This window comes from Oncorhynchus mykiss, chromosome 28 (genome assembly GCF_013265735.2).
Source record: "Oncorhynchus mykiss isolate Arlee chromosome 28, USDA_OmykA_1.1, whole genome shotgun sequence".
Lineage (NCBI taxonomy): Eukaryota > Metazoa > Chordata > Actinopteri > Salmoniformes > Salmonidae > Oncorhynchus > Oncorhynchus mykiss.
In genome coordinates, this window is record NC_048592.1 from 42,583,823 (window position 1) to 42,728,001 (window position 144,179).

A 144,179-nucleotide genomic window follows, 5' to 3' on the forward strand; every position below is an offset into this window, starting at 1 on the left:
AGCCGTACTGCCCTGTTCTGAGCCAATTGCAAAAGTCTTTGTGTCTTGTCGAAGGACACCTGGATAGTTAATCAGATTGACTTCATAGCCTTCATTGGAAAGGTTATCAACCTGACTGCATTTGTGGAAAGAACTGCCAAATTGAAGATCATTTGTGGAAGCAGCAACAGAGTTTTTATTAAATTGAAGTTTAGGGTTGGAAGAGATTTGGGGGAGGGTCTATTATAAGTTAGTAGGGCTCTTTTTTATTTTCTCAGAAGTACTGAGTTAGTTAGGAGGATTAAGAAATGTGGAGCTGATGTTGTAACCCGGGATTGACCACACACTCCAGCACGGTAGGTGGCGACATGTACCTTTAACGTTGGTTTGCGGACCGTCGGCGTCTGCCTTCTTCTTCCGACGACATCCCCACAACACACACCCTCCACTTCCTGTAAACAAAGCTCGTCTCTTTAACTCGCTGTTTGTGTTCACAAAATGGCTCAAGCTGGACTCTTCCTCGACCAAGACCAATTCAACTGTTCCATATGTCTGGATGTGCTGAGGGATCCTGTGACCATCCCGTGTGGTCATAGCTACTGTTCGGTCTGTATTAAAGGCTACTGGGACCAGGACGATTTTCTGGGTTTTTACTGCTGTCCGCAGTGCCGCCAGAGCTTCAACCCGAGGCCTCTCCTGGGCAGAAACACCATGCTATCCGAGGTGGTGGACAAGTTCAAGAAGACAGGACTTCAAGCTGCTCCCCCGGAACAGTGCTACGCCGGACCGGAGGACGTGGAATGTGACGTGTGCACCGGGAGGAAGAACCGAGCCGTTAAATCCTGTCTGGTGTGTCTGGCCTCTTACTGCGACACCCACCTCCTGCCTCACTACGAATCAGCTCCGTTTAAGAAACACAAGTTGGTCCAGGCCTCCAAGAAACTACAGGAGACGATCTGTCCGCATCACGACAAACTGCTGGAGGTGTACTGTCGGACCGACCAACACTGTATATGTTACCTGTGTATGACGGCGGAGCATAAGGGCCATGACACGGTCCTGGTGGAGACTGAGATCCAGCAAAAACAGGTAGGATATCGGCACGGCCGTTCTCTATTGATGATTAACTGCTCGTTGTCACCCAAGACAAACTTATAGGATTGATCTAACCATAGAAGTAGAAATTAGAATATTTCTAATGGACATTGACCTTTTTTTTGTCGTGATAAAAGGTCAGACATTTTGGTCAACCATTGCCCTTATGAATAATGACTCTGTTCCGTTACATTACACATGAAGCCTTAAATCACACCGAGAGACGGGGGTCGGGATTTGCGTGGAAGAGTAGAGTGTCAATTCACATACACTGCGTCGCACATGGCAATTTAGTTGTCATGGGAATCCATAATAAACTGTTGTGTTTGTTATGTTCGCTATGTAGCCCTTATGCATTATTGTTGTGTGTACCTTTTGGCTCACCTTCTGTCCTATGGGAGCCACCGTACCTGCCTGCTCTAAACAGTTATGATGTTAGTTCACAGGATGTGTGGGGACAGTTGTAACTAATACACACCAGAGCAGTTCATAAACAGTTCAGCTAGTCTGGTTCTTTCTTCATAATAGTATTCTCTCTTGAAATCAGAGTTTGTGGAGTTTCCCAGCCGTGTGTGTGTGTGTGTACACACTACCATTCAAAAGTGTGGGGTCACTTAGAAAATACCTTGTTTTTGGAAGAAAAGCTATCCATTAAAATAACATCAAATGTTAATGGTCACATACACATGGTTAGCAGATGTTAATGGTCACATACACATGGTTAGCAGATGTTAATGGTCACATACACATGGTTAGCAGATGTTAATGTGAGTGTAGCGAAATGCTTGTGCTTCTAGTTCCGACAATGCAGTAATAACCAACATAGAAATATATGGATGAGCGATGGCCGTGCGGCATAGTTTAGTAGGATGGAGGCTGTATGGGTCTGTAACCTCTATAGTGTAGTTTAGTAGGATGGAGGCTGTATGGGTCTGTAACCTCTATAGTGTAGTTTAGTAGGATGGAGGCTGTATGGGTCTGTAACCTCTATAGTGTAGTTTAGTAGGATGGAGGCTCCATAGCTGTATGGGTCTGTAACTACTACAGTGTAGTTTAGTAGGATGGAGGCTGTATGGATCTGTAACTACTACAGTGTAGTTTAGTAGGATGGAGGCTCCATAGCTGTATGGGTCTGTAACTACTACAGTGTAGTTTAGTAGGATGGAGGCTGTATGGATCTGTAACTACTACATTGTAGTTTAGTAGGATGGAGGCTGTATGGGTCTGTAACTACTACAGTGTAGTTTAGTAGAATGGAGGCTCCATAGCTGTATGGGTCTGTAACTACTACAGTGTAGTTTAGTAGGATGGAGGCTGTATGGATCTGTAACTACTACAGTGTAGTTTAGTAGGATGGAGGCTCCATAGCTGTATGGATCTGTAACTACTACAGTGCAGTTTAGTAGGATGGAGGCTCCATAGCTGTATGGATCTGTAACTACTACAGTGCAGTTTAGTAGGATGGAGGCTGTATGGATCTGTAACTACTACAGTGTAGTTTAGTAGGAGGGATGCTGTATGGATCTGTAACTGCTACAGTGTAGTTTAGTAGGATGGAGGCTCCATAGCTGTATGGATCTGTAACTACTACAGTGCAGTTTAGTAGGATGGAGGCTCCATAGCTGTATGGATCTGTAACTACTACAGTGCAGTTTAGTAGGATGGAGGCTCCATAGCTGTATGGATCTGTAACTACTACAGTGCAGTTTAGTAGGATGGAGGCTGTATGGATCTGTAACTACTACAGTGTAGTTTAGTAGGAGGGATGCTGTATGGATCTGTAACTACTACAGTGTAGTTTAGTAGGATGGAGGCTGTATGGGTCTGTAACTGCTACAGTGTAGTTTAGTAGGATGGAGGCTGTATGGATCTGTACCTACTACAGTGTAGTTTAGTAGGATGGAGGCTGTATGGGTCTGTAACTACTACAGTGTAGTTTAGTAGGATGGAGGCTCCATAGCTGTATGGATCTGTAGCTACTACAGTGTAGTTTAGTAGGATGGAGGCTGTATGGATCTGTACCTACTACAGTGTAGTTTAGTAGGATGGAGGCTGTATGGATCTGTAACTGCTACAGTGTAGTTTAGTAGGATGGAGGCTGTATGGATCTGTAACTGCTACAGTGTAGTTTAGTAGGATGGAGGCTGTATGGATCTGTACCTACTACAGTGTAGTTTAGTAGGATGGAGGCTGTATGGGTCTGTAACTACTACAGTGTAGTTTAGTAGGATGGAGGCTGTATGGATCTGTAACTACTACAGTGTAGTTTAGTAGGATGGAGGCTGTATGGGTCTGTAACTACTACAGTGTAGTTTAGTAGGATGGAGGCTCCATAGCTGTATGGGTCTGTAACTGCTACAGTGTAGTTTAGTAGGATGGAGGCTGTATGGATCTGTAACTACTACAGTGTAGTTTAGTAGGATGGAGGCTCCATAGCTGTATGGATCTGTAACTACTACAGTGCAGTTTAGTAGGATGGAGGCTCCATAGCTGTATGGATCTGTAACTACTACAGTGCAGTTTAGTAGGATGGAGGCTGTATGGGTCTGTAACTACTACAGTGTAGTTTAGTAGGATGGAGGCTGTATGGATCTGTAACTGCTACAGTGTAGTTTAGTAGGATGGAGGCTGTATGGATCTGTAACTGCTACAGTGTAGTTTAGTAGGATGGAGGCTGTATGGATCTGTAACTGCTATAGTGTAGTTTAGTAGGATGGAGGCTGTATGGATCTGTACCTACTACAGTGTAGTTTAGTAGGATTGAGGCTGTATGGATCTGTAACTACTACAGTGTAGTTTAGTAGGATGGAGGCTGTATGGATCTGTAACTGCTATAGTGTAGGTTAGTAGGGTGGAGGCTGTATGGATCTGTAACTACTACAGTGTAGTTTAGTAGGATGGAGGCTGTATGGATCTGTAACTACTACAGTGTAGTTTAGTAGGATGGAGGCTCCATAGCTGTATGGATCTGTAACTGCTACAGTGTAGTTTAGTAGGATGGAGGCTGTATGGATCTGTAACTACTACAGTGTAGTTTAGTAGGATGGAGGCTGTATGGATCTGTAACTGCTACAGTGTAGTTTAGTAGGATGATGGCTCCATAGCTGTATGGATCTGTAACTACTACAGTGTAGTTTAGTAGGATGGAGGCTGTATGGATCTGTAACTGCTACAGTGTAGTTTAGTAGGATGGAGGCTCCATAGCTGTATGGATCTGTAACTACTACAGTGTAGTTTAGTAGGATGGAGGCTGTATGGATCTGTAACCTCTATAGTGTAGTTTAGTAGGATGGAGGCTGTATGGGTCTGTAACCTCTATAGTGTAGTTTAGTAGGATGGAGGCTGTATGGGTCTGTAACCTCTATAGTGTAGGATGGAGGCTCCATAGCTGTATGGGTCTGTAACTACTACAGTGTAGTTTAGTAGGATGGAGGCTGTATGGATCTGTAACTACTACAGTGTAGTTTAGTAGGATGGAGGCTCCATAGCTGTATGGGTCTGTAACTACTACAGTGTAGTTTAGTAGGATGGAGGCTGTATGGATCTGTAACTACTACATTGTAGTTTAGTAGGATGGAGGCTGTATGGGTCTGTAACTACTACAGTGTAGTTTAGTAGAATGGAGGCTCCATAGCTGTATGGGTCTGTAACTACTACAGTGTAGTTTAGTAGGATGGAGGCTGTATGGATCTGTAACTACTACAGTGTAGTTTAGTAGGATGGAGGCTCCATAGCTGTATGGATCTGTAACTACTACAGTGCAGTTTAGTAGGATGGAGGCTCCATAGCTGTATGGATCTGTAACTACTACAGTGCAGTTTAGTAGGATGGAGGCTGTATGGATCTGTAACTACTACAGTGTAGTTTAGTAGGAGGGATGCTGTATGGATCTGTAACTGCTACAGTGTAGTTTAGTAGGATGGAGGCTCCATAGCTGTATGGATCTGTAACTACTACAGTGCAGTTTAGTAGGATGGAGGCTCCATAGCTGTATGGATCTGTAACTACTACAGTGCAGTTTAGTAGGATGGAGGCTCCATAGCTGTATGGATCTGTAACTACTACAGTGCAGTTTAGTAGGATGGAGGCTGTATGGATCTGTAACTACTACAGTGTAGTTTAGTAGGAGGGATGCTGTATGGATCTGTAACTACTACAGTGTAGTTTAGTAGGATGGAGGCTGTATGGGTCTGTAACTGCTACAGTGTAGTTTAGTAGGATGGAGGCTGTATGGATCTGTACCTACTACAGTGTAGTTTAGTAGGATGGAGGCTGTATGGGTCTGTAACTACTACAGTGTAGTTTAGTAGGATGGAGGCTCCATAGCTGTATGGATCTGTAGCTACTACAGTGTAGTTTAGTAGGATGGAGGCTGTATGGATCTGTACCTACTACAGTGTAGTTTAGTAGGATGGAGGCTGTATGGATCTGTAACTGCTACAGTGTAGTTTAGTAGGATGGAGGCTGTATGGATCTGTAACTGCTACAGTGTAGTTTAGTAGGATGGAGGCTGTATGGATCTGTACCTACTACAGTGTAGTTTAGTAGGATGGAGGCTGTATGGGTCTGTAACTACTACAGTGTAGTTTAGTAGGATGGAGGCTGTATGGATCTGTAACTACTACAGTGTAGTTTAGTAGGATGGAGGCTGTATGGGTCTGTAACTACTACAGTGTAGTTTAGTAGGATGGAGGCTCCATAGCTGTATGGGTCTGTAACTGCTACAGTGTAGTTTAGTAGGATGGAGGCTGTATGGATCTGTAACTACTACAGTGTAGTTTAGTAGGATGGAGGCTCCATAGCTGTATGGATCTGTAACTACTACAGTGCAGTTTAGTAGGATGGAGGCTCCATAGCTGTATGGATCTGTAACTACTACAGTGCAGTTTAGTAGGATGGAGGCTGTATGGGTCTGTAACTACTACAGTGTAGTTTAGTAGGATGGAGGCTGTATGGATCTGTAACTGCTACAGTGTAGTTTAGTAGGATGGAGGCTGTATGGATCTGTAACTGCTACAGTGTAGTTTAGTAGGATGGAGGCTGTATGGATCTGTAACTGCTATAGTGTAGTTTAGTAGGATGGAGGCTGTATGGATCTGTACCTACTACAGTGTAGTTTAGTAGGATTGAGGCTGTATGGATCTGTAACTACTACAGTGTAGTTTAGTAGGATGGAGGCTGTATGGATCTGTAACTGCTATAGTGTAGGTTAGTAGGGTGGAGGCTGTATGGATCTGTAACTACTACAGTGTAGTTTAGTAGGATGGAGGCTGTATGGATCTGTAACTACTACAGTGTAGTTTAGTAGGATGGAGGCTCCATAGCTGTATGGATCTGTAACTGCTACAGTGTAGTTTAGTAGGATGGAGGCTGTATGGATCTGTAACTACTACAGTGTAGTTTAGTAGGATGGAGGCTGTATGGATCTGTAACTGCTACAGTGTAGTTTAGTAGGATGATGGCTCCATAGCTGTATGGATCTGTAACTACTACAGTGTAGTTTAGTAGGATGGAGGCTGTATGGATCTGTAACTGCTACAGTGTAGTTTAGTAGGATGGAGGCTCCATAGCTGTATGGATCTGTAACTACTACAGTGTAGTTTAGTAGGATGGAGGCTGTATGGATCTGTAACTGCTACAGTGTAGTTTAGTAGGATGGAGGCTGTATGGGTCTGTAACTGCTACAGTGTAGTTTAGTAGGATGATGGCTCCATAGCTGTATGGATCTGTAACTACTACAGTGTAGTTTAGTAGGATGATGGCTCCATAGCTGTATGGATCTGTGACAGATGATTGTATCATATTTTAGTTAAAGGTTTTTTTTCTCGCTGATTAAAGATAAGGGCCATATGTTTCGAAAGCGGTATTACGTGTGATTATCGTTTGATGTTTCTAAACGTTAAAACACAGGTTTGTAGTTAACAAGAGTCAGTCGTGGGTGAAGCTAATGGCTGAGAACTGCAGCGAGAAGGCAGAGTGCTGCCTAGAGCATTAGATAGCTAGGTTTACCAGTACTGTGATGATATTGTGTCAAATAATGCATTTTGTGTCAGACCTACACACGGTATGTCAAAGAGCTGAGAGATGATGGCAACATTTTTGTGAAGACAGTGGCTTTAATAGCATGATAGCATGATTTAAAAGTCCTGGAAAATGATTATCAGCCCCAGACTACCCTTTAAAGTTATAGCTGAAGTCAATGTTTATGTCATGAAGCAATGTTAATGATCTGTCTGTCTGCCTGTCTCTTCTGTCCGTCTGTACATTTCTCTTCAGAGCCAGCTGGGGGAGCTGAAGAGGAGGTCTCAGCAGAGGATCCAGGAGAGGGAGAAGGACGTGCAGGAGCTGAGACAGGCCATCAGCTCTCTAACTGTGAGTATCTGTCTGTCTAACGATGGGAGAAGGTCTTGCAGTTGCAGATTCTCCAATTGTGAGTAGCAATATGAGGAATGGACTGGGCCACACTAGTCCTGATACTAAACCTCTGTCTGTTTCTGTTTGGTATTCATTGAACTTATTTGATCATTAAAATATGTAACACGGCTTCAGCCGTACACAATATTGCATTAGTACTTTAGATATATTCAGGACCTATATAGACATCTGCTGTGTGTCTGTGTCCCCCTCCAGCGTTCAGCTCGGTCGGCCGTGGAGGACACTGAGAGGGTGTTTACAGAGCTGATCCGCTCCATGGAGCTGAAGAGGTTTGAGGTGAGGGAGTTGATCAAAGCCCAGGAGAAGACTGCTGTCAGCCAAGCTGAAGGACTGCTGGCCAAACTGGAGCAGGAGATGTCTGAGTTGAGGAGGAGAGATGCAGAGTTGGAGCAGCTTTCACACACTGAGGACCACATCTTCTTCCTACAGGTGACTGATGTAGAGTAGGTCCTGTCAATACCATCCTCAGCCTGAGGTGACTGATGTAGAGTAGGTATCCATCTCTCCTGGCCAGGCTATTTCTCCCTCTCCTGGCCAGGCTATGTCTCTCTCTCCTGGCCAGGCTATGTCTCTCTGATGTCTCTCTAACCCATCTGTCTCTGTGTTGTTGTAGAGCTGTCAGTCTCTGAGCTCCTCTCCTGTGATTGGAGGCCTGCCAGCTGTGACCTTCGACCCCAACTTCACCTTTAACATGGTGATGTCATCGGTAGCTGACTTCAGAGGGCTCCTGGAGGAGGTGTGTCAGGGGAGCTTCATCAGCATCTACGAGAAAGGTACAGAACCATTTATCTCCTGAGGTACAGAACCATTTATCTCCTAAGAAAGGTGACAGAACCATTTATCTCCTGAGAACCTCTTCTTTACTCTTCTCTCAAGTTAAAAGTTAAAGTGGGACTTCTTAAAATATGTATATCATTTAATTTAAAAAAAATTCAGACACCAAAACCATTTGATACTGGAAGTTAAACAAAAATAGTCAGCGCCTGTCCTCAAAAGGCCTGATTTGATTTATTTATTCCTCTGAGAACTAGGCAGGATCCATACAGTACCTTGAGTAAATACAGCAGACTGTCTGTGTTCCTCCCCAGTGAGAGAGGTGTCTATAGTAGAGTCACCAGAACCCCCCAGCTGTTTCCAGACTGATCCAACAGCATGTGAGTTACTGTGCACCTCTAATCTATCTCTACTCTACCTCTACCTCTACTCTACCTCTACTCTACCTCTAATCTACCTCTAATCTACCTCTAATCTACCTCCTATCTACCTCCTATCTCTACTCTACCTCTAATCTACCTCTACTCTACCTCTACCTCCCATCTACCTCTAATCTACCTCCTACCTCTAATCTACCTCTAATCTACCTCCTACCTCTACTCTACCTCCTACCTCTACTCTACCTCTAATCCACCTCTACTCTACCTCTAATCCACCTCTAATCCACCTCTACTCTACCTCTACTCTACCTCTACTCTACCTCTAATCTACCTCTACTCTACCTCCTATCTACCTCATGTCTCTACTCTACCTCCTATCTACCTCTACCTCCTACCTCTACTCTACCTTCTATCTACCTCCTATCTACCTCTAATCTACCTCCTATCTACCTCATATCTCTAATGTAATGATTCAACCCTTTCTCATCCATTGCAGTGCTTTTTAAAATGTATTTAGCCTTTATTTAATTTAGGTCAGTTGGTTCTGTGTTTCTGGCACTGGGCCTAGGAGTTGTTTCTGGACTAGAGTTTGTTTGGGACCGGGCCTAGCAGTTGTTTGTGGGCATTGCCTATGTTCTGACCCGTTCTGTCTCCTCCTACCTAGTGGTGGCTCCTCCGCCAGCTCTGGCTGCAGTAGAGCAGAGCTCCAGTGGGGGGGGTCTCAACCCGTTCCTCAGCCCGGGAGCTGCAGTCCCCACATTCGGGGGCTTCGCGTTCTCACCCTTCGGTAAGTAGAAACCTAATAGTAGATAATGCTGAAACCAACTCTACAACTCTATTGGTCAAATCCAGTACTAGACGATGATAGTTGGGTTTTAGTCTGATGTGGAGACTTGCTCTACCTGTTGTTTTGAGGGAGACCTGTCGGATCAACCTGAAAGGTAGGTGTAGGAGCTAGTTGTACTTTAACATGGCTCAGCCATCCCCTACAGCAGTGTTGCTCAACTCCTGTCCCCCTAAACAGCCCAACTCCGCCCCCCTCAACTCCAGTCCCCCTCAACAGCTCAACTCTGGTCCCCCTCGACAGCCCAACTCCGGGCCCCCTCGACAGCCCAACTCCAGACACCCCCCCACAGCCCAACTCCGGTCCCCCCCCCGCCCCCACAGCCCCACTCCCCCCCCAGTGCCCAACTCCAGTCCCCCTTCCCCCCCCAACTCCAGTCCCCCTCAACAGCGTAACTCTGGTCCCCCTCAATAGCCCGACTCCGGTTCCCCTCAATAGCCCAACTCCGGACACTCCCCCCCACAGCCCAACTCCGGTCCCCCTTCCCACAGCCCAACTCCAGTCCCCCTAAACAGCCCAACTCCGCCCCCCTCAACTCCAGTCCCCCTCAACAGCTCAACTCTGGTCCCCCTCGACAGCCCAACTCCGGTCCCCCTCGACAGCCCAACTCCAGACACCCCCCCCCACAGCCCAACTCCGGTACCCCCCCCCCCCCCCCCACAGCCCCACTCCCCCCCCAGTGCCCAACTCCAGTCCCCCTTCCCCCCCAACTCCAGTCCCCCTCAACAGCGTAACTCTGGTCCCCCTCAATAGCCCGACTCCGGTTCCCCTCAATAGCCCAACTCCGGACACCCCCCCCCCACAGCCCAACTCCGGTCCCCCTTCCCACAGCCCAACTCCAGTCCCCCTAAACAGCCCAACTCCGCCCCCCTCAACTCCAGTCCCCCTCAACAGCTCAACTCTGGTCCCCCTCGACAGCCCAACTCCGGTCCCCCTCGACAGCCCAACTCCAGACACCCCCCCCCCCACAGCCCAACTCCGGTCCCCCCCCCCCCCCACAGCCCCACTCCCCCCCCAGTGCCCAACTCCAGTCCCCCTTCCCCCCCCAACTCCGGTTCCCCTCAATAGCCCAACTCCGGACACCCCCCCCCACAGCCCAACTCCGGTCCCCCTTCCCACAGCCCAACTTCAGTCCCCCTAAACAGCCCAACTCCGCCCCCCTCAACTCCAGTCCCCCTCAACAGCTCAACTCCGGTTCCCCTCAACAGCCCAACTCCGGACACCCCCCCCACAGCCCAACTCCGGTCCCCCTTCCCACAGCCCAACTTCAGTCCCCCTAAACAGCCCAACTCCGCCCCCCTCAACTCCAGTCCCCCTCAACAGCTCAACTCCGGTTCCCCTCAACAGCCCAACTCCGGTCCCCCTCAACAGCACGACTCCGGTTCCCCTCAACAGCGTAACTCCGGTCCCCCTCAATAGCACAACTCCGGTTCCCCTCAATAGCCCAACTCCGCCCCCCCCCCGCCACAGTCCAACTCCGGTCCCCCTCAACAGCCCAACTCCGGTTCCCCTAAACAGCCCAACTCCGGTTCCCCTAAACAGCCCAACTCCACCCCCCTAAACTCCAGTCCCCCTCAACAGCTCAACTCCGGTCCCCCTCAACAGCTCAACTCCGGTCCCCCTCAACAGCTCAACTCCGGTCCCCCTCAACAGCTCAACTCCGGTCCCCCTCAACAGTCCAACTCCGGTCCCCCTCAACAGCCCAACTCCAGTCCCCCTTCCCCCCCCAACTCCAGTCCCCCTCAACAGCATAACTCTGGTCCCCCTCAATAGCCCGACTCCGGTTCCCCTCAATAGCCCGACTCCGGTTCCCCTCAATAGCCCAACTCCGGACACCCCCCCCACAGCCCAACTCCGGTCCCCCTTCCCACAGCCCAACTTCAGTCCCCCTAAACAGCCCAACTCCGCCCCCCTCAACTCCAGTCCCCCTCAACAGCTCAACTCCGGTCCCCCTCAACAGCTCAACTCCGGTTCCCCTCAACAGCCCAACTCCGGTCCCCCTCAACAGCACGACTCCGGTTCCCCTCAACAGCGTAACTCCGGTCCCCCTCAATAGCACAACTCCGGTTCCCCTCAATAGCCCAACTCCGCCCCCCCCCCCTCCCCCCCCCCCGCCACAGTCAGACTCCGCCCCCCCCCCCCCCCCCCGCCACAGTCCAACTCCGTCCCCCCCGCCACAGTCCAACTCCGGTCCCCCTCAACAGCCCAACTCCGGTTCCCCTAAACAGCCCAACTCCGCCCCCCTAAACTCCAGTCCCCCTCAACAGCTCAACTCCGGTCCCCCTCAACAGCTCAACTCCGGTCCCCCTCAACATCCCAACTCCGGTCCCCCTCAACAGCCCAACTCCGGTCCCCCTCAACAGCACGACTCCGGTCCCCCTCAATAGCACAACGCCGGTTCCCCTCAATAGTCCAACTCCGCCCCCCCCCCCCGCCACAGTCAGACTCCGCCCCCCCCCCGCCACAGCCGAACTCCGGTTCCCCTCAACAGCCCAACTCCAGTCCCTCTAAACAGCTCAACTCCGCCCCCCTCAACAGCTCAACTCCGCCCCCCTCAACAGCTCAACTCCGGTCCCCCTCAATAGCTCAACTCCGGTCCCCCTTCACAGCTCAACTCCGGTCCCCCTTCACAGCTCAACTCCGGTCCCCCTCGACAGCCCAACTCCGGTCCCCCTCGACAGCCCAACTCCGGACACCCCCCCACAGCCCAACTCCGGTCCCCCTTCCCACAGCCCAACTCCAGTCCCCCCCACAGCCCAACTCCAGTCTCCCTCAACAGCGTAACTCCGGTCCCCCTCAATAGCACAACTCCGGTTCCCCTCAACAGCCCAACTCCGGTCCCCCTCAATAGCACAACTCCGGTCCCCCTCAATAGCCCAACTCCGGTTCCCCTCAACGGCCCAACTCTGCCCCCTCCACAGTCAGACTCTGCCCCCTCCACAGTCAGACTCCGCCCCCTCCACAGTCAGACTCCGCCCCCTCCACAGCCCAACTCCGCCCCCCCTCAACAGGCCAACTCCGCCCCCCCCCCAACTCCAGTCCCCCTCAACAGCGTAACTCCGGTCCCCCTCAATAGCACAACTCCGGTCCCCCTCAACAGCATAACTCCGGTCCCCCTCAACAGCGTAACTCCGGTCCCCCTCAACAGCGTAACTCCGGTCCCCCTCAACAGCGTAACTCCGGTCCCCCTCAACAGCGTAACTCTGGTCCCCCTCAATAGCACAACTCCGCCCCCCCCCCCCCCGCCACAGTCAGACTCCGCCCCCCCCCCGCCACAGCCCAACTCCGGTCCCCCTCAATAGCCCAACTCCGGTCCCCCTCAATAGCCCAACTCCATTCCCCCTCAACAGCCCAACTCCGGACACCCCCCGCAGCCCAACTCCGGACACCCCCCGCAGCCCAACTCCGGACACCCCCCACAGCCAAACTCCGGTACCCCTCGACAGCCAAACTCCGGTCCCCCTCGACAGCCTAACTCCGGACACCCCCCACAGCCCAACTCCGGTCCCCCTCGACAGCCCAACTCCGGACACCCCCCACAGCCCAACTCCGGTTCCCCTCAACAGCCCAACTTCAGTCCCCCTAAACAGCCCAACTCCGATTTCCCCCCCCCCCCCCCAACTCCATTCCCCCTCAACAGCGTAACTCCGGTCCCCCTCAACAGCCCAACTCCAGTCCCCCTAAACAGCCGAACTCCGCCCCCCCCAACTCCAGTCCCCCTCAACAGCGTAACTCCGGTCCCCCTCAATAGCACAACTCCGGTTCCCCTCAACAGCGTAACTCCGGTCCCCCTCAACAGCGTAACTCCGGTCCCCCTCAACAGCGTAACTCCGGTCCCCCTCAACAGCGTAACTCCGGTCCCCCTCAACAGCGTAACTCCGGTTCCCCTCAACAGCACAACTCCGGTTCCCCTCAACAGCGTAACTCCGGTCCCCCTCAACAGCGTAACTCCAGTCCCCCTCAACAGCGTAACTCCAGTCCCCCTCAACAGCGTAACTCCGGTCCCCCTCAATAGCACAACTCCGGTTCCCCTCAATAGCCCAACTCCGCCCCCCCGCCACAGTCAGACTCCGCCCCCCCCCCCCCCCCCCCCCCCCGCCACAGCCCAACTCCGGTCCCCCTCAACATCCCAACTCCGGTTCCCCTCAACAGCACAACTCCGGTCCCCCTCAATAGCACAACTCCGGTCCCCCTCAATAGCACAACTCCGGTCCCCCTCAATAGCACAACTCCGGTCCCCCTCAATTGCACAACTCCGGTTACCCTCAATAGCCCAACTCCGGACACCCCCCCAACAGCCCAACTCCGGTCCCCCTTCCCACAGCCCAACTTGAGTCCCCCTAAACAGCCCAACTCCGCTCCCCCCCAACTCCGGTCCCCCTCAACAGCTCAACTCCGGTCCCCCTCAACAGCTCAACTCCGGTTCCCCTCAACAGCCCAACTCCGCCCCCTCCACAGTCAGACTCCGCCCCCTCCACAGCCCAACTCCGCCCCCCCTCAACAGCGTAACTCCGGTCCCCCTCAACAGCGTAACTCCGGTCCCCCTAAACAGCCCAACTCCGTCCCCTTCAACAGCGTAACTCCGTTCCCCCTCAATAGCACAACTCCGGTTCCCCTCAACAGCGTAACTCCGGTCCCCCTCAACAGCGTAACTCCGGTCCCCCTCAATAGCACAACTCCGCCCCCCCTGCCACAGTCAGACTCCGCCCCCCCCCCCCCCCCCGCCCCCCGCCGCCACAGCCCAACTCCGGTCCCCCTCAACAGCCCAACTCCTGTACCCCTCAACAGCCCAACTCCAGTCCCCCTCAACAGCCCAACTCCAGTCCCCCTCAACAGCCCAACTCCGGTCCCACTTCCCACAGCCCAACTCCGCCCCCCCAACTCCAGTCTCCCTCAACAGCGTAACTCCGGTTCCCCTCAACAGCCCAACTCCGGTTCCCCTCAACAGCCCAACTCCGGTTCCCCTCAACAGCCCAACTCCGGTTCCCCTCAACAGCCCAACTCCGGTTCCCCTCAACAGCCCAACTCCGGTTCCCTCAACAGCACAACTCCGGTCCCCCTCAATAGCACAACTCCGGTCCCCCTCAATAGCCCTACTCCGGTCCCCTTCAATAGCCCAACTCCGGTCTCCCTCAATAGCCCAACTCCGGACACCCCCCGCAGCCCAACTCCGGTCCCACTTCCCACTGCCCAACTCCGCCCCCCCAACTCCAGTCTCCCTCAACAGCGTAACTCCGGTCCCCCTCAACAGCCCAACTCCAGTTCCCCTCAACAGCCCGACTCCGATCCTCCTCAATAGCACAACTCCGGTCCCCCTCAATAGCCCAACTCCAGTCCCCCTCAATAGCCCAACTCCGATTCCCCTCAACGGCCCAACTCCGCCCCCTCCACAGCCCAACTCCCCCCCCCCCCCCCCCCCCCCCCCCCCCCCCCACAGCCCAACTCCAGTCCCCCTCAACAGCCCAACTCCGGTCTCCCCTCCACAGCCCAACTCCAGTGATCCAGTCCCCCCCAACAGCCCAACTCCGGTCTCCCCTCCACAGCCCAACTCCAGTGATCCAGTCCCCCCCAACAGCCCGACCTCTGTCCCAGGTTGTATCTAGTTTTACAGTAAAGTGAAGACACGTCACTATACAGCTGTGTCCCAGGTCTTCCTAGAGGTGTGCTGACTAACTGTTCTGTCGTCTCAGGATCCAAGCTCTCCTCCTCCAACGGCTCCAGACAGAGGATGATGCAGCGGAAGTCACGCAGGAAGCTGTGACTCAGGCAGAGAGAACGGTTTTGCTGAAGAGAGGGAGAGGGGATGCCCAAGCAGAGGTTGTGACTGTGGGACGACCGGTTGGAGAGAACCAGACGGGACCTCTCTCTTGTCAGACATAATGTATTCATTCACCTGATGAATCAGCACCTGTTGCTTTCAACAGTGATACAGTATAACTTTTTAAAGACATGATTTACAATTATGTTGTTTTTTTTTCTCAGACATATTTAATTATAATAAATCAGTCTGTAATGAATGCTTTTAAGTGACACGATGAAATAAATACACAGATCTGCTTTTAAACTCGTCTGTCGTGCTTCTTCATTCTGGTGGTGTATTCATTAGTGGGACACTGTTGCTAAATGTTTACGTCTGTTTGCTTCCTAGTCCTATAGCTGGCATCACAACACAAACACAGGCCTATGGAGGAAGTTCCTGAACAATGCGGGCAGTGTCCTGTCCCACAGAGAATAAATCACTGAGCGTGTTAACTACACTTTAACAAAAGTTGGAGCGATGTGTTCGGGTTAGCATGTAGTTGGAGAACAGGTTCACGTGCCGTTTCACAACGTATGCGGGAATGTCTACCTGTCCTTGTCTCCATGGTAACCATGGTTAGTCTGGGGTCTAACACACGCCTGTTATAGTGGGGTCTAACACGCCTGTTATAGTGTAGACTGGTTAGTCTGGGGTCTAACACGCCTGTTATAGTGTAGACTGGTTACTCTGGGGTCTAACACACGCCTGTTATAGTGTGGACTGGTTAGTCTGGGGTCTAACACACACCTGTTATAGTGTGGACTGGTTAGTCTGGGGTCTAACACACGCCTGTTATAGTGTGGACTGGTTACTCTGGGGTCTGCCTATAATAGGCTGACCTCTCTGAAACCAGACTAACCAGTCCACACTATAACAGGCGTGTGTTAGACCCCAGAGTAACCAGTCTACACTATAACAGGCGTGTGTTAGACCCCAGACTAACCAGTCCACACTATAACAGGCGTGTGTTAGACCCCAGATTAACCAGTCCACACTATAACAGGCGTGTGTTAGACCCCTGACTAACCAGTCCACACTATAACAGGCGTGTTAAACCCCAGACTAACCAGTCCACACTATAACAGGCATGTGTTAGACCCAGTCCACACTATAACAGGCGTGTGTTAGACCCAGTCTACACTATAACAGGCGTGTTAAACCCCAGACTAACCAGTCTACACTATAACAGGCGTGTGTTAGGCTGATATAGTGACACAGACCTTAAGGACAAAACAAACCAATGTCAGTAAATGATCCTGTAGTGGCTAAGGTTCCTGGAATCTAAAAAGCACTTCTATCGACACAATACAGGTTGGTCACTTTCAGCCAGACACAACAATACAGGTTGGTCCCATACAGCCAGACACAACAATACAGGTTGGTCCCATACAGCCAGACACAACAATACAGGTTGGTCCCATACAGCCAGACACAACAATACAGGTTGGTCCCTTACAGCTAGACACAACAATACAGGTTGGTCCCATACAGCCAGACACAACAATACAGGTTGGTCCCATACAGCCAGACACAACAATCCAGGTTGGTTCCTTACAGCCAGACACAACAGTACAGGTTGGTTCCTTACAGCCAGACACAACAATACAGGTTGGTCCCATACAGCCAGACACAACAATACAGGTTGGTCCCTTACAGCTAGACACAACAATACAGGTTGGTCCCATAATGCCAGACACAACAATACAGGTTGGTCCCATACAGCCAGACACAACAATCCAGGTTGGTTCCTTACAGCCAGACACAACAGTACAGGTTGGTTCCTTACAGCCAGACACAACAATACAGGTTGGTCCCTTACAGCCAGACACAACAATACAGGTTGGTCCCATACAGCCAGACACAACAATCCAGGTTGGTTCCTTACAGCCAGACACAACAATACAGGTTGGTTCCTTACAGCCAGACACAACAATACAGGTTGGTCCCTTACAGCCAGACACAACAATACAGGTTGGTCCCTTACAGCTAGACACAATACAGGTTGGTCCCTTACAGCCAGACACAACAATACAGGTTGGTCCCTTACAGCTAGACACAATACAGGTTGGTCCCTTACAGCTAGACACAATACAGGTTGGTCCCTTACAGCCAGACACAACAATACAGGTTGGTTCCATACAGTCAGACACAACAATACAGGTTGGTCCCATACAGCCAGACACAACAATACAGGTTGGTCCCATACAGCCAGACACAACAATACAGGTTGGTCCCATACAGCCAGACACAACAATACAGGTTGGTCCCATACAGCCAGACATAACAATACAGGTTGGTCCCTTACAGCTAGACACAACAATACAGGTTGGTCCCTTACAGCCAGACACAACAATACAGGTTGGTCCCATACAGCCAGACACAACAATACAGGTTGGTCCCATACAGCCAGACACAACAATCCAGGTTGGTTCCTTACAGCCAGACACAACAGTACAGGTTGGTTCCTTACAGCCAGACACAACAATACAGGTGGGTCCCTTACAGCCAGACACAACAATACAGGTTGGTCCCTTACAGCCAGACACAACAATACAGGTTGGTCCCATACAGCCAGACACAACAATCCAGGTTGGTTCCTTACAGCCAGACACAACAATACAGGTTGGTCCCTTACAGCCAGACACAACAATACAGGTTGGTCCCTTACAGCTAGACACAATACAGGTTGGTCCCTTACAGCCAGACACAACAATACAGGTTGGTCCCTTACAGCTAGACACAATACAGGTTGGTCCCTTACAGCTAGACACAATACAGGTTGGTCCCTTACAGCCAGACACAACAATACAGGTTGGTTCCATACAGTCAGACACAACAATACAGGTTGGTCCCATACAGCCAGACACAACAATACAGGTTGGTCCCATACAGCCAGACACAACAATACAGGTTGGTCCCATACAGCCAGACACAACAATACAGGTTGGTCCCATACAGCCAGACATAACAATACAGGTTGGTCCCTTACAGCTAGACACAACAATACAGGTTGGTCCCTTACAGCTAGACACAACAATACAGGTTGGTCTCATACAGCCAGACACACCAATACAGGTTGGTCCCTTACAGCCAGACACAACAATACAGGTTGGTCCCATACAGCCAGACACAACAATGCAGGTTGGTTCCATACAGTCAGACACAACAATACAGGTTGGTCCCATACAGCCAGACACAACAATACAGGTTGGTTCCATACAGCCAGACACAACAATACAGGTTGGTCCCTTACAGCCAGACACAACAATACAGGTTGGTCCCTTACAGCTAGACACAATACAGGTTGGTCCCTTACAGCCAGACACAACAATACAGGTTGGTCCCTTACAGCTAGACACATTACAGGTTGGTCCCTTACAGCTAGACACAATACAGGTTGGTCCCTTACAGCCAGACACAACAATACAGGTTGGTCCCATACAGCCAGACACAACAATATAGGTTGGTTCCATACAGCCAGACACAACAAAACAGGTTGGTCCCATACAGCCAGACACAACAATACAGGTTGGTTCCATACAGCCAGACACAACAATACAGGTTGGTCCCTTTCAGCCAGACACAACAATACAGGTTGGTTCCATACAGCCAGACACAACAATACAGCTTGGTCCCTTACAGCTAGACACAACAATACAAGTTGGTCCCTTACAGCTAGACACAACAATACAGGTTGGTTCCATCGACTCTGTCAATCACAGTATTCTTATCGGCAGACTCAATAGCCTTGGTTTCTCAAATGATTGCCTCGCCTGGTTCACCAACTACTTCTCTGATAGAGTTCACTATGTCAAATCAGAGGGCCTGTTGTCCGGGCCTCTGGCAGTCTCTATGGGGGTGCCACAGGGTTCAATTCTCGGGCCGACTCTCTTCTCTGTAAGCATCAATGATGTCGCTCTTGCTGCTGGCGATTCTCTGATCCACCTCTACGCAGACGACACCATTCTGTATACTTCTGGCCCTCCCTTGGACACTGTGTTAACTAACCTCCAGACGAGCTTCAATGCCACACAACTCTCCTTCCGTGGCCTCAAACTGCTCTTAAATGCAAGTAAAACTAAATGCATGCTCTTCAACCGATCGCAACCAGCACCTGCCCGCCTGTCCAGCATCACTACTCTGGACGGCTCTGACTTCAAATATGTGGACAACTACAAATACCTAGGTGTCTGGTTAGACTGTAAACTCTCCTTACAGACTCACATTAAGCATCTCCAATCCAAAATTAAATCTGGAATCGGCTTCCTATTTCGCAACAAAGCCTCCTTCACTCATGCTGCCTAACATACCCGCATAAAACTGACTATCCTGCCGATCCTCGACTTCGGTGATGTCTTTTACAAAATAGCCTCCAACACTCTACTCAACAAATTGGATGCAGTCTATTACAGTGCCATCCGTTTTGTCACCAAAGCCCCATATACTACCCACCACTGCGACCTGTATGCTCTCGTAGGCTGTCCCTTGCTTCATAGTCGTCGCCAAACCCACTGGCTCCAAGTCATCTACAAGTCTTTGCTAGGTAAAGCCCCGCCTTAACTCAGCTCACTGGTCACCATAGCAACACCCAGCAGGTACATTTCACAGGTCACCCCCAAAGCCAATTCCTACTTTGGCCGCCTTTCCTTCCAGTTCTCGGCTGCCAATGACTGGAACGAATTGCAAAAATCACTGAAGTTGGAGACTCATTTCTCCCTCACTAACTTTAAGCATCAGCTGTCAGAGCAGCTCAGAGATCATTGCACCTGTACATAGTCAATCTGTAAATAGCCCATCCAACTACCTCATCCCCAACCTTAACGACCCAGCAGGTGTAAATTAAAACTTGTTCTCAACTGGCCTACCTGGTTAAATAAAGGTGAAATAAAATACATAAACAAGATAGATGAGGGAAGTTAATGCCTGTATTATTCTCATACATGTAGCCCATACATTCATTCTTTGTAATGATTAGATTTTCATTGCTTTAAACTAGTAGCTCATCTTGACCGTGTGTTGTTCCTTCTCTCTGCAAGACATCAGTTACAAGGCAAGCATATCTTCAAACTGAGGACAGAAACATATACACTAGACATATACACTAGACATATACACTAGACATATACATATACACCAGACATATACACCAGGCATATACACTAGACATATACACTAGACATATACACTAGACATATACACTAGACATATACACTAGACATATACACCAGACATATACACCAGGCATATACACTAGACATATACACTATACATTTACACTAGACATATACACTAGACATATACACTAGACATATACATATACACCAGACATATACACCAGACATATACCTAGACATATACACTAGACATATACACCAGACATATACACCAGACATATACACTAGACATATACACCAGACATATACACCAGACATAGACACTAGACATATACATATACACCAGACATATACACCAGACATATACACTAGACATATACACCAGACATATACACCAGACATATACACTAGACATATACACCAGACATATACACCAGACATATACACCAGACATATACACTAGACATATACACCAGACATATACATATACACTAGACATATACATATACACTAGACATATACACTACACATATACACCAGACATATACACCAGACATATACACTAGACATATACACTAGACATATACATATACACTAGACATATACACTACACATATACACCAGACATATACACTAGACATATACACTAGACATATACACTAGACATATACACTAGACATATACATATACACTAGACATATACACTAGACATATACACTAGACATATACACTAGACATATACACCAGACATATACACTAGACATATACACCAGACATATACACTAGACATATACACCAGACATATACACTAGACATATACACCAGACATATACACTAGACATATACATATACACTAGACATATACACTACACATATACACCAGACATATACACCAGACATATACACTAGACATAGACACTAGACATATACCTAGACATATACACTAGACATATACACTAGACATATACACTAGACATATACATATACACTAGACATATACACCAGACATATACACCAGACATATACACTAGACATATACATATACACTAGACATATACACTACACATATACACCAGACATATACACTACACATATACACCAGACATATACACTAGACATATACACTAGACATATACACCAGACATATACACCAGACATATACACTAGACATATACACCAGACATATACACCAGACATATACACTAGACATATACACCAGACATAGACACTAGACATATACACCAGACATATACACTAGACATATACATATACACTAGACATATACACTACACATATACACCAGACATATACACTAGACATATACACTACACATATACACCAGACATATACCTAGACATATACACTAGACATATACACCAGACATATACACCAGACATATACACTAGACATATACACCAGACATAGACACTAGACATATACACTAGACATATACACCAGACATATACACTAGACATATACACTAGACATATACACTAGACATATACACCAGACATATACACTAGACATATACACTAGACATATACACTAGACATATACACCAGACATATACACTAGACATATACACCAGACATAGACACTAGACATATACACTAGACATATACACCAGACATATACACTAGACATATACATATACACTAGACATATACACTACACATATACACCAGACATATACACTAGACATATACACTAGACATAGACACTAGACATATACACTAGACATATACATATACACCAGACATATACACTAGACATATACACTAGACATATACACTAGACATATACACCAGACATATACACTAGACATATACACCAGACATATACACCAGACATATACACTAGACATATACACCAGACATATACACTAGACATATACACTAGACATATACACCAGACATATACACTAGACATATACACCAGAAATATACACTAGACATATACACTAGACATATACACTAGACATATACACCAGACATATACACTAGACATATACACCAGACATATACACCAGACATATACACTAGACATATACACCAGAAATATACACTAGACATATACACCAGACATATACACTAGACAGGTCAAGGCTTTGTGCATGAATGGATTTGAGATGTTAGTTACGCTCAAAAATATGTTGGGTTGTTAAGGTTGGGTTGTTGGTGCTGGGTCGTTAAGGTTGGGTTGTTGGTGCTGGGTCATTAAGGTTGGGTTGTTAAGGTTAGGTTGTTGGTGCTGGGTCATTAAGGTTGGGTTGTTAAGGTTAGGTTGTTGGTGCTGGGTCATTAAGGTTGGGTTGTTGGTGCTGGGTCGTTAAGGTTGGGTTGTTGGTGCTGGGTCATTAAGGTTGGGTTGTTGGTGCTGGGTCGTTAAAGTTGGGTTGTTGGTGCTGGGTCATTAAGGTTGGGTTGTTAAGGTTAGGTTGTTGGTGCTGGGTCATTAAGGTTGGGTTGTTGGTGCTGGGTCATTAAGGTTGGGTTGTTGGTGCTGGGTCGTTAAAGTTGGGTTGTTGGTGCTGGGTCATTAAGGTTGGGTCATTAAGGTTGGGCTGTTGGTGCTGGGTCATTAAGGTTGGGTCATTAAGGTTGGGCTGTTGGTGCTGGGTCATTAAGGTTGGGTCATTAAGGTTGGGCTGTTGGTGCTGGGTCATTAAGGTTGGGTTGTTGGTGCTGGGTCATTAAGGTTGGGTTGTTGGTGCTGGGTCATTAAGGTTGGGTCATTAAGGTTGGGCTGTTGGTGCTGGGTCATTAAGGTTGGGTTGTTGGTGCTGGGTCATTAAGGTTGCGTTGTTGGTGCTGGGTCATTAAGGTTGGGTCATTAAGGTTGGGCTGTTGGTGCTGGGTCATTAAGGTTGGGCTGTTGGTGCTGGGTCATTAAGGTTGGGCTGTTGGTGCTGGGTCATTAAGGTTGGGTTGTTGGTGCTGGGTCATTAAGGTTGGGCTGTTGGTGCTGGGTCATTAAGGTTGGATATTCGAACCAGCCTGTGAGTTAATTCTCCCGCCACCAGTGCGTGAGTCTACCAGAACGTGAGAAAGTGTTGAGATGTGAAAACTTCTAGTTCTCTTGCGACTGACTGAGTGGAAAACGTCTACGGTTCTTTTGACAGACTAAGGGTGTTTTGGCCCTATGACAACCGTAAAAACGGTAGATAATTAACAAATGTTATGCATTATGAATTTGATGGTCATTCAGGTCAAATAGGTTGTCCTATCACAAGGCCAGCAGCATATCACCATGCATCCCATTGCTGGCTTGCTTCTGAAGCTCTGCAGGGTTGGTCCTGGTCGGTCCCTGGATGGGAGACCAGATGGTGTTGGAGGGCAGGAAGTAGGCACCCTTTCCTCTGGTCTACAAAAATATCCCAATACCCCAGAGAAGTGATTGGTGACAATGTACCCTTTTTTTAACTAGGCAAGACAGGTAAGAACAATTTCTTATTTACAATGACGGCCTACACCGGCCAAACTTGGACGACGCTGAGCCAATTGTGCGCCGCCCAATGGGACTCCCAATCACGGCCCGGTTGTGATACAGTCTGGATGTAGCGGGGTGAGTGACTGGTTTCCAGGAAGTCAGGCGCAGGAGAGCAGAGATGGGTGATAACAGGAGAACTTTAATATACACCCTGGCCCAAAGGTACAGGCGAGGCAGCACAAAGCACAGCCACGGTAACATGAACCGGATTAAACAACACAAACCTAGCGCAAGCCAGCCTGTAGTGTAACACCCTACACAAAGAACAATTCCATACACAGACATGGGGGAAACAGAGGGTAATATACATTTAGTCTGATGAGGGAATGTGAACCAGGTGTGCGGGAAAACAAGACAAAACAAATGGAAAATGGATGGTGGAGCGGCGATGGCTAGAAGACCAGTAACGTTGACCGCCGAAGGCCGCCCGAACAAGGAGAGGGACCGACTTCGGGGGACACTGGATTCAAAGTCGTGACACTGGATTCAAACCAGGTTGTAGTGACGCCTCTAGCACTGAGACCACTGGGCCACTTGGGAGCCACATTGCCCTGTGTAAGGGGGCTGTCTTTCGGATGGGACGTTAAACGGGTGGCCTGACTCTCTGTGGTCACTAAAGATCCCATGGCACTTATCATAAGAGTAGGGGTGTTAACCCCGGTGTCTTGGCTAAATTCCCAATCTGGTCCTCATACCATCATGGTCACCTAATCAGCCCAGCTTACAATTGGCTCATTCATCCCACCTCCTCTCCCCTGTAACTATTACCCAGGTTGTTGCTGTAAATAAGAATGTTTTCTCATTCTACTTACCTGGTAGTAAAATAAGGGTTAAATCAACGTTTTAAAATGTTGGTAGCCAGCTAATGTTATCTTGAGTGTTAGCTAACAATTGTTAGCTAGCAGCCATTTTCTGTGCAAATATCTCTGGCCAAGGATAAGGTAAGCTAGCTAGATAATGTTAGCCTCGCAACACTAGTAAGCTAGCGGAAAATAACTAAATGTACGATTTTTGTCAATGTTTGCTTAGCTAACTATGTCAATGTAGCTGGACTGTCTCGGACACTGTTTCACTCGTTAGTTAAGTTACCATAGTTAGATTTGACTCATTCTCCATCTGGGTTAATTTAACCAAGCTATATGGCAGGCTTATCTCATGCTTGCATGGTGATTTATTGTGTTAGCAAGTGTTACTGTACTGGTTTTCAATGGTTTTTGACAGTGGCAGCTTTAGTCGGACTTGTGAAGTTTAGGAGGATAGATGCAAATTCTGTTAGCTGACTAACATTAGTTTACCTTAAATTTGATGTAGCCAAGCTAGAATAGCTTTCTAACCTGGCCTCTTTGATTCCAAAGTTGGAGGGTAAGTAAAATTGATAAATTACTTTTTGAGAGTGGGGACAGAGCTTTTGGGAGGGGGGGTGGCACTGATTTTCATTGACCCTGTGTAAAACAGCATCTAGGTCTTCCAGATTGTCATCGATAACCAATAGAACAACCTTAATGTAACCTTGAAAGACTAAACTTCATCAGATCCTCTTAGAACCCTGCAGCCACTTTGGGACTAGATACATTACATACACAGCTACCAGAGATAGTCTGGCCTTCATTTCACCATACTTGCTTTATTTGCACAGATATTCTGTCACAGTGACCAACCTAACACACAACACACATCACAGGCTGGGGTCAGCTCATGGGCATTTAGGGGAACAGAGATGATGTAGCTGCCGTATCAACCCTCCCCTCAAAGTATTTCATTTAGAAATGTGGGTGAAATTATCTCTTAAGATCTCCCCCCTAGCTGTTAAGAGCATTGGGCCAGTGACTGAAAGGTCGCTGGTTCAAATCCCAGAGCCATCAAGGTGGAAAAACCTGCCATTCTACCCTTGAGCAATGCAGTTAACCCCCAACAACAACTGCTCCCCGAGCGCCGTGGATGTCGATTAAGCAGCCCCTCACACCTCTCTGATTCAGAGGGGTTGGGTTAAATGCGGAAAACACATTTTAGTTGACTGCATTCAGTCGTGCATCTGACAAGGTGTCCCCCTTTCTCTTTTGCATCAGAAGTGATAGACCAGGAAGTGATAGACCAGGAAGTGATAGACATGGAAGTGATAGACCAGGAAGTGATAGACCAGGAAGTGATAGACCAGGAAGTGATAGACCAGGAAGTGATAGACCAGGAAGTGATAGACCAGGAAACACTTTTACTTTTTTATTTTTTACCTTTATATAACTAGGCAAGTCAGTTCAGGGGCAGAACAATACATTTTTACCTTGTCGGCTCGGGGATTCGATTTTGCAACCTTTCGGTTACTAGTCCAACGCTCTAACCACTAGGCTACCTGCCGCCCCACACTATAGCCTGAAGTTAAAGAAGAACATGAAAGACTTACACGCAGTGAGTATTCTGTAAACATCACCTTTTTTATACACGAGGAAAGGTCCTCAAGACACACACATAGGACTGTGGACACACCAAGCGACACAACAAGCTTGAGCAGTAGCCAAGTCTTGCCAGGTACATGTTGAGAGATTTGTGTATTTTAAAAACTGATTGTTAAAAGGAATTTATAATGAATTGAATACTTTGTGCTCACAACAGTGTCAAATGTGAGAGAGCAGCCCAGATGACCAAGTGGCTGAACAACAGCTGGCCGACCAACCAGGATGCAGAGGACATGGAGACCGTGATCCAGAGGTCTCAGTGGACCAGACAGAATGGGACAGTCAAGAGAGCGTCTGTATCCGCGTCTGCTGGATACTCCAGGCATGGTGGGTAGTTTTTTAACAAAAACATTAGACTTGAATTTGATTCTGTTTGCCTGTCTTACGCGACCCACGTGACTCACAGCGTAGGGAGAGCTGTGACCACATTGGTCCAGAAAGGAGGTTGTTCATTAATGCATTATTTGCTGATAAATTGTGCAACGAGGTTTCATTGGTTCACTCAGAGGAGATCTCTTATTGTTTAGATTAGAAAATCCAAACGTTGTAATAGAAAGGGGGCGGGGCTCAGGGGCTGTGTGTGGCCAACCAGTAAAAGCCCAGCCCCCTTCATTATCAACGCATTGTGCCAACCACATCAAAGAGCCATTCCAGACTCTGAAGTCAGGAGGTGTTAACCAGACTAGTCATTAATGGAAAAGTAATTGTTTGTCTGGCTACAACATAACACAATTTGAATCCATACGGGGGCAAAATCTCAAAAGCATTACAAACAGCATTGGGTGTGTAAACGGTGGGAATGTCATTAAGGTCATTAAGGTGTAAATGTTAAGTTGTCTATTGTTTGTTTATTGTAAAAATGAATGAAAGTAAAGTATATAGTAGATCAGTACAGTTCTACATGTAACCTGGTCCCATCTGTTACTAGATCAGTACTGTTCTACATGTAACCTGGTCCCACCTGTTACTAGATCAGTACTGTTCTACATGTAACCTGGTCCCATCTGTTAGTAGATCAGTACTGTTCTACATGTAACCTGGTCCCATCTGTTAGTAGATCAGTACTGTTCTACATGTAACCTGGTCCCATCTGTTACTAGATCAGTACTGTTCTACATGTAACCTGGTCCCATCTGTTACTAGATCAGTACTGTTCTACATGTAACCTGGTCCCATCTGTTACTAGATCATCAGTACTGTTCTACATGTAACCTGGTCCCATCTGTTAGTAGATCAGTACTGTTCTACATGTAACCTGGTCCCATCTGTTACTAGATCAGTACTGTTCTACATGTAACCTGGTCCCATCTGTTACTAGATCATCAGTACTGTTCTACATGTAACCTGGTCCCATCTGTTACTAGATCATCAGTACTGTTCTACATGTAACCTGGTCCCATCTGTTACTAGATCATCAGTACTGTTCTACATGTAACCTGGTCCCATCTGTTACTAGATCAGTACTGTTCTACATGTAACCTGGTCCCACCTGTTACTAGATCAGTACTGTTCTACATGTAACCTGGTCCCATCTGTTAGTAGATCATCAGTACTGTTCTACATGTAACCTGGTCCCATCTGTTACTAGATCATCAGTACTGTTCTACATGTAACCTGGTCCCATCTGTTACTAGATCATCAGTACTGTTCTACATGTAACCTGGTCCCATCTGTTAGTAGATCAGTACTGTTCTACATGTAACCTGGTCCCACCTGTTACTAGATCAGTACTGTTCTACATGTAACCTGGTCCCATCTGTTAGTAGATCATCAGTACTGTTCTACATGTAACCTGGTCCCATCTGTTACTAGATCATCAGTACTGTTCTACATGTAACCTGGTCCCATCTGTTACTAGATCATCAGTACTGTTCTACATGTAACCTGGTCCCATCTGTTACTAGATCATCAGTACTGTTCTACATGTAACCTGGTCCCATCTGTTACTAGATCATCAGTACTGTTCTACATGTAACCTGGTCCCATCTGTTAGTAGATCAGTACTGTTCTACATGTAACCTGGTCCCACCTGTTACTAGATCAGTACTGTTCTACATGTAACCTGGTCCCATCTGTTAGTAGATCATCAGTACTGTTCTACATGTAACCTGGTCCCACCTGTTACTAGATCATCAGTACTGTTCTACATGTAACCTGGTCCCATCTGTTACTAGATCAGTACTGTTCTACATGTAACCTGGTCCCATCTGTTATTAGATCATCAGTACTGTTCTACATGTAACCTGGTCCCATCTGTTACTAGATCAGTACTGTTCTACATGTAACCTGGTCCCATCTGTTACTAGATCAGTACTGTTCTACATGTAACCTGGTCCCATCTGTTACTAGATCATCAGTACTGTTCTACATGTAACCTGGTCCCATCTGTTACTAGATCATCAGTACTGTTCTACATGTAACCTGGTCCCATCTGTTAGTAGATCAGTACTGTTCTACATGTAACCTGGTCCCATCTGTTACTAGATCATCAGTACTGTTCTACATGTAACCTGGTCCCATCTGTTATTAGATCAGTACTGTTCTACATGTAACCTGGTCCCATCTGTTACTAGATCATCAGTACTGTTCTACATGTAACCTGGTCCCATCTGTTACTAGATCATCAGTACTGTTCTACATGTAACCTGGTCCCATCTGTTACTAGATCAGTACTGTTCTACATGTAACCTGGTCCCATCTGTTACTAGATCATCAGTACTGTTCTACATGTAACCTGGTCCCACCTGTTACTAGATCAGTACTGTTCTACATGTAACCTGGTCCCATCTGTTACTAGATCATCAGTACTGTTCTACATGTAACCTGGTCCCATCTGTTACTAGATCAGTACTGTTCTACATGTAACCTGGTCCCATCTGTTACTAGATCATCAGTACTGTTCTACATGTAACCTGGTCCCATCTGTTACTAGATCATCAGTACTGTTCTACATGTAACCTGGTCCCATCTGTTACTAGATCATCAGTACTGTTCTACATGTAACCTGGTCCCATCTGTTAGTAGATCATCAGTACTGTTCTACATGTAACCTGGTCCCATCTGTTACTAGATCAGTACTGTTCTACATGTAACCTGGTCCCATCTGTTACTAGATCATCAGTACTGTTCTACATGTAACCTGGTCCCATCTGTTACTAGATCATCAGTACTGTTCTACATGTAACCTGGTCCCATCTGTTAGTAGATCAGTACTGTTCTACATGTAACCTGGTCCCATCTGTTACTAGATCAGTACTGTTCTACATGTAACCTGGTCCCATCTGTTATTAGATCATCAGTACTGTTCTACATGTAACCTGGTCCCATCTGTTACTAGATCAGTACTGTTCTACATGTAACCTGGTCCCATCTGTTACTAGATCATCAGTACTGTTCTACATGTAACCTGGTCCCATCTGTTACTAGATCATCAGTACTGTTCTACATGTAACCTGGTCCCATCTGTTACTAGATCAGTACTGTTCTACATGTAACCTGGTCCCATCTGTTACTAGATCATCAGTACTGTTCTACATGTAACCTGGTCCCATCTGTTACTAGATCATCAGTACTGTTCTACATGTAACCTGGTCCCATCTGTTACTAGATCAGTACTGTTCTACATGTAACCTGGTCCCATCTGTTACTAGATCATCAGTACTGTTCTACATGTAACCTGGTCCCATCTGTTAGTAGATCAGTACTGTTCTACATGTAACCTGGTCCCATCTGTTAGTAGATCAGTACTGTTCTACATGTAACCTGGTCCCATCTGTTACTAGATCAGTACTGTTCTACATGTAACCTGGTCCCATCTGTTACTAGATCAGTACTGTTCTACATGTAACCTGGTCCCATCTGTTACTAGATCATCAGTACTGTTCTACATGTAACCTGGTCCCATCTGTTAGTAGATCAGTACTGTTCTACATGTAACCTGGTCCCATCTGTTACTAGATCATCAGTACTGTTCTACATGTAACCTGGTCCCATCTGTTACTAGATCATCAGTACTGTTCTACATGTAACCTGGTCCCATCTGTTAGTAGATCAGTACTGTTCTACATGTAACCTGGTCCCATCTGTTACTAGATCAGTACTGTTCTACATGTAACCTGGTCCCATCTGTTACTAGATCATCAGTACTGTTCTACATGTAACCTGGTCCCATCTGTTACTAGATCATCAGTACTGTTCTACATGTAACCTGGTCCCATCTGTTACTAGATCATCAGTACTGTTCTACATGTAACCTGGTCCCATCTGTTACTAGATCAGTACTGTTCTACATGTAACCTGGTCCCACCTGTTACTAGATCAGTACTGTTCTACATGTAACCTGGTCCCATCTGTTAGTAGATCATCAGTACTGTTCTACATGTAACCTGGTCCCATCTGTTACTAGATCATCAGTACTGTTCTACATGTAACCTGGTCCCATCTGCTACTAGATCATCAGTACTGTTCTACATGTAACCTGGTCCCATCTGTTACTAGATCATCAGTACTGTTCTACATGTAACCTGGTCCCATCTGTTACTAGATCATCAGTACTGTTCTACATGTAACCTGGTCCCATCTGTTAGTAGATCAGTACTGTTCTACATGTAACCTGGTCCCACCTGTTACTAGATCAGTACTGTTCTACATGTAACCTGGTCCCATCTGTTAGTAGATCATCAGTACTGTTCTACATGTAACCTGGTCCCATCTGTTACTAGATCATCAGTACTGTTCTACATGTAACCTGGTCCCATCTGTTACTAGATCATCAGTACTGTTCTACATGTAACCTGGTCCCATCTGTTACTAGATCATCAGTACTGTTCTACATGTAACCTGGTCCCATCTGTTAGTAGATCAGTACTGTTCTACATGTAACCTGGTCCCACCTGTTACTAGATCAGTACTGTTCTACATGTAACCTGGTCCCATCTGTTAGTAGATCATCAGTACTGTTCTACATGTAACCTGGTCCCACCTGTTACTAGATCATCAGTACTGTTCTACATGTAACCTGGTCCCATCTGTTACTAGATCAGTACTGTTCTACATGTAACCTGGTCCCATCTGTTATTAGATCATCAGTACTGTTCTACATGTAACCTGGTCCCATCTGTTACTAGATCAGTACTGTTCTACATGTAACCTGGTCCCATCTGTTACTAGATCAGTACTGTTCTACATGTAACCTGGTCCCATCTGTTACTAGATCATCAGTACTGTTCTACATGTAACCTGGTCCCATCTGTTACTAGATCATCAGTACTGTTCTACATGTAACCTGGTCCCATCTGTTAGTAGATCAGTACTGTTCTACATGTAACCTGGTCCCATCTGTTACTAGATCATCAGTACTGTTCTACATGTAACCTGGTCCCATCTGTTATTAGATCAGTACTGTTCTACATGTAACCTGGTCCCATCTGTTACTAGATCATCAGTACTGTTCTACATGTAACCTGGTCCCATCTGTTACTAGATCATCAGTACTGTTCTACATGTAACCTGGTCCCATCTGTTTTCTAGATCAGTACTGTTCTACATGTAACCTGGTCCCATCTGTTACTAGATCATCAGTACTGTTCTACATGTAACCTGGTCCCACCTGTTACTAGATCAGTACTGTTCTACATGTAACCTGGTCCCATCTGTTACTAGATCATCAGTACTGTTCTACATGTAACCTGGTCCCATCTGTTACTAGATCATCAGTACTGTTCTACATGTAACCTGGTCCCATCTGTTACTAGATCATCAGTACTGTTCTACATGTAACCTGGTCCCATCTGTTAGTAGATCAGTACTGTTCTACATGTAACCTGGTCCCACCTGTTACTAGATCAGTACTGTTCTACATGTAACCTGGTCCCATCTGTTAGTAGATCATCAGTACTGTTCTACATGTAACCTGGTCCCACCTGTTACTAGATCATCAGTACTGTTCTACATGTAACCTGGTCCCATCTGTTACTAGATCAGTACTGTTCTACATGTAACCTGGTCCCATCTGTTATTAGATCATCAGTACTGTTCTACATGTAACCTGGTCCCATCTGTTACTAGATCAGTACTGTTCTACATGTAACCTGGTCCCATCTGTTACTAGATCAGTACTGTTCTACATGTAACCTGGTCCCATCTGTTACTAGATCATCAGTACTGTTCTACATGTAACCTGGTCCCATCTGTTACTAGATCATCAGTACTGTTCTACATGTAACCTGGTCCCATCTGTTAGTAGATCAGTACTGTTCTACATGTAACCTGGTCCCATCTGTTACTAGATCATCAGTACTGTTCTACATGTAACCTGGTCCCATCTGTTATTAGATCAGTACTGTTCTACATGTAACCTGGTCCCATCTGTTACTAGATCATCAGTACTGTTCTACATGTAACCTGGTCCCATCTGTTACTAGATCATCAGTACTGTTCTACATGTAACCTGGTCCCATCTGTTTTCTAGATCAGTACTGTTCTACATGTAACCTGGTCCCATCTGTTACTAGATCATCAGTACTGTTCTACATGTAACCTGGTCCCACCTGTTACTAGATCAGTACTGTTCTACATGTAACCTGGTCCCATCTGTTACTAGATCATCAGTACTGTTCTACATGTAACCTGGTCCCATCTGTTACTAGATCAGTACTGTTCTACATGTAACCTGGTCCCATCTGTTACTAGATCATCAGTACTGTTCTACATGTAACCTGGTCCCATCTGTTACTAGATCATCAGTACTGTTCTACATGTAACCTGGTCCCATCTGTTACTAGATCATCAGTACTGTTCTACATGTAACCTGGTCCCATCTGTTAGTAGATCATCAGTACTGTTCTACATGTAACCTGGTCCCATCTGTTACTAGATCAGTACTGTTCTACATGTAACCTGGTCCCATCTGTTACTAGATCATCAGTACTGTTCTACATGTAACCTGGTCCCATCTGTTATTAGATCATCAGTACTGTTCTACATGTAACCTGGTCCCATCTGTTACTAGATCAGTACTGTTCTACATGTAACCTGGTCCCATCTGTTACTAGATCAGTACTGTTCTACATGTAACCTGGTCCCATCTGTTACTAGATCATCAGTACTGTTCTACATGTAACCTGGTCCCATCTGTTACTAGATCATCAGTACTGTTCTACATGTAACCTGGTCCCATCTGTTACTAGATCAGTACTGTTCTACATGTAACCTGGTCCCATCTGTTACTAGATCATCAGTACTGTTCTACATGTAACCTGGTCCCATCTGTTACTAGATCATCAGTACTGTTCTACATGTAACCTGGTCCCATCTGTTACTAGATCAGTACTGTTCTACATGTAACCTGGTCCCATCTGTTACTAGATCATCAGTACTGTTCTACATGTAACCTGGTCCCATCTGTTAGTAGATCAGTACTGTTCTACATGTAACCTGGTCCCATCTGTTAGTAGATCAGTACTGTTCTACATGTAACCTGGTCCCATCTGTTACTAGATCAGTACTGTTCTACATGTAACCTGGTCCCATCTGTTACTAGATCAGTACTGTTCTACATGTAACCTGGTCCCATCTGTTACTAGATCATCAGTACTGTTCTACATGTAACCTGGTCCCATCTGTTAGTAGATCAGTACTGTTCTACATGTAACCTGGTCCCATCTGTTACTAGATCAGTACTGTTCTACATGTAACCTGGTCCCATCTGTTAGTAGATCATCAGTACTGTTCTACATGTAACCTGGTCCCATCTGTTACTAGATCAGTACTGTTCTACATGTAACCTGGTCCCATCTGTTACTAGATCATCAGTACTGTTCTACATGTAACCTGGTCCCATCTGTTAGTAGATCATCAGTACTGTTCTACATGTAACCTGGTCCCATCTGTTAGTAGATCAGTACTGTTCTACATGTAACCTGGTCCCATCTGTTAGTAGATCATCAGTACTGTTCTACATGTAACCTGGTCCCATCTGTTACTAGATCATCAGTACTGTTCTACATGTAACCTGGTCCCATCTGTTAGTAGATCAGTACTGTTCTACATGTAACCTGGTCCCATCTGTTACTAGATCAGTACTGTTCTACATGTAACCTGGTCCCATCTGTTAGTAGATCATTAGTACAGTTCTACATGTAACCTGGTCCCATCTGTTAGTAGATCAGTACTGTTCTACATGTAACCTGGTCCCATCTGTTAGTAGATCATCAGTACTGTTCTACATGTAACCTGGTCCCATCTGTTACTAGATCAGTACTGTTCTACATGTAACCTGGTCCCATCTGTTAGTAGATCATTAGTACAGTTCTACATGTAACCTGGTCCCATCTGTTAGTAGATCAGTACTGTTCTACATGTAACCTGGTCCCACCTGTTACTAGATCATCAGTACTGTTCTACATGTAACCTGGTCCCATCTGTTACTAGATCATCAGTACTGTTCTACATGTAACCTGGTCCCATCTGTTAGTAGATCAGTACTGTTCTACATGTAACCTGGTCCCATCTGTTAGTAGATCATCAGTACTGTTCTACATGTAACCTGGTCCCATCTGTTAGTAGATCATCAGTACTGTTCTACATGTAACCTGGTCCCATCTGTTACTAGATCATCAGTACTGTTCTACATGTAACCTGGTCCCATCTGTTAGTAGATCAGTACTGTTCTACATGTAACCTGGTCCCATCTGTTAGTAGATCATTAGTACAGTTCTACATGTAACCTGGTCCCATCTGTTAGTAGATCATCAGTACTGTTCTACATGTAACCTGGTCCCATCTGTTACTAGATCATCAGTACTGTTCTACATGTAACCTGGTCCCATCTGTTATTAGATCATCAGTACTGTTCTACATGTAACCTGGTCCCATCTGTTACTAGATCAGTACTGTTCTACATGTAACCTGGTCCCATCTGTTACTAGATCATCAGTACTGTTCTACATGTAACCTGGTCCCATCTGTTAGTAGATCATCAGTACTGTTCTACATGTAACCTGGTCCCATCTGTTACTAGATCATCAGTACTGTTCTACATGTAACCTGGTCCCACCTGTTACTAGATCATCAGTACTGTTCTACATGTAACCTGGTCCCATCTGTTAGTAGATCAGTACTGTTCTACATGTAACCTGGTCCCATCTGTTACTAGATCAGTACTGTTCTACATGTAACCTGGTCCCATCTGTTACTAGATCAGTACTGTTCTACATGTAACCTGGTCCCATCTGTTACTAGATCATCAGTACTGTTCTACATGTAACCTGGTCCCATCTGTTAGTAGATCAGTACTGTTCTACATGTAACCTGGTCCCATCTGTTACTAGATCAGTACTGTTCTACATGTAACCTGGTCCCATCTGTTAGTAGATCATCAGTACTGTTCTACATGTAACCTGGTCCCATCTGTTACTAGATCAGTACTGTTCTACATGTAACCTGGTCCCATCTGTTACTAGATCATCAGTACTGTTCTACATGTAACCTGGTCCCATCTGTTAGTAGATCATCAGTACTGTTCTACATGTAACCTGGTCCCATCTGTTAGTAGATCAGTACTGTTCTACATGTAACCTGGTCCCATCTGTTAGTAGATCATCAGTACTGTTCTACATGTAACCTGGTCCCATCTGTTACTAGATCATCAGTACTGTTCTACATGTAACCTGGTCCCATCTGTTAGTAGATCAGTACTGTTCTACATGTAACCTGGTCCCATCTGTTACTAGATCAGTACTGTTCTACATGTAACCTGGTCCCATCTGTTAGTAGATCATTAGTACAGTTCTACATGTAACCTGGTCCCATCTGTTAGTAGATCAGTACTGTTCTACATGTAACCTGGTCCCATCTGTTAGTAGATCATCAGTACTGTTCTACATGTAACCTGGTCCCATCTGTTACTAGATCAGTACTGTTCTACATGTAACCTGGTCCCATCTGTTAGTAGATCATTAGTACAGTTCTACATGTAACCTGGTCCCATCTGTTAGTAGATCAGTACTGTTCTACATGTAACCTGGTCCCACCTGTTACTAGATCATCAGTACTGTTCTACATGTAACCTGGTCCCATCTGTTACTAGATCATCAGTACTGTTCTACATGTAACCTGGTCCCATCTGTTAGTAGATCAGTACTGTTCTACATGTAACCTGGTCCCATCTGTTAGTAGATCATCAGTACTGTTCTACATGTAACCTGGTCCCATCTGTTAGTAGATCATCAGTACTGTTCTACATGTAACCTGGTCCCATCTGTTACTAGATCATCAGTACTGTTCTACATGTAACCTGGTCCCATCTGTTAGTAGATCAGTACTGTTCTACATGTAACCTGGTCCCATCTGTTAGTAGATCATTAGTACAGTTCTACATGTAACCTGGTCCCATCTGTTAGTAGATCATCAGTACTGTTCTACATGTAACCTGGTCCCATCTGTTACTAGATCATCAGTACTGTTCTACATGTAACCTGGTCCCATCTGTTATTAGATCATCAGTACTGTTCTACATGTAACCTGGTCCCATCTGTTACTAGATCAGTACTGTTCTACATGTAACCTGGTCCCATCTGTTACTAGATCATCAGTACTGTTCTACATGTAACCTGGTCCCATCTGTTAGTAGATCATCAGTACTGTTCTACATGTAACCTGGTCCCATCTGTTACTAGATCATCAGTACTGTTCTACATGTAACCTGGTCCCACCTGTTACTAGATCATCAGTACTGTTCTACATGTAACCTGGTCCCATCTGTTACTAGATCATCAGTACTGTTCTACATGTAACCTGGTCCCATCTGTTAGTAGATCAGTACTGTTCTACAAGATGATCATTACACAGGTGCACCTTATGCTGGGGACAATAAATGGTCACTCTAAAATGTGCAGTTTTTTCACACAATGCCACAAGTTTTGAGGGAATGTGCATTTGGCATGCTGACTGCAGGAATGTCCACCAGAGCTGTTGCTAGAGAATTTAATGTTCATTTCTCTAACATAAGCCGCATTTCTCTAACACATTCCACACGCCACAATCAACAGCCTGACCGACTCAATGTGAAGGAGCTGTCATGCTGCATGAGGCTAATGGTGGTCACACTAGATACTGACTGGTTTTCTGATCCACACCCTTACTTTTTTAAACGTATCTGTGACCAACAGCTGCATATCTGAAATCAATAGAATATACTTATATTGTTCAGTACAAAATATGTGACTTGTTTCATGAAACTAGGTGTATGTCGCCTCTTCACAGGAGAGACATTTGAATGTTTATTCAAATTATTTGTATCAAAATGCGTTTTTTGGTCAGCAATTCCTTTTGGAACATGTACATTTTCATGTGCAATAGCTCATAGATCTGACAGTGTGGTACCAGGACAACAACCTCTTCCTCAATGTGAGCAAGACAAAGGAGCTGATCGTGGACTACAGGAAAAGAAGGGCTGAACAGGCCCCCATTAACATCGACGGGGCTGTAGTGGAGCGGGTCGAGAGTTTCAAGTTCCTTGGTGTCCACATCACCAACAAACTATCATAGTCCAAACACACCAAGACAGTTGTGAAGAGGGCACGACAAAACCTTTCCCCTCTCAGGAGACTGAAAAGATTTGTCATGGGTCCCCAGATCCTCAAAAAGTTCTACAGCTACACCATCGAGAGCATCCTGGGGCCAAGCTTCATGCCATCCAGGACCTCTATACCAGGTGGTGTCAGAGAAAGGCCCCATAAAATTGTCAAAAACTCAAGTCACCCAAGTCATAGACTGTTCTCTCTGCTACCGCACGGCAAGCGGTACCGGAGCACCAAGTCTCGGTCCAAAAGGTTCTTTAACAGCTTCTACCCCCAAGTCATAAGACTGCTGAACAACTAATCAAATGGCCACTGGACTATTTACATTGACCCTCCCTCCTCCCTTTTGTTTTTACACTGCTGCTTCTCGCTGTTAATTATTTATGCCTTACCCCTTCCTATATGTACAAATTACCTCGGCTAACCTGTACCCCCGCACATTGACTCTGTACCGGTACCCCCTGTATATAGCCTCCACATTGACTCGGTACCGGTACCCCCTGTATATAGCCTCCACATTGACTCTGTACCGGTACCCCCTGTATATAGCCTCCACATTGACTCTGTACCGTAATACCCTGTATATAGCCTCCACATTGACTCTGTACCGTAATACCCTGTATATAGCCTCATTATTGCTCTTTTATTGTGTTACTTTTTATTATCTTCTTAACCAACAATTCAGTTCAAGAAATATAAATAAGGGCTTGTAAGTAAGCATTTCACGGTAAGGTCTACTACACCTGTTGTATTCAGCACGTGATAAAGTTTGATTCGATTTGAATCCTACAGGTTAGTATATATATATATATATATATATATATAAAACAATACTGCAGGTTAGTATATATATATATATATATATATATATAAAACAATACTGCAGGTTAGTATATATATATATATATATATATATATATATATATATATATATAAAACAATACTACAGGTTAGTATATATAATACTACAGGATAGTATATATATATAATAATACTACAGGTTAGTATATATATATATATATATAATACTACAGGTTAGTATATATAATACTACAGGTTAGTATATATATATATATATATATATATATATATATATATATAATAATAATACTACAGGTTAGTATATATAATACCACAACAGGTTAGTATATATAATATGACAGGTTAGTATATATATAATAATACTACAGGTTAGTATATATAATAATACTGCAGGTTAGTGTATATATAATACTACTACAGATTAGTATATATAATACTACATGTTAGTATACATAATAATACTGCAGGTTAGTATATATAATACTACTACAGATTAGTATATATAATACTACTACAGGTTAGTATATATATGTGTATATATATAATACTACTACAGGTTAGTATATATATATATATATAATAATACTGCAGGTTAGTGTGTATATATATATATATATATATATATATATATATATATATATATATATATATATATATATATACTACAGGTTAGTATATATAATAATACTGCAGGTTAGTATATATATATATATATATATATATAAAATACTACTACAGGTTAGTATATATAATAATACTGCAGGTTAGTGTATATATATATACATAATAATACTACAGGTTAGTATATATTATATTACTACAGGTTAGTATATATAATACTACTACAGGTTAGTATATAAAATACTACTACAAGTTCAGACATGTTTCATGACATCAGTTCAGACAAGCATATCTTTTCAGTTCATAAAGATATTTTTTACATTCATATACAGAGAAAATAAATAATTTTGGGACACAACGATTATATACAGGGCAGTGATCTATGATTTCCATTCTAGATTTTGTCCTTTTTATTGGCAGACATTTTGGAATCATTTCAGAAAAAAACATTATTTGAAAGGAACCTATTCCACTCCTCACGTTCTTTGCAGAAATAAAGCAAATAGATACATCTAGGAGCCTTCTGTCGTATGGTGACCAACAGGCACTTTGGAATGGGAATCTATAAATGTAGAATTAAAGAAAAGACATTTGGACAACCTGGTCTCCTCAATAATAGTTTTTTTTTAAAGAAAGAGCCTTTATAAGCTTGTTATTATAAAATACAATGTTAAAACCATATTTCTAGCCAATACATCTATTTGAGAGTAGAAGAGAAAGAGAGGATGTTTTATATTTATATCTTATTTATATCTCACGACTCCAGATCCTCAGATGAAATGTCATCCTGAAGGACAATACACAACATAACGGACGGCGGCTGTGCAGATCTGGGTGGCGATAAAAGCTGGTGATTCAACATGGAGAATCGTCTGAAAATTACCAGAAAATTAACACAGCCATCTGCTTTCAACCGTTTGTCGACGAGGTCTGTTTTGTCCTTATTAACACTGCTTATTAATATCATCATAATACCATATGATAACACCATATCATTACACCATATCATTACACCATATGATAACACCATATGATAACAGCATATGATAACACCATATGATGACAGCATATGATAACAGCGCATCATAACACCCTATGATAACACCATATGATAACACCATATCATTACACCATATGATAACAGCATATGATAACACCGCATCATAACACCCTATGATAACACCATATGATAACAGCATATGATAACAGCATATGATAACACCATATTATTACACCCTATGATAACACCATATGATAACAGCATATGATAACAGCATATGATAACACCATATTATTACACCCTATGATAACACCATATGATAACAGCATATGATAACACCATATTATTACACCCTATGATAACAGCATATGATAACAGCATATGATAACAGCATATTATTACACCATATGATAACACCGCATCATAACACCCTTTGATAACACTATATCATTACACCATATGATAACACCATATGAGAACACCATATTATTACACTATATAACACCATATGATAACACCATATGATAACAGCATATGATAACAGCATATGATAACAGCATATTATTACACCATATGATAACAGCATATGATAACACCATATGATAACACCATATTATTACACCATATGATAACAGCATATGATAACACCGCATCATAACACCATATGATAACACCATATGGTAACACCATATCATCACACCATATGATAACACCATATTATTACACCATATGATAACAGCATATGATAACACCGCATCATAACACCATATCATCACACCATATGATAACACCATATCATTACACCATATGATAACACCATATCATTACATATCAACACTGCTCAAATTGTAAAAATAAAAAACAAAGAAGCAAAACCAGTTATTACATACTACACTGAGTATATCAAACATTAAGAACACGCCCTAATATTGAGTTGCACCTCTTTTTCCCCTCAGAACAGCCTCAATATATCCGGGCGTGGACTCTACAAGGTGTTGAAATCGTTCCACAGGGATGCTGGCCCATGTTGACTCTACAAGGTGTTGAAATCATTCCACAGGGATGCTGGCCCATGTTGACTCCAATGCTTCCCACAGTTGTCAAGTTGGCTGGATGTCCTTTGGGGTGGTTGACCTTTCTTGACACACACAGGAAACTGTTGAGCGTGAAAAACCCAACAGCGCTGCAGTTCTTGACACACAAACTGGTGCGCCTGGTACCTACTACCATACCCCGTTCTAATGCATTTCAATATGTTGTCCTAATCATTCACCCTCTGGAAGGCACACACACACAATCCTTGTCTCAAGGCTTAGAAATCCTCCTTTAACCCATCTCCTCCCCTTCATCTACACTGATTTGAAGTGGATTTAACAAGTGACATCAATAAGGGATCACAGTTTTCACCTGGATTCACCTGGTCAGTCTGTCATGGAAAGAGCAGGTGTTCCTAATATTTTGTCCACATTGAACCATGAGCTGTTTTCATTGTGTTGACATACTGTGTACCGATGGCTGATATAGAAAATAAAGGACCACATTTCACCACCTTATTTTTCAAAGACATAAAACATCTACGTTAAAATAGTTACTGAAGCGTTTTACAGACATGTCTGAGATCTGGTTGGTCTCTCTCTCTGGATCCTGGTCATATCAGAGCTATAGAGATCTGGTTGGTCTCTCTCTCTGGATCCTGGTCATATCAGAGCTATAGAGATCTGGTTGGTCTCTCTCTGGATCCTGGTCATATCAGAGCTATAGAGATCTGGTTGGTCTCTCTCTGGATCCTGGTCATATCAGAGCTATAGAGATCTGGTTGGTCTCTCTCTGGATCCTGGTCATATCAGAGCTAGAGAGATCTGGTTTGTCTCTCTCTGGATCCTGGTCATATCAGAGCTATAGAGATCTGGTTGGTCTCTCTCTCTGGATCCTGGTCATATCAGAGCTATAGATATCTGGTTGGTCTCTCTCTGGATCCTGGTCATATCAGAGCTATAGAGATCTGGTTGGTCTCTCTCTCTGGATCCTGGTCATATCAGAGCTATAGATATCTGGTTGGTCTCTCTCTCTATATATGGCTCTGTGTCAGGTCACGACCTCAGAGGAGACAACCTGTATGGCACTACATGATGTAGAATAACAGCAAAAGTCAGCAATATGGCATCACATTTTACATTTTTTTCCCCCACAATATTGTAATTATTTGGTGAATATATTGTTCATGTCAAAGAATACATTTATATCACATTATATGAGACAGCCTGGCTAGTGGGAGGAGTTAGTTACTCTATAAGAGAGCCTGGCTAGTGGGAGGAGTTAGTTACTCTACGAGAGAGCCTGGCTAGTGGGAGGAGTTAGTTACTCTATGAGAGAGCCTGGCTAGTGGGAGGAGTTAGTTACTCTATGAGAGAGCCTGGCTAGTGGGAGGAGTTCGTTACTCTATGAGAGAGCCTGGCTAGTGGGAGGAGTTAGTTACTCTATGAGAGAGCCTGGCTAGTGGGAGGAGTTAGTTACTCTATGAGAGAGCCTGGCTAGTGGGAGGAGTTAGTTACTCTATGAGAGAGCCTGGCTAGTGGGAGGAGTTAGTTACTCTATGAGAGAGCCTGGCTAGTGGGAGGAGTTAGTTACTCTATGAGAGAGCCTGGCTAGTGGGAGGAGTTAGTTACTCTATGAGAGAGTCTGGCTAGTGGGAGGAGTTAGTTACTCTATGAGAGAGTCTGGCTAGTGGGAGGAGTTAGTTACTCTATTAGAGAGTCTGGCTAATGGGAGGAGTTAGTTACTCTATTAGAGAGCCTGGCTAGTGGGAGGAGTTAGTTACTCTATGAGAGAGCCTGGCTAGTGGGAGGAGTTAGTTACTCTATTAAAGAGCCTGGCTAGTGGGAGGAGTTAGTTACTCTATGAGAGAGTATGGCTAGTGGGAGGAGTTAGTTACTCTATGAGAGAGCCTGGCTAGTGGGAGGAGTTAGTTTCTCCATGAGAGAGCCTGGCTAGTGGGAGGAGTTAGTTACTCTATGAGAGAGCCTGGCTAGTGGGAGGAGTTAGTTACTCTATCAGAGAGCCTGGCTAGTGGGAGGAGTTAGTTATTCTATCAGAGAGCCTGGCTAGTGGGAGGAGTTAGTTACTATATGAGAGAGCCTGGCTAGTGGGAGGAGTTAGTTACTCTTTCAGAGAGCCTGGCTAGTGGGAGGAGTTAGTTACTCTATGAGAGAGCCTGGCTAGTGGGAGGAGTTAGTTACTTTATGAGAGAGCCTGGCTAGTGGGAGGAGTTAGTTACTCTATGAGAGAGCCTGGCTCGTGGGAGGAGTTAGTTACTCTATTAGAGAGCCTGGCTAGTGGGAGGAGTTAGTTACTCTATGAGAGAGCCTGGCTAGTGGAGGAGTTAGTTACTCTATAAGAGAGCCTGGCTAGTGGGAGGAGTTAGTTACTATATGAGAGAGCCTGGCTAGTGGGAGGAGTTAGTTACTATATGAGAGAGCCTGGCTAGTGGGAGGAGTTAGTTACTCTATTAGAGAGCCTGGCTAGTGGGAGGAGTTAGTTACTCTACGAGAGAGCCTGGCTAGTGGGAGGAGTTAGTTACTATATGAGAGAGCCTGGCTAGTGGGAGGAGTTAGTTACTCTATGAGAGAGCCTGGCTAGTGGGAGGAGTTAGTTACTCTATGAGAGAGCCTGGCTAGTGGGAGGAGTTAGTTACTCTATGAGAGAGCCTGGCTAGTGGGAGGAGTTAGTTACTCTATGAGAGAGCCTGGCTAGTGGGAGGAGTTAGTTACTCTATGAGAGAGTCTGGCTAGTGGGAGGAGTTAGTTACTCTATGAGAGAGTCTGGCTAGTGGGAGGAGTTAGTTACTCTATTAGAGAGTCTGGCTAATGGGAGGAGTTAGTTACTCTATTAGAGAGCCTGGCTAGTGGGAGGAGTTAGTTACTCTATGAGAGAGCCTGGCTAGTGGGAGGAGTTAGTTACTCTATTAAAGAGCCTGGCTAGTGGGAGGAGTTAGTTACTCTATGAGAGAGTATGGCTAGTGGGAGGAGTTAGTTACTCTATGAGAGAGCCTGGCTAGTGGGAGGAGTTAGTTTCTCCATGAGAGAGCCTGGCTAGTGGGAGGAGTTAGTTACTCTATGAGAGAGCCTGGCTAGTGGGAGGAGTTAGTTACTCTATCAGAGAGCCTGGCTAGTGGGAGGAGTTAGTTATTCTATCAGAGAGCCTGGCTAGTGGGAGGAGTTAGTTACTATATGAGAGAGCCTGGCTAGTGGGAGGAGTTAGTTACTCTTTCAGAGAGCCTGGCTAGTGGGAGGAGTTAGTTACTCTATGAGAGAGCCTGGCTAGTGGGAGGAGTTAGTTACTTTATGAGAGAGCCTGGCTAGTGGGAGGAGTTAGTTACTCTATGAGAGAGCCTGGCTCGTGGGAGGAGTTAGTTACTCTATTAGAGAGCCTGGCTAGTGGGAGGAGTTAGTTACTCTATGAGAGAGCCTGGCTAGTGGAGGAGTTAGTTACTCTATAAGAGAGCCTGGCTAGTGGGAGGAGTTAGTTACTATATGAGAGAGCCTGGCTAGTGGGAGGAGTTAGTTACTATATGAGAGAGCCTGGCTAGTGGGAGGAGTTAGTTACTCTATTAGAGAGCCTGGCTAGTGGGAGGAGTTAGTTACTCTACGAGAGAGCCTGGCTAGTGGGAGGAGTTAGTTACTATATGAGAGAGCCTGGCTAGTGGGAGGAGTTAGTTACTATATGAGAGAGCCTGGCTAGTGGGAGGAGTTAGTTACTCTATTAGAGAGCCTGGCTAGTTGGAGGAGTTAGTTACTCTATGAGAGAGCCTGGCTAGTGGGAGGAGAGTTACTCTATGAGAGAGCCTGGCTAGTGGGAGGAGTTAGTTACTCTATTAGAGAGCCTGGCTAGTGGGAGGAGTTAGTTACTATATGAGAGAGCCTGGCTAGTGGGAGGAGTTAGTTACTCTACGAGAGAGCCTGGCTAGTGGGAGGAGTTAGTTACTCTATGAGAGAGCCTGGCTAGTGGGAGGAGTTAGTTACTCTATTAGAGAGCCTGGCTAGTGGGAGGAGTTACTCTACGAGAGAGCCTGGCTAGTGGGAGGAGTTAGTTACTCTATGAGAGAGCCTGGCTAGTGGGAGGAGTTAGTTACTCTACGAGAGAGCCTGGCTAGTGGGAGGAGTTAGTTACTCTATTAGAGAGCCTGGCTAGTGGGAGGAGTTAGTTACTCTACGAGAGAGCCTGGCTAGTGGGAGGAGTTAGTTACTCTATGAGAGAGCCTGGCTAGTGGGAGGAGTTAGTTACTCTATTAGAGAGCCTGGCTAGCGGGAGGAGTTAGTTACTCTACGAGAGAGCCTGGCTAGTGGGAGGAGTTAGTTACTCTATGAGAGAGCCTGGCTAGTGGGAGGAGTTAGTTACTCTACGAGAGAGCCTGGCTAGTGGGAGGAGTTAGTTACTCTACGAGAGAGCCTGGCTAGTGGGAGGAGTTAGTTACTCTACGAGAGAGCCTGGCTAGTGGGAGGAGTTAGTTACTCTACGAGAGAGCCTGGCTAGTGGGAGGAGTTAGTTACTCTATTAGAGAGCCTGGCTAGTGGGAGGAGTTACTCTACGAGAGAGCCTGGCTAGTGGGAGGAGTTAGTTACTCTATTAGAGAGCCTGGCTAGTGGGAGGAGTTAGTTACTCTATGTTTGAACATATTATTTGTAAGAGAGCATCAACTCTTCTTATTTTCTAAAGATAACTAAATAACATGAATCTGAATTGTCTGGGAAGAAGAGGGCCTGAAGATAACTAAAGGACATGTATCTGCATTGTCTGGGAAGATAAGTGGTTGGTGAGGGGTCTGAGCCAATTACACAATCCGGGGGGCGAGCCAATTCAGGTATTCTGTTTAAGGGAGGGCGAGGTCTCAGCTAGGTGTCTCAGCCAATCAGGTGGGCAGGTTGAGTGTGGACAGTGTCTCGGCCAGGGGTTTGAGACAATCAGGTGGGCAGGTTGAGTGTGGACGGTGTCTCGGCCAGGGGTTTGAGACAATCAGGTGGGCAGGTTGAGTGTGGACGGTGTCTCGGCCAGGGGTTTGAGACAATCAGGTGGGCAGGTTGAGTGTGGACGGTGTCTCGGCCAGGGGTTTGAGACAATCAGGTGGGCAGGTTGAGTGTGGACGGTGTCTCAGCCAATCAGGTGGGCAGGTTGAGTGTGGACAGTGTCTCGGCCAGGGGTTTGAGACAATCAGGTGGGCAGGTTGAGTGTGGACGGTGTCTCGGCCAGGGGTTTGAGACAATCAGGTGGGCAGGTTGAGTGTGGATGGTGTCTCAGCCAATCAGGTGGGCAGGTTGAGTGTGGACGGTGTCTCGGCCAGGGGGCCCACCATGCGTATCTGTAAGGCGGAGGAGCTCTTGGAACTGAGCATGGAGAGCTGTGTTCCTCCGTTGACACCGCTGCTGACCAGGGATGGGTGGCGCTGCTGATGCTTCAGATCCACGGTAAAGTACCGGTTCACCCTCCAGCTACGCCACTTCCTCTTGATCTCAGACTGCACCTGGAATAACAGACAACAACAGAGTTACAATGTAACAGTCTAGTCCACTAGGTGGTTACTAAACAATAACAGAGTTATAATGTAACAGTCTAGTCCATTAGGTGGTTACTAAACAATAACAGAATTATAATGTAACAGTCTAGTCCACTAGGTGTTTACTAAACAATAACATAGTTATAATGTAACAGTCTAGTCCATTAGGTGTTTACTAAACAATAACAGAGTTATAATGTAACAGTCTAGTCCACTAGGTGTTTACTAAACAATAACATAGTTATAATGTAACAGTCTAGTCCATTAGGTGTTTACTAAACAATAACAGAGTTATAATGTAACAGTCTAGTCCACTAGGTGGTTACTAAACAATAACAGAGTTATAATGTAACAGTCTAGTCCATTAGGTGGTTACTAAACAATAACAGAGTTATAATGTAACAGTCTAGTCCACTAGGTGTTTACTAAACAATAACAGAGTTACAATGTAACAGTCTAGTCCATTAGGTGGTTACTAAACAATAACAGAGTTATAATGTAACAGTCTAGTCCACTAGGTGGTTACTAAACAATAACAGAGTTATAATGTAACAGTCTAGTCCACTAGGTGGTTACTAAACAATAACAGAGTTATAATGTAACAGTCTAGTCCACTAGGTGTTTACTAAACAATAACAGAGTTATAATGTAACAGTCTAGTCCATTAGGTGTTTACTAAACAATAACAGAGTTATAATGTAACAGTCTAGTCCACTAGGTGTTTACTAAACAATAACATAGTTATAATGTAACAGTCTAGTCCACTAGGTGGTAAGTAACACTACTACTTAGTATAATACTGCAGGCAGTTATTCATAATGACACTGGGCTATAATCAGCTGATGCTATCATCAGATGCCATTCACATCAGATACCATGTCTAGAGAGGGTAAAGAAGCCTCCTACCTCTCCATTGAGGAAACAGTAGAGGACAGCCACAACAAAACCCTGGAAAGGGAAAGAAGAAGAGAGATGAGTTCGATTGCACTTTTCAACAATGCTCTCAGAGTTACTGCTATTCCACTAACCCACCGTCTTAGAAGGAGTGTGTTACCTGGAAAGATCCCAGGCCCAGCTCAAACACCAGCCTCTCCTTCTTGCTGACGTCCTCTGGTGAGAAGGCAAACACAGTGTAGTGGATCCCGAAGAGGGGGATGAGTAAAAGGGTGGACCGAGCCAGACGCCTGACAACAACACATCATATTGTTACTACTTATACAAAACCAATACACAACACAACATTGTCACAACCTTAGAACAACAAATACACAACGTTATACTGTTTCAACCTTAGAAAAACCAATACACAATATTGCACTGTTTCAATCTTAGCACAACTAATACAACTATAATAAAATGAACACACATCACTGTTACAAGCTTAGAACAACAAATACACAACATACACATTACAGCAGAAACCTTAGAACAACTAATACACAACATTACACTGTAACAATCTTAGAACAACAACCATACAACACTCTTACAACCGTCGAACAACCAATACATTCCTGTCACAACCTAAGAGAAACAAACACACAACAAAAACAACTAACAGGCAACATTATATATCCTCCTAATAACAACACTACTACAACCTGACTAAGACTAATACTCAGACATGAACACCACTACAACCTGACTAAGACTCAGACATCCTCCTGACAACAACACTACTACAACCTGACTAAGACTCAGACATCCTCCTGACAACAACACTACTACAACCTGACTAAGACTCAGACATCCTCCTGACAACAACACTACTACAACCTGACTAATACTCAGACATTCTCCTGACAACAACACTACTACAACCTGACTAACACTCAGACATCCTCCTGACAACAACACCACTACAACCTGACTAATACTCAGACATTCTCCTGACAACAACACTACTACAACCTGACTAACACTCAGACATCCTCCTGACAACAACACCACTACAACCTGACTAAGACTCAGACATCCTCCTGACAACGACACTACTACAACCTGACTAAGACAAACACTCAGACATCCTCCTGACAACAACACTACTACAACCTGACTAAGACAAACACTCAGACATCCTCCTGACAACAACACTACTACAACCTGACTAACACTCAGACATCCTCCTGACAACAACACTACTACAACCTGACTAAGACAAACACTCAGACATCCTCCTGACAACAACACCACTACAACCTGACTAACACTCAGACATCCTCCTGACAACAACACTACTACAACCTGACTAAGACTCAGACATCCTCCTGACAACAACACTACTACAACCTGACAAAGACTAATACTCAGACATCCTCCTGACAACAACACTACTACAACCTGACTAACACTCAGACATCCTCCTGACAACAACACTCCTACAACCTGACTAACACTCAGACATCCTCCTGACAACAACACTACTACAACCTGACTAAGACAAACACTCAGACATCCTCCTGACAACAACACTACTACAACCTGACTAAGACAAACACTCAGACATCCTCCCGACAACAACACCACTACAACCTGACTAAGACTCAGACATCCTCCTGACAACAACACTACTACAACCTGACTAAGACAAACACTCAGACATCCTCCTGACAACAACACTACTACAACCTGACTAAGACAAACACTCCGACATCCTCCTGACAACAACACCACTACAACCTGACTAAGACTAACACTCAGATTTCGGGTTGCTTCTGAGAATAACATTGACGTATACACTGACACAGTGACTGAGTTCATCAGGAAGTGCATAGGAGATGTTGTTCCCTCTGTGACTATTAATATCCACCTGAACCATATGCTGTGGATAGATGGCAGCATTCGCGCAAAACTGAAAGCGCTAACAAATGCATTTAACCACGGTGACTGAGAACATGGTTGAATACAAACAGTCCGTAAGGCAATAAAATAGGCAAAATGTCAGTATAGAGATAAAGTGGAGTGGCAATTCAACGGCTCAGACACGAGACCTAAGTGGCAGAGACTCCAGACAATCACGGATTACAAAGGGAAAACCAGCCACTTTGCGGACACCGGCGTCATGCTCCCAGGCAAGCTAAACTCCTTCTTCGCCTGCTTTGAGAATAACACAGTGCCAACGACGGGGGCCACACCCGAAGACTGCTCTCGCTCTGCGTGGCCAAAATGAGTAAGACGTTTAAACGTGTTAACCCACACATGGCTGCCGGCCCTGACGGCATCCCTAGCCGCATCCTCAGAGAATGCACAGACCAGCTGGTTGGAGTGTTTGCGGACATATTCAATCTCTTCTCTCCCAATCCCAGTCTGCTGTCCCCACTTGCCTCAATATGTCCACCATTGTTCCTGTACCCAAGAAAGCAAAGGTAACTGAACTAAATGACTATCGCCCCGTAGCACTCACTTCTGTTATCATGAAGTGCTTTGAGAGGCACCCTAGACCCACTTCAATTTGCATACCGCCCCAATAGATCCACAGATGATGCAATCGCCATCGCACTGCACACTGCCCTATCCCATCTGGACAAGAGGAATACCAATGTAAGATGCTGTTCATTGACTTCAGCTCAGCCTTCAACACCATAGTCCCCTCCAAGCTCATCATTAAGTTTGGGGCCCTGGGTCTGAACCCTGCCCTCTGCAACTGGGTCCTGGACTTCCTGATGGGCCGTCCCCAGGTGGTGAAGGCAGGACTCAACATGTCCACTTTGGTATTCCTCAACACGGGTCCCCTCAGGGGTGCGTGCTCAGTCCACTCCTGTAATCCATGTTCACTCATGACTGCATGGCCAGGCACGCCTCCAACTCAATCATTAAGTTTTCAGACAACACAACAGTAGTAGGTCTGATCACCAACAACAACAACGAGATAGCCTATAGGGAGGAGGTCAGAGACCTGGCCGTGTGGTACCAGGACAACAACCTCAATGTGATCAAGACAAAGGAGATGATCGTGGACTACAGGAAAAGGAGGGCCAAGAACGCTCCAATTCTCATCGACAGGGCTGTAGTGGAGCAGGTTGAGAGCTTCAAGTTCCTTTGTGTCCACATCAACAACAAACAATCATGGTACAAACACACCAAGACAGTCGTGAAGAGGAAAATACAAAATCTATTCCCCCTCAAGAGACTGAACATATTTGGCATGGGTCCTCAGATCCTCAAAAGGTTCTACAGCTGCACCATCGAGAGCATCCAGACTGGTTGCATCATATGGCAACTGCTCGGCCTCCGACCGGAAGGCACTACAGAGGGTAGTGCGTACTGCCCAGTACATCACTGGGGCCAAGCTTCCTGTCATCCAGGACCTCTATACCAGGCGGTGTCAGAGGAAGACTCTAAAAATTGTCAAAGACTTCAGCCACCCTGGTCATAAACTGTTCTCTCTGCTACTGCACGGCAAGCGGTATTGGAGCGCCAAATACTATTTTTCAACATTGTAGAATAATAGTGAAGATGTCAAAACTATGAAATAACACATATGGAATCATGTGGTAACCAAAAAAGTGTTAAACAAATCACAATATATTTTATATTTGAGATCCTTTGCCTTGATGACTGCTTTGCAAACTCTTGGCATTTCCCAACCAGCTTCATGAGGGAGTCACCTTCTTAAAATGTTTGAGCCAATCAGTTGTGTTGTGACAAGGTAGGGGTGGTATACAGTAGATAGACCTATTTGGTAAAAGACCAAGTCCATATTATGGCAAGAACAGCTTAAATAAGCAAAGAGAAACAACAGTCCATCATTATTTTAAGACATGAAGTTCAGTCAATACGGAAAATGTCATGAACTTTGAAAGTTTCTTCAAGTGCAGTCGCAAAAACCATCAAGCGCTATGATGAAACTGGCTCTCATGAGGACCGCCAGAGGAAAGGAAGACCCAGAGTTACCTCTGCTGCAGAGGATAAGTTTATTAGAGATACCAGCCTCAGAAATTACAGCCCAAATAAATGGTTCACAGAGTTCAAGTAACAGACACATCTCAACATCAACTGTTCAGAGGAGACTGTGTGAATCAGGCCTTCATGGTTGAATTTCTGCAAAGAAACCACTACTAAAGGACACACATAGAAGAAGAGACTTGCTTGAAACACGAGCAAATGGACATTAGACCGGAGGACATCTGTCCTTTGATCTGATGATTTTTGGTTCCCACCGCTGTGTCTTTGTGAGAAGCAGAGTAGGTGAACGGATGATCTCCGCATGTGTGGTTCCCACTATGAAGCATGGAGGAGGAAGTGTGATGGTGCTTTGTTGGTTACACTGTCTGTGATTTATTTAGAAATCAAGGCACACTTAACCAGCATGGCTACCACATCATTCTGCAGCGATATGCCATCCCATCTGGTTTGCGCTTAGTGGGACTATCATTTGTTTTTCAACAGGACAATGACCCAACACACCTCCAGACTGTGTAAGGGCTATTTGACCAAAAAGGAGAGTGATGGAGTGCTCCATCAGATGACGTGGCCTTCACAATCATCCAACCTCAACCCAATTGAGATGGTATTTTGACCGCAGAGTGAAGGAAAAGCAGCCAACAAGTGCTCAGTATATGTGGGAACTTCAAGATGGTTGAAAAATAATTCCAGGTGAAGCTGGTTGAGAGAATGCCAAGAGTGGCTACTTTGAAGAATCTATTTTATATCTAAATATATTTAATATATTTTGATTTGTTTAACACTTTTTTTGGTTACTACATGATTCCATATGTGTTATTTCATAGTGTTGATGTCTTCATTATTATTCTACAATGTAGAAAATAGTAAAAATAAAGAAACAAATTTGAATGAGTAGGTTCCGACATTGCTCGTCCTAATATTTATATATTTCTTAATTCCATTATTTTTCTTTATGATTTGTGTGTTTTGTTGTGAATTGTTAGATATTACTGCACTGTTGGAGCTAGGAACACAGACATTTAGCTATAACATCTGCTAAACATGTGTATGCGACAAATACAATTTTATTTGACCTGACTAAGAATAACACTCAGACTTTAACATATGAGGAAACTCACAGACACACAGACACAGACACACACACAGACACACACACACACACACACACACACACACACAGACTTACAGTGTGATGACTGATAGCTCTGACATCCTGCAGGAATGTTGTACAGCCTGAGTGGGCTCACTGAAGCATTTCTGAGCACAGCTGCTACAATAGAGACAGACAGACAGACAGACAGACAGACAGACAGACAGACAGACACAGACAGACAGACCCAAAGACAGACAGACAGACAGACCCAAAGACGGACAGACACAGACAGACAGACAGACAGACCCAAAGACGGACAGACACAGACAGACAGACAGACAGACCCAAAGACGGACAGACACAGACAGACAGACAGACCCAAAGACGGACAGACACAGACAGACAGACAGACCCAAAGACGGACAGACACAGACAGACACCACCAGTAAAACACACACAGTCACACACAGAAGTCTTAACTATACAGCACATCAGACAGTCTCATTAAACACCTCTTCTTATAAAAGACTAGACCGCGGCTAATATAAACAGACCACATTATGTCGATGAGCTAAAGATTCCAGCAGCCTTCATAGACATGTGGCTATAGAGGTGGAGCTAAGACCAGGTATTTACAGGTAGATACTGGACATAGAGGTAGGGCTAAGACCAGGTACTTACAGGTAGATACTGGACACAGAGGATGGGCTAAGACCAGGTACTTACAGGTAGATACTGGACTCATTCCCTCTGATGTCAGGAGACTGCAGCTTCTGGACCAGAATGACTATGATCCCAACAAACAGGACAAAGTTGATCTAGAGAAGCACATAGCAAGGATGATTATCGTTATTACATTACTGTTATCATCATTACTTTTCAAGTTTTAACACAAGAATACACACCAAAACTCAATCTACCAAAATGCAGTAGATCTAAGACCGGTCAGACGAAGTTGTATTAATGTGGGGAGGAGATATAATAGATTCTCAATCTGATTTGATCTTTATTTAACAAGGCAAGTCAGTTACAATGACGGCCCACCAGAAGGCAAAAGGCCTCCTGTGGAGACGGGGGCCTGGGATTAAAAATACAAATATAGGACAAAACACACTTCACGACAAGAGAGACAACACAACACTACATGAAGAGAGACCTAAGACAACACAACACTACATAAAGAGAGACCTAAGACAACAACACAGCATGGCAGCAATACATGACAACACAGCATGGCAGCAACACATGACGACACAGCATGGCAGCAACACATGACAACACAGCATGGCAGCAACACATGGCAACACAGCATGGCAGCAACACATGACAACACAGCATGGCAGCAACACATGGCAACACAACATGGCAGCAACACATGACGACACAACATGACAGCAACACATGACAACACAGCATGGCAGCAACACATGGCAACACAGCATGGCAGCAACACATGACAACACAGCATGGCAGCAACACATGGCAACACAACATGGCAGCAACACATGACGACACAGCATGGCAGCAACACATGACGACACAGCATGGCAGCAACACATGACAACACAACATGACAGCAATACATGACAACACAGCATGACAGTAACACAACATGACAACACCATGGTAGCAGCACAACATGGCAGCAACACAACATGACAACAACACAACATGACAACAACATGGCAGCAGCACAACATGGCAGCAACACAACATGACAACAACACAACATGACAACAACATGGCAGCAGCACAACATGGCAGCAACACAACATGACAACAACACAACATGACAACAACATGGCAGCAGCAAAACATGGCAGCAACACAACATGACAACAACACAACATGACAACAACATGGCAGCAGCACAACATGGCAGCAACACAACATGACAACAACACAACATGGCAATATTATAGTTATTGAGAAATGGCACCCTACTCCCTACATAGTGCACTACTTTTCCAATCAAATGTTATCATGTTGTCACATGCGCCGAATACAACAAGTGTAGACCTCAACGTGCAATGCTTACTTACATGCCCAACAATGCAGTTTTACAAAAAACTAAATAAATGTAGTAAATAAACTAAAGTTAAAAAAATAACAACAACAATGAAATAACAATAACAAGGCCATATACAGGGGGTACCGGAACCGAGTCAATGTGGAGGCTATATACAGGGGGTACCGGAACCGAGTCAATGTGGAGGCTATATACAGGGGGTACCGGAACCGAGTCAATGTGGAGGCTATATACAGGGGGTACCGGTACAGAGTCAATGTGGAGGCTATATACAGGGGGTACCGGTACAGAGTCAATGTGGAGGCTATATACAGGGGGTACCGGTACAGAGTCAAAGTGGAGGCTATATACAGGGTATTACGGTACAGAGTCAATGTGGAGGCTATATACAGGGTATTACGGTACAGAGTCAATGTGGAGGCTATATACAGGGTATTACGGTACAGAGTCAATGTGGAGGCTATATACAGGGGGTACCGGTACAGAGTCAATGTGGAGGCTATATACAGGGGGTACCGGTACAGAGTCAATGTGGAGGCTATATACAGGGGGTACCAGTACAGAGTCAATGTGGAGGCTATATACAGGGGGTACCGGTACAGAGTCAATGTGGAGGCTATATACAGGGGGTACCGGTACAGAGTCAATGTGGAGACTATATACAGGGGGTACCGGTACAGAGTCAATGTGGAGGCTATATACAGGGTATTACGGTACAGAGTCAATGTGGAGGCTATATACAGGGGGTACCGGAACCGAGTCAATGTGGAGGCTATATACAGGGGGTACCGGAACCGAGTCAATGTGGAGGCTATATACAGGGGGTACCGGTACAGAGTCAATGTGGAGGCTATATACAGGGTATTACGGTACAGAGTCAATGTGGAGGCTATATACAGGGGGTACCGGTACAGAGTCAATGTGGAGGCTATATACAGGGTATTACGGTACAGAGTCAATGTGGAGGCTATATACAGGGGGTACCGGTACAGAGTCAATGTGGAGGCTATATACAGGGTATTACGGTACAGAGTCAATGTGGAGGCTATATACAGGGGGTACCGGTACAGAGTCAATGTGGAGGCTATATACAGGGTATTACGGTACAGAGTCAATGTGGAGGCTATATACAGGGGGTACCGGTACAGAGTCAATGTGGAGGCTATATACAGGGTATTACGGTACAGAGTCAATGTGGAGGCTATATACAGGGGGTACCGGTACAGAGTCAATGTGGAGGCTATATACAGGGGGTACCGGTACAGAGTCAATGTGGAGGCTATATACAGGGGGTACCGGTACAGAGTCAATGTGGAGGCTACATACAGGGGGTACCGGTACAGAGTCAATGTGGAGGCTATATACAGGGGGTACCGGTACAGAGTCAATGTGGAGGCTATATACAGGGGGTACCGGTACCGAGTCAATATGGAGGCTATATACAGGGGGTACCGGTACAGAGTCAATGTGGAGGCTATATACAGGGGATACTGGTACAGAGTCAATGTGGAGGCTATATACAGGGTATTACGGTACAGAGTCAATGTGGAGGCTATATACAGGGGGTACCGGTACAGAGTCAATGTGGAGGCTATATACAGGGTATTACGGTACAGAGTCAATGTGGAGGCTATATACAGGGGGTACCGGTACAGAGTCAATGTGGAGGCTATATACAGGGTATTACGGTACAGAGTCAATGTGGAGGCTATATACAGGGGGTACCGGTACAGAGTCAATGTGGAGGCTATATACAGGGTATTACGGTACAGAGTCAATGTGGAGGCTATATACAGGGGGTACCGGTACAGAGTCAATGTGGAGGCTATATACAGGGGGTACCAGTACAGAGTCAATGTGGAGGCTATATACAGGGGGTACCGGTACAGAGTCAATGTGGAGGCTATATACAGGGGGTACCGGTACAGAGTCAATGTGGAGGCTACATACAGGGGGTACCGGTACAGAGTCAATGTGGAGGCTATATACAGGGGGTACCGGTACAGAGTCAATGTGGAGGCTATATACAGGGGGTACCGGTACCGAGTCAATATGGAGGCTATATACAGGGGGTACCGGTACAGAGTCAATGTGGAGGCTATATACAGGGGGCACCGGTACAGAGTCAATGTGGAGGCTATATTCAGGGGGTACCGGTACAGAGTCAATGTGCGAGGGTACAGATTAGTCGAGGTAACTGAGGTAATATGTACATGTAGGTAGGAGTAAATTGATTGTAAATAGTCCATTTGATTAGCTGTTCAGCAGTCTTATGGGGCTAGAAACTGTTAAGCCGTTTGGATCTATACTGAGGTAGTATACTCCTCGATGCCATGGGATGAATCCCAGAACATATTCCAGCCTGTGCTAGCAAAACAGTCGTGTAGCTTAGCATCTGCGTCATCTGACCACTTCAGTATCCAGCGAGTCACTGGTACTTCCTGCTTTAGTTTTCACTTGTAAGCAGAAATCAGGAGGATAGAACTATTGTCAGATTTACCAAATGGAGGGTGAGTGAAAGTGGTCTACAATTTGTTTTCCTCTGGTTGCACAGAAATGAGGTAAAACTAATTTAAGGTTCCCGGCCACTAGGAGCACCGCCTCTGGATGAGCATTTTCTTATTTGCCTATGGCCTTATACTGCTCGCTATCCGAGTGGCTACTCCTGTCTATCGTCTCTGTCCCGAAGCAAGCACCAGTTAGCCTGGAACTAGCCTTGAGCTAGGCCCATCCCCCGGGTAGCCAAACAATATATTCCATATGTGAGTCTCTCACTGTTGCCGCCTGTTATAGACCCCCCTCAGCTCCCAGCTGTGCCCTGGACACCATATGTGAATTGATTGCCCCCATCTATCTTCAGAGTTCGTTCTGTTAGGTGACCTGAACTGGAATATACTTAACACCCCAGCAGTCCTACAATCTAAGCTAGATGCCCTCAACCTCACACAAATTATCAAGGAAACCACCAGGTACAACCCTAAATCCGTAAACATGGGCACCCTCATAGATATTATCCTGACCAACTTACCCTCCAAATACACCTCCGCTGTCTTCAACCAGGATCTCAGCGATTACTGCCTCATTGCCTGTGTGCGTAATGGGTCCGCGGTCAAACGCTCCCTAAAACACTTCTGTAAGCAGGCCTTTCTAATCGACCTGGCCCGGGTATCCTGGAAGGATTTTGACCTCATCCCGTCAGTAGAGGATGCCTGGTTGCTCTTTAAAAGTGCTTTCCTCACCATCTTAAATAAGCAAGCCCCTTTCAAAAAATGTAGAACCAGGAACAGATATAGCCCTTGGTTCACTCCAGACCTGACTGTCCTTGAACAGCACAAAACACATCCTGTGGCGTTCTGCATTAGCATCGAACAGCCCCCGCGATTCGCAGCTTTTCAGGGAAGTCAGGAACTAATACACTCAGTCAGATAGGAAAGCTAAGGCTAGCTTTTTCAAACAGAAATTTGCTTCCTGTAGCACAAATTCCAAAACGTTTTGGGACACTGTAAAGTCCATGGAGAATAAGAGCACCTCCTCTCAGCTGCCCACTGCACTGAGGCTAGGAAACACTGTCACCACCGTTAAATCTACGATAATCGATCATTTCAATAAGCAATTCTTCCACCGCTGGCCATGCTTTCCACCTGGTTACCCCTACCCCGGCCAACATCTCAACACCCCCGGCAGCAACTTGCCCCCCCGCTTCTCCTTCACCCGATGTTCTGAAAGAGCTGCAAAATATGGATCCCTACAAATCAGCTGGGCTAGACAATCAGAACCCTCTCTTCCTAAAATTATCTGCAGAAATGGTTGCAACCCCTATTACTAGCTTATTCAACCTCTCTTTCATCCCCAAAGATTGGAAAGCTGCAGCGGTCATACCCCTCTTCAAAGGGGGAGAAACTCTAGACCCAAACTGTTACAGACCTATATCCATCCTGCCCTGCCTCTAGACCCAAACTATTACAGACCTATATCCATCCTGCCCTGCCTCTAGACCCAAACTATTACAGACCTATATCCATCCTGCCCTGCCTCTAGACCCAAACTGTTACAGACCTATATCCATCCTGCCCTGCCTCTAGACCCAAACTATTACAGACCTATATCCATCCTGCCCTGCCTCTAGACCCAAACTATTACAGACCTATATCCATCCTGCCCTGCCTCTAGACCCAAACTGTTACAGACCTATATCCATCCTGCCCTGCCTCTAGACCCAAACTATTACAGACCTATATCCATCCTGCCCTGCCTCTAGACCCAAACTATTACAGACCTATATCCATCCTGCCCTGCCGTTCTAAAGTCTTTGAAAGCCAAGTTAACAAACAGATCACTGACCATTTCGAATCCCACCGTACCTTCTCCATTATGCAATCTGGTTTCCGAGCTGGTCATGGGTTCACCTCAGCCACGCTCAGGTCCTAAACAATATTATAACCACCATCGATAAAAGACTGTGTACTGTGCAGCCGTCTTCATCGACCTGGCCAAGGCTTTCGACTCAGTCAATCACCGCATTCTTATCGGCAGACTCAATAACCTTGATTTCTCAAATGACTGTCTGGCCTGGTTCACTAACTACTTCTCAGATAGAGCTCAGTGTGTCAAATCGGAGGGCCTGTTGTCCGGACCTCTGGCAGTCTCTGTGGGGGTGCCACAGGGTTCAATTCTCGGGCCGACTCTTTTCTCTGTATATATCAATGATGTCACTCTTGCTGCTGGTGATTCTCTGATCCACCTCTACGCAGACGACACCATTCTGTATACATCTGGTCCTTCTTTGGACACTGTGTTAACTAACCTCCAGACGAGCTTCAATGCCATACAACTCTCCTTCCGTGGCCTCCAACTGCTCTTAAACGCTAGTAAAACTAAACGCATGCTGTTCAACCGATCGCTGCCCGCACCCTCCAGCCCGACAAGCATCACTATTCCGGACGGTTCTGACCTAGAATATGTGGACAACTACAAATACCTAGGTGTCTGGTTAGACTGTAAACTCTCCTTCCAGACTCACATTAAGCATCTCCAATCCAAAATTAAATCTAGAATCGGCTTCCTATTTCGCAACAAAGCCTCCTTCACTCATGCTGTCAAACATACCCTCATAAAACAGACTATCCTACCAATCCTTGACATCGGTGATGTCATCTATAAAATAGCCTCCAACACTCTGCTCAGCAAACTGGATGTAGTCTGTCACAGTGCCATCTGTTTTTATCACCAAAGCCCCATATACTACCCACCACTGCGACCTGTATGCTCTCGTTGGCTGGCCCTCACTACATATCCGTCGCCAAACCCACTGGCACCAGGTCATCTATAAGTCTCTGCTAGGTAAAGCCCCACCTTATCTCAGCTCACTGGTGACCATAGCAACACCCCGCCAACACTTCCTTTGGCATTTCCTTCCAGTTCTCTGTTGCCAATGACTGGAACGAATTGCAAAAATCTCTAAAGCTGTACACAGCCCATCTGTAAATAGACCACCCAACTACCTCATCCCATATTATTACTTACCCTCTTGCTCTTTTGCACCCCAGTATCTCTATTTGCACATCGTCATCTGCACATCTATCACTCCAGTGTTAATGCTAAATTTTAATTATTTTCACCTCTATGGCCTATTTATTGCCTTACCTCCCTAATCTTCTACATTTGCACACACTGTACATATATACTTTTATTTTTATTTTCTATTGTGTTATTGACTGTACATTTGATTATGTGTAACTCTGTGTTGTTGTTTTTGTCTAACTACTTTGCTTTATCTTGGCCAGGTCACAGTTGTAAATGAGGAATTGTTCTCAACTGGCCTACCTGGTTAAATAAAGGGTTAGGGTTATATATATATATAAATACCTGGTTAAATAAAGGGTTATATATATAAACACCTGGTTAAATAAAGGGTTATATATATAAATACCTGGTTAAATAAAGGGTTATATATATAAATACCTGGTTAAATAAAGGGTTATATATATAAACACCTGGTTAAATAAAGGGTTATATATATATAAACACCTGGTTAAATAAAGGGTTATATATATAAATACCTGGTTAAATAAAGGGTTAGGGTTATATATATAAATACCTGGTTAAATAAAGGGTTATATATATAAACACCTGGTTAAATAAAGGGTTATATATATAAACACCTGGTTAAATAAAGGGTTATATATATAAATACCTGGTTAAATAAAGGGTTAGGGTTATATATATAAATACATGGTTAAATAAAGGGTTATATATATAAATACCTGGTTAAATAAAGGGTTGGGGTTATATATATAAATACCTGGTTAAATAAAGGGTTATATATATAAATACCTGGTTAAATAAAGGGTTATATATATAAACACCTGGTTAAATAAAGGGTTATATATATAAATACCTGGTTAAATAAAGGGTTATATATATAAATACCTGGTTAAATAAAGGGTTATATATATAAATACCTGGTTAAATAAAGGGTTATATATATAAACACCTGGTTAAATAAAGGGTTATATATATAAACACCTGGTTAAATAAAGGGTTATATATATAAATACCTGGTTAAATAAAGGGTTATATATATAAATACCTGGTTAAATAAAGGGTTATATATATATAAATACCTGGTTAAATAAAGGGTTATATATATAAATACCTGGTTAAATAAAGGGTTATATATATAAATACCTGGTTAAATAAAGGGTTATATATATATATATAATACCTGGTTAAATAAAGGGTTATGGTTATATATATAAATACCTGGTTAAATAAAGGGTTAGGGTTATATATATAAATACCTGGTTAAATAAAGGGTTATATATATAAATACCTGGTTAAATAAAGGGTTATATATATAAATACCTGGTTAAATAAAGGGTTAGGGTTATATATATAAATACCTGGTTAAATAAAGGGTTATATATATATATACCTGGTTAAATAAAGGGTTAGAGTTATATATATATAAATACCTGGTTAAATAAAGGGTTATATATATATATAAATACCTGGTTAAATAAAGGGTTATATATATATAAATACCTGGTTAAATAAAGGGTTATATATATAAATACCTGGTTAAATAAAGGGTTATATATATAAATACCTGGTTAAATAAAGGGTTATATATATAAATACCTGGTTAAATAAAGGGTTAGGGTTATATATATAAATACCTGGTTAAATAAAGGGTTATATATATAAATACCTGGTTAAATAAAGGGTTATATATATAAATACCTGGTTAAATAAAGGGTTATATATATAAATACCTGGTTAAATAAAGGGTTAGGGTTATATATATAAATACCTGGTTAAATAAAGGGTTATATATATAAATACCTGGTTAAATAAAGGGTTATATATATATAAATACCTGGTTAAATAAAGGGTTATATATATAAATACCTGGTTAAATAAAGGGTTATATATATAAATACCTGGTTAAATAAAGGGTTAGGGTTATATATATAAATACCTGGTTAAATAAAGGGTTATATATATAAACACCTGGTTAAATAAAGGGTTATATATATAAACACCTGGTTAAATAAAGGGTTAGGGTAATATATATAAATACCTGGTTAAATAAAGGGTTATATATATATATATATATATAAATACCTGGTTAAATAAAGGGTTATATATATATATATAAATACCTGGTTAAATAAAGAGTTATATATATAAATATCTGGTTAAATAAAGGGTTATATATATAAATACCTGGTTAAATAAAGGTGAAATACAAAATAAGATAAAAACTGGCAAGTGTCTTCACTGACATCTTCAACATCTCCCTGTCCGAGTCTGTAATGCCTACATGTTTCAAGTAGACCACCATAGTCCCTGTGACCAAACAAGCGAAGGTAACCTGTCTAAATGACTACTGACCTGTTGCACTCACATCGGTAGCCATGAAGTGCTTTGAAAGGCTGGTAATGGCTCACATCAACACCATCATCCCAGAAACCCTAGACCCACTCCAATTCACATACCACCATAACAGATCCACAGGTGATGCAGTCTCTATTGCACCCCACACTGCCTTTTCCCACCTGGATAAAAGGAACACCTATGTGAGAATGCTGTTCATCGACTACAGCTCAGCGTTCAACACCATAGTGACCTCAAAACTCATCACTATGCTAAGGACCCTGGGACTAAACACCTCCCTCTGCAACTGGATCCTGGACTTCCTGACGAGCCGCCCCCCAGGTAACAACACATCTGCCACGCTGATCCTCAACACGGGGGCCCCTCAGGGGTTCGTGCTCAATTCCCTCCTGTACTCCCTGTTCACCCACGACTGCTTGGCCAAACACGACTCTAATATCATCATTAAGTTTGATGACGACAAAACAGTGGTAGGTCTGATCACTGACAACGATGAGACAGCCCTTAGGGAGCAGGTCAGAGACCTGGCAGTGTGGTGCCAGGACAACAACCTCTCCCTCAATGTGATCAAGACAAAGGAGCTGATCGTGGACTACAGGAAAAGGTGGGCCGAACAGGCCCCCATTAACAACAACGGGGCTGCAGTGCAGCAGGTCGAGAGATTCAAGTTCCTTGGTGTCCACATCACCAACGAGCTATCATGGTCCAAACACACCAAGACAGACGTGAAGAGGGCACGACAAAACCTTTTCCCCCTCAGGAGATTGGCATGAGATCCTCAAAAAAGTTCTACAGCTGCACCATCGAGAGCACCCTGACCTCTTGCATCACCACCTGGTATGGTAACTGCTCAGCATCTGACCATAAGGCGCTACAGAGGGACATTGAGGGAGAGGTTGTTGTCCTGGCACCACACTGCCAGGTCTCTGACCTGCTCCCTATAGGCTCTCATCGTTGTTGGTTATCAGGTCTACCACAGTTATATAATAGCTCAGGCTCTCATCGTCATTGGTTATCAGGTCTACCACCGTTATATAATAGCTCAGGTTCTCATCGTTGTTGGTTATCAGGTCTCTGACCTCCTCCCTATAGGCTCTCATCGTCATTGGTTATCAGGTCTACCACCGTTATATAATAGCTCAGGCTCTCATCATCATTGGTTATCAGGTCTACCACAGCTATATAATAGCTCAAGCTCTCATCGTCGTTGGTTATCAGGTCTACCACCGTTATATAATAGCTCTCTAAGGTCTAAGAGGAAGAACTAAACCTTGTGTATTCTACTATTACTACTTTCAAGAGGAAGTTGAAAGCCTGAGACTGAGTTCCTGAAACTCAGCGTCCCCACCCCCCCGCACGACCCTTTGACCCACAGTTTGAGAACCACTGATCTAGGGAATAGGGTTCCATTTGGGTCAGCCGTGATAAAATAAAGCCTGTTCCACCCACCATGATGGAGACGACCGTAGGTCCCTTGATCACCCACCAGAGGGCAGTGGTGTTGTTGGTATCCCAGCAACTACAGGGTACAGGACAAGAGACACAGCAGGGGGTGAGAGTGATATTGTCCCAAAAGGCAACCTATGCCCTTTATAGTGCGTATGACCAGGGCCCATAGAGAATAGGGCACTATATAGGGAATAGTGCACTATATAGGGAATAGGGCTCCGTTTGGGACACATTTATTATTATACATATTATAAGGTTCTAAACGATGACATCACATCAGCGATAATAAATAAATATATTAGGCTGTGATATAGCCTTCACCTGGTACAGGTTATTAAAGGAATTACATTAAATACCTTCACCTGGTACAGGCTATTAAAGGAATTACATTAAATACCTTCACCTGGTACAGGCTATTAAAGGAAGTACATTAAATACCTTCACCTGGTACAGGCTATTAAAGGAATTACATTAAAATACCTTCACCTGGTACAGGCTAAAGGAATTACATTAAAAACCTTCACCTGGTACAGGCTAAAGGAAGTACATTAAAAACCTTCACCTGGTACAGGCTAAAGGAAGTACATTAAAATACCTTCACCTGGTACAGGCTAAAGGAAGTACATTAAAATACCTTCACCTGGTACAGGCTAAAAGAATGACATTAAAATACCTTCACCTGGTACAGGCTAAAGGAATTACATTAAAATACCTTCACCTGGTACAGGCTAAAGGAAGTACATTAAAAACCTTCACCTGGTACAGGTTACAGGAAGTACATTAAAAACCTTCACCTGGTACAGGCTAAAGGAATGACATTAAAATACCTGGTACAGGCTAAAGGAAGTACATTAAAAACCTTCACCTGGTACAGGCTAAAGGAAGTATATTAAAATACCTTCACCTGGTACAGGCTAAAGGAAGTACATTAAAATACCTTCACCTGGTACAGGCTAAAAGAATGACATTAAAATACCTTCACCTGGTACAGGCTAAAGGAATTACATTAAAATACCTTCACCTGGTACAGGCTAAAGGAAGTACATTAAAAACCTTCACCTGGTACAGGTTAAAGGAATGACATTAAAAACCTTCACCTGGTACAGGCTAAAGGAAGTACATTAAAAACCTTCACCTCGTACAGGCTAAAGGAATGACATTAAAATACCTGGTACAGGCTAAAGGAAGTACATTAAAAACCTTCACCTGGTACAGGCTAAAGGAATGACATTAAAATACCTGGTACAGGCTAAAGGAAGTACATTAAAAACCTTCACCTGGTACAGGCTAAAGGAAGTACATTAAAATACCTTCACCTGGTACAGGCTAAAGGAAGTACATTAAAAACCTTCACCTCGTACAGGCTAAAGGAATGACATTAAAATACCTTCACCTGGTACAGGCTAAAGGAATTACATTAAAATACCTGGTACAGGCTAAAGGAAGTACATTAAAATACCTGGTACAGGCTAAAGGAAGTACATTAAAAACCTTCACCTGGTTCAGGCTAAAGGAAGTACATTAAAATACCTGGTACAGGCTAAAGGAATTACATTAAATACCTTCAACTGGTTCAGGCTAAAGGAAGTACATTAAAAACCTTCACCTGGTACAGGCTAAAGGAATGACATTAAAATACCTGGTACAGGCTAAAGGAAGTACATTAAAAACCTTCACCTGGTACAGGCTAAAGGAAGTACATTAAAATACCTTCACCTGGTACAGGCTAAAGGAAGTACATTAAAAACCTTCACCTGGTACAGGCTAAAGGAATGACATTAAAATACCTTCACCTGGTACAGGCTAAAGGAATTACATTAAAATACCTGGTACAGGCTAAAGGAAGTACATTAAAATACCTGGTACAGGCTAAAGGAAGTACATTAAAAACCTTCACCTGGTTCAGGCTAAAGGAAGTACATTAAAATACCTGGTACAGGCTAAAGGAATGACATTAAAAACCTTCACCTGGTACAGGCTAAAGGAAGTACATTAAATACCTTCACCTGGTTCAGGCTAAAGGAAGTACATTAAATACCTTCACCTGGTTCAGGCTAAAGGAAGTACATTAAAATACCTGGTACAGGCTAAAGGAATGACATTAAAAACCTTCACCTGGTACAGGCTAAAGGAAGTACATTAAATACCTTCACCTGGTACAGGCTAAAGGAAGTACATTAAATACCTTCACCTGGTTCAGGCTAAAGGAAGTACATTAAAATACCTGGTACAGGCTAAAGGAAGTACATTAAATACCTTCACCTGGTACAGGCTAAAGGAAGTACATTAAATACCTTCACCTGGTTCAGGCTAAAGGAAGTACATTAAAATACCTGGTACAGGCTAAAGGAAGTACATTAAATACCTTCACCTGGTTCAGGCTAAAGGAATTACATTAAATACCTTCACCTGGTACAGGCTAAAGGAATTACATTAAAATACCTGGTACAGGCTAAAGGAAGTACATTAAATACCTTCACCTGGTTCAGGCTAAAGGAATTACATTAAATACCTTCACCTGGTACAGGCTAAAGGAATTACATTAAAACACCTGGTACAGGCTAAAGGAAGTACATTAAATACCTGGTACAGGCTAAAGGAAGTACATTAAAATACCTTCACCTGGTACAGGCTAAAGGAATTACATTAAAACACCTGGTACAGGCTAAAGGAATGACATTAAAAACCTTCACCTGGTACAGGCTAAAGGAATTACATTAAAATACCTGGTACAGGCTAAATGAATTACATTAAAACACCTGGTACAGGCTAAAGGAATGACATTAAAAACCTTCACCTGGTACAGGCTAAAGGAATTACATTAAAATACCTTCACCTGGTACAGGCTAAAGGAATTACATTAAAATACCTGGTACAGGCTAAAGGAATTACATTAAAACACCTGGTACAGGCTAAAGGAATTACATTAAAACACCTGGTACAGGCTAAAGGAAGTACATTAAATACCTGGTACAGGCTAAAGGAAGTACATTAAAATACCTTCACCTGGAACAGGCTAAAGGAAGTACATTAAAATACCTTCACCTGGTACAGGCTAAAGGAATTACATTAAAATACCTGGTACAGGCTAAAGGAAGTACATTAAAATACCTTCACCTGGAACAGGCTAAAGGAAGTACATTAAAATACCTGGTACAGGCTAAAGGAATTACATTAAAACACCTGGTACAGGCTAAAGGAAGTACATTAAAATACCTGGTACAGGCTAAAGGAAGTACATTAAATACCTGGTACAGGCTAAAGGAATTACATTAAAATACCTGGTACAGGCTAAAGGAATTACATTAAAATACCTGGTACAGGCTAAAGGAATTACATTAAAATACCTGGTACAGGCTAAAGGAAGTACATTAAAATACCTGGTACAGGCTAAAGGAAGTACATTAAAATACCTGGTACAGGCTAAAGGAAGTACATTAAAATACCTGGTACAGGCTAAAGGAAGTACATTAAAATACCTTCACCTGGTACAGGCTAAAGGAAGTACATTAAAATACCTGGTACAGGCTAAAGGAATTACATTAAAATACCTGGTACAGGCTAAAGGATGTACATTAAAATGTCATGTGCAGACTTTCTTTATTCAAAAGTTCACACGTTTGTTATTGAGGTATAAACAGACAGTGAATGTGCAGTTCCTAGGTCTGTTGTAAACATCTTTACATGAGTCATGTAAAGATGTAACCCTGGTTTGGACGTACCTTGTGTCGTCAAAGTGAAGCCTCAGAGCAGCCCAGACAGTTACACAAATGGTGGGAGTACCTAAACACACAGACAGAGAGAACAGATCAGGAATCTGATCTGAAACCTGAAGACAGAGAGAACAGATGAGGAATCTGATCTGAATCCTGAAGACAGAGAGAACAGATGAGGAAGCTGACCTGAAACCTGAACACATTGATGTTCAGACCTAGAAGAGCAAAGCGTTCAACCAGTAGATAAGAGCTGTGACATTGGGTTCAACCAGTAGATAAGAGCTGTGACATTGGGTTCAACCAGTAGATAAGAGCTGTGACATTGGGTTCAACCAGCAGATAAGGTCCGTGACATTGGGTTCAACCAGCAGATAAGGGCCGTGACATTGGGCTCAACCAACAGATAAGAGCTGTGACATTGGGTTCAACCAGCAGATAAGGGCCGTGACATTGGGTTCAACCAGAAGATGAGGACAATGACATTGGGTTCAACCAGCAGATAAGGGCCGTGACATTGGGTTCAACCAGCAGATAAGGGCCGTGACATTGGGTTCAACCAGAAGATAAGGACAACGACATTGGGTTCAACCAACAGATAAGGGCTGTGACATTGGGTTCAACCAGTAGATAAGAGCTGTGACATTGGGTTCAACCAGCAGATAAGGGCCGTGACATTGGGCTCAACCAACAGATAAGAGCTGTGACATTGGGTTCAACCAGCAGATAAGGGCCGTGACATTGGGTTCAACCAGAAGATGAGGACAACGACATTGGGTTCAACCAGCAGATAAGGGCCGTGACATTGGGTTCAACCAGCAGATAAGGGCCGTGACATTGGGTTCAACCAGAAGATAAGGACAACGACATTGGGTTCAACCAACAGATAAGGGCTGTGACATTGGGTTCAACCAATAGATAAGAGCTGTGACATTGGGTTCAATCAGCAGATAAGGGCCGTGACATTGGGTTCAACCAGAAGATAAGGGCCGTGACATTGGGTTCAACCAGAAGATGAGGACAACGACATTGGGTTCAACCAATAGATAAGTGCTGTGACATTGGGTTCAACCAGCAGATAAGGGCCGTGACATTGGGCTCAACCAGTGTTGGGCACGGCTCTGGTGCGACCTGCAGTGTGGCGTGGCGTTTAGTGTGGCGTTCTTTTATGTTTTTAATTTGTACACTTAGTTTACAAACAATCTGCCAACCATGGATTCACAGTGGTGGGATGTTGGACTGATCTTGTTGTTGGTGTACAAACGGACTAAATGATGAAAACGCTGCTGGCAACGGAATCCAATACAGCAGTTCAATGCAACTCAAACACAAACGCGATGGGTATCCCAATGGCACATCTAATCCCTGATTGTCTGTGAGTGGATTACAATCCCAAATGCAAATGTGGAAAACGCGGGGGAATCAGACAAAGACTTCTCTTACCCACCACCTTCTGATTAATGCCAGGTCACTGAGGGGGAAAGTGGATGAGCTGTCAGCCAATCTGCGCTTCCAACACGAATATCGGGAGGCCTGTTTGCTGGCGTTGACTGAGACTTGGCTGGATGACAGAGCCCCAGACAGGGAAGTGGAGCCGGCCGGCTTCACTCTGGTCAGAGCGGACCGTGATCTGACAGTCACAGGGAAACTTCACGGCGGGGGCGTCTGCCTGCTCGTCAGGGACCAGTGGTATAAATGGATCCTGGTAAGAGAGAGACTCTGTACCCCCGATATTGAACTGCTTTCTGTGTCACTGCGACCCTACTATCTGCCCCTCTTCCCTACTATCTGCCCTACTATCTGCCCTACTAGCTGCCCTACTATCTGCCCTACTATCTGCCCTACTATCTGCCCTACTTTCTGCCCCGTTCCCCCAATTGTCTGTTACCGTTGTGTACATTCAATCTAAAGCTAATATAACAAAGGCATCAGAGATGATTCATAATCTGTCACAGAAACTGGAATCCATCTCCCCCAACGCACCCAACTGTATTTTAGGGTATTTTACTGTACCTTGCACAAAGTCCTGCGCACATACCACCAGTATGTGAAATGTCACACTAGGAAAAATAACACTCTTGATTTGTGCTATGGGACAATACCAAATGCGTTTTCTGCCACCACCAAACCTCCCCTGGGGACATCAGACCACATTGTGGTCTACCTCAGGCCAACCTACTGTCGGCTCCTGGAGAGGGAGAAACCCACAGTTAAAACTACCTCAGGCCAACCTACTGTCGGCTCCTGGAGAGGGAGAAACCCACAGTTGAAACTGTCCAGATCTGGAACGACAACAGTATCACTTGTCTCCAGGGGTGTTTTGACTGTACCATGTGGGAGGTATTTGGTCTCCTGGGGTGGTCTGACTGTACTATGTGGGAGGTATTTGGTCTCCAGGGGTGTTTTGACTGTACCATGTGGGAGGTATTTGGTCTCCAGGGGTGGTTTGACTGTACTATGTGGGAGGTATCTGGTCTCCAGGGTGTTTTGACTACTATGTGGGAGGTATCTGGTCTCCAGGGTGTTTTGACTACTATGTGGGAGGTATCTGGTCTCCAGGGTGTTTTGACTACTATGTGGGAGGTATCTGGTCTCCAGGGTGTTCTGACTGTACTATGTGGGAGGTCTCTGGTCTCCAGGGTGTTTTGACTACTATGTGGGAGGTGTTTGGTCTCCAGGGTGTTTTGACTGTACTATGTGGGAGGTATTTGGTCTCCAGGGTGTTTTGAGTGTTCTATGTGGGAGGTATCTGGTCTCCAGGGGTGTTTTGACTGTACTATGTGGGAGGTATTTGGTCTCCAGGGTGTTCTGACTGTACTATGTGGGAGGTATTTGGTCTCCAGGGTGTTTTGACTGTACCATGTGGGAGGTATTTGGTCTCCAGGGGAGTTTTGACTGTACTATGTAGTAGGTATTTGAGGACAGCAGCTCTGATCTTGATGAACTCACAGATGTTGTTTCAGACTGTTAACTTCTGTGTTGAGTCAGTTGTTCCTACTAAAACCTATAAAATCTTCCTTAACAATAAGCCTTGGGTATCAAAACATCTAAAATCACAACTTGATAGGAAGAAGGCAGTTTATGCTGAGGGTGATAAACAGGCTTTAAGAGATGTACAACGTGAGATCAAAAGACATACTGGTGGACAAGGAGGTATACAAGGGTGGAGAGGAGCCTCTCCTCAGGAAACACAAGGGTGGAGAGGAGCCTCTCCTCAGGAAACACAAGGGTGGAGAGGAGCCTCTCCTCAGGAAGCACAAGGGTGGAGAGGAGCCTCTCCTCAGGAAGCACAAGGGTGGAGAGGAGCCTCTCCTCAGGAAGCACAAGGGTGACCTGGCAAGGGATTAAATCCATGGCTAGTGCCCCCCACATAGGCAGGGGAAAACTAGTGCTGACCTTGGGAGATATGAGGGCCAGAACATATGGCTAATGAACTGAATGTTTTCTTCTCAAGATTTGAAACAGACAACAGGTAAAACAAATGGAAGCATCATCATAAATGTTTGAGAAAGTTGTTGTTAAACAGCCTGATGTCTTACTGGGTCTATAGGAACATTAGCCTGCTGGTCTCACTGAGTCTATAGGAACATTAGCCTGCTGGTCTTACTGAGTCTATAGGAACATTAGCCTGCTGGTCTTACTGGGTCTATAGGAACATTAGCCTGCTGGTCTTACTGGGTCTATAGGAACATTAGCCTGCTGGTCTTACTGGGTCTATAGGAACATTAGCCTGCTGGTCTTACTGACAACATTTCCCCATGGGGACAATAAAGTCAGTAAGTAAGAAAGGGCCGTGACATTGGGTTCAACCAGTAGATAAGGGCTGTGACATTGGGTTCAACCAACAGATAAGGGCCGTGACATTGGGCTCAACCAGCAGATAAGGGCCGTGACATTGGGTTCAACCAGAAGATAAGGACAACGACATTGGGTTCAACCAACAGATAAGGGCTGTGACATTGGGTTCAACCAGTAGATAAGAGCTGTGACATTGGGTTCAACCAGCAGATAAGGGCCGTGACATTGGGCTCAACCAACAGATAAGAGCTGTGACATTGGGTTCAACCAGCAGATAAGGGCCGTGACATTGGGTTCAACCAGAAGATGAGGACAACGACATTGGGTTCAACCAGCAGATAAGGGCCGTGACATTGGGTTCAACCAGCAGATAAGGGCCGTGACATTGGGTTCAACCAGAAGATAAGGACAACGACATTGGGTTCAACCAACAGATAAGGGCTGTGACATTGGGTTCAACCAATAGATAAGAGCTGTGACATTGGGTTCAATCAGCAGATAAGGGCCGTGACATTGGGTTCAACCAGAAGATAAGGGCCGTGACATTGGGTTCAACCAGAAGATGAGGACAACGACATTGGGTTCAACCAATAGATAAGTGCTGTGACATTGGGTTCAACCAGCAGATAAGGGCCGTGACATTGGGCTCAACCAGTGTTGGGCACGGCTCTGGTGCGACCTGCAGTGTGGCGTGGCGTTTAGTGTGGCGTTCTTTTATGTTTTTAATTTGTACACTTAGTTTACAAACAATCTGCCAACCATGGATTCACAGTGGTGGGATGTTGGACTGATCTTGTTGTTGGTGTACAAACGGACTAAATGATGAAAACGCTGCTGGCAACGGAATCCAATACAGCAGTTCAATGCAACTCAAACACAAACGCGATGGGTATCCCAATGGCACATCTAATCCCTGATTGTCTGTGAGTGGATTACAATCCCAAATGCAAATGTGGAAAACGCGGGGGAATCAGACAAAGACTTCTCTTACCCACCACCTTCTGATTAATGCCAGGTCACTGAGGGGGAAAGTGGATGAGCTGTCAGCCAATCTGCGCTTCCAACACGAATATCGGGAGGCCTGTTTGCTGGCGTTGACTGAGACTTGGCTGGATGACAGAGCCCCAGACAGGGAAGTGGAGCCGGCCGGCTTCACTCTGGTCAGAGCGGACCGTGATCTGACAGTCACAGGGAAACTTCACGGCGGGGGCGTCTGCCTGCTCGTCAGGGACCAGTGGTATAAATGGATCCTGGTAAGAGAGAGACTCTGTACCCCCGATATTGAACTGCTTTCTGTGTCACTGCGACCCTACTATCTGCCCCTCTTCCCTACTATCTGCCCTACTATCTGCCCTACTAGCTGCCCTACTATCTGCCCTACTATCTGCCCTACTATCTGCCCTACTTTCTGCCCCGTTCCCCCAATTGTCTGTTACCGTTGTGTACATTCAATCTAAAGCTAATATAACAAAGGCATCAGAGATGATTCATAATCTGTCACAGAAACTGGAATCCATCTCCCCCAACGCACCCAACTGTATTTTAGGGTATTTTACTGTACCTTGCACAAAGTCCTGCGCACATACCACCAGTATGTGAAATGTCACACTAGGAAAAATAACACTCTTGATTTGTGCTATGGGACAATACCAAATGCGTTTTCTGCCACCACCAAACCTCCCCTGGGGACATCAGACCACATTGTGGTCTACCTCAGGCCAACCTACTGTCGGCTCCTGGAGAGGGAGAAACCCACAGTTAAAACTACCTCAGGCCAACCTACTGTCGGCTCCTGGAGAGGGAGAAACCCACAGTTGAAACTGTCCAGATCTGGAACGACAACAGTATCACTTGTCTCCAGGGGTGTTTTGACTGTACCATGTGGGAGGTATTTGGTCTCCTGGGGTGGTCTGACTGTACTATGTGGGAGGTATTTGGTCTCCAGGGGTGTTTTGACTGTACCATGTGGGAGGTATTTGGTCTCCAGGGGTGGTTTGACTGTACTATGTGGGAGGTATCTGGTCTCCAGGGTGTTTTGACTACTATGTGGGAGGTATCTGGTCTCCAGGGTGTTTTGACTACTATGTGGGAGGTATCTGGTCTCCAGGGTGTTTTGACTACTATGTGGGAGGTATCTGGTCTCCAGGGTGTTCTGACTGTACTATGTGGGAGGTCTCTGGTCTCCAGGGTGTTTTGACTACTATGTGGGAGGTGTTTGGTCTCCAGGGTGTTTTGACTGTACTATGTGGGAGGTATTTGGTCTCCAGGGTGTTTTGAGTGTTCTATGTGGGAGGTATCTGGTCTCCAGGGGTGTTTTGACTGTACTATGTGGGAGGTATTTGGTCTCCAGGGTGTTCTGACTGTACTATGTGGGAGGTATTTGGTCTCCAGGGTGTTTTGACTGTACCATGTGGGAGGTATTTGGTCTCCAGGGGAGTTTTGACTGTACTATGTAGTAGGTATTTGAGGACAGCAGCTCTGATCTTGATGAACTCACAGATGTTGTTTCAGACTGTTAACTTCTGTGTTGAGTCAGTTGTTCCTACTAAAACCTATAAAATCTTCCTTAACAATAAGCCTTGGGTATCAAAACATCTAAAATCACAACTTGATAGGAAGAAGGCAGTTTATGCTGAGGGTGATAAACAGGCTTTAAGAGATGTACAACGTGAGATCAAAAGACATACTGGTGGACAAGGAGGTATACAAGGGTGGAGAGGAGCCTCTCCTCAGGAAACACAAGGGTGGAGAGGAGCCTCTCCTCAGGAAACACAAGGGTGGAGAGGAGCCTCTCCTCAGGAAGCACAAGGGTGGAGAGGAGCCTCTCCTCAGGAAGCACAAGGGTGGAGAGGAGCCTCTCCTCAGGAAGCACAAGGGTGACCTGGCAAGGGATTAAATCCATGGCTAGTGCCCCCCACATAGGCAGGGGAAAACTAGTGCTGACCTTGGGAGATATGAGGGCCAGAACATATGGCTAATGAACTGAATGTTTTCTTCTCAAGATTTGAAACAGACAACAGGTAAAACAAATGGAAGCATCATCATAAATGTTTGAGAAAGTTGTTGTTAAACAGCCTGATGTCTTACTGGGTCTATAGGAACATTAGCCTGCTGGTCTCACTGAGTCTATAGGAACATTAGCCTGCTGGTCTTACTGAGTCTATAGGAACATTAGCCTGCTGGTCTTACTGGGTCTATAGGAACATTAGCCTGCTGGTCTTACTGGGTCTATAGGAACATTAGCCTGCTGGTCTTACTGGGTCTATAGGAACATTAGCCTGCTGGTCTTACTGACAACATTTCCCCATGGGGACAATAAAGTCAGTAAGTAAGAAAGGGCCGTGACATTGGGTTCAACCAGTAGATAAGGGCTGTGACATTGGGTTCAACCAACAGATAAGGGCCGTGACATTGGGCTCAACCAGCAGATGAGGACAACGAGAATTGGGCTCAACCAGAAGATGAGGACAACGACATTGGGTTCAACCAGCAGATAAGGGCAGTGACATTGGGTTCAACCAGCAGATGAGGGCCGTGACATTGGGCTCAACCAGCAGATGAGGACAACGACATTGGGCTCAACCAGCAGATGAGGACAATGACATTGGGCTCAACCAGAAGATGAGGACAACGACATTGGGTTCAACCAGACGATGAGGACAACGACATTGGGTTCAACCAGCAGATAAGGGCTGTGACATTGGGCTCAACCAGCAGATGAGGACAACAACATTGGGTTCAACCAGCAGATAAGGGCTGTGACATTGGGTTCAACCAGCAGATAAGTGCCGTGACATTGGGTTCAACCAGCAGATAAGGGCCGTGACATTGGGCTCAACCAGAAGATGAGGACAACGACATTGGGTTCAACCAGCAGATAAGTGCCGTGACATTGGGTTCAACCAGCAGATAAGGGCCGTGACATTGGGCTCAACCAGAAGATGAGGGCCGTGACATTGGGTTCAACCAGCAGATACCACACTCCGAGGGTGAGGGCCCTTGGAGTGTGGTGTCGGGAAAATAACCTCACACTCAACGTCAACAAAACAAAGGAGATGATTGTGGACTTCAGGAAACAGCAGAGGGAGCACCCTCCTATCCGCATCGATGGGACAATAGTGGAGAGGGTAGTAAGTTTTAAGTCCCACGGCGTACACATCACAGACAAACTGAATTGGTCCACCCACACAGACAGCGTGGTGAAGAAGGCGCAGCAGCGCCTCTTCAACCTCAGGAGGGTAAGGAAATTCGGCTTCTCTCCATAAGCACTCACAAACTTTTACAGTTGCACAATCGAGAGCATCCTTTCGGGCTGTATCACCACCTGGTACAGCAACTGCATCGCCCACAACCGTAAGGCTCTCCAGAGGGTAGTGAGGTCTGCACAACGCATCACCGGGGGCAAACTACCTGCCCTCCAGGACACCTACACCACCCGAAGTATCAGGAAGGCCATAAAGATCATCAAGGACAACAACCACCTGAGCCATTGCCTGTTCACCCCGCTATCATCCAGAAGGCGAGGTCAGTACAGGTGCATCAAAGCAGGGACCGAGCAACTGAAAAACAGCTTCTATCTCAAGGCCATCAGACTGTTAACCAGCCACCACTAACATTGAGTGGCTGCTGCCACTTTAAACAATGCCACTTCATATGTTTACATACCCTACATTACTCATCTCATATGTATATACTGTACTCCATACCATCTACTGCATCTTGCCTATGCCGTTCTGTACCATCACTCATTCATATATCTTTATGTACATATTCTTCATCCCTTTACACTTGTGTGTATAAGGTAGTTGTTGTGGAATTGTTAGTTAGATTACTTGTTGGTTATTACTGCATTGTCGGAACTAGAAGCACAAGCATTTCGCTACACTCGCATTAACATCTGCAAACCATGTGTATGTGACAAATAACATTTCATTTGATTTGATAAGGGCCGTGACATTGGAAATATGACATTTGAGTAATTTAGCAGACGCTGTTATCGAGAGCGACTTACAGGAGCAATTAGGGTTAAGTGCCTTGCTCAAGAGCACATCGACAGATTGATTAAACAGTCAGGTCGGGAATTCAAACCAGCGACCTTTTCGGTTGTAGGCCCAACACTCTTAACCGCTAGGCTGCCTGCCACCCTGTAATAATGGACCAGGAACAAAGCCAACCAGGAACCAAAAGCTGTAACAGCCAATATTCAGAAAAAAGTAGCTGTGGGCTAGCAGAGATCAAACCCAGTTGGTAGCAGTTTATTCTACTCACCCCACCCTACCACGGTGTACCAGTAGAAGTACCGCCTCTCTGGGAAGAAGGTTTGGACCAGCAGGGTGAAGAGGTACAGGCCTTCGATGAACAGCCAGAAGTAGTTGGACATCACACAGTAGTGGAATAATACCATGACTGCTTTACACTCCACCTAGTGGACACATACAGTATAACAGCATGACTGCTTTACACCCCGCCTAGTGGACACATACAGTATAACACCATGACTGCTTTACATTCCACCTAGTGGACACATACAGTATAACACCATGACTGCTTTACACTCCACCTAGTACAGAGTGTGAGTGTGTGTGTGTGTGTAACTCACGGTGTGTGTGTGTGTGTGTAACTCATGGTGTGTGTGTGTGTGTGTGTGTGTGTGTGTGTGTGTGTGTAACTCACGGTGTGTCTGAAGCAGTGGTTCTCTTCCTCCTGGGTGTACAGAACCCCGTCCTTGATGAACACAGAGATAGCTCTCAGCATGAAGGAGACGAACAGGTTCATATGGATATAGTTCCTGGTACAGTGGAGCTTCCTGAGGGAGAGGAGGGAGGAGAGAGATGGAAGAGGTGGTTAAAAACCTGGCAACTATGATTCAAATGAGAGCCAGGCGGAGCTGAGATCCAGTACCTTTTCGGTACTTGAATTATCTAATAAAAAATGGTTGTCCACATCTCATTTTCCACAGCAAGCAACAGCAAAATCAGACAACCCCATAATAGAAAATTTCACCTATTAAATTGTTCAGCTGTTACAATCAAATGGCTAGAGGCACACAGGGAGAGATAGATATATGCAGATATATCCTGCCATGTAGACTATTCCTACAACATTCATATGTCCTGTCATGTGGACTATTCCTACAATCATAGGTCATTACATACAGAACCAGTTGGGTCCATACTAACATTACATACAGAACCAGTTGGGTCCAAACTAACATTACATACAGAACCAGTTGGGTCCATACAGAACCAGTTGGGTCCATACTAACATTACATACAGAACCAGTTGGGCCCATACAGAACCAGTTGGGTCCATACTAACATTACATACAGAACCAGTTGGGTCCATACAGAACCAGTTGGGTCCATACTAACATTACATACAGAAACAGTTGGGTCCAAACTAACATTACATACAGAACCAGTTGGGTCCATACTAACATTACATACAGAACCAGTTGGGTCCATACTAACATTACATACAGAACCAGTTGGGTCCATACTAACATTACATACAGAACCAGTTGGGTCCATACAGAACCAGTTGGGTCCATACTAACATTACATACAGAACCAGTTGGGTCCATTCTACATTACATACAGAACCAGTTGGGTCCATACAGAACCAGTTGGGTCCATACTAACATTACATACAGAACCAGTTGGGTCCAAACTAACATTACATACAGAACCAGTTGGTCCCATACAGAACCAGTTGGGTCCATACTAACATTACATACAGAACCAGTTGGGTCCATACTAACATTACATACAGAACCAGTTGGGTCCATACTAACATTACATACAGAACCAGTTGGGTCCATACTAACATTACATACAGAACCAGTTGGGTCCATACAGAACCAGTTGGGTCCATACTAACATTACATACAGAACCAGTTGGGTCCATTCTACATTACATACAGAACCAGTTGGGTCCATACTAACATTACATACAGAACCAGTTGGGTCCATAAAGAACCAGTTGGGTCCATACTAACATTACATACAGAACCAGTTGGGACCAAACTAACATTACATACAGAACCAGTTGGTCCCATACAGAACCAGTTGGGTCCATACTAACATTACATACAGAACCAGTTGGGTCCATACAGAACCAGTTGGGTCCATACTAACATTACATACAGAACCAGTTGGGTCCATTCTACATTACATACAGAACCAGTTGGGTCCATACTAACATTACATACAGAACCAGTTGGGTCCATACAGAACCAGTTGGGTCCATACTAACATTACATACAGAACCAGTTGGGTCCATACTAACATTACATACAGAACCAGTTGGGTCCATACTAACATTACATACAGAACCAGTTGGGTCCATACTAACATTACATACAGAACCAGTTGGGTCCATACTAACATTACATATAGAACCAGTTGGGTCCATACTAACATTACATACAGAACCAGTTGGGTCCAAACTAACATTACATACAGAACCAGTTGGGTCCATACTAACATTACATACAGAACCAGTTGGGTCCATACTAACATTACATACAGAACCAGTTGGTCCATACTAACATTACATACAGAACCAGTTGGGTCCATACTAACATTACATACAGAACCAGTTGGGACCATACAGAACCAGTTGGGTCCATACTAACATTACATACAGAACCAGTTGGGTCCATACTAACATTACATACAGAACCAGTTGGGTCCATACTAACATTACATACAGAACCAGTTGGGTCCATACTAACATTACATACAGAACCAGTTGGGTCCATACTAACATTACATACAGAACCAGTTGGGTCCAAACTAACATTACATACAGAACCAGTTGGGTCCATACTAACATTACATACAGAACCAGTTGGGTCCATACTAACATTACATACAGAACCAGTTGGGACCATACTAACATTACATACAGAACCAGTTGGGTCCATACTAACATTACATACAGAACCAGTTGGGTCCATACTAACATTACATACAGAACCAGTTGGGTCCATACTAACATTACATACAGAACCAGTTGGGTCCATACTAACATTACATACAGAACCAGTTGGGTCCATACAGAACCAGTTGGGTCCATACTAACATTACATACAGAACCAGTTGGGTCCATACTAACATTACATACAGAACCAGTTGGGTCCATACTAACATTACATACAGAACCAGTTGGGCATTTTCAGAATGTGGTTTTTATGTTTTCATGTTCTCAGAACGTGGTTTTCATGTTCTCAGAACGTGGTTTTCATGTTCTCAGAATGTGGTTTTTATGTTCTCAGAACGTGGTTTTTATGTTTTCATGTTCTCAGAACGTGGTTTTCATGTTCTCAGAACGTGGTTTTTATGTTCTCAGAACGTGGTTTTCATGTTCTCAGAATGTGGTTTTCATGTTCTCAGAACGTGGTTTTCATGTTCTCAGAACGTGGTTTTCATGTTTTCATGTTCTCAGAACGTGGTTTTCATGTTTTCATGTTCTCAGAACGTGGTTTTCATGTTTTCAGAACGTGGTTTTCATGTTCTCAGAACGTGGTTTTCATGTTTTCATGTTCTCAGAACGTGGTTTTCATGTTTTCATGTTCTCAGAACGTGATTTTCATGTTCTCAGAACGTGGTTTTCATGTTTTCAGAACATGAGATATTCATGAAAAATATTACACATCACTTTATTATTCCTCAGCCAATCAAGGCCCTGATTGGTGAACTACTGCTCCTGTCATAGCTCTTTGTCTGTTGTCAAGGATACTCACACACACAGTGCATTTAGCATAGTGTTTTCAACTTACATATTTGACATACATTGTGCATGTTCATTTATACAGTAATTATTATACAACATGTCCTCTCCTGGGATTTGAACTCACAACCTCTTGGTTCATGGCATTCACATCTTCCTGCTACGCCACCATGTTTGCCAGGTATTAATTCATCTGACTATTCTCTCATCATTGATTTTATTAAGTTATTTCAGCAATTTAAGGGTTTTCTGTATAGTTGTCTAATGTTGGCGGGGCATATTAACCTGTTTTAATGATACTCCTGAATCACTATGATCAATAAAAGTTGCAATGAGCTGATGTGCCAAGAGTATGCAGAGCTTTCATCAAGACGAAGGGTGGATCCTTTGAAGAATCTCAAATATAAAATATCTTTTGATTTGTTCAACACTTCTTTTGGTTACAACATGATTCCACATGTGTTATTTCATAGTTGTGATGTCTTCATTATTATTCTACAATGTAGAAAATAGTAAAAATAAAGAAAAACCCTGGAATAAGTAGGTGTGTCCAAACTTTTGACTGGTACTGTAGAGAGAGATATATAGTATATGTTTATATATATATACATATAACAGTGCATTCGGAAAGTATTCAGACCCCTTGATTTCCCCCACATTTTATTACGTTACAGCCTTATTCTGTAATGATGTCAGTGATCACTGTGCAATTGTTTGTTTTAGAAATACAAAAATGACCAAAGCCAAACCCCGTTATATTTTTAAAAGACATTTTAGACAGTTTGATTAACAGGCGTTCTTACATGGTCTGTACCATAATATTGACAGAGTATATATATGCCTGGGACTATTTTATGCCTGGGACTATTTTTATATGACATTTGTGTTGATGTGTGATAAGCATGCCCCTGTGAAGAAATGTAGAATCAGTGGAAGGGAATCCCTGGTTTTCAGAAAACTTGGCAGAATTAATTAGAAAGAGAAATATCTCTTGGGCTCAAGCTAGACATACAAATGCTCCTGTTGACTGGGCCTCCTTCAGAGCGCTAAGAAACAAATGCACAGGATTGACCAGGAAGTCCATATCAGATGACTATTTAAACGCAGTCCACAGAGAACCTAAAACAACCCTACCAAGTTCTGGAAGCAATTAAATCAGGGTCCGGTTCTAATGTCTCCTCTGGCCTTCCTGACCTTTTAATGATGGATTCTAATGAAGTGAAGGATAAAGCCGATACTGTAGTGGTTTTAACAAGCACTTCATATCTGCTGGTTCAGTTGTTGATAATGGCCCAGGCCTCTAATGTCAGCTCTGTTACAGTCAGTTATGATTTGGCCCTTATGTCAACCATTTGAACTTTGAGCCTGTTTCTTATACTGAGGTCTATAAAGCACTAAAAGGCAATAGACACTAAAACGTCTGCAGGTCCAGACAACCCGGACCCCCTACCTCTTAAAGATAGCAGCTGGTATTATTACTGAACCTGTGGCTCACATTTTCAACCTGATTCTCTTGACCAATTCCATACCCAGCATTTGGAAATCAGCTTATGTCCTCCCACTGCTAAAGGGTGGAGATCCCTCAGATGCTAATAACTATCATCCTATCTCCAAACTTCCTATCCTGGACTAAGTCTATGAATCCCTCGTGAACTCCCTATCCTGGACAAAGTCTATGAACCCCTAGTGAACTCTCTATCCTGGACAAAGTCTATGAATCCCTAGTGAACTCCCTATCCTGGCCAAAGTCTATTAATCCCTAGTGAACTCTGTATCCTGGACAAAGTCTATGAATCCCTAGTGAACTCTGTATCCTGGACAAAGTCTATGAATCCACAGTGAACTCTGTATCCTGGACAAAGTCTATGAATCCATAGTGAACTCAGTTTAACATCTTAATTGAAATGAACCTACTGAGCGGGGTTCAGTCTGGCTTTAGATTGGGACACAGCACCACAACTGCAGCTATGGCAGTGGCAGATGACATCATTAATGCACTTGATAAAAAGCAACACTGTGCTGCTCTGTTTGTGGATTTAGCAAAAGGCCTTTGATTCAGTTGACCATGAATTGTTGCTAGCTAGACTCAGAAACATTGGTCTCAGTGAAGGGGCAGTAAATTGGCTTAGGAACTATCTTTCTGACAGAACACAATGTGTATATACTGACAATCACAAGTCTAGCTGTCTAGAGATTAATAGAGGTGTGCCCCAGGGTTCCATTTTAGCTCCTGTGTTCTTCTCAATTTGTATTAATGATTTGGGAAATGGGATGCAACCAGTTAAGTTCCATCTATATGCAAATGATACAGTCATCTATTCATGTGCTCCTCCTCTGGTTCAGGCTGTTGAAGAGCTCCAGACTGCGTTTCAATCACTGTAGGCCTCCCTTTATGGTCTCAAACTGGTCTTGAATGTACAAACAACTAATGCATGACCTTTACCAGAGCTAGAACTCTGCCAGAGAACGTTAGCATTGTCACATGTGATGGCTTATCCATTGAAGAAATGTCATCCTACAAATACTTAGGTATTCGATTGGATGACAAGTTGTCCTTTAAAGTTCATGTGGATAATCTTGTGACAAAGCTTTAATTTAAATTGTTATTTTCGTAATAAGGCTTGCTTCCCGCTTATGGCTAGAAAGAAGCTTGTTCAGGCCACTTCTCTCTGTAATTGATTATGGTGACTTGTTGTATGTGCATGCAGCCTCCTCTGTTTATCATGTAGCCTCCTCTGTCTAACAGAGACTGGACTCTGTTTATCATGCAGCCTCCTCTGTCTAACAGAGACTGGACTCTGTTTATCATGCAGCCTCCTCTGTCTGACAGAGACTGGACTCTGTTTATCACGCAGCCTCCTCTGTCTAACAGAGACTGGACTCTGTTTATCATGCAGCCTCCTCCGTCTTACAGAGACTGCATCCTTGGGCTTTATTACAAATGCCAAGTCACTCACCCACCATTGCACGTTGCACCAAATAGAAGGTTGGACTTTACATTATATTCTCAGAAAGCTACATTTGTATGTGTTCATCTACAAAGCCCTTTTGGGTAAACTCCCTCTTAACATCTGTAGTCTGGTCTCCTTCACCACCAGCAGTTACCATACCCGGTCTGCTAGGTGGTTGCTATGTTACCATACCCGGTCTGCTAGGTGGTTGCTATGTTACCATACCCGGTCTGCCAGGTGGTTGCTATGTTACCATACCCGGTCTGCCAGGTGGTTACTATGTTACCATACCCGGTCTGCCAGGTGGTTGCTATGTTACCATACCCGGTCTGCTAGGTGGTTGCTATGTTACCATACCCGGTCTGCCAGGTGGTTGCTATGTTACCATACCCGGTCTGCTAGGTGGTTGCTATGTTACCATACCCGGTCTGCTACGTGGTTGCTATGTTACCATACCCTGTCTGCTAGGTGGTTGCTATGGTACCATACCCGGTCTGCTTGGTGGTTGCTATGTTACCATACCCGGTCTGCCAGGTGGTTGCTATGTTACCATACCCGGTCTGCTAGGTGGTTGCTATGTTACCATACCCGGTCTGCTAGGTGGTTGCTATGTTACCATACCCGGTCTGCCAGGTGGTTGCTATGTTACCATACCCGGTCTGCCAGGTGGTTGCTATGTTACCATACCCGGTCTGCCAGGTGGTTACTATGTTACCATACCCGGTCTGCTAGGTGGTTGCTATGTTACCATACCCGGTCTGCCAGGTGGTTGCTATGTTACCATACCCGGTCTGCTAGGTGGTTGCTATGTTACCATACCCGGTCTGCTACGTGGTTGCTATGTTACCATACCCTGTCCGCTAGGTGGTTGCTATGGTACCATACCCGGTCTGCTTGGTGGTTGCTATGTTACCATACCCGGTCTGCTAGGTGATTGCTACTTAATGTCCCCAGGACATTCACAGTATTATGCAAGACTGCCTTCTCTTCTTGTGCACCAGACTCATGGAATAGTCTGCAATCCATGCTTCATCTAGATATGTTAGTGCCACTGAAATAATTTAAAATATTGATGGGAGACTCTGTTATGGAGTGTAAAAGCTTTTTTTTAGGCTGGATCATGTTTTAATGTTTTAATGTATTGATTATTGCGGCTACCTTGGCCAGGTCTCCCTTAAAAAAGAGACTCTGGGTCTCAATGGGCTTTTCCTGTTAAATAAAACAAATAAAACATTCTAAAATGGATTGAATAAAATATATACACAGTAATTGAAATGCCTTACTTACATAAGTATTCAGACCCTTTGCTATGAGACTCGAAATTGAGCTCAGGTGCATCCATCCATTGATTATCTTTGAGATGTATCTACAACTTCATTGGAGTCCACCTGTGGTAAATTCAATTCATTGAAGAGATTTGGAAATGCACACACCTGTCTATATAAGGTCCCACAGTTCACAGTGCATGTCAGAGCAAAAACCAAGCCATGACGTCAAAGGAATTGTCCGTAGAGAGAAAGGATTGTCTCGAGGCACAGATCTGGGGAAATGTTTAATGGATCAGTTGTTATTGTAATCTGGTATTTATCGTTTTCCCACCTGACTTTACATGGCTAGGCCTGGTATCATGAGGGACAGCTGGTTACTTTACATGGCTAGGTCTGGAATCATGAGGGACAGCTGGTTACTTTACATGGCTAGACCTGGTATCATGAGGGACAGCTGGTTACTTTACATGGCTAGGTCTGATATCATGAGGGACAGCTGGTTACTTTACATGGCTAGACCTGGTATCACGAGGGACAGCTGGTTACTTTACATGGCTAGGCCTGGTATCATGAGGGACAGCTGGTTGACTTTACATGGCTAGGCCTGGTATCACGAGGGACAGCTGGATACTTTACATGGCTAGGCCTGATATCATGAGGGACAGCTGGTTACTTTACATGGCTAGGCCTGGTATCATGAGGGACAGCTGGTTACTTTACATGGCTAGGCCTGGTATCATGAGGGACAGCTGGTTACTTTACATGGCAAGGCCTGATAACATGAGGGACAGCTGGTTACTTTACATGGCTAGGTCTGGTATCATGAGGGACAGCTGGTTACTTTACATGGCTAGGCCTGGTATCATGAGGGACAGCTGGTTACTTTACATGGCAAGGCCTGATAACATTAGGGACAGCTGGTTACTTTACATGGCTAGGCCTGGTATCATGAGGGACAGCTGGTTACTTTACATGGCTAGACCTGGTATCATGAGGGACAGCTGGTTACTTTACATGGCTAGGCCTGGTATCATGAGGGACAGCTGGTTGACTTTACATGGCTAGGCCTGGTATCATGAGGGAGAGCTGGTTACTTTACATGGCTAGGCCTGATAACATGGGGGACAGCTGGTTACTTTACATGGCTAGGTCTGATATCATGAGGGACAGCTGGTTGACTTTACATGGCTAAGCCTGATATCATGAGGGACAGCTGGTTACTTTACATGGCTAGGCCTGATAACATGAGGGACAGCTGGTTACTTTACATGGCTAGGCCTGATAACATGAGGGACAGCTGGTTACTTTACATGGCTAGGCCTGATAACATGAGGGACAGCTGGTTACTTTAAATGGCTAGGACTGGTATCATGAGGGACAGCTGGTTACTTTACATGGCTAGACCTGGTATCATGAGGGACAGCTGGTTACTTTACATGGCTAGGCCTGGTATCATGAGGGACAGCTGGTTGACTTTACATGGCTAGGCCTGGTATCATGAGGGACAGCTGGTTGACTCTACATGGCTAGGCCTGGTATCATGAGGGACAGCTGGTTACTTTACATGGCTAGGCCTGGTATCATGAGGGACAGCTGGTTGACTCTACATGGCTAGGCCTGGTATCATGAGGGACAGCTGGTTACTTTACATGGCTAGGCCTGGTATCATGAGGGACAGCTGGTTACTTTACATGGCTAGGCCTGGTATCATGTGGGACAGCTGGTTACTTTACATGGCTAGGCCTGGTATCATGAGGGACAGCTGGTTACTTTACATGGCTAGGCCTGATAACATGAGGGACAGCTGGTTACTTTACATGGCTAGGCCTGATAACATGAGGGACAGCTGGTTACTTTACATGGCTAGGCCTGGTATCATGAGGGACAGCTGGTTACTTTACATGGCTAGACCTGATAACATGAGGGACAGCTGGTTACTTTACATGGCTAGGCCTGATATCATGAGGGACAGCTGGTTACTTTACATGGCTAAGCCTGATATCATGAGGGACAGCTGGTTACTTTACATGGCTAGGCCTGATATCATGAGGGACAGCTGGTTGACTTTACATGGCTAAGCCTGATATCATGAGGGACAGCTGGTTACTTTACATGGCTAGGCCTGATATCATGAGGGACAGCTGGTTGACTTTACATGGCTAGGCCTGATATCATGAGGGACAGCTGGTTGAGTTTACATGGCTAGGTCTGATATCATGAGAGGGACAGCTGGTTGACTTTACATGGCTAGGCCTGATAACATGAGGGACAGCTGGTTACTTTACATGGCTAGGTCTGATATCATGAGGGACAGCTGGTTGACTTTACATGGCTAGGCCTGATATCATGAGGGACAGCTGGTTGACTTTACATGGCTAGGCCTGATATCATGAGGGACAGCTGGTTGAGTTTACATGGCTAGGTCTGATATCATGAGAGGGACAGCTGGTTGACTTTACATGGCTAGGCCTGATAACATGAGGGACAGCTGGTTACTTTACATGGCTAGGTCTGATATCATGAGGGACAGCTGGTTACTTTACATGGCTAGGTCTGATATCATGAGGGACAGCTGGTTGACTTTACATGGCTAGGCCTGATAACATGAGGGACAGCTGGTTACTTTACATGGCTAGGTCTGATATCATGAGGGACAGCTGGTTGACTTTACATGGCTAGGCCTGGTATCATGAGGGACAGCTGGTTGACTTTACATGGCAAGGCCTGATAACATGAGGGACAGCTGGTTACTTTACATGGCTAGGCCTGATATCATGAGGGACAGCTGGTTGCTCGGTCACTTTAGCTAGCTGCAATTTTACATCTTTAAACCACCCAGTAAAAGGTAACGGGTTCTTTCTCATTTAAATCAACTTAAAGTAGATATCGTCTTTCTTCAGGAGACACATCTCCGCACTTTTGACCACTATCGTTTAAAAGGAAAGTGGATCGGTCAATCATATTCCAATTTTCCTTCTAAAAACACGAGGAGCAGCCATTTTAATTAGTAAAAACATACCGTTCGCATAAGACCTTCTCACGTAGACTTCTTTTTCCAGGACAATAGATTTCTGCCACTTATCGCGGAGTGTGATTACCAAGCTATAGTCATTTCGAATCATTATCCTCTTACTATGAAACTACTTATACCAAATACACAGCCCAGTTATCACCCTTGTAGCCTTAAAGGGAAGCAGGAAGCCTAGTGGATAGAGCACTGGGCGAGTAACCGCAAGGTTGCTGGATCGAATCCCAGTTGAATGCATGCAGTCGTACAACTGACTAGGTATCCCCCTTAACTCACTACTGCTACCAGAAGAAACCTTTGTTGCTTTTATATAATCTCAAATTGAGCTGTTTATTGAGCTTAATCAACCCCCTGGAATGTCTCCTACCACAGTATAGGAATCAATGAAGGCTTATCTAAGGGGCCAAATTATTTAGTACAGCGCGAGATTAAGGAAGTGCAATATTCAACTACTCGGGGAACTTACAAATAACATCTGGGAGTTGGATATGGCATATTCACACTCTTCATCCGCAGATTTACTAAAACAACAGTTTGACACTTCAGACAAAGTTTAATCTTCTTTCAACTCGATAAACAGAAAATCTAATTAGTAAATCTCGATACAAAAATTATGAACATGGAGAGAAACCAGGGAAAATGCTGCGTCAGAGAACAAATCAAACCATACCTGAGATAACTGATGAGCTGGGTAACACATGTATTGATCATTTAGAGGTCAATTCATGCTTTCATAACTTTTACTCATAATTATACACTTCAGAATCAGCTGGTAATGCCACCTTACTCCACACCTTTGAGAACTTAGATGTTCCTACAGTTGAACCTGAGACAGCTGCTAAACTAGAAGAGCAGCTCTCTGTAGAAGAGATCGTGTTGCCAATTAAATCCCCGATGGATTTCAGAGCTAATTCTTAAAATACATTCTCAGATCGGGCCTCCCGAGTGGCGAGCTAGCTGTGCCACTAGAGATTCTGGGTGTGAGCCCAGCCTTTGTTGCAGCCGGCCACGACGGGGAGACCCATGGGACGGCACATAATTGGCCCCAGCGTCATCTGGGTTAGGGGAGGGTTTGGCCGACAGGGATGTCCTTGTACCATCAAGCACTAGCGATCGGGCGGAGTGCACTCTGACACGGTCGCCAGGTGTTTCCTCCGACACACGGCTGGCTTCCGGGTGGGATGCGCGCTGTGTTAAGAAGCAGTGCGGCTTGGTTGGTTTGTGTTTTGGAGGACGCATGGCTCTAGACCTTCACCTCTCTCGAGTCCGTACGGGAGTTGGAGCGATGAGACAAGACCGTAACTACCAATTGGATACCATGAAATTGGGGAGAAAAAGGGTAAAAAAAAAAATATAAAAAATAAACAAAGGAAAATATATATTTTTATTCTCAGATCAACTCTCTCCTCTCTTTCCGTATTTGGGGAATCATTCTCCTTAAAATCTTTACCCTCAACAATAAGACAAGCATGTATTTCACTTATTCTGAAAATGGTAAAAAAAACCTTGTGTGGTTCATGTAGGCAAATTCCTTTACTTAATTGAAATGTAAAGATACTTTCTATGATTCCCTGCCGTTTTGAGTCAGTTCTTCCCTCAGTTATCCTTAAAAATCGTCATTATTTTTAAACATCAGACATCTTTATAATATACTTTATAACCCCTCTTCATCTGACACTCCAGAGATGTTGTTATCACTTGATGCTGAGATGGAGTTTGATCAGGTTGAGTGGGATTATCTGTTTTATATCCTCAAACAATTTGGATTCGGTCCCAATTTTATGTCCTGGATCAAAGTCCTTTACTCCTCCCCTATGCCTGCAGTGCGCACACATATTAACCTTTCATCCTATATCCAACTTCAACATGGGACAAGACAGGGTTGTCCTCTATCCCCTCAGCTGTTTGCTTTTACAATTGAGCCTTTAGCTTTAACAATATGTGAATAACACTACTATGCGGATGACATTATATTATAAATGTCTGACCCTTTAACTGGTCTTCCAGAGATCCAGGTTCTACTAAAGACAGTTGGTAAATATGAGGTTCATCTATAAAAACGTGAATTGATGTGTATTAATCCTTCTGACAGGCAAACATATTTTAGTCATGTGCCCTTCAGAGTCACTACACAGAAACTGTATTTTGGAATTTGAGTCACACTCAACTTAAACTTTTTCTTCGCGAGGAATGAATGTATTACCTACGTTTTTATACTCATTTCAAATGTATTACTATCTTTCTGACAAAATATATATTTTTATCTCCATAGATAAAAGCAGATATTAGTTTATCTGGAACAAGAAAAACCCTCGGACACGTAGGAGCGTATTGCAGAGACTCGTCCCCAGGGTGGTCTAGAGCTACCCAACTTTCAATATTATTACTGGGCAGCTGACATAAGAAAATGGTTGACCTTGGAGATCTCATCCTGTGGCCCCACCTCCTTAGAAGCCTTACTTTGCTCTAAACTAGCTGAGCCTGTTTCCAAATACATTAAAAACCCTATTCAAATCAAATCAGATTTATTTATAAAGCCCTTCGTACATCAGCTGATATCTCAAAGTGCTGTACAGAAACCCAGCCTAAAACCCCAAACAGCAAGCAATGCAGGTGTAGAAGCACGGTGGCTAGGAAAAACTCCCTAGAAAGGCCAAAACCTAGGAAGAAACCTAGAGAGGAACCAGGCTATGTGGGGTGGCCAGTCCTCTTCTGGCTGTGCCTGGTGGAGATTATAACAGAACATGGCCAAGATGTTCAAGATGTTGTATGGTTTTTTAATTATGGGGCAGAAGTTGAAAATTCACTGAGACCAAAAGATCTCCTTAACTGTTTCCAGATCAGCTAATGCAAGTAGGGTATTTCATATCTGGTCTGGAAAAGGGATCTCCTCACTGAACGACCTGTACATACAGTTTGGGGAGGCAGGTGGCTAGCCTAGTGGTTAGACTGTAGGGCCGGCAGGTAGCCTAGTGGTTAGAGTGTAGGGGTGGCAGGTAGCCTAGTGGTTAGAGTGTGGGCCGGCAGGTAGCCTAGTGGTTAGTGTAGGGCCGGCAGGTAGCCTAGTGGTTAGTGTAGGGCCAGCAGGTAGCCTAGTGGTTAGTGTAGGGCCGGCAGGTAGCCTAGTGGTTAGAGTGTAGGGGAGGCAGGTGGCCTAGTGGTTAGTGTAGGGCCGGCAGGTAGCCTAGTGGTTAGAGTGTAGGGGAGGCAGGTGGCCTAGTGGTTAGTGTAGGGCCGGCAGGTAGCCTAGTGGTTAGAGTGTAGGGGAGGCAGGTGGCCTAGTGGTTAGTGTAGGGCCGGCAGGTAGCCTAGTGGTTAGAGTGTAGGGGAGGCAGGTGGCCTAGTGGTTAGTGTAGGGCTGGCAGGTAGCCTAGTGGTTAGAGTGTAGGGGAGGAAGGTGGCCTAGTGGTTAGTGTAGGGCCGGCAGGTAGCCTAGTGGTTAGAGTGTAGGGGAGGCAGGTGGCCTAGTGGTTAGTGTAGGGCCGGCAGGTAGCCTAGTGGTTAGTGTAGGGCCGGCAGGTAGCCTAGTGGTTAGTGTAGGGCCGGCAGGTAGCCTAGTGGTTTGAGTGTAGGGCCGGCAGGTAGCCTAGTGGTTTGAGTGTAGGGCCGGCAGGTAGCCTAGTGGTTTGAGTGTAGGGCCGGCAGGTAGCCTAGTGGTTTGAGTGTAGGGCCGGCAGGTAGCCTAGTGGTTTGAGTGTAGGGCCGGCAGGTAGCCTAGTGGTTTGAGTGTAGGGCCGGCAGGTAGCCTAGTGGTTTGAGTGTAGGGCCGGCAGGTAGCCTAGTGGTTTGAGTGTAGGGCCGGCAGGTAGCCTAGTGGTTTGAGTGTAGGGCCGGCAGGTAGCCTAGTGGTTAGAGTGTAGGGGCGACAGGTAGCCTAGTGGTTTGAGTGTAGGGCCGGCAGGTAGCCTAGTGGTTAGAGTGTAGGGCCGGCAGGTAGCCTAGTGGTTTGAGTGTAGGGCTAGTAACTGAAAGGTTGCTGGATCAAATCTCCGAGCTGACAGGGTAAAACACACTGTCATTCTGTTGTTCTGCCCTTGAACAGGCAGTTAACCCACTGTTCCCCGGTAGGCTGTCATTGTAAATAAGAATTTGTTCTTAACTGACTTGCCTAGTTAAATAAAAAATATCAGAGGGGGCATGAGTGTGATCTGCATGTTATTAAACTTCCACAATCTGGATTCCCTGAACTCTCAAGAACCAATGGGAAGAGGACTTAGGTGAACAACTTTCAGATGCTAGTATGCTTCATACTCTGACATTCTTCATCTATATATGTCTATCTTAGAAAACGTCTCAAGAATTCATATCCAGAAATCTGTCAATTCTGTGCATATGCTGTGTCTGGTAACATGACCGAATACAAACAGTGCAGCTATTCCCTCCGCAAGGCTATCAAACAAGCTAAGCGCCAGTACTAGAGACAAAGTAGAATCTCAATTCAACGGCTCAGACACAAGAGGCATGTGGCAGGGTCTACAGTCAATCACGGACTACAGGAAGAAATCCAGCCCAGTCACGGACCAGGATGTCTTGCTCCCAGGCAGACTAAATAACTTTTTTGCCGACTTTGAGGACAATACAGTGCCACTGACACGGCCTGCAACGAAAACATGCGGTCTCTCCTTCACTGCAGCCGAGGTGAGTAAGACATTTAAACGTGCTAACCCTCGCAAGGCTGCAGGCCCAGACGGCATCCCCAGCCGCGCCCTCAGAGCATGCGCAGACCAGCTGGCCGGTGTGTTTACGGACATATTCAATCAATCCCTATACCAGTCTGCTGTTCCCACATGCTTCAAGAGGGCCACCATTGTTCCTGTTCCCAAGAAAGCTAAGGTAACTGAGCTAAACGACTACCGCCCCGTAGCACTCACATCCGTCATCATGAAGTGCTTTGAGAGACTAGTCAAGGACCATATCACCTCCACCCTACCTGACACCCTAGACCCACTCCAATTTGCTTACCGCCCAAATAGGTCCACAGACGATGCAATCTCAACCACACTGCACACTGCCCTAACCCATCTGGACAAGAGGAATACCTATGTGAGAATGCTGTTCATCGACTACAGCTCGGCATTCAACACCATAGTACCCTCCAAGCTCGTCATCAAGCTCGAGACCCTGGGTCTCGACCCCGCCCTGTGCAACTGGGTACTGGACTTCCTGACGGGCCGCCCCCAGGTGGTGAGGGTAGGCAACAACATCTCCTCCCCGCTGATTCTCAACACTGGGGCCCCACAAGGGTGCGTTCTGAGCCCTCTCCTGTACTCCCTGTTCACCCACGACTGCGTGGCCACGCACGCCTCCAACTCAATCATCAAATTTGCGGACGACACAACAGTGGTAGGCTTGATTACCAACAACGACGAGACGGCCTACAGGGAGGAGGTGAGGGCCCTCGGAGTGTGGTGTTAGGAAAATAACCTCACACTCAACGTCAACAAAACTAAGGAGATGATTGTGGACTTCAGGAAACAGCAGAGGGAACACCCCCCTATCCACATCGATGGAACAGTAGTGGAGAGGGTAGCAAGTTTTAAGTTCCTCGGCATACACATCACAGACAAACTGAATTGGTCCACTCACACAGACAGCATCGTGAAGAAGGCGCAGCAGCGCCTCTTCAACCTCAGGAGGCTGAAGAAATTCGCCTTGTCACCAAAAGCACTCACAAACTTCTACAGATGCACAATCGAGAGCATCCTGGCGGGCTGTACCACCGCCTGGTATGGCAACTGCACCGCCCTCAACCGTAAGGCTCTCCAGAGGGTAGTGAGGTCTGCACAACGCATCACCGGGGGCAAACTACCTGCCCTCCAGGACACCTACACCACCCGATGTCACAGGAAGGCCATAAAGATCATCAAGGACATCAACCACCCGAGCCACTGCCTGTTCACCCCGCTATCATCCAGAAGGCGAGGTCAGTACAGGTGCATCAAAGCTGGGACCGAGAGACTGAAAAACAGCTTCTATCTCAAGGCCATCAGACTGTTAAACAGCCACCACTAACACTGAGTGGCTGCTGCCAACACACTGACACTGACTCAACTCCAGCCACTTTAATAATGGGAATTGATGGGAAATGATGTAAATATATCACTAGCCACTTTAAACAATGCTACCTTATATAATGTTACTTACCCTACATTATTCATCTCATATGCATACGTATATACTGTACTCTATATCATCGACTGTATCCTTATGTAATACATGTATCACTAGCCACTTTAAACTATGCCACTTTGTTTACATACTCATCTCATTTGTACATACTGTACTCGATACCATCTACTGTATCTTGCCTATGCTGATCTGTACCATCACTCATTCATATATCCTTATGTACATATTCTTTATCCCCTTACACTGTGTACAAGACAGTAGTTTTGGAATTGTTAGTTAGATTACTTGTTATTACTGCATTGTCGGAACTAGAAGCACAAGCATTTCGCTACACTCGCATTAACATCTGATAGCCATGTGTATGTGACAAATAAAATTTGATTTGATTCGATTTGATTTGCTACTTTATTACACATGTTTTGGAAATGTTTTGGACATTCCTGAATTCTTCTCAACGGCTTGCCATGCCTTCCTCCTGGCTACTCCAACCTCGGCCAACAGCTCCGCCCCCCCCGCCCACCTCGCAGCTACAAATTTACCCAATTCCAGATAGCAGATGTTCTGAAAGAGCTGCAAAACCTGGACCCGTACAAATCAGCTGGGCTTGACAATCTGGACCCTCTACTTCTGAAACTGTCCGCCGCCATTGTCGCAACCCCTATTACCAGCCTGTTCAACCTCTCCTTCGTATCATCTGAGATCCCCAAGGATTGGAAAGCTGCCGCGGTCATCCCATTCTTCAAAGGGTGAGGCACACTGGACCCAAACTGTTACAGACCTATATCCATCCTGCCCTGCCTATCTAAGGTCTTTGAAAGCCAAGTCAACAAACAGATCACTAACCATCTCGAATCCCACCGTACCTTCTCCGCTGTGCAATCCGGTTCCGAGCCGGTCACGGGTGCACCTCAGCCACGCTCAAGGTACTAAACGATATCATAACCGCCATCGAGAAGAGACATTACTGTGCAGCCGTCTTCATCGACCTGGCCAAGGCTTTCGACTCTGTCAATCACCATATTCTTATCGGCAGACTCAGTAGCCTCGGTTTTTCTAATGACTGCCTTGCCTGGTTCACCAACTACTTTGCAGACACAGTTCAGTGTGTCAAATCGGAGGGCATGTTGTCCGGTCCTCTGGCAGTCTCTATGGGGGTACCACAGGGTTCAATTCTCAGGCCGACTCTTTTCTCTGTATATATCAATAATGTTGCTCTTGCTGCGGGCGATTCCCTGATCCACCTCTATGCAGACGACACCATTCTGTATATTCTGTATACTTCTGGCCCTTCCTTGGACACTGTGCTATCTAACCTCCAAACGAGCTTCAATGCCATACAACACTCCTTCCGTGGCCTCCACCTGCTCTTAAACGCTAGTAAAACCAAATGCATGCTTTTCAACCGTTCGCTGCCTGCACCCACACGCCCGACTAGCATCACCACCCTGGATGGTTCCGACCTAGAATATGTGGACATCTATAAGTAGCTAGGTGTGTGGCTAGACTGCAAACTCTCCTTCCAGACTCATATCAAACATCTCCAATCCAAAATCAAATCGAGAGTCGGCTTTCTATTTCGCAACAAAGCCTCCTTCACTCACGCCCCCAAACTTACCCTAGTAAAACTGACTATCCTAACGATCCTCGACTTCGGCGATGTCATCTACAAAATAGCTTCCAATACTCTACTCAGCAAACTGGATGCAGTTTATCACAGTGCCATCCGTTTTGTTACTAAAGCACCTTATACCACCCACCACTGCGACCTGTATGCTCTAGTCGGCTGGCCCTCGCTACATGTTCGTCGCCAGACCTACTGGCTCCAGGTCATCTACAAGTCTATGCTAGGTAAAGCTCCGCCTTATCTCAGTTCACTGGTCACGATGGCAACACCCACCCGTAGCACGCGCTCCAGCAGGTGTATCTCACTGATCATCCCTAAAGCCAAAACCTCATTTGGCCGCCTTTCCTTCCAGTTCTCTGCTGCCTGCGACTGGAACGAATTGCAAAAATCTCTGAAGTTGGAGACTTTTATCTCCCTCACCAACTTTAAACATCTGCTATCTGTGCAGCTAACCGATCGCTGCAGCTGTACATAGCCCATCTGTAAATAGCCCACCCGATCTACCTACCTCATCCCCATACTGTTTTTATTTTATTTACTTTTCTGCTCTTTTGCACACCAGTATCTCTACCTGTGCACGTTCATCTGATCATTTATCACTCCAGTGTTAATCTGCTAAATTGTAATTATTCACTCCTATGGCCTATTTATTGCCTACCTCCTCATGCCTTTTGCACACAATGTATATAGATTCTCTTTTTTTTCTACTATGTTATTGACTTGTTTATTGTTTATTGTTTACTCCATGTGTAACTCTGTGTTGTTGACTGTTCACACTGCTATGCTTTATTTTGGCCAGGTCGCAGTTGCAAATGAGAACTTGTTCTCAACTAGCCTACCTGGTTAAATAAAGGTGAAATAAATAAAATATATATATTACTCATTGCATATCATGCCGCTTTAAGTCTGGTTTTGGGGTGGGGCTCTGTTAGAGCATGGGGGGTTGGGCTCTGTTAGAGCATGGGGGGTTGGGGTGGGGCTCTTTTAGAGCATGGGGGGTTGGGGTGGGGCTCTTTTAGAGCATGGGGGGGGTTGATTTGGTAGGGGATCTGTGTGCTCTGTTAGAGCATGGGGGGGGGGGGTTGATTTGGTAGGGGATCTGTGTGCTCTGTTAGAGCATGGGGGGGGGGGTGATTTGGTAGGGGATCTGTGTGTTCTGTCCTGCTGTTCTGTCTTATTTGTATAATCATAAAAAATGCCAAATTTAAAAAAGAAAATTGAAGAAAAAATGAAAAACAGAAACAACTTGACGGGTAAGTTTAGGAATTCATTCCGAGTGTTTAAGTTAAATAGTTTGGGATAGGCAAAAAAAATGTAAATACACCATCCCTGTCCAAAACACCCTAGCTAGCCACAAGACTACTTGATGGTAATAATGCAAACCGTTGCCCCCTAGTGGCCGGTTATCTGAACCTGCAGAGTATAGTCATGGAGGTGGTGAGAGACCAGATCTAATCTGAACCTGCAGAGTATAGTCATGGAGGTGGTGAGAGAGACCAGATCTAACCTGAACCTGCAGAGTATAGTCATGGCGGTGGTGAGAGAGACCAAAGAGGTGCTGTATCCTGCTGTGTACAGAGCTTTCACAGACTCATAGTGCATGTCCTGGAAGAGACAGAGAGACATTGTTATAGTATATGTCCTGGGAGAGACAGAGATACACTGTTATAGTATATGTCCTGGAAGAGACAGAGAGACACTGTTATAGAACATAGTATATGTCCTGGGAGAGACAGAGAGACATTGTTATAGAACATAGTATATGTCCTGGGAGAGACAGAGAGACATTGTTATAGTATATGTCCTGGGAGAGACAGAGAGACATTGTTATAGAACATAGTATATGTCCTGGGAGAGACAGAGAGACATTGTTATAGAACATAGTATATGTCCTGGGAGAGACAGAGAGACATTGTTATAGTACATAGTATATGTCCTGGAAGAGACAGAGAGAAACTGTTAAAGAACATAGTATATGTCCTGGGTGAGACAGAATAGCACATGGTTCTACTGTTTGCACTGTTCAACGGAAGTATACATTGTGAAAGAAGGTCCTGTTCTAGGTTCTATATACTAGGTTTTAGAGGTTCTATGTTGTTACCTGTCTGATTCTAGGAGTTAGATTCTAGGTTCTTACCTGTCTAGTTCTAGAAGTTAGGTTCTAGGTTCTTACCTGTCTAGTTCTAGGTTCTAGAGGTTAGGTTCTAGGTTCTTACCTGTCTAGTTCTAGGTTCTAGAGGTTGGGTTTTAGGTTCTTACCTGTCTAGTTATAGGTTCGAGAGGTTGGGTTCTGGGTTCTTACCTGTCTAGTTCTAGGTTCTAGCGGTTGGATTCTAGGTTCTTACCTGTCTAGTTCTAGGTTCTAGCGGTTGGATTCTAGGTTCTTACCTGTCTAGTTCTAGGTTCTAGAGGTTGGGTTCTAGGTTCTTACCTGTCTAGTTCTAGGTTCTAGAAGTTATGTTCTAGGTTCTAACCTGTCTGGTTCTAGGTTCTAGAGGTTAGGTTCTAGGTTCTTACCTGTCTAGTTCTATGTCCTAGAGGTTAGGTTCTAGGTTCTTACCTGTCTAGTTCTATATGTTGGTTTCTAGGTTCTTACCTGTCTAGTTCTAGGTTCTAGAGGTTAGGTTCTTACCTGTCTAGTTCTAGGTTCTAGAGGTTAGGTTCTAGGTTCTTACCGGTCTGGTGGTGTTATCGTCTGACAGACAGGCGTCAACGTAGTGAGGAAATGTTTCTGACCAGCCCTCTGCTGTACAGTTCCTACTGATCCAACCAATCTCTGAAACACACACACACACACACACACACACACACACACACACACACACACACACACACACACACACGTCAATCTACAAAATGCTATAGCACTTCAACCCATATAAATATGCCAAGCCATACTGTTTGAATCACTAGTACAGTAGAAGCCATGCTACAAACCATCGTCAGGACTCAGGAGGTCATGAAAGACTTCAGGACATCTGACTGATACCACTTCACCTACGGCTGCATCCTGCCAACAAGCCAGGTCGTCCCACATCCACGGACAGCCTGAAACACACAGGGTATATCCAGTATCTCATACAGTAGCAGGATCTCTGTCTGGTGGTCTGGATGAAGCCAATGACCTTTTAAAGACCCGAGACGAGCGAGGCGCACTGAGCCAGACAGACAGACCCAGAGCTAACCAATTAAACCGGTCTATACTATCACTGTGAATAACACACACGCACAGGCACACACACTAACACACACACTAACACACCCACTAACACACACCCACTAACACACACCCACTAACACCCACTAACACACACCCACTAACACACACACTAACACACACCCACTAACACACACCCACTAACACACCCACTAACACACACCCACTAACACACACACACTAACACACACACTAACACACACCCACTAACACACCCACTAACACACGCACTAACACACACCCACTAACACACCCACTAACACACCCACTAACACACCCACTAACACACCCACTAACACACACCCACTAACCCACTCCTACTAACACACACCCACTAACACACACACTATCACAAGTAATAATGCAATCCCTCTTGAGGGGAATGACTAGTGTTGATCTGAATAATATTTCAGGATTCTGTGTCCAGTATAAAGGAAGGTAGAGGTAGTTTCGGGAGCCAATGCAAACAAGCGTCAGCGCTATGCATATCTACTAGATACCCATAGACCTCCAGCAATTAGTTAGTTCCTGCAACTTCCTTCATACTGGACACAGAGACATAAAAGTGGTTTCCACGAGTTCATCTGACTCTGGGTCAGTAGATAAAGGGCCTCATCTGACTCTGGGTCAGTAGATTAAGGGCCTCATCTCACTCTGGGTCAGTAGATAAAGGGCCTCATCAGACTCTGGGTCAGTAGATAAAGGGCTTCATCTGACTCTGGGTCAGTAGATAAAGGGCTTCATCTGACTCTGGGTCAGTAGATAAAGGGCTTCATCTGACTCTGGGTCAGTAGATAAAGGGCTTCATCTGACTCTGGGTCAGTAGATAAAGGGCTTCATCTGACTCTGGGTCAGTAGATAAAGGGCCTCATCTGACTCTGGGTCAGTAGATAAAGGGCCTCATCTGACTCTGGGTCAGTAGATAAAGGGCCTCATCTGACTCTGTGTCAGTAGATAAAGGGCCTCATCTGACTCTGTGTCAGTAGATAAAGGGCCTCATCTGACTCTGGGTCAGTAGATAAAGGGCCTCATCTGACTCTGGGTCAGTAGATAAAGGGCCTCATCTGACTCTGGGTCAGTAGATAAAGGACCTCATCTGACTCTGGGTCAGTAGATAAAGGGCCTCATCTGACTCTGGGTCAGTAGATAAAGGGCCTCATCTGACTCTGGGTCAGTAGATAAAGGACCTCATCTGACTCTGGGTCAGTAGATAAAGGACCTCATCTGACTCTGGGTCAGTAGATAAAGGGCCTCATCTGACTCTGGGTCAGTAGATAAAGGGCCTCATCTGACTCTGGGTCAGTAGATAAAGGACCTCATCTGACTCTGGGTCAGTAGATAAAGGGCTTCATCTGCCTCTGGGTCAGTAGATAAAGGGCCTCATCTGACTCTGGGTCAGTAGATAAAGGGCCTCATCTGACTCTGGGTCAGTAGATAAAGGGCCTCATCTGACTCTGGGTCAGTAGATAAAGGGCTTCATCTGACTCTGGGTCAGTAGATAAAGGGCCTCATCTGACTCTGGGTCAGTAGATAAAGGGCCTCATCTGACTCTGGGTCAGTAGATAAAGGGCCTCATTGCTAATTTCACAGTATCCCTTTAATTGACCATAGAAACAGCATAAAAACAACAGACCTGAGTGACATCTACTGAGCCTTTAACATCACACCATGATGTCCTAGAGAAGTGTGAGACAGCTGGACTACAGTCAACCTGAGACAGTAGCTGCTTTAAGCTGTAGCTCAACCAGACAAGCTAATAAGACAGTCTATCCCCAGCTCTGCTATACTCCTCTCTCTCCTGCAGTCAGTCTGAGGCTGACTGATGTTTCTCCTCCCCACTGATGTTGTCAACAGAAACAGAGGCAAAGGGAGTGTTGCTTTACAGAGCTATTATAGGGACACTACAGGAAGTCAGATGCACTGCCATAGGCAGGAGAGTGGCCCTAGACAGGAAGTCAGTAGCACTGCCATAGACAGGAGAGTGGCCCTAGACAGGAAGTCAGTAGCACTGCCATAGACAGGAGAGTGGCCCTAGACAGGAAGTCAGTAGCACTGCCATAGACAGGAGAGTGGCCCTAGACAGGAAGTCAGTAGCACTGCCATAGACAGGAGAGTGGCCCTAGACAGGAAGTCAGTAGCACTGCCATAGACAGGAGAGTGGCCCTAGACAGGAAGTCAGTAGCACTGCCATAGACAGGAGAGTGGCCCTAGAGAGGAAGTCAGTAGCACTGCCATAGGCAGGAGAGTGACCCTAGACAGGAAGTCAGTAGCAATGCCATAGACAGGAGAGTGACCCTAGTGTCTCCTGACCCCTCCTGTCTCAGCCTCCAGTATTTATGCTGCAGTAGTTTATGTGTCGGGGGGCTAGGGTCAGTTTGTTATATCTGGGGTACTTCTCCTGTCCTATTCGGTGTCCTGTGTGAATTTAAGTGTGCGTTCTCTAATTCTCTCTTTCTCTCTCTCGGAGGACCTGAGCCCTAGGACCATGCCCCAGGAATACCTGACATGATGACTGCTTGCTGTCCCCAGTCCACCTGGCCGTGCTGCTGCTCCAGTTTCAACTGTTCTGCCTTATTATTATTCGACCATGCTGGTCATTTATGAACATTTGAACATCTTGGCCATGTTCTGTTATAATCTCCACCCGGCACAGCCAGAAGAGGACTGGCCACCCCACATAGCCTGGTTCCTCTCTAGGTTTCTTCCTAGGTTTTGGCCTTTCTAGGGAGTTTTTCCTAGCCACCGTGCTTCTACACCTGCATTGCTTGCTGTTTGGGGTTTTAGGCTGGGTTTCTGTACAGCACTTTGAGATATCAGCTGATGTACGAAGGGCTATATAAATAAATTTGATTTGATTTGATTTGATTTAGACAGGAAGTCAATAGTACTGACATAGACAGGAGAGTGACCCTAGACAGGAAGTCAGTAGCACTGCCATAGCCAGGAGAGATGATTACAGTGTACAGGAAGTCAGATGCACTGCCATAGACAGGAGAGTGGCCCTAGACAGGAAGTCAGTAGTACTGCCATAGACAGGAGAGTGGCCCTAGAAAGGAGAGTGGCCTTAGACAGGAAGTCAGTAGCACTGCGATAGACAGGAGAGTGACCCTAGACAGGAGAGTGACCCTAGACAGGAGAGTGACCCTAGGCAGGAGAGTGACCCTAGACAGGAGAGTGACCCTAGACAGGAGAGTGACCCTAGACAGGAGAGTGACCCTAGGCAGGAGAGTGACCCTAGGCAGGAGAGTGACCCTAGGCAGGAGAGTGACCCTAGGCAGGAGAGTGACCCTAGACAGGAGAGTGACCCTAGACAGGAGAGTGACCCTAGACAGGAGAGTGACCCTAGACAGGAAGTCAGTAGCACTGCCATAAGCAGGAGAATGACCCTATACAGGAGAGTGACCCTAGACATGAAGACAGTAGCACTGCCATAGGCAGCAGAGTGACCCTAGACAGGAGAGTGACCCTAGACAGGAGAGTGACCCTAGACAGGAGAGTGACCCTAGACAGGAAGACAGTAGCACTGCATAGGCAGGAGAGTGACCCTAGACAGGAGAGTGACCCTAGAAAGGAGAGTGACCCTAGGCAGGAGAGTGACCCTAGACAGGAGAGTGGCCCTAGACAGGAGAGTGACCCTAGACAGGAGAGTGACTCTAGACAGGAGAGTGACCCTAGGCAGGAGAGTGACCCTAGGCAGGAGAGTGACCCTAGGCAGGAGAGTGACCCTAGACAGGAGAGTGACCCTAGGCAGGAGAGTGACCCTAGTCAGGAGAGTGACCCTAGTCAGGAGAGTGACCCTAGACAGGAGAGTGACCCTAGACAGGAAGACAGTAGCACTGCCATAGGCAGGAGAGTGACCCTAGACAGGAGAGTGACCCTAGACAGGAAGTCAGTAGCACTGCCATAGGCAGGAGAGTGACCCTAGACAGGAAGTCTGTAGCACTGCTATAGGCATGAGAGTGACCCTAGACAGGAGAGTGACCCTAGACAGGAAGACAGTAGCACTGCCATAGGCAGGAGAGTGACCCTAGACAGGAGAGTGACCCTAGACAGGAGAGTGACCCTAGGCAGGAGAGTGACCCTAGGCAGGAAGTCAGTAGCACTGCCATAGGCAGGAGAGTGACCCTAGACAGGAGAGTGACCCTAGACAGGAGAGTGACCCTAGGCAGGAGAGTGACCCTAGACAGGAGAGTGACCCTAGACAGGAGAGTGACCCTAGACAGGAAGTCACTGCCATAGGCAGGAGAGTGACCCTAGACAGGAAGTCAGTAGCACTGCCATAGGCAGGAGAGTGACCCTAGACAGGAGAGTGACCCTAGACAGGAGAGTGACCCTAGGCAGGAGAGTGACCCTAGACAGGAAGTCAGTAGCACTGCCATAGGCAGGAGAGTGACCCTAGACAGGAAGTCAGTAGCACTGCCATAGACAGGAGAGTGACCCTAGACAGGAAGTCAGTAGCACTGCCATAGGCAGGAGAGTGACCCTAGACAGGAAGACAGTAGCACTGCCATAGGCAGGAGAGTGACCCTAGACAGGAAGTCACTGCCATAGGCAGGAGAGAGACCCTAGACAGGAAGTCAGTAGCACTGCCATAGGCAGGAGAGTGACCCTAGACAGGAGAGTGACCCTAGGCAGGAGAGTGACCCTAGACAGGAAGTCAGTAGCACTGCCATAGGCAGGAGAGTGACCCTAGACAGGAAGTCAGTAGCACTGCCATAGACAGGAGAGTGACCCTAGACAGGAAGTCAGTAGCACTGCCATAGGCAGGAGAGTGACCCTAGACAGGAAGACAGTAGCACTGCCATAGGCAGGAGAGTGACCCTAGACAGGAAGACAGTAGCACTGCCATAGGCAGGAGAATGACCCTAGACAGGAAGTCACTGCCATAGGCAGGAGAGTGACCCTAGACAGGAAGTCAGTAGCACTGCCATAGGCAAGAGAGTGACCCTAGACAGGAGAGTGACCCTAGGCAGGAGAGTGACCCTAGACAGGAAGTCAGTAGCACTGCCATAGGCAGGAGAGTGACCCTAGACAGGAAGTCAGTAGCACTGCCATAGACAGGAGAGTGACCCTAGACAGGAAGTCAGTAGCACTGCCATAGGCAGGAGAGTGACCCTAGACAGGAAGTCACTGCCATAGGCAGGAGAGTGACCCTAGACAGGAAGTCACTGCCATAGGCAGGAGAGTGACCCTAGACAGGAAGTCACTGCCATAGGCAGGAGAGTGACCCTAGACAGGAAGTCAGATGCACTGCCATAGGCAGGAGAGTGACCCTAGGCAGGAGAGTGACCCTAGACAGGAAGTCAGTAGCACTGCCATAGGCAGGAGAGTGACCCTAGACAGGAAGTCAGTAGCACTGCCATAGACAGGAGAGTGACCCTAGACAGGAAGTCAGTAGCACTGCCATAGGCAGGAGAGTGACCCTAGACAGGAAGACAGTAGCACTGCCATAGGCAGGAGAGTGACCCTAGACAGGAAGTCACTGCCATAGGCAGGAGAGTGACCCTAGACAGGAAGTCAGTAGCACTGCCATAGGCAGGAGAGTGACCCTAGACAGGAGAGTGACCCTAGGCAGGAGAGTGACCCTAGACAGGAAGTCAGATGCACTGCCATAGGCAGGAGAGTGACCCTAGACAGGAAGTCAGTAGCACTGCCATAGACAGGAGAGTGACCCTAGACAGGAAGTCAGTAGCACTGCCATAGGCAGGAGAGTGACCCTAGACAGGAAGACAGTAGCACTGCCATAGGCAGGAGAGTGACCCTAGACAGGAAGTCAGTAGCACTGCCATAGGCAGGAGAGTGACCCTAAACAGGAAGTCAGTAGCACTGCCATAGACAGGAGAGTGACCCTAGACAGGAGAGTGACCCTAGACAGGAGAGTGACCCTAGACAGGAGAGTGACCCTAGACAGGAGGAGAGATGCAGATGTTAAAGGTGTGGGTATGAAACAGTGAAAACAGACACTTTTTTTTTGTTGTCCGAAGCGACATGCATCTTGGGATTTGTAATTTGTTTTAAACACCTAAATCAGATCCAAGAGTCTGTATTTGTCAGTGATATTAATTGTGGTTCTTTATGATTTGGTAATAAGAACAGGATAAAGTGATCATCTTAGCCCAGGCTTCCTATAAACATCCACACTGAGCTACAGACAGAAACCATTTAATTGGATATACAGAACCACAGAGACAACCCCAAATGCTGCTTCTCTGCTCTTAGAATGACCTTTAAAACACACCATGATACATTATCTGAACTTCAACCTGTTTAAATTGGTTGTTTTCAGACTGAGTCAGACTTCTCCTCTCAAATCCTCTCCTATCATATCCTCGTCTCTTCTCTCCTATCCTCTCCTTGTCTCTTCTCTCCTATCCTCTCCTCTCCTCTCCTCTTCCATCCCGCCTTCTCCTCGCCCCAGCCTCTCCTCTCATCTCCCATCCTCTCCTCTCCCGTCCTCTCCTCTCATCTCCCACCCTCTCATCTCATCTCCCACCCTCTCATCTCATCTCCCATTCTTTCCTCTGTCCTCTTTTCTCATCTCATCCTTTCCTCTCCTCTCCTCTCCCATCCTCTCTCTCTCCCATCCTCTCTCTCTACCATCCTCTCCTCTCCAATCCTCTGTTTTCCACCATCCTCTCCAATCCACCTTCCTCTCCCATCCTCTGCTCTCCTGTCCCATCCTCTGCTCTCCTCTCCCATCCTCTGCTCTCCTCTCCCATCCTCTGTTCTCCACCATCCTCTTCTCTCCTATCCTCTCTTCTCTCCCATCCTCTCACCTCTTCTCCCTTCTCATCCTTTCCTCTCCTCTCCACCATCCTCTCCTCTCCCATTCTATCCTCTCCTCTCCTCTCCCATCCTTTCCTCTCTTCATCTCCTCTGTTCTCCTCTCCCATCCTTTCCTCTCTTCTCTCATCCTCTCCTCTGTTCTCCTCTCCCAGCCTCTCTACCATCCCCTCCTCTCCCATCCTCTCCTCTACCATCCTTTCCTCTCCGTCCTCTCTTCTTTTCTCCCACCCTTTCCTCTCGTCTCCCATCCTTTCCTCTCCCATCCTCTCTTCTCCACCATCCCCTCCTCTCCCATCCTCTCCTCTCCACCATCCTCTCCTCTCCCATTCTATCCTCTCCTCTCCTCTCCCATCCTTTCCTCTCTTCCTCTCCTCTGTTCTCCTCTCCCATCCTTTCCTCTCTTCTCTCATCCTCTCCTCTGTTCTCCTCTCCCAGCCTCTCTACCATCCCCTCCTCTCCCATCCTCTCCTCTACCATCCTTTCCTCTCCGTCCTCTCTTCTTTTCTCCCACCCTTTCCTCTCGTCTCCCATCCTTTCCTCTCCCATCCTCTCTTCTCCACCATCCCCTCCTCTCCCATCCTCTCCTCTACCATCCTTTCCTCTCCGTCCTCTCTTTTTTTCTCCCACCCTTTCCTCTCGTCTCCCATCCTTTCCTCTCCCATCCTCTCTTCTCCACCATCCCCTCCTCTCCTCTCCCATCCTTTCCTTTCCTCTCCTTTCCCATCCTTTCCTCTCCCATCCTCTTTTCTCTACCATGCTCTCCTCTCCCATCCTCTCCTCTCCTTTCCCATCCTCTCCTTTCCCATCCTTTTCTCTACCATGCTCTCCTCTCCCATCCTTTCCTCTCCCAGCCTTTCAAATCCTCTCCTCTTCTCCACCATCCTCTCCAATCCTCTCCTCCACCATCCTCTTCTCCACCATCCTCCTCTCCCACCCTCTCCTCTTCCTCTCCTTTCCCATCCTCTCCTCTCCCATTATTTTCTCCACCATGCTCTCCTCTCCTCTCCCATCCTCTCCTCTCCTTTCCCATCCTCTCCTCTCCCATCCTTTTCTCCACCATCCTCTCCTCTCCCATCCTCTCCTCTCCTTTCCCATCCTCTCCTCTCCTCTCCCATCCTTTTCTCCACCATCCTCTCCTCTCCCATCCTCTCCTCTCCTTTCCCATCCTCTCCTCTCCGATCCTTTTCTCCACCATGCTCCCCTCTCCCATCCTTTCCTCTCCCAGCCTCCTCTCCCACCCTCTCCTCTCCTTTCCCATCCTCTCCTCTCCCATCCTCTCCTCTCCCATCCCATCCTCTCCTCTCCTCGCCTCTCCCATCCTTTTCTCCACCATCCTCTCCTCTCCCATCCTTTCCTTTCCCATACTCTTCTCCACCATCCTCTCCTCTCTCAACCTCTCCTCTCCGCTCCTCCACCATCCTCTCGTCTCCCATCCTCTCCTCTCCCATCCTCTCCAATCCTCTCTCTTTCCCATCCTCTTATCTACCATGCTTTACTCTCCTCTCCCATGCTCTCCTCTCCCATCCTTTCCTCTCCCAGCCTCCTCTCCAATCCTCTCTCTCCTCTCCTCTCCTCCACCATCCTCTCCCCTCCCATCCTTTCCTTTCCCATCCTCTTCTCCACCATGCTCTCCTCTCCAATCCGCTCCTCCACCATGCTCTCCTCTCCAATCCTCTCTCTCCCATCCTCCTCTCCAATCCTCTCTCTCTCCCATCCTCCTCTCCCATCATCCTCTCCCATCATCCTCTCCCATCCTCTCTTCTCCACCATCCTTTCCTCTCCCATGATTGTTTCCAGATTTGTCCTCCCAGAGTTCCTTGGAAAGGAAACATGTGAAAGAGAGACAATACCACCTGGAGAGTGTGGAGGAGGATGAGACACTCAGAGGAGAGTGATTATACACATGCAAGCACAAACACACACACAAACACACAGTCCTACCATTATCCAGGTAGTGTGTTAGGTTGTGCAGGGCGATCCTCTCCATACATCTCTCCTGCTGTCTTTTGACCACACAGTCTGAGTTCTCGGAATACATGGAGCACACCTGGAACTCTCTCACACACACACACGCACACACACACACACACACACACACACACACACACACACACACACACACACACACACACACACACACACACACACACACACACACACACACACACACACACACTGAGTAAATTAAAATTGACTTGAACTGTGTAGCTGTTGTTAACGTCATCTGTCTATTTATAAAAAACTATTTGCAATTTGCCTAGAAGCAGGTAACCAGCCAGCCAGTCAACCAATTAGTCAGCAAACCAGGCAGTCAGCCAGCCAACCAGCCATCCAACCTGTCAGTCAGCCTTCCAGTCAGCAAGCAACCAGTCAGCTAGCCAGTCAGCCAACCAGTCAGCTAGCCAGTCAGCCAACCAGTCAGCCAACCAGTCAGCTAGCCAGTCAGCCAACCAGTCAGCTAGCCAACCTGTCAGCTAGCCAGTCAGCTAGCCAGTCAGCCAACCAGTCAGCCAGCCAGTCAGCTAGCCAGTCAGCCAACCAGGCAGCCAGCCAACCAGTCAGCCAGCCAGTTAATCCGCCAGCCATTTAATCAGTCAGCCAGTCAGCCAGCCAGCCAACCAGGCAGCCAGCCAACCAGGCAGCCAACTAGGCAGCCAACCAGTCAGCCAACCAGTATGTCAGCCAACCAGTCAGCCAAGCAGCCAGCCTGTCAACCTTCCAGTCAGTCAGCCAACCTTCCAGACAGTCAGCCAACCAGTCAGCCAACCAGCCAGTCAGCCAGCTAGCCAGCCAGCCAGCCTATGAATCAGCCAGCCATTTAATCAGTCAGTCAGCCAGCCATCCAGTCATCCAACCAGACAGTTAATCAGACAGCCATCCAGTCAGCCAGCCATCCAGTCAGCCAACCTGCCAGACAGTCAGCCAGCCAATCAGCCAGCCAGTTAATCAGCCAGCCTGACAGTCAGGATTTCCCAGAAACAATAATGTGCAGAATAGTAAATAGTGCTGCTGATCATTCATGTTCTCTCTGAGAATCTCTGAGCTCTCCACTAGCAGCAACACTTTGGCCACGTGTTCACAAAGAGCTATTTGGAATGGCTTGTCTACTGAAGGTGAATGTCTATGTCTATCCTATCTAGTCCTTCTCCACTGTGTGTCCTATCTAGTCCTTCTCCACTGTGTGTCCTATCTATCCTTCTCCACTGTGTGTCCTATCTATCCTTCTCCACTGTGTCCTATCCAGTCCTTCTCCACTGCGTGTCCTATCTATCCTTCTCCACTGTGTGTCCTATCCAGTCCTTCTCCACTGTGTGTCCTATCTATCCTTCTCCACTGTGTGTCCTATCTAGTCCTTCTCCACTGTGTGTCCTATCTATCCTTCTCCACTGTGTGTCCTATCTATCCTTCTCCACTGTGTGTCCTATCCAGTCCTTCTCCACTGCGTGTCCTATCTATCCTTCTCCACTGTGTGTCCTATCCAGTCCTTCTCCACTGTGTGTCCTATCTATCCTTCTCCACTGCGTGTCCTATCCAGTCCTTCTCCACTGTGTGTCCTATCCAGTCCTTCTCCACTGTGTGTCCTATCTATCCTTCTCCACTGTGTGTCCTATCTATCCTTCTCCACTGTGTGTCCTATCTATCCTTCTCCACTGTGTGTCCTATCCAGTCCTTCTCCACTGTGTGTCCTATCTATCCTTCTCCACTGTGTGTCCTATCTATCCTTCTCCACTGTGTGTCCTATCTATCCTTCTCCACTGTGTGTCCTATCCAGTCCTTCTCCACTGTGTGTCCTATCTATCCTTCTCCACTGTGTGTCCTATCTATCCTTCTCCACTGTGTGTCCTATCTATCCTTCTCCACTGTGTGTCCTATCCAGTCCTTATCCACTGTGTGTCCTATCCAATCCTTCTCCACTGTGTCCTATCCAATCCTTCTCCACTGTGTCCTATCTAGTCCTTCTCCACTGTGTGTCCCATCTAGTCCTTATCCACTGTGTGTCCTATCTATCCTTTCTCCACTGTGTGTCCTATCTATCCTTCTCCACTGTGTGTCCTATCCAGTCCTTCTCCACTGTGTGTCCTATCTATCCTTCTCCACTGTGTGTCCTATCTATCCTTCTCCACTGTGTCCTATCTAGTCCTTCTCCACTGTGTGTCCTATCTAGTCCTTCTCCACTGTGTGTCCTATCTATCCTTCTCCACTGTGTGTCCTATCTATCCTTCTCCACTGTGTGTCCTATCTATCCTTTCTCCACTGTGTGTCCTATCTATCCTTCTCCACTGTGTGTCCTATCTATCCTTTCTCCACTGTGTGTCCTATCTAGTCCTTCTCCACTGTGTGTCCTATCTAGTCCTTCTCCACTATGTGTCCTATCTATCCTTTCTCCACTGTGTGTCCTATCCAATCCTTCTCCACTGTGTGTCCTATCCAATCCTTCTCCACTGTGTGTCCTATCCAATCCTTCTCCACTGTGTGTGTGTCCTGGTTTACTCACCACCGGCAGGAGGAGAATGGTAATCAGCAGGAGGCCTCTCATCTTGACCAGAGAGGTTTACAGCAAGGGTGTGTGTGTGTGTGTGTGTGTGTGTGTGTGTGTTCCAAGTAATCCACAGAAAAAGCTCCTGTCAGCTCGACTGCACTCCAGCAGTCATTAGAACACAGAGGGTCTGAAACAGAGACAAGGACCTGACATTAGACCTAATATGAAGACATTACAACACAAACATAGGGCATACTCTACTGTTTAGTCTTCTACAGTCCTCTACTCTACTGTTTAGTCTTCTACAGTCCTCTACTGTTTATTCTTCTACAGTCCTCTACTGTTTAGTTTTCTACAGTCCTCTACTGTTTAGTCTTCTACAGTCCTCTACTGTTTAATCTTCTACAGTCCTCTACTCTACTGTTTAGTCTTCTATAGTCCTCTACTGTTTAGTCTTCTACAGTCCTCTACTGTTTAGTCTTCTACAGTCCTCTACTGTTTAGTCTTCTACAGTCCTCTACTGTTTAGTCTTCTACAGTCTTCTACTGTTTAGTCTTCTACAGTCCTCTACTGTTTAGTCTTCTACAGTCCTCTACTGTTTAGTCTTCTACAGTCCTCTACTGTTTAGTCTTCTACAGTCTTCTACTGTTTAGTCTTCTACAGTCTTCTACTGTTTAGTCTTCTACAGTCCTCTACTGTTTAGTCTTCTACAGTCCTCTACTCTACTGTTTAGTCTTCTCCAGTCCTCTACTGTTTAGTCTTCTACAGTACTCTACTGTTTAGTTTTCTACAGTCCTCTACTGTTTAGTCTTCTCCAGTCCTCTACTGTGTAGTCTTCTACAGTCCTCTACTCTACTGTGTAGTCTTCTACAGTCCTCTACTGTTTAGTCTTCTACAGTCCTCTACTCTACTGTTTAGTCTTCTACAGTCCTCTACTGTTTAGTCTTCTACAGTCCTCTACTCTACTGTTTAGTCTTCTACAGTCCTCTACTGTTTAGTTTTCTACAGTCCTCTACTGTTTAGTCTTCTACAGTCCTCTACTCTACTGTTTAGTCTTCTACAGTCCTCTACTGTTTAGTCTTCTACAGTCCTCTACTCTACTGTTTAGTCTTCTACAGTCCTCTACTGTTTAGTTTTCTACAGTCCTCTACTGTTTAGTCTTCTACAGTCCTCTACTCTACTGTTTAGTCTTCTACAGTCCTCTACTCTACTGTTTAGTCTTCTACAGTCCTCTACTGTTTAGTCTTCTATAGTCCTCTACTGTTTAGTCTTCTACAGTCTTCTACTGTTTAGTCTTCTACAGTCTTCTACTGTTTAGTCTTCTACAGTCCTCTACTGTTTAGTCTTCTCCAGTCCTCTACTGTTTAGTCTTCTACAGTCCTCTACTGTTTAGTCTTCTACAGTCCTCTACTGTTTAGTCTTCTATAGTCCTCTACTGTTTAGTCTTCTACAGTCCTCTACTGTTTAGTCTTCTACAGTCCTCTACTGTTTAGTCTTCTATAGTCCTCTACTGTTTAGTCTTCTACAGTCCTCTACTCTACTGTTTAGTCTTCTACAGTCCTCTACTGTTTAGTCTTCTACAGTCCTCTACTGTTTAGTCTTCTATAGTCCTCTACTGTTTAGTCTTCTACAGTCCTCTACTGTTTAGTCTTCTACAGTCCTCTACTGTTTAGTCTTCTACAGTCCTCTACTCTACTGTTTAGTCTTCTACAGTCCTCTACTGTTTAGTCTTCTACAGTCCTCTACTGTTTAGTCTTCTACAGTCCTCTACTGTTTAGTCTTCTACAGTCCTCTACTGTTTAGTCTTCTACAGTCCTCTACTCTACTGTTTAGTCTTCTACAGTCCTCTACTGTTTAGTCTTCTACAGTCCTCTACTGTTTAGTCTTCTATAGTCCTCTACTGTTTAGTCTTCTACAGTCCTCTACTCTACTGTTTAGTCTTCTATAGTCCTCTACTGTTTAGTCTTCTACAGTCCTCTACTGTTTAGTCTTCTACAGTCCTCTACTGTTTAGTCTTCTATAGTCCTCTACTGTTTAGTCTTCTACAGTCCTCTACTGTTTAGTCTTCTACAGTCCTCTACTGTTTAGTCTTCTACAGTCCTCTACTGTTTAGTCTTCTACAGTCCTCTACTGTTTAGTCTTCTACAGTCCTCTACTGTTTAGTCTTCTCCAGTCCTCTACTGTTTAGTCTTCTCCAGTCCTCTACTGTTTAGTCTTCTACAGTCCTCTACTGTTTAGTCTTCTACAGTCCTCTACGGTTTAGTCTTCTACAGTCCTCTACTGTTTAGTCGTCTGTATCCTGTGCATATGACAAATATACATCGATTTGATTTGATACAGTGCATGTTTACCAGAGACGGTAATGTGAAGAACAACCTGACCTGCACCAAAGTCAGATGAAGTGTATTTTAGCCTGGAGTTTTTCCTTATTGTAGGCTACTACTTTTACCACTTTTAGTCCTGAAGTCTTTGGTTGTTTACCACACTACTCCCTCTGTTTAGCACATGGCCTCACATGTGAATCCTTAGAGATGGGTGGGGCTAAGGCTTAAGAGGGTGTGAACGATGCTGAATGGGTGAAGACAAAGAGCTCTCCAGTAGGTGTACCAAAACATTCAAAGGCCATTTTCTCAAAAGTGGGGTTACAAGTTAATAAATTTTCAAAGCAGCATTGCTTTCCCATTGTTCCTTAACTGTAGATATATCAAACACATTTCTAGGTTTGAGTCTCTACTTTCATCCAATGTAAAAAAAATAAAATAAATAAAAACATAAAACCTAATCGAAGTGGCCAGTCACATATGGAACTGACCCTGTATATGGCTTCTTACTTTCTCGTGTTTTTCTTATTGTTTATTTTTATTTGTTGTGTTTTTGTTATTTGTTGCATTACATTGTGATTGATTACTGCATTGTTGGGTTTAGACAAAGAAAGGCACTTCACTCTACATTAAAACCTGAAACAGGCTGTTTGAGAAGGTTTGAATCCTAAGCAACCTGTCTACATATAGTTTGAAGAACAATAGCTTGGCTACTGTCGTAGGAAAACCTTGGTAGAGCATGGGTGGAATAGGCATTGTGGTGCTGTAAAACCTTGGTAGAGCATGGGTGGAGTAGGCATTGTGGTGCTGTAAAACCTTGGTAGAGCATGGGGTGGAGTAGGCATTGTGGTGCTGTAAAACCTTGGTAGAGCATGGGTGGAGTAGGCATTGTGGTGCTGTAAAACCTTGGTAGAGCATGGGTGGAGTAGGCATTGTGGTGCTGTAAAACCTTGGTAGAGCATGGGTGGAGTAGGCATTGTGGTGCTGTAAAACCTTGGTGGAGTAGACATTGGTGGTGCTGTAAAACCTTGGTAGAGCATGGGTGGAGTAGGCATTGTGGTGCTGTAAAACCTTGGTAGAGCATGGGTGGAACAGGCATTGTGGTCCTCATTTGAATTTCCTTTATTTAACAGCTTCAGACCAAGACTCACTTAAAACATCATGTTTTGTTTATAAGTTCCAGGCTCATTTTTAAAATGTTTTTTTAAATATATATTTTTACCTTTATTTAACCAGGCAAGTCAGTTAAGAACAAATTCTTATTTTCAATGACGGCCTAGGAACAGTGGGTTGAGGGGCAGTTCAGGGGCCTGTAGAACAACAGATTTGTACCTTGTCAGCTTAGGGATTTGAACTTGCAACCTTCTGGTTACTAGTCCAATGCTCTTACCACTAGGCTACCCTGCCACCTTTTTTGAGAGACCCCTAATAAATTTAAATAAGCACACATCGTGCATATTGGGAGGAGGGGGGTGATCAATACCTATACACGAAAGAGAATAGTCAAAAGATCTCCTCTGGTAGGTGAACCCAGGACCCTCAAATCTCAGGGTGGTGACTCGAACCCTGTTAGAAATACATCAACACTCTATTTAAATGGATTTTGTGACATCAGCATGTGTTCATTCCAAAATGTTTTTTTGTTGTTCATTCACTCAGTACTGATTGAACATGTATTTATCTTCCTTGGTAAAAAATGTTTTTTTGTCTAAAACAGTTGATGTGTTGTGAACAGTTCCATTTTATTACACAGCTAACCTGACTGCGCACAGGTAGCGGAAGTAAGCAATGATCAGCATGATGATTTTGTTGTTTTACCTGGATGTTTTGTGTGCAACCCATACCCCCTGTCACGCCTTGGTCGTAGTATATTATGTTTGTCTTCATTTATTTGGTCAGGCCAGGGTGTGACATGGGTTTTTGTGGTGCGTTTTTGTCTTAGGGTTTTGTGGGGTGTCTAGCATAGTCTATGGCTGCCTGAGGCGGTTCTCAATCAGAGTCAGGTGATTGTCGTTGTCTCTGATTGGGAACCATATTTAGGTAGCCTGGGTTTCACTGTGTGTTAGTTGTCACAAGAGAGGCTGTATAGGTTTTCGCGTTACGTTTGTTGTTTTGTATTTGTTCGTTTGTTCTTCTTCATTAAAGAACATGAGTAACCACCACGCTGCATTTTGGTCCGCTCCTCTTTCAACAGACGAAAGCCGTTACACCCCCTGGCTACTTTTTACTTGTTGATAGCGACTTCAAATGGAAGCTGACTGTGTTGATCCGTCATTTGGATTATAATGACAACAGGAAAAAAATGTAATTGAGAGAGAGAGGAGGGAACAGAATGAATTAATGCATAAGGGCTAGAATTTGTTCTGGAACTTCTACCAGTGACACGTCTGTCTGGGGAGTGCATTATAAATTAGCCCCGTAAGGCAGTTTTCCCAAAGTTTGGTCTCGACTATGAACTGAACATGCTCCTGCTTTGTGGAAGAATGTGGGTTATATTGTGAACATTGAGTTGTGGTGCACGATTTGATACAGCTGTTAGTCTCGTTGGCTTGTAGCTACAGGCAAACAGCAGCCAAGGACGCTCACTAGATTATTTGTGCTTATTTGTTTGTGCTCTGATTATCAGACTTGTATGAAAAAACATATTTGGCAAAGTATAGCTAGCTACCTTTTCTCGCTAGTTGTTGAGTTAGCTATCCAGCGTTGATTTGTAGCTACTGGCTGGCTAGCTAGCTAACTGGCTAATAGCAGCCGAGGATGTTCACTAGATTATTTGTTTGTGCTCTTGACTACACACACGTTTCCAGGGGTGTATTCATTACGCTGATTATGTTGCAAAACGTTTTGTCTGTTGCAAAGTGCAAAGTGCCTTTTTTATTGATTTAATTTAACCTTGCTTTTGCTTCTCACCCAACTGGTGTTAGCTATCTAGCTACAGCTGCTAGCCTTCTTCTAGATAGCTGCTAGCCTTCTTCTAGATAGCTGCTAGCCTTCTTCTAGATAGCTGCGCAGCAACTGAGTCGCTGGACCCGTTTTTAGAACTCTGAGATGCGACTGAAAAGATGTTAGCATTGGCAGAAATGCTATTTGGCAGGAATGTGCTCGTGAGAGTGATAAATTGTGAATTTAATACAAATTGTGACACCTACAAACTAATTCAGTATAGTGCATGCTGTAGCCTCATTTTAATCTGAATTCCAGAATTTGAGCTAGGTTTGGGCAAAACTTTGTCTGATGACTGTAATGCTAATGACCTTGTCAAATCTGGAATAGTGGTTCCTGGTGAGGGCCGGACGGCTCATGAGGAGGCAGGGAGTATGTTGTGTATAACCAATCCAGTTGATTTGTGAATTTTAATCGACCTTGGTGCCACATTCGCTTAGATATGATGGTAAGAAGATTTGAATTTAGCATTGAGCTTCAACCAATGCATACTATAGTCGCGAGGACTGCTTCTTACTGTATATACCAGTTTATTAGTGTGTGTGTGTGTGTGTGTGTGTGTGTGTGTGTGTGTGTGGGGTGGGAGCGAGAGAGAGAGATTGTTATGTTCTGTGTTAGTTTGTTGCTCAGACAGGGAGAGCTTCTTGTCCTGAGTTAGTTGTTTCTCAGTTTTTATTTTTTTCAGTATTTTGTAGTGGTCCTGCGGAGGTATGTTTATGTCCTTGCTTAGACAAGAGGCCTGCGGGCATACATATACCCATAGTATTTACTGTCTAGACACATTAGGTAAGACCAGGGCGAACCACCCCCTGTATTTTGGTTAGCGCACCAGGTGGTGTTAAGTTAGGCAAGTAGTGGATAGGCAGGTTAGTGGGTAGGCAGGTTAGTGGGTAGGCAGGTTAGTGGGTAGGCAGGTTAGTGGGTAGGCAGGTTAGATAGATGAGGGGGCTTGGACATTTACTTTCTTTGCTTTGGTTCCGTTCAGCCCATCTTCCCAAAATTACTGTGTGGGGCCAGACAGGCTATGTGCACACTGCCCACAAATTGAGGTGGAAATTGAGCTGCTTTCCTATCCTCCTCCCATATTAGAGACACATATTTCCCTCAGATTACACAGATCCTCAAAGAATTAGAAAACAAATCACATTTTGATAAACTCCCATATCTATTGGGTGAAATACCACAGTGTGACATCACAGCAGCAAGATCTGTGACCTGTTGCCACAAGAAAAGGGCAACCAGTGAAGAACAAACACCATATTTATGTTTATTTATTTTCCCTTTTGTAGTTGAACTATTTGCACATAATATGACATTTGAAATGTCTATTTTTAAAACTTTTGTGAGTGTAATATTTACTGTGAATTTTTGTATATTTACCTTTTGTTTATTGTCGAATTCACTTGCTTTGGCGATGTTAACACATGTATGCCATGCCAATAAAGCTCTTAAATTAAATTGAATTGTGAGAGAGGTTGAAGTTGAACTGAAAATTGACAGAGAGCGAGAGAGGGATTGAAATTGAACTGAATGTTGAGAGAGATTGAGAGAGAGGGATTGTAATTGAACTGAATGTTGACAGAGAGCGAGAGAGAGGGATTGTAATTGAACTGAATGTTGACAGAGAGCGAGAGAGAGGGATTGTAATTGAACTGAATGTTGACAGAGATTGAGAGAGAGGGATTGTAATTGAACTGAATGTTGACAGAGAGCGAGAGAGAGGGATTGTAATTGAACTGAATGTTGACAGAGAGCGAGAGAGAGGGATTGTAATTGAACTGAATGTTGACAGAGAGCGAGAGAGAGGGATTGTAATTGAACTGAATGTTGACAGAGAGCGAGAGAGAGGGATTGTAATTGAACTGAATGTTGACAGAGAGCGAGAGAGAGGGATTGTAATTGAACTGAATGTTGACAGAGAGCGAGAGAGAGGGATTGTAATTGAACTGAATGTTGACAGAGAGCGAGAGAGAGGGATTGTAATTGAACTGAATGTTGACAGAGAGCGAGAGAGAGGGATTGTAATTGAACTGAATGTTGACAGAGAGCGAGAGAGAGGGATTGTAATTGAACTGAATGTTGACAGAGAGCGAGAGAGAGGGATTGTAATTGAACTGAATGTTGACAGAGAGCGAGAGAGAGGGATTGTAATTGAACTGAATGTTGACAGAGAGCGAGAGAGAGGGATTGTAATTGAACTGAATGTTGACAGAGAGCGAGAGAGAGGGATTGTAATTGAACTGAATGTTGACAGAGAGCGAGAGAGAGGGATTGTAATTGAACTGAATGTTGACAGAGAGCGAGAGAGAGGGATTGTAATTGAACTGAATGTTGACAGAGAGCGAGAGAGAGGGATTGTAATTGAACTGAATGTTGACAGAGAGCGAGAGAGAGGGATTGTAATTGAACTGAATGTTGACAGAGAGCGAGAGAGAGGGATTGTAATTGAACTGAATGTTGACAGAGAGCGAGAGAGAGGGATTGTAATTGAACTGAATGTTGACAGAGAGCGAGAGAGAGGGATTGTAATTGAACTGAATGTTGACAGAGAGCGAGAGAGAGGGATTGTAATTGAACTGAATGTTGACAGAGAGCGAGAGAGAGGGATTGTAATTGAACTGAATGTTGACAGAGAGCGAGAGAGAGGGATTGTAATTGAACTGAATGTTGACAGAGAGCGAGAGAGAGGGATTGTAATTGAACTGAATGTTGACAGAGAGCGAGAGAGAGGGATTGTAATTGAACTGAATGTTGACAGAGAGCGAGAGAGAGGGATTGTAATTGAACTGAATGTTGACAGAGAGCGAGAGAGAGGGATTGTAATTGAACTGAATGTTGACAGAGAGCGAGAGAGAGGGATTGTAATTGAACTGAATGTTGAGAGAGATTGAGAGAGAGGGATTGTAATTGAACTGAATGTTGAGAGAGATTGAGAGAGAGGGATTGTAATTGAACTGAATGTTGAGAGAGATTGAGAGAGAGGGATTGTAATTGAACTGAATGTTGAGAGAGATTGAGAGAGAGGGATTGTAATTGAACTGAAGAGAGCATATTCCGAGGCTACATTATCAGGTAAGTAGGCTATAATAAACAATCAGTTTAACCAATCAGGTAACTATGTAGTATATAAGCATCCTATAGGCTACTATCCAACGCACTACCCCCCATTGCGCGCACACAGCCATGCCTAAACTATATAGATAGCCTGTTTGGGTAAGAGACAATTTATGCTTGATCCGAAATGTGGTCGGAGGCGTCCAATGGATGGTTTGACGCAAAGCGGAGCCTCTAGAGGCAAGCAGAGGAGGGCTCCATATAGCTCCGCATTGACATGACTAGTTGACCGTAGGTGAGGGCGGGAGGTCCTGTATAAACGCAAACTCACTTCCTTGACATCTTCCTTCACAACACTAATGTGCTGCTCGACAAAGAACAGGTATGCCTGCCCTGACTTCTGCAGAGGCCGTAACACTAAATGCTGGATGGCCAATGCATAAATCAGATCGATCATGTAGCACCTTTCAGCCGCGATCATGCAGAGTAAACATCCCAGCACAGAATGAAACTATTTAAAAAAAACTCTCCCTTACCATGAAGCCATCGGTGTCCAGTCGGAGGGGGTTTGGGCCGGTATGTTCTCAGTTCCCGTTCCCAGTAAATCCTCCGTTCAGTCGGTAATATCAAGCACGCAGCGCAGCTAGTAAGAGATGACAGGTATTTGATCACTGCAGCCGCAGCACGCGCTCAACGTGCACCCTCCTGCGCACGAGGGGAGACGGTACCTCCAGCTCGACCAGAGACATCTTTACCTTCACAGACCTGAGACAGCGGGACAGACAGGAGACAGACAGAGACAACTTCTGAGTTCCCACAGCGAGTCTGTCCATGGGTTTCCCATACTGTAGAATCAACCTACTCAGATCTTTACGGTAGCCTACAGTTCCCCATTTGTTGCTGCATAAATGTAAATACGGTATTTTAGGGCAGCGGTGTTGCGGAGACTTAGAAGACAAAACTCGGACTAGTCCGTTGGGCTGATGTGAATCTGCATATTACTGTATTCAGCCGCAGAGCAGAGCGGCCGGTAGATGGAGATATGGAGTCTTACCGTCCAAATGCATTGTATGCAGCGGAAATACACTCGTATCCCCAGTGAATTCGTACCTAAAACATTCTTCATTCAGTCTGCTGCAAAGAACTTGATTTCCTCCTTAACTAGATTTCACGGAGGGGGAAAAACGGGGAAAATTGTACTTTCTTTAATGAAACACAATTTTCCATCACCATGCTAAAGTGGCTAACGCCTAGATATGCTAGTCCCGAATGTTTAATATAGCGATTAGCCAATCAGGTTGCAGCAGTCTGTTTCATGTATTATTAGTTTAGCAACAAAACAAATACAACTTTTCAAATTGTACAGAAAAATAAATATACAGTACCAGTCAAACGTTTGGACACCTACTCATTCAAGGGTTTTTATTTATTTTTACTATTTTCTAGAATAATAGTGAAGACATCAAAACTATGAAATAACACATATGGAATCATGTAGAAACAAAAAAGTGTTAAATAAATCTAAATATATTATATATTTGAGATACTTCAAAGTAACCACCCTATGCTTTGATGACATCTTTGCACACTCTTGACATTCTCTCAACCAGCTTCATGGGGTAGTCACATGGAATGCATTTCAAATAACAAGTGTGCCTTGTTCATTTGTGGAATTTCTTTCCTTAATGCGTCTGTGCCAAGGAAATTTAAACTCTTGACCCGCTCTACTTCAGTCCCGTCGATGTTAATGGGGGCCTATTCCGTCCTCCTTTTCCTATAGTCCAGGATCAGCTCCTTTGTCTTGCTCACATTGAGGGAGAGGTTGTTGTCCTGGCACCACACTGCCAGGTCTCTGACCTCCTCCCTATAGGCTCTCATCGTTGTCGGTGATCAGGCCTACCACTCTTGTGTCATCAGCAAACTTAATGATGGTGTTGGAGTCATGCCTGGCCATGCAGTCGTGGGTGAACAGGGAGTACAGGAGGGGACTGAGCACACACCCCTAAGAGGCCCCAGTGTTGAGGATCAGCGTGGCAGATGTGTTGCTACCTACCCTCACCACCTGGGGGCAGCCCGTCAGGAAGTCCAGGATCCAGTTGCAAAGGGAGGTGTTTAGTCCCAGGGTCCTTAGCTTAGTGATGAGCTTTGTGGGCACTATGGTGTTGAACGCTGAGCTGTAGTCGATGAACAGCATTCTCACATAAGTGTTCCTTTTGTCCAGGTGGGAAAGGGCTTTGTGGAGTGCAATAGTGATTGCATCATCTGTGGATCTGTTGGGGCGGTATGCAAATTGGAGTGGGTCTAGGGTTTCTGGCGTGATGGTGTTGATGTGAGCCACGACCAGCCTCTGAAAGCACATCCTGGCTACCCACGTGAGTGCTACGGGGCGGTGATCATTTAGGCAGGTTACCGTCACTTTCTTGGGCACAGCGACTTTGGTGGTCTGTTTGAAACATGTAGGTACAGACTCGGTCAGGGAGATGTTGAAGATGTCAGTGAAGACACTTGCTAGTTGGTCCGCGCATGCTTTGAGTGTACGTCCTGGTAATTTGTCTGGCCCAGCGGCTTTGTGAATGTCGACCCGTTTTAAGGTCTTGCTCACATCGGCTACGGAGAGCATGATCACACAGTCGTTCAGAACAGTTGGTGCTCTCATGCATGATTCAGTGTTGCTTGCCTTGAAGCGAGCATAAAAGTAATTTAGCTCGTCACTGGGCAGCGTCTGGGTTTCCCTTTGTAGTCCATAATAGTTTTCAAGCCCTGCCACAGACGGTGTATCTGATAATCTATCATTTGTTTTTTAACAGGACAATGACCCAACACACCTTCAGGCTGTGTAAAGGATATTTGACCAAGAAGGAGAGTGATGGAGTGCTGCATCAGATGACTCCTGACCTAGCCTCCACAATCACCCAACCTCAACCCAATTGATATTGTTTGGGATGAGTTGGACCGCAGAGTGAAGGAAAAGCAGCCAACAAGTACTCAGCATATGTGGGAACTCCTTCAAGACTGTTGGAAAAGCATTCCAGGTGAAGCTGGTTGAGAGAATGCCAAGAGTTTACAAAACTGTAATCAAGTCAAAGGGTGGCTAATTTGAAGGATCTCAAATATATTTTGATTTGTTTAACACTTTTTTGAAGACGTTATTCCATATGTGTTATTTCATAGTTTTGATGTCTTCACTAATATTCTACAATGTAGAAAATAAGTAGCTGTCCAAACTTTCAACTGGTACTGTAGTACAGTAGCTACATCAGAAAAACTACAGTGGCTTTGGAAAGTATTCAGACCCTTTCACCCTTTCCACATTTTCCTGCGTTACACCCTTACTCTAAAATTGATTATTAAAAAAAAATGTCCTCAGTAATCTATGCACATTACCCCATAATGACAAAGCGAAAACAGGTTTTTAGACATTTTTGAAAATGTATTAAAAATAAAAAACAGATATACCTTATTTACATAAGTATTCAGAGACCCTTTGCTATGAGACTTGAAATTGAGCTCAGGGTGTTTCCATTTGGTAGTTGGTATTTTAGTAGGATCCTGTTGCATGAGCAGCAGCTACTCTTCCTGGGGTCCACACAGAACATGAAACATAATACAGAATTACATAATACAGAACATCATTAGACAAGAACAGAACTACATACATTTTTAAAAAGGCACTCGTGGCCTACATATCAATACATACACACACACTATCTGGGTCAAATAGGGGAGAGGCGTTGTGCTGTGAGGTGTTGCTTTATCTGTTTTTTGAAACCAGGTTTGCTGTTTATTTGAGCAATATGAGATGGAACAGAGATCCATGCAATAACGGCTCTATATAATACTGTATGTTTTCTTGAATTTGTTCTGCATTTGGGGACTGTGAAAGACCCCTGATTGACTGAGAAACAAGATTCTCTGGTGAGATGAAACCAAGATTGAACTCTTTGGCCTGAATGTCAAGCGTCATGTCTGGAGGAAACCTGGAACCATCCCTATGGTGAAGCATGGTGGTGGCAGCATCATGCTGTGGGGATGTTATTCAGCGGCAGGGACAGGGAGACTAGTCAGGATCGAAGGAAAGATGAACGGAGAGAAAAGTACAGAGAGCTCCTTGATGTAAACCTGCTCCAGAACGTTCAGGACCTCAGACTGGGGCGAAGTTTCACCTTCTCTCTGATATTCTCTCTATAATACAGTAGCTACAGCAGTGGAGAGGAGAACATACTTGATGACACTCTTAGAGCAAATGGTTGCTGAACAGGCAGTTAACCCACTGTTCCTAGGCCGTCATTGAAAATAAGAATTTGTTCTTAACTGACTTGCCTAGTTAAATAAAGGTAAAATAAAAAATATATATATATGGCACCGCTAAATGTTCTATATAGAACCGGTATATATGAAGCAGGCGATAAGGTTCTATATAGAACCGGTATATATGAAGCAGGCGATAATGTTCTATATAGAACCGGTATATATGAAGCAGGCGATAAGGTTCTATATAGAACCGGTATATATGAAGCAGGCGATAATGTTCTATATGGAACCGGTATATATGAAGCAGGCGATAATGTTCTATATAGAACCGGTATATATGAAGCAGGCGATAAGGTTCTATATAGAACCGGTATATATGAAGCAGGCGATAATGTTCTATATAGAACCGGTATATATGAAGCAGGCGATAATGTTCTATATAGAACCGGTATATATGAAGCAGGCGATAAGGTTCTATATAGAACCGGTATATATGAAGCAGGCGATAATGTTCTATATAGAACCGGTATATATGAAGCAGGCGATAATGTTCTATATAGAACCGGTATATATGAAGCAGGCGATAATGTTCTATATAGAACCGGTATATATGAAGCAGGCGATAAGGTTCTATATAGAACCGGTATATATGAAGCAGGCGATAATGTTCTATATAGAACCGGTATATATGAAGCAGGCGATAATGTTCTATATAGAACCGGTATATATGAAGCAGGCGATAATGTTCTATATAGAACCGGTATATATGAAGCAGGCGATAATGTTCTATATAGAACCGGTATATATGAAGTAGGCGATAAGGTTCTATATAGAACCGGTATATATGAAGCAGGCGATAATGTTCTATATAGAACCGGTATATATGAAGCAGGCGATAAGGTTCTATATAGAACCGGTATATATGAAGCAGGCGATAATGTTCTATATAGAACCGGTATATATGAAGCAGGCGATAATGTTCTATACAGAACCGGTGTATATGAAGCAGGCGATAATGTTCTATATAGAACCGGTATATATGAAGCAGGCGATAATGTTCTATATAGAACCGGTATATATGAAGCAGGCGATAAGGTTCTATATAGAACCGGTATATATGAAGCAGGCGATAATGTTCTATATAGAACCGGTATATATGAAGCAGGCAATAAGGTTCTATATAGAACCGGTATATATGAAGCAGGCGATAATGTTCTATATAGAACCGGTATATATGAAGCAGGCGATAATGTTCTATATAGAACCGGTATATATGAAGTAGGCGATAAGGTTCTATATAGAACCGGTATATATGAAGCAGGCGATAATGTTCTATATAGAACCGGTATATATGAAGCAGGCGATAAGGTTCTATATAGAACCGGTATATATGAAGCAGGCGATAATGTTCTATATAGAACCGGTATATATGAAGCAGGCGATAATGTTCTATATAGAACCGGTGTATATGAAGCAGGCGATAATGTTCTATATGGAACCGGTATATATGAAGCAGGCGATAATGTTCTATATAGAACCGGTATATATGAAGCAGGCGATAAGGTTCTATATAGAACCGGTATATATGAAGCAGGCGATAATGTTCTATATAGAACCGGTATATATGAAGCAGGCGATAATGTTCTATATAGAACCTGTATATATGAAGCAGGCGATAATGTTCTATATAGAACCGGTATATATGAAGCAGGCGATAATGTTCTATATAGAACCGGTATATATGAAGCAGGCGATAATGTTCTATATAGAACCGGTATATATGAAGCAGGCGATAATGTTCTATATAGAACCGGTATATATGAAGCAGGCGATATAACCTCTTTTTTGGTTGTATACTGTATATAACTTTTATTTCTAATAGTTTATTGTAACGTTAGAGAGAGACAGTAGACATTATACTATACACTGCAGTATGCTAACTGCAGTATGCTAACAGTCAATAATATTTATCTGTATCTCCCCCCTCACTCCGTCACCATAGTAACTATGACCTGCTCCGTCTGGACTGTCTCACCTCTGGCTCCAGACCTGCTGAACACAAAGCTCTAGAGTGAGTGTGTGTGTGTGTTAGTCCTAGTAGAGCCAGACACAGGGTGGTGACAGCAGCAGCCCAGCTCTCAAACCAGATGGTCCAGACAGGAGAGCACTTTACCACTCAACAGTGCTAGGTTAAACCGTACAGAACACACACACACACACACACACACACACACACACACACACACCTCATCCCTGCCTTCTCTGCCCCTGTCTAACTCTCTGTCCTCTCTCAGTCTGTCTCATTTTCTCTGACTTTCTTCCTCTCCTTCATCTCATCTCCCATCCCGCCCTCTGTCTCCCAGCTGGTGGTGTCTGTCTGTGACAGCATGAAAGATGTCAGGTGCTGTGTCTTAGATGCTGTGTCTTAGGTGCTGTGTCTTAGATGCTGTGTCTTAGATGCTGTGTCTTAGATGCTGTGTCTTAGGTGCTGTGTCTCCGGTGCTGTGTCTTAGATGCTGTGTCTCAGATGCTGTGTCTCAGATGCTGTGTCTTAGGTGCTGTGTCTCCGGTGCTGTGTCTTAGATGCTGTGTCTCAGATGCTGTGTCTCAGGTGCTGTGTCTTAGGTGCTGTGTCTCCGGTGCTGTGTCTTAGATGCTGTGTCTCAGATGCTGTGTCTCAGATGCTGTGTCTTAGATGCTGTGTCTTAGGTGCTGTGTCTCCGGTGCTGTGTCTCAGATGCTGTGTCTCAGGTGCTGTGTCTTAGATGCTGTGTCTTAGATGCTGTGTCTCGGATGCTGTGTCTCAGATGCTGTGTCTTAGATGCTGTGTCTTAGATGCTGCGTCTCAGATGCTGTGTCTTAGATGCTGTGTCTCAGATGTTGTGTCTTAGGTGCTGTGTCTCAGGTGCTGTGTCTCAGATGCTGTGTCTCAGATGCTGTCTCAGATGCTGTATCTTAGATGCTGTGTCTCAGATGATGTGTCTCAGGTGCTGTGTCTCAGATGCTGTGTCTCAGATGCTGTGTCTCAGATGATGTGTCTCAGGTGCTGTGTCTCAGATGCTGTGTCTCAGATGCTGTGTCTCAGATGCTGTGTCTCAGGTGCTGTGTCTCAGGTGCTGTGTCTCAGATGCTGTGTCTCAGATGCTGTGTCTCAGATGCTGTGCTCCCTTCTGCAGAGGAGAGAAGAAGAGGGATGAATAAAACATCCCTTGCTTCTCTCCTTTCTCCTCTTCTCTCCTTTCTCCTCTCCTCTTCTCTCCTTTCTCTTCCCTGCTATTCTCATCTCTCCTCTTCTCCTCTCCTATTTCCTCTTCTCTTCTCTCCTTCCTCCTCTCCTTTCCCCTCTCCTTTCTTCTCTCCTCTCCTCTCCCCTTTCGTCTCCTCTTTCCTCTCCTCTCCTCTTCTCTCCTTTCTTCTCTCCTCTCCTCTCCCCTTTCGTCTCCTCTTTCCTCTCCTCTCCTTTCCCCTCTCCTTCCTCCTCTCCTTTCTCCTCTTCTCTCCTTTCTTCTCTCCTCTCCTCTCCCCGTTCGTCTCCTCTTTCCTCTCCTCTCCTTTCCCCTCTCCTTTCTTTCTCCTCTCCTCTTCTCTTTCCTCTTCTTTTCAACAAGGTGCCTTTTCAAACTCCAAGCGGCCTGTCTCGGAGGTCTACGGACAATTCCTTCGACCTCATGGCTTGGTTTTAACTCTGACATGCATTGTCAACTGTGGGACCTTATATAGACAGGTGTGTGCCTTTCAATATAATGTCCAATCAATTGAATTTACCACAGATGGACTCCAATCAAGTTGTAGATACATCTCAAGGATGATCAATGGAAAAAGCTCAATTTCGAGTCTCATAGCAAAGATTTAAGGAGTCCCATTGCTTTAGGACTCAGGTTATCCTGGCTGTTTGGCCCTGTCCGGGGGTGTCGTCGGACGAGGCCACAGTGTCTCTTGACCCCTCCTGTCTCAGCCTCCAGTATTCATGCTGCAGTAGTTTAGGTGTCGTGGGGCTAGGGTCAGTCTGTTATATCTGGAGTATTTATCCTGTCTTATCCGGTGTTCTGTGTGAATTTAAGTATGCTCTCTCTAATTCTCTCTCTCTTTCTCTCATTTTCTCTTTCTTTCTTTCTCTCTCTCTCGGAGGACCTGAGCCCTAGGACCATGCGTCAGGACTACCTGGCCTGATGACTCCTTGCTGTCCCCAGTCCACCTGGCCGTGCAGCTGCTCCAGTTGCAACTGTTCTTCCTGTGGCTATGGAAATGTATGTAGTTCTGTCCTTGACTGACAACGTTTAGTGCAACTATCCGTGAGACAACTGAGGTAAGACCTATGATTGGAGGACCAATGGCTTTGGTAGGGAGTGTCTTTGAAAGATGTATCTTTGACTGAAAGATTCTCTCTAACAGTAGTTCATGTCTTCATCTGTTTATAATGTATGCGCTGCTTGGTTCTAGAAGTTATTTACGACAAAAAGTTCATCTAATAGGTAAAAACCAATCTACACCAAAGTGCTGATATTTTTTGCTTGTACATAATTGCACATTGTAATTTTCCATTTAGAAATAATAATATTGATAATGTACAATATTTACACCGGACGTGATACCTGTCCCAGACCTGCTGTTTTCAACTCTCTAGAGACAGCAGGAGCGGTAGAGATACTCTGAATGATCGGCTATGAAAAGCCAACTGACATTTACTGACTTGCTGCACCCTCGACAACTACTGTGATTATTATCATTTGACCATGCTGGTCATTTATGAACATTTGAACATCTTGGCCATGTTCTGTTATAATCTCCACCCGGCACAGCCAGAAGAGGACTGGCCACCCCACAGCACTTTGTGACCTAGCAGGACAAATTCAGACTTAGTGTAAGGGGCCAGGAGAGAGCTTAGGGCAGGTAGGGTACCGGCCAGTGCTGATGGTGGACGATAACACCCAGCAACAGTCAAAAAATAGCTATTTGAAAGTTAAATGCTTAAAACCAGCAAATCAAATTGTTTGGGGACAGACTTGGTGGAGACAACCGAGCACTGAAGGTGATCCTTGGTAAAGATTGCCACTCCACCACCTTTAGAAGATCTGTCTTGCTGAAAAAGGTTATAACCAGAAAGGTTAACATCAGTATTCAAAATATTATTTCTTAACCACGTCTTAGTAATGACCAACACATCTGGATTGGAGCTGTGAACCCACACTTTCCATTTTAGGTAATAAACTTCTAGTGTTAACGTGAAGTCTTTATCAGATTATTACCAATAATAACAAAGCTTTCTTAGTGTCCAACAAGATTTCTATACCCTTAACCTTGTTCTGAACACCTCCAAAACAAAGGTCATGTGGTTTAGTAAGAATGCCTCTCTCCCCACAGGTGTGATGACTACCTCTGAGGGTTTAGAGCTTGAGGTAGTCACCTCATACAAGTACTTGGGAGTATGGCTAGATGGTACACTGTCCTTCTCTCAGCACATATCAAAGCTGCAGGCTAAAGTTAAATCTAGACTTGGTTTCCTCTATCGTAATCGCTCCTCTTTCACCCCAGATGCCAAACTAACCCTGATTCAGATGACCCTCCTACCCATGCTAGATTACGGAGACATAATTTATAGATCGGCAGGTAAGGGTGCTCTCGAGCGGCTAGATGTTCTGTACCATTTGCCCATCAGATTTTCCACCAATGCTCCGTATAGGTCACATCACTGCTCTCTATACTCCTCTGTAAACTGGTTGTTATGTTGTGTTGCTACCATGCTGTGTTGTCATGTGTTGCTGCCTTGCTATGTTGTTGTCTTAGGTCTCTCTTTATGTAGTGTTGTGGTGTCTCTCTTTATGTAGTGTTGGAACAACAGAGTGGAACATCATAATTACACAGCCATTTATATGCACATTCTAGCATCTTGTCCTGACAAAATAGCCCGTTTACTTTGGGAACATTATTTTTCCAAAAATGAAAATAGTGCCCCCTAGATTCAAGAGGTTAGTGTAATTAGAAGGTAAATGTTAATGTAATTAGAAGATTAATGTTAAAGTAATTAGAATCTTCATGTTAAAGTAATTAGAAGCTTCATGTTAATGTAATTAGAAGGTTAATGTTAAAGTAATTAGAAGCTTCATGTTAATGTAATTAGAAGGTTAATGTTAATGTAATTAGAAGGTTAATGTTAAAGTAATTAGAAGGTTAATGTTAAAGTAATTAGAAGGTTAATGTTAATTTAATTAGAAGGTTAATGTTAAAGTAATTAGAAGGTTAGTGTTAATGTAATTAGAAGGTTAATGTTAATGTAATTATAAGGTTAATGTTAATGTAATTAGAAGGTTAATGTTAAAGTAATTAGAAGGTTAATGTAATTAGAAGGTTAATGTTACAGTAATTAGAAGGTTAATGTTACAGTAATTAGAAGGTCAATGTTAATGTAATTAGAAGTTTAATGTTAAAGTAATTAGAAGGTTAGTGTTAATGTAATTAGAAGGTTAATGTTAATGTAATTAGAAGGTTAATGTTAAAGTAATTAGAACGTTAATGTAATTAGAAGGTTAATGTTAAAGTAATTAGAAGGTTAATGTTAAAGTAATTAGAAGGTTAATGGTAATGTAATTAGAAGGTTAATGTTAAAGTATTTAGAAGGTTAATGTTAAAGTAATTAGAAAGTTAATGTAATTAGAAGGTTAATGTTAAAGTAATTAGAAGGTTAATGTTAATGTAATTAGAAGGTTAATGTTAAAGTAATTAGAATGTTAATGTTAAAGTAATTAGAAGGTCAATGTTAATGTGATTAGAAGGTTAATCTTAATGTAATTAGAAGGTTAATGTTAATGTAATTAGAAGGTTAATGTTAAAGTAATTAGAAGGTTGATGTTAAAGTAATTAGAAGGTTAATGTTAACGTGATTAGAATGTTAATGTTAAAGTAATTAGAAGGTTACTGTTAATGTAATTAGAAGGTTACTGTTAAAGTAATTAGAATGTTAATGTTAAAGTAATTAGAATGTTAATGTTAAAGTAATTAGAAGGTCAATGTTAATGTGATTAGAAGGTTAATGTTAAAGTAATTAGAAGGTTATTGTTAAAGTAATTAGAATGTTAATGTTAAAGTAATTAGAATGTTAATGTTAAAGTAATTAGAAGGTTATTGTTAAAGTAATTAGAATGTTAATGTTAATGTAATTAGAAAGTTAATGTTAAAGTAATTAGAAGTTTAATGTTAATGTATTTAGAATGTTAATGTAATTAGAAGGTTAATGTTAAAGTAATTTGAAGGTTAATGTTAATGTAATTAGAAGGTTACTGTTAAAGTAATTAGAAGATTAATGTTAATGTAATTAGAAGGTTAATGTTAAAATAATTAGAAAGTTAATGTTAATGTAATTAGAAGGTTGATGGTAATGTAATTAGAAGGTTAATGTTAAAGTAATTAGAAGGTTAATGTTAATGTAATTAGAAGGTTAATGTTAATGTAATTAGAAGGTTAATGTTAAAGTAATTAGAAGGTTAATGTTAAAGTAATTAGAAGGTTAATGTTAAAGTAATTAGAAGGTTAATGTTAAAGTAATTAGAAGGTTAATGTTAAAGTAATTAGAAGGTTAATGGTAATGTAATTAGAAGGTTAATGTTAAAGTAATTAGAAGGTAGCTCCCTGGTACACAGAAAATACCCGAGCTCTGAAGCAAGCTTCCAGAAAATTGGAACGGAAATGGCGCCACACCAAACTGGAAGTCTTCCGACTAGCTTGGAAAGACAGTACTGTGCAGTACCGAAGAGCCCTTACTGCTGCTCGATCATCCTATTTTTCTAACTTAATTGAGGAAAATAAGAACAATCCGAAGTTCCTTTTTGATACTGTCGCAAAGCTAACTAAAAAGCAGCATTCCCCAAGAGAGGATGACTTTCACTTTAGCAGTGATAAATTCATGAACTTCTTTGAGGAAAAGATTATGATTATTAGAAAGCAAATTACGGACTCCTCCTTAAATCTGCGTATTCCTTCAAAGCTCAGTTGTCCTGAGTCTGCACAACTCTGCCAGGACCTAGGATCAAGAGAGACGCTCAAGTGTTTTAGTACTATATCTCTTGACACAATGATGAAAATAATCATGGCCTCTAAACCTTCAAGCTGCATACTGGACCCTATTCCAACTAAACTACTGAAAGAGCTGCTCCCTGTGCTTGGCCCTCCTATGTTGAACATAATAAACGGCTCTCTATCCACCGGATGTGTACCAAACTCACTAAAAGTGGCAGTAATAAAGCCTCTCTTGAAAAAGCCAAACCTTGACCCAGAAAATATAAAAAACTATCGGCCTATATCGAATCTTCCATTCCTCTCAAAAATTTTAGAAAAGGCTGTTGCGCAACAACTCACTGCCTTCCTGAAGACAAACAATGTATACGAAATGCTTCAGTCTGGTTTTAGACCCCATCATAGCACTGAGACGGCACTTGTGAAGGTGGTAAATTACATTTTAATGGCATCGGACCGAGGCTCTGCATCTGTCCTCGTGCTCCTAGACCTTAGTGCTGCTTTTGATACCATCGATCACCACATTCTTTTGGAGAGATTGGAAACCCAAATTGGTCTACACGGACAAGTTCTGGCCTGGTTTAGATCTTATCTGTCGGAAAGATATCAGTTTGTCTCTGTGAATGGTTTGTCCTCTGACAAATCAACTGTAAATTTCGGTGTTCCTCAAGGTTCCGTTTTAGGACCACTATTGTTTTCACTATATATTTTACCTCTTGGGGATGTCATTCGAAAACATAATGTTAACTTTCACTGCTATGCGGATGACACACAGCTGTACATTTCAATTAAACATGGTGAAGCCCCAAAATTGCCCTTGCAAGAAGAATGTGTTTCAGACATAAGGAAGTGGATGGCTGCAAACTTTCTACTTTTAAACTCGGACAAAACAGAGATGCTTGTTCTAGGTCCCAAGAAACAAAGAGATCTTCTGTTGAATCTGACAATTAATCTTAATGGTTGTACAGTCGTCTCAAATAAAACTGTGAAGGACCTCGGCGTTACTCTGGACCCTGATCTCTCTTTTGAAGAACATATCAAGACCATTTCAAGGACAGCTTTTTTCCATCTACGTAACATTGCAAAAATCAGAAACTTTCTGTCCAAAAATGATGCAGAAAAATTAATCCATGCTTTTGTCACTTCCAGGTTAGACTACTGCAATGCTCTACTTTCCGGCTACCCGGATAAAGCACTAAATAAACTTCAGTTAGTGCTAAATACGGCTGCTAGAATCCTGACTAGAACCAAAAAATTTGATCATATTACTCCAGTGCTAGCCTCTCTACACTGGCTTCCTGTCAAAGCAAGGGCTGATTTCAAGGTTTTACTGCTAACCTACAAAGCATTACATGGGCTTGCTCCTACCTATCTCTCTGATTTGGTCCTGCCGTACATACCTACACGTACGCTACGGTCACAAGACGCAGGCCTCCTAATTGTCCCTAGAATTTTTAAGCAAACAGCTGGAGGCAGGGCTTTCTCCTATAGAGCTCCATTTTTATGGAACGGTCTGCCTACCCATGTCAGAGACGCAAACTCGGTCTCAACCTTTAAGTCTCTACTGAAGACTCATCTCTTCAGTGGGTCATATGATTGAGTGTAGTCTGGCCCAGGAGTGGGAGGGTGAACGGAAAGGCTCTGGAGCAACGAACCGCCCTTGCTGTCTCTGCCTGGCCGGTTCCCCTCTTTCCACTGGGATTCTCTGCCTCTAACCCTATTCAGGGGCTGAGTCACTGGCTTTACTGGGGCTCTCTCATGCCGTCCCTGGAGGGGGTGCGTCACCTGAGTGGGCTGAGTCACTGATGTGGTCATCCTGTCTGGGTTGGCGCCCCCCCCCCCCCCCCCTTGGGTTGTGCCATGGCGGAGGTCTTTGTGGGCTATACTCAGCCTTGTCTCAGGATGGTAAGTTGGTGGTTGAAGATATCCCTCTAGTGTTGTGGGGGCTGTGCTTTGGCAAAGTGGGTGGGGTTATATCCTTCCTGTTTGGCCCTGTCCGGGGGTGTCCTCGGATGGGGCCACAGTGTCTCCTGACCCCTCCTGTCTCAGCCTCCAGTATTTATGCTGCAGTAGTTTATGTGTCGGGGGGCTAGGGTCAGTTTGTTATATCTGGAGTACTTCTCCTGTCCTATTCGGTGTCCTGTGTGAATCTAAGTGTGCGTTCTCTAATTCTCTCCTTCTCTCTTTCTCTCTCTCGGAGGACCTGAGCCCTAGGACCATGCCCCAGGACTACCTGACATGATGACTCCTTGCTGTCCCCAGTCCACCTGGCTGTGCTGCTGCTCCAGTTTCAACTGTTCTGCCTTATTATTATTCGACCATGCTGGTCATTTATGAACATTTGAACATCTTGGCCATGTTCTGTTATAATCTCCACCCGGCACAGCCAGAAGAGGACTGGCCACCCCACATAGCCTGGTTCCTCTCTAGGTTTCTTCCTAGGTTTTGGCCTTTCTAGGGAGTTTTTCCTAGCCACCGTGCTTCTACACCTGCATTGCTTGCTGTTTGGGGTTTTAGGCTGGGTTTATGTACAGCACTTTGAGATATCAGCTGATGTACGAAGGGCTATATAAATACATTTGATTTGATTTGATTTGATTTAATGTAATTAAAGGTTAATGTTAATGTGATTAGAAGGTTAATGGTAATGTAATTAGAAGGTTGATGTTAAAGTAATTAGAAGGTTAATGTTAATGTAATTAGAAGGTTAATGTTAATGTAATTAGAAAGTTAATGTTAATGTAATTAGAAGGTTAATGTTAATGTAATTAGAAGGTTAATGTTAATGTAATTAGAAAGTTAATGTAATTAGAAGGTTAATGTTAATGTAATTAGAAAGTTAATGTAATTAGAAGGTTAATGGTAATGTAATTAGAAGGTTGATGGTAATGTAATTAGAAGGTTGATGTTAAAGTAATTAGAAGGTTAATGTTAATGTAATTAGAAGGTTAATGTTAATGTAATTAGAAAGTTAATGTAATTAGAAGGTTAATGGTAATGTAATTAGAAGGTTAATGTTAATGTAATTAGAAGGTTAGTGCTGCCGCTTCTCTCTATTAACCCTTTATCTCTGTTCCTGTGTCTGATTTAGGTTGAGTGATGCAGACACACACACGGACACACACACAGAAAGGGACACACACAGAAAGGGACACACACGGAAAGGGAGCAGTGGGATGAGTGGGGATAATCAAGGTAAAATCACTAAACATAGTGACCTTCTACAGTGGCTGGCAGCTAGCTAAGTTCATGTTTTCACAGTTGATTTCAATTAAGCTATGACTGTTTTAGGAGTATCTTATATCCTGCCACTCTTTCTCTTCTCCTCTCTCAGAGCCTTATACAGACCGAGGGGAGCTGAAGTCTTTATGCCACAAGCTCTAAGGGACTGGAAGTGTAACTATGTATTTACATCTCTCTCTCTCTCTCTCTCTCTCTCTCTCTGTGTAACTATGTATTTACAGACAGTGCTTCTCTCTAATTGAAGTCAATGACACAAAGCTGTCGAGCTCAAAACTGATGGTATCCATGGAAACAAGAGTTCTGATGATCGTGTCTGTAGGAGAGACCAGAGTGGAACATCATAATTACACAGCCATTTGTAGAATACTCATTCTCTCTCCTTCCCCTCCTCCTCCTCTCTCCTTGACCTCCTCCTCCTCTCTCCTTCCCCTCATCCCCCTCTCTCCTTCCCCTCATCCTCCTCTCTGCTTCCTTTCCTCCTCCTCTCTCCTTCCCCTCCTCCTCCTCTCTCCTTCCCCTCCTCCTCCTCTCTCCTTCCCCCCCTCCTCTCTCCTTCCCCTCCTCCTCTTCTCTCCTCCTCTCTCCTTCCCCTCCCACTTGAACGGGAGCAGAGTAGGCTAACTAGCATCCTTCCAGACCTGAACAGGAGCAGAGTAGAGGCTAACTAGCATCCCTCCAGACCTGAACAGGAGCAGAGTAGAGGCTAGCTAGCATCACTCCAGACCTGACCAGCCCTATGGAGCAGAGTAGAGGCTAGCTAGCATCACTCCCGACCTGACCAGCCCTATGGAGGAAAGTAGAGGCTAGCTAGCATCACTCCAGACCTGACCAGCCCTATGGAGCAGAATAGAGGCTAGCTAGCATCACTCCAGACCTGACCAGGACTATGGAGCAGAATAGATGCTAGCTAGCATCACTCCAGACCTGACCAGCCCTATGGAGCTGAATAGAGGCTAGCCTCTACTCTGTTCCTATTCAGGTCTGGAGTGGCTCATGCACTACTTTGTGTGCGTCACAAATTGCACCATATTCCCTATTAGTGCACTACTTTAGACCATAGCTCAATGGCCCTGGTCAAAGGTAGTGCAGTATAGGGATTAGGGTGCCTTTTGGGAGGCAGACCTGAGCCGGAAGAGATCTGTCTGCTGTCTGTGGGGCTGCATGGTGAGAGGGCGGTGTGAAAATGCTAGCGGTACCTTCGTAGCATCCGATTGGTGTCGCTCTGAGACCTGGCAGAAGTGGTTTCACTTGCTCTGGGCCATGGCTTTCTGACGCACATTTGGTAACGATACTTCAAGGGGGACGTGTCTGTGTTCACAAGGTCCCTGGTTCAGTATAGGAACAGCAGCTATAATGTTACGCAAGTACTCTAAGTATTCGACCAGTCGTACGTGGTGTGATCGTGGTTCCTGACTTCTAATAACTTTTCTCCTAAATGGAGGGTTCTATTTATTAGTGGCGTGTGTAACCATTGGAAGAGTGCAATGGAGATTCCCTTCCCCGTGTTGCACTCTGAGTGACTGAGACTCAGTCGCTGTTATCAAAAGCAATTTAACTTGTGAGGTTACTAATCCTCTGACTGAGTGTTGCTGGACTGACTGTGGTATTGGTACTGGTACTCAAGGGGTCCAGTTGTCCTACTGATTTTATTCTGAAATGTTATCCTACAAGAATATATGATTAGAGCATTTTACTAGTTGTCTTGTAGTGACTACTACACATGGCAAGGAATTACTATTGTTGCCATTTGTTTTGGAGGTGTACAAGTCACACCTCAGTACTATCTTAGATGTGTTCTAAGATAATCCCCATCTAGGGGCCTGTTCTGCTCTTCACTGTTCTCATAGGGGAGTTTACAAATAGATTTGATTCATGCTCTGGCGGCCTCGTACGGTGTTGTCCGTAGTCTCGACCCCCCCACCGGCCTCGATGAGGCTCATCATGGGTCTGGGCTACTATTCCCCCCCTTTGTGTCTCCCCCCCCCCCCACCCCCCACCAGTGGGTGGTGTCGGTATCCGAGGCGCAAATGAAAGTTTCTGACCCTATGTCAGAGTTGTCAGTGGCCGCGTTATTATGAGCGTGGCTGTAACCTTTCAACCAAATCTCCTGGTGTTTGTGCTTCAACACCCTCAGTGGCTGTCGAGGTCTGACTGTCACCACCGCGTCCGCGTGTGGCAACCTCTTCAGTATCTGCAAACTGAGACGAGGATATCGGTCTGTGATATCGCAAAGTTTTTCACCAGTGGGAGTCAACGGGTCAGTTGCTGGACTGACGCCATTAGTGTCATTGTAAGGGTTGACAGTCCCCCACAAAGCGGAAGGTGTATCATCGGAAGCAGAGTATACTCTGTGCATCAATGTTTTTCTTGCTGAGATGGCCGCAGTGCTTGCGGAAGTGTCCGAAGGGTAAGGGAAGTTCATCTCAACTACCGTATTGCATGACTGCAAGGAGGGGGGAAGTTGCTCATTCACAGAGACTGCGTTGCAGCTAGCGTAAGAGGGAGACAGTGTGGTCAGTGGAGAAGGCACTGTGGCCTGTGATCATACCTGGTTGGTTTTCCAATCCATCAATCCATCAAGTCTGCTCCAAGTACAGGGGTACAGTTTCGAGGCTGGTAACATACACAGGGTGAACGAGCAATACGTCCTTGAAGTGTAGTTTCAGAATCACTCTCGAAGTAGTCTGAGCGACCTCTCGAAGTGTGGTGTCGCATCGTTCCACTTTTAACCAATGTTTAGTTTTTAAATCGGCCAAATCGGTGTCCAAATATACCGATTTCAAATTGTTATGAAAACTTGAAATTGGCCCTAATTAATCGGCCATTCCGATTAATTGGTCGACCTCTAGTCAGAACCCGTAGCGTTCGGGTAGCCACCCAACGCGTCCTCTCTGCCAGCTAGGAACGTCTCAGTATCGTTTGGCTGACCTGGAACGGGGTCAAAGGTGGGGAAATTCCGCGTCAAGCGGGCGGAGAGGGTTGGCTTCTACCTGTGGGGGAAATTGGGGCCGAAAGGCCAAAAGGCGAAGCCGAGCTTGGGCTTTGTTGGCCAAGAGGCGCCATATTACTCAGTGCCGAATGGCCGAGAGGAGAAGACTGAGGGACACATGATGGAGGCAATGTCTGAAACCTATCGTCTTTACTCCTGTGAGTACAGGGCTCCGGTTGCTTGGATTGGTAGTCACACTGTAGAACGTGACCATTCTGGACTTCCTCTAGATGGTACCTAAGGGTGGTATTCTGCTGCATTGCAGAGTCCACTTGAGCGCTTAGAGTACTGATTTTGGACACGTGAGTGTCGCACTTGCTCCTTTCGGTCTCAAACGTATCTGTCATGGTTTGCAGATAGAGGTCTTGAGTACAGAGTGAGATATTCAGTGATGAGATTTCCTCCGCTTGCTTAGAAATCAACATTTCCATCTTCATCACCTGAGTTCTCTCATCATTCATTTGGTCAGCGACTTCAATGAGTTCTGCTGATTTGTCATCCAACTTTGTCATTGTGTTCATTAACTGATCGTCTTTGGTCTGCAGCGTTTTGAGTAGAACCGTGTTACTCTGAGTAACGTTCAACAAAACTGCCTGCATGTTATCAAATTGCTCGCTCCTGTTTGTAGATAACTCGACAGATTTATCTAGTTTGGACTGGACTACATCGTATTTAGTTTTGGCTAAATCGATTTGTACCTGGAGACAACGATTTTGTTGAAGAGTTTGTGCTCGTTCATCGTAATTCCTATCTCCAACTTTTAGATTCCTCGCACGGGGCTCCAAATATGTTGTGTCTTTGGCTATGCCGGATTAAGTGATAAGACATGCTATTCTATAAACTCCTTTCTCTGTAATTAATATTACCTGATTGAGCTAATAATGTAAATGTAATTACCTAGAGAGTCGGGGCTCCACAAAATAATATTTATAGAGCTGTTATCTTCCGAATAAACTCTTAAAGACCTAGTAATAGTTTACGTCAATAGCAGTCAATATTAAACGTCACCTTATTTCAGTCTCATCTGAAAGTTGTACATTCTTGGTTATCTTCACGAACCCTGTCTAACAAGTTGAATCAGCAATACAAAATTGGGTTTAATTATTTATTTACTAAATACCTAACTAATCACACAGAATTACATATACACAGAATGAATCATACCTTGATTACAAATTATGTCATAAAGGAAAACATCCCTAGCAGACGGAACAGATATGACGGCTGGTTACACAAAGGAAAGTGGGTTGGGTTTGAGTGAAAGAGTGGGAAGACTGAGGAACAAAAGGAGAAGCTGTGCTATCGTAAATACAGTCTCTTATGCATTCTAAATTAACGCCCATTTGTAAAAGGAAAATGCAATAAATATTTATTCTGAGCTGCGCTTCAATAGGTTGGTGGTAGATGGAAGGCCGTGTTGCCCAACAGAGTCCTTTGAAGAGTGTCTCTGGTGGTGAACGGGAAACGGTGTAATGTCTTCGTTGGGTGGTAGACGGAATACTCTGGCTGTCCTTTACTAGCCCATGTTTACAGCTGCTGTTGCTAACTCAACGGCTAGGTTGTCTCACTTCTTTAGTGAATAAGAGTTCAAAGTTCATACCATTCACAACCAAAGCTCCCGCTGAGGTTGGCTTCGATCTGTAGTTGACATGTTAGTCCTTTTTAACGTGTGGACCGTCGTCCTCACATTCTCGGAACAGGAGGTTACATTGTCGTCAAAGCTTCATATAGGAAGGGAGAGGAGGGCGTGTTCCATTGGTTATAAATAAATGTCTCTTCACAGGGCCACTGAGTCGGGCCTAATTCACTCATGAAAACCCAATTCTCACATTTTAGAAGCTAAAATCACATTTCATCCCATCACAAATAATTTAATATTCAAACATTTAAATTGCACAACAATTCCATGTGAATCTGATAACTATAATGTGTAGTCTTTCCACTGTACAGTTTATGTCATCCTATCATTAATAAGAATGTCTCAGATGACAACCGAACTGACATCATATTCATTAAGTACCAACGCATATGTTCAACTGGTTGGATTAATTTCCCCCCACCCTCTGATGTTCACAGAATCTCTATGTTAACCAAGGGATTTTCAATAGTCACATCAGTAGGGTATAGAGAGGAAAAAGGGGGAGAGGCATTTATGACTGTCATAAACCTACCCCCAGGCCAGCGTCATGACAGGGGTATGGAGAGAGAGAGAGAGGTGTAGGGAGAGAGAGGAGAGGAGTATGGAGAGAGAGAGAGAAGAGGGGTAGGGAGAGAGAGAGAGAGGAGAGGAGTAGGGAGAGAGAGAGAGGAGAGGGGTAGGGAGAGAGAGAGAGGAGAGGAGTAGGGAGAGAGAGAGAGGAGAGGGGTAGGGAGAGAGAGGAGAAGGGTGAGAGAGAGATGAGAGGGAGATAGAAAGAGAGATGAGAGGGATAGGGAGAGAGAGAGAGAGAGAGGAGAGGGGTAGGGAGAGAGAGGAGAGGGGTAGGGAGAGAGAGGAGAGGGGTACGGAGACGAGAGGGGTAGGGAGAGAGAGGGGAGGGGTAGGGGAGAGAGAGGTGTCCATATTGTATGACTGTAGTTTGACATTTGGGAATGTGTTATTATTTTCAGTTGTTACTCATGAAACAGATGAGCTGTCAACCTTCCTGTGTGTGTGCGCGCGTGCATGGTGTGTGTGTACCACGAGCATCCAGTGTGGGAGCAGTCTCGGCTATCACACGCTGTATAACAAGGTACAACGATGCTTCATCACAATCACTGTGACATCTTAGATTTGCCTTTTATCAAAACATGTACGTGGGTGGGCGTGTGTGTGTGTGTGTGTGTGTGTGTGTGTGTGTGTGTGTGTGTGTGTATAGACAGCAGGGGGAAACTGTTTGACATGAGCAAATAGTCTGAGTGGAGAAGGAGGGGAGGAAGAGGGAGGAGGGGGCTGAGTAGCATCCATTACCCCAGTACGAAGCTGAGAGAGGAGGAAGAGGGAGGAGGGGACAGAGTAGCATCCATTACCCCAGTACGAAGCTGAGATAGGAGGAAGTGGGAGGAGGGGACAGAGTAGCATCCATTACCCCAGTACGAAGCTGAGAGAGGAGGAAGAGGGAGGAGGGGACAGAGTAGCATCCATTACACCAGTACGAAGCTGGCATAGATCATAGATCATCTGCAGGCATAGATCATCTGTGAAGAGTAGGCATTTAACCTCTGAATTGTGGAGACTAACTCCAGGGGCTGAGGATTTCTCTAGAATAGTGGCCAATTTGTTGATGTAAATATTGAAGAGTGGAGGACTCAGATTGCAACTCTGGCGAAGGCCCCGCCCCTGTTAAAAGAACTCTGTTCTTTTCTTGCCAAGTTGATAAAGCAAGAGTACATTTTGGTATTATTTTAGAATACTACAGAAAACCTTACCCAGGTTACTGTTCACACTAATGTCTCTGTAATTGTTAGGGTCAAATTTGTCTCCATTCTTAAAGATTGGGGTTATGAGTCCTTTTAATAGTTTAATAGTTTTAATATAGTCTATTGAGATTTTGCGCTAGTGAGTTTGCTTTAAAAAAATATATATTTTTAATTTGAGGGCCTGAAGTTTCTTATAGAGCTCCTGGTCAGTAATAGTTTAGTTTCTTATAGAGCTCCTGGTCAGTAATAGTTTAGTTTCTTATAGAGCTCCTGGTCAGTAATAGTTTAGTTTCTTATAGAGCTCCTGGTCAGTAACTGGGGAGTCCAATGGATTTTGATTGTCCTTTATAGCTCTTTCTAATCCATTCCACTTCTCATGAATTTGCCGTTGTTCTGCGTTAGTGTCAATTTGTGTTTTAAAATGGGTTGTGTTTAAAAGTGGGTTGTCAATATGTCACCATTTTGTATTGCTAATTCCTCGTTTAGATTATTTTTTTCTCCAATTTTGCCAGAAGTTGTTTGTGTTTATGGACTTCTCAATTAGTGTCAGCTGCTTGCTGTTGTACTGTGCTTTTTACGTTTATAGAGTTTTAAAGTCTCACAGTAATGAAGGCGTAATTCACCATTATTTGGGTCTCTGTGGTAGAATACGTTTTTTTAAATAATTTTACAATCTGCATCAAACCAGTTGTCATCTGTGGTCTTTTTTGTAAAAAAATAAAAATAAAAAATAATTTTCAGTTGTGCTTCTTTTGCCGTTTGCCTGAATATATAGTTGATGTTTTGTACTGCCAGATTGATGCCTTCTTCACTGTGAGTGAATGTGGTATCCAGGAAGTTATCTAAGAATCTCTGGATATTTGGGTTACAGGTTGATTTCTGGGATTCTTCTGTGCTGTTTTCGACCCATCTGTATGAATGTCTGATGTTGTACAGCTGACTGGGCTGTGAATGTCGGATGTTGTACAGCTGACTGGGCTGTGAATGTGTGATGTTGTACAGCTGACTGGGCTGTGAATGTCTGATGTTGTACAGCTTACTGGGCTGTGATGTTGTACAGCTTACTGGGCTGTGAATGTCTGATGTTGTACAGCTGACTGGGCTGTGAATGTCTGATGTTGTACAGCTGACTGGGCTGTGAATGTCTGATGTTGTACAACTTACTGGGCTGTGAATGTCTGATGTTGTACAACTTACTGGGCTGTGAATGTGTGATGTTGTACAGCTTACTGGGCTGTGAATGTGTGATGTTGTACAGCTTACTGGGCTGTGATGTTGTACAGCTTACTGGGCTGTGAATGTGTGATGTTGTACAGCTTACTGGGCTGTGAATGTCTGATGTTGTACAGCTGACTTGGCTGTGAATGTCTGATGTTGTACAGCTGACTGGGCTGTGAATGTCTGATGTTGTACAACTTACTGGGCTGTGAATGTCTGATGTTGTACAACTTACTGGGCTGTGAATGTGTGATGTTGTACAGCTTACTGGGCTGTGAATGTGTGATGTTGTACAGCTTACTGGGCTGTGAATGTCTGATGTTGTATAGCTGACTGGGCTGTGAATGTGTGATGTTGTACAGCTTACTGGGCTGTGATGTTGTACAGCTTACTGGGCTGTGAATGTCTGATGTTGTACAGCTTACTGGGCTGTGAATGTGTGATGTTGTACAGCTTACTGGGCTGTGAATGTGTGATGTTGTACAGCTTACTGGGCTGTGAATGTGTGATGTTGTACAGCTTACTCGGCTGTGAATGTGTGATGTTGTACAGCTTACTGGGCTGTGAATGTGTGATGTTGTACAGCTTACTGGGCTGTGAATGTGTGATGTTGTACAGCTTACTGGGCTGTGAATGTGTGATGTTGTACAGCTTACTGGGCTGTGAATGTGTGATGTTGTACAGCTTACTGGGCTGTGAATGTGTGATGTTGTACAGCTTACTGGGCTGTGAATGTGTGATGTTGTACAGCTTACTGGGCTGTGATGTTGTACAACTTACTGGGCTGTGAATGTGTGATGTTGTATAGCTGACTGGGCTGTGAATGTGTGATGTTGTACTGCTTACTGGGCTGTGATGTTGTACAGCTTACTGGGCTGTGAATGTGTGATGTTGTACAGCTTACTGGGCTGTGAATGTGTGATGTTGTACAGCTTACTGGGCTGTGAATGTGTGATGTTGTACAGCTTACTGGGCTGTGAATGTGTGATGTTGTACAGCTTACTGGGCTGTGAATGTGTGATGTTGTACAGCTTACTGGGCTGTGAATGTGTGATGTTGTACAGCTTACTGGGCTGTGAATGTGTGATGTTGTACAACTTACTGGGCTGTGAATGTCTGATGTTGTACAGCTTACTGGGCTGTGAATGTCTGATGTTGTACAACTTACTGGGCTGTGAATGTGTGATGTTGTACAGCTTACTGGGCTGTGATGTTGTACAGCTTACTGGGCTGTGAATGTCTGATGTTGTACAGCTTACTGGGCTGTGATGTTGTACAACTTACTGGGCTGTGAATGTGTGATGTTGTACAGCTTACTGGGCTGTGAATGTGATGTTGTACAGCTTACTGGGCTGTGATGTTGTACAGCTTACTGGGCTGTGATGTTGTACAGCTTACTGGGCTGTGAATAACTCCAGCGTTAAACTCTTCAGTAAAGGTTGATGAGTTTAGGCCCTGAATGTTCCACATGCTAACTGATAGGTTGATGAGTTTAGGCCCTGAATGTTCCACATGCTGACTGATAGTGATTTCATGTTGCAGAAAGAAAGAATAGCAGTCAGAAATAATGTAACTACTAACTAATAAGTAGAGAGATAAACAGGATAACAGCTAACAACAACATCTGTTATATACACTCCTGTTCAAAAGTTTGGGGTCACTTAGAAATATCCTTGTTTTTGAAAGAAAAGCACATTTTTTGTCCATTAAAATAACATCAAATTGATCAGAAATACAGTGTATACATTGTTAATGTTGTAAATGACTGTTGTAGCTGGAAACGGCTGATTTTTTATGGAATATCTACATAGGCGTACAGAGGTCCATTATCAGCAACCATCACTCCTGTGTTCCAGTGGCATGTTGTGTTAGCTAATCCAAGATTATAATTTTTAAATACCAATTGATCATTACAAAACCCTTTTGCAATTTTGTCAGCACAGCCGAATACTGTTGTTCTGGTTAAAGAAGCAATAAAACTGTCCTTCTTTACACTAGTTGAGTATCTGGAGCATCAGCATTTGAGGGTTCGATTACAGGCTCAAAATGGCCAGAAACAAAGACCTTTCTTCTGAAACTCGTCAGTATATTCTTGTTCTGAGAAATGAAGGCTATTCCATGCGAGAAATTTCCAAGAAACTGAGGATCTCGTACAACGTCGTATACTACTCCCTTCACAGAACAGCCCAAACTGGCTCTAACCAGAATAGAAAGAGGAGTGGGAGGCCCCGGTGCACAACTGAGCAAGAGGACAAGTATATTAGTGTTTAGTTTGAGAAACAGATGCCTCACAAGTCCTCAACTGGCAGCTTCATTAAATAGTACCCGTAAAACACCAGCCTCAATGCCAACAGTGAAGAGGCGACTCCGGGATACTCACTCAGTTTTGTGTTGGATGGTATTTCCAGGTTTCTTTTGCAGGTTTTGGTTTGTCTTACAAAGCCCTACTGCCTCTTCTCTGTCTCTCTCGATCAGAACAGAATGCTACGGTAGGTTTAGAATTAGAGTGCTCTCTCGATGAGGACAGAATGCTACGGTAGGTGGGTGGGGCTATATCCTGCCTGGTTAGCCCGGTCCGGGGGTATCGTCGGACTTGGTCACAGTGTCCCTCAACCCCCCCTGTCTCAGACTCCAGTACCTATGCTGCAATAGTCTATGTGCCGGGTGGCTAGGGTCAGTCTGTCCTATCTGGTGTAATTCTCCCGTCTTATCTGGTGTCCCGT

The 144,179-nt window shown here is 44.6% G+C and overlaps 2 protein-coding genes across 4 annotated transcripts; one reads left to right on the forward strand and one right to left on the reverse strand.

Annotated features, from left to right (window-relative positions):
- Positions 1-410: 410 nt before the first annotated feature.
- Positions 411-15,571, forward strand: LOC110509176 (E3 ubiquitin-protein ligase TRIM47). Its single transcript, XM_036966712.1, has 7 exons — positions 411-1,068; positions 7,351-7,446; positions 7,705-7,938; positions 8,123-8,282; positions 8,598-8,663; positions 9,328-9,450; positions 15,198-15,571. Exons 1-7 carry the CDS (start codon positions 478-480, stop codon positions 15,266-15,268), a joined length of 1,341 nt encoding a protein of 446 aa, XP_036822607.1. The 5' UTR covers positions 411-477; the 3' UTR covers positions 15,269-15,571.
- A 30,751-nt stretch (positions 15,572-46,322) lies between these two features.
- LOC110508271 (pituitary adenylate cyclase-activating polypeptide type I receptor-like) lies at positions 46,323-119,298 on the reverse strand. 3 transcript variants are annotated; one of them, XM_036966601.1, is made up of 15 exons: positions 118,886-119,298; positions 110,047-110,218; positions 107,493-107,598; positions 98,486-98,596; positions 98,224-98,324; positions 97,056-97,153; positions 77,489-77,621; positions 77,084-77,237; positions 68,027-68,087; positions 64,305-64,374; positions 53,654-53,745; positions 53,021-53,104; positions 47,984-48,113; positions 47,836-47,877; positions 46,323-46,896 (listed from the first exon to the last, which is right to left on the reverse strand). In XM_036966601.1, the coding sequence occupies exons 2-15, from the start codon at positions 110,086-110,088 to the stop codon at positions 46,678-46,680; spliced, it is 1,443 nt and encodes a 480-aa protein (XP_036822496.1). In that variant the 5' UTR covers positions 110,089-110,218; positions 118,886-119,298; the 3' UTR covers positions 46,323-46,677. The 3 variants fall into 3 exon arrangements, with proteins under 3 accessions (XP_036822496.1, XP_036822498.1, XP_036822497.1); XM_036966603.1 differs by lacking the exon at positions 53,021-53,104; XM_036966602.1 differs by lacking the exons at positions 110,047-110,218; positions 118,886-119,298 and having other exon boundaries at positions 107,493-107,626.
- Between the last annotated feature and the right edge of the window lie 24,881 nt (positions 119,299-144,179).

Excerpts from the sequence above, each read along its gene's own strand:
- LOC110509176 (XM_036966712.1), top strand. The coding sequence starts at position 478 with ATGGCTCAAGCTGGACTCTTCCTCGACCAAGACCAATTCAACTGTTCC. Across the intron at positions 8,283-8,597 it reads CATCAGCATCTACGAGAAAG|TGAGAGAGGTGTCTATAGTA; the intron begins GTACAGAACCAT and ends GTTCCTCCCCAG. Across the intron at positions 9,451-15,197 it reads CTTCGCGTTCTCACCCTTCG|GATCCAAGCTCTCCTCCTCC; the intron begins GTAAGTAGAAAC and ends CTGTCGTCTCAG.
- LOC110508271 (XM_036966601.1), bottom strand. The coding sequence starts at position 110,088 with ATGAGAGGCCTCCTGCTGATTACCATTCTCCTCCTGCCGGTG. Across the intron at positions 68,088-77,083 it reads GTACACCGTGGTAGGGTGGG|GTACTCCCACCATTTGTGTA; the intron begins GTGAGTAGAATA and ends CTGTGTGTTTAG. Across the intron at positions 53,746-64,304 it reads CTACGGTCGTCTCCATCATG|ATCAACTTTGTCCTGTTTGT; the intron begins GTGGGTGGAACA and ends GTGCTTCTCTAG.